The sequence below is a fragment of the Numenius arquata genome, chromosome 8, assembly GCF_964106895.1.
Source record: "Numenius arquata chromosome 8, bNumArq3.hap1.1, whole genome shotgun sequence".
Taxonomy (NCBI): domain Eukaryota; kingdom Metazoa; phylum Chordata; class Aves; order Charadriiformes; family Scolopacidae; genus Numenius; species Numenius arquata.
The window spans coordinates 35,068,550-35,190,445 of NC_133583.1; the positions used below are offsets into that span (position 1 = coordinate 35,068,550).

General features: G+C 53.8%; 6 protein-coding genes across 10 annotated transcripts; 5 read left to right on the forward strand and 1 right to left on the reverse strand.

The window, feature by feature from the left end:
- Positions 1 to 21,543: 21,543 nt before the first annotated feature.
- On the forward strand, positions 21,544 to 70,233 carry NOS1AP (nitric oxide synthase 1 adaptor protein). 4 transcript variants are annotated; one of them, XM_074151824.1, is made up of 12 exons: positions 21,544 to 21,691; positions 31,742 to 31,813; positions 53,760 to 53,852; positions 54,248 to 54,306; positions 54,935 to 55,043; positions 55,286 to 55,427; positions 56,676 to 56,839; positions 57,379 to 57,546; positions 60,839 to 61,004; positions 61,554 to 61,703; positions 67,722 to 67,989; positions 68,090 to 70,233. In XM_074151824.1, exons 1-12 carry the CDS (start codon positions 21,587 to 21,589, stop codon positions 68,580 to 68,582), a joined length of 1,989 nt encoding a protein of 662 aa, XP_074007925.1. In that variant the 5' UTR covers positions 21,544 to 21,586; the 3' UTR covers positions 68,583 to 70,233. The 4 variants fall into 4 exon arrangements, with proteins under 4 accessions (XP_074007925.1, XP_074007924.1, XP_074007926.1 ...); XM_074151823.1 differs by having other exon boundaries at positions 21,547 to 21,691; positions 54,233 to 54,306; XM_074151825.1 differs by lacking the exons at positions 67,722 to 67,989; positions 68,090 to 70,233 and having other exon boundaries at positions 21,547 to 21,691; positions 54,233 to 54,306; positions 61,554 to 61,957.
- On the reverse strand, positions 65,105 to 66,396 carry SPATA46 (spermatogenesis associated 46). Its single transcript, XM_074151654.1, has 2 exons — positions 66,291 to 66,396; positions 65,105 to 65,646 (listed from the first exon to the last, which is right to left on the reverse strand). Exons 1-2 carry the CDS (start codon positions 66,394 to 66,396, stop codon positions 65,105 to 65,107), a joined length of 648 nt encoding a protein of 215 aa, XP_074007755.1.
- A 937-nt stretch (positions 70,234 to 71,170) lies between the features above and the next one.
- Positions 71,171 to 85,873, forward strand: UHMK1 (U2AF homology motif kinase 1). The gene is made up of 8 exons (XM_074152113.1): positions 71,171 to 71,456; positions 72,552 to 72,844; positions 75,652 to 75,843; positions 76,657 to 76,751; positions 77,668 to 77,744; positions 80,235 to 80,333; positions 81,274 to 81,362; positions 81,852 to 85,873. The coding sequence occupies exons 1-8, from the start codon at positions 71,171 to 71,173 to the stop codon at positions 81,996 to 81,998; spliced, it is 1,278 nt and encodes a 425-aa protein (XP_074008214.1). The 3' UTR covers positions 81,999 to 85,873.
- A 1,224-nt stretch (positions 85,874 to 87,097) lies between these two features.
- On the forward strand, positions 87,098 to 95,106 carry UAP1 (UDP-N-acetylglucosamine pyrophosphorylase 1). Its single transcript, XM_074151776.1, has 10 exons — positions 87,098 to 87,434; positions 87,532 to 87,736; positions 88,580 to 88,755; positions 89,035 to 89,207; positions 90,427 to 90,620; positions 91,023 to 91,166; positions 91,537 to 91,725; positions 92,114 to 92,161; positions 94,234 to 94,300; positions 94,528 to 95,106. Exons 1-10 carry the CDS (start codon positions 87,098 to 87,100, stop codon positions 94,618 to 94,620), a joined length of 1,626 nt encoding a protein of 541 aa, XP_074007877.1. The 3' UTR covers positions 94,621 to 95,106.
- Positions 95,107 to 101,754: 6,648 nt separating this feature from the next.
- DDR2 (discoidin domain receptor tyrosine kinase 2) lies at positions 101,755 to 111,551 on the forward strand. Its single transcript, XM_074151402.1, has 16 exons — positions 101,755 to 101,842; positions 103,764 to 103,866; positions 104,013 to 104,244; positions 104,327 to 104,474; positions 104,621 to 104,726; positions 105,116 to 105,299; positions 105,370 to 105,613; positions 105,733 to 105,795; positions 105,938 to 106,068; positions 106,590 to 106,800; positions 107,310 to 107,533; positions 109,179 to 109,315; positions 109,726 to 109,917; positions 110,067 to 110,301; positions 110,825 to 110,974; positions 111,414 to 111,551. The coding sequence occupies exons 1-16, from the start codon at positions 101,755 to 101,757 to the stop codon at positions 111,549 to 111,551; spliced, it is 2,586 nt and encodes an 861-aa protein (XP_074007503.1).
- A 2,636-nt stretch (positions 111,552 to 114,187) lies between these two features.
- Positions 114,188 to 120,735, forward strand: HSD17B7 (hydroxysteroid 17-beta dehydrogenase 7). 2 transcript variants are annotated; one of them, XM_074152343.1, is made up of 9 exons: positions 114,188 to 114,271; positions 114,399 to 114,602; positions 114,684 to 114,776; positions 115,738 to 115,852; positions 116,370 to 116,564; positions 117,433 to 117,537; positions 118,594 to 118,650; positions 119,257 to 119,355; positions 119,759 to 120,735. In XM_074152343.1, the coding sequence occupies exons 1-9, from the start codon at positions 114,237 to 114,239 to the stop codon at positions 119,852 to 119,854; spliced, it is 999 nt and encodes a 332-aa protein (XP_074008444.1). In that variant the 5' UTR covers positions 114,188 to 114,236; the 3' UTR covers positions 119,855 to 120,735. The 2 variants fall into 2 exon arrangements, with proteins under 2 accessions (XP_074008444.1, XP_074008445.1); XM_074152344.1 differs by lacking the exon at positions 114,684 to 114,776 and having other exon boundaries at positions 114,237 to 114,271; positions 119,759 to 120,729.
- The last annotated feature ends 1,161 nt before the right edge of the window (positions 120,736 to 121,896 follow it).

The window sequence follows — 121,896 nt, forward strand, 5'->3', positions numbered from 1 at the left end:
TCTCCCCGTGCCCACCGCCGGCTGCAGGATCCAGCACAGTGGCCAAGCGAAGGGCTTCACGGTGACTTGTTCAGGTGGCTGCATGGGGCTGCCCGCATCCCTGCCGAGCCCCGTGCACCGGCCAACGCTGGCAGCGGCAGAGGTGCTCGAGCTGCCTAACCCACATCAGCACAGCTGACTCAAGGAGGACGAACGTGCAGGACAAGTGAAAAATGGTAATGAAGTGTTCCCGTCGCAGGGCGAGAGCGCTCAGAGCCAGCTTCCCACACGGCCAGCTGCCTCATGTGCTTTTTACGTTTGGTTCCCGTCCAGCCTGAGGGAAGAGCAGTCTCCGCCGAAGGCATTTGTCACTGCCCAAAAGGACTTGCAAGCAAGGGCAGCCCGGACTGCCGCAGCACAGCTTGCCGGAGCCTTGCGCTGGAGAAGGGCACGAACACGCTGTCCCCAAACCCCTGTTTGCTCCAGGTGCACAGCACAGCACAGGCTCAGTATGGATAAAAAGAGCAAGAAAGCAATTTTACCTGTAGTCATCTCTTATTCCTGCAGTCCACCAGGCCTGATTATTTTTTCCCTGTGGCTGGTAACTCTTGCATTTGCTTATCTCCTAAAGGAAAGCTTCCTCTTTGAAACCAGAATGACAAATGCCAGTGTTACGTTCATATGGTGCTTCAGAGGCTTGCACACTAGTGCAGCCTGACGCGGCAGGGAGCAAGTACCTGGCAGACACGGTGTTGCTTTGTATCACCGACTGGCTCAGGATGTTCAGTGGCAGAGGGCAAGAAGCTTTTCAAATTTCTGTGCAGTCCTTATGTACTGGGACTTATAGTGAGACCCCTTTTATTTTTTCCAGTGCTGTACAACATGATTGACTCATATCTTTCCCTTAATGTGCAATTTTGGGTAGCAGAAAACAGGCACCAGAAGGATAATTTCAAGAGAGCAAATGATGAGGAGAATGTCACAAAAATGAAAGGCACTGTAGGAAAAAATACTTGCAAAAAGCAGGCTGAGGCTGCCCAGTGGGGACTGGGCAGCTGTTCTCTGCCTCTGCGGTGGATAATATTAACTTTTCTACTAGTTCTTGAATTGCTTTTGTTCTGTGGAGCAGCAGGAACAAGCTCAGACCATGCTCTCTACCCACGCCCACCTCACTCTTCCTCAAGCCCACCATTTCCCACGCCGGGAGTCCCATGGGAGGCAGCGGCAGCCGGGGGCTCAGGGGAGCCAGGAGCAGCACTGCACTGATGAGTCCCAGTCATAACCTCCATGCAGCAGGTGGGCTTGAGTGTATTAAAATGCCAGTCTTCCAGCTTCACCCATACTAATTTTCTCCTGTCTCTTAGTAACTGGCTGGTACAGGTTATGTTAATAGGGATTTAAATTCTCCAAAGAGCAGAAAATTAAAGGAAATTATGAATCAATTTACGTTTCATGTGATTCATAAACCTACACACTCTACAAAATGAGTTGATTTGAAATAATTAAGGTTAAGAATGTCCTCATCACCTCTTCAATAATCCTACTAGATGCACTGCATTTTCCCTATCTTTACTTTTTCTCTCTTTAGCATTTCAAATTACACATCTTCCTTTGTTTTTTTTTTTTTTTCAAGCTATTGCAAATTTACCAGGCAATTAAAAAGTGATATGTAATACTAATAACAGCAATAACAATAATAACAGAGATAAGCTGCCTTTGCAGCACGAGGAGCAGTATGCTGAAAGGAAGGGAGGTGAATGGGGAATTCCTGCTTAGGTATAGCCCTTTGCAGAGCAACCCCAGCACATGCTGTTCATCAAGCTGTGGGAATCAGATTATTTATAAGCCCTTTCACATGTGAAAGGGGGGGGGCATGGCAGCAGGATTCCGCCTCTGCAAGCAGGCTCTCCCCACAGCTTCAAAACCCTCCCAGCAGCAGCTGTCCCTGACTCCAGCAACCATCTTCCTTTGCCTAGTGGATGCCCATGCTCTGCTGTGAGTGTTTCTTCTGCAGAGCTGTGAGGACAATCACCCCAACCCTTCTGAGGATTTCTCATTCAGGTAATTTTTTTTTTGCTAACAGGTGTTACTGTCAGGATGATACATTTAAACCAGCTCAACCACAGTTGACTTACATGTGAATAGCCTCTAATTAGGAGCAGAACCGACTCATCATGCAGAAATTTTACAGAGAAATAGAGAAGGGACTTTTCCGTCACTTCGGACCTGGCATGCAATGCTCCCCAGGCCAATTGGATGGTAAGATGACCCAGATGGGTCTGAGACCCCACAGTACAAATGCATAGCAATTTCCTTTGCCTGTTGAAGGTAAAGGAGGGAGAATGGCTGTTTTCATGGATGTATTTAATGGCAATGGGATGCTTTGCTCCAGTACATGGTTGCTTCCATTGCTGCTTTTTATTTGTGATTATAGATTTATTCAGTGGTTACAGTAATTCTCTTCATTGTGAAATCAGCATCAGCTAAATGCAACTAAGTGGTAGCAGCAGTATTTCACTCTAACAGACAACTGCTGTCTCTCCAGATTGCTCCAGTGATAAAGCAGAAGGAAAATGTCATGCATCCCTAATACTGCTTCTGAAGGTCTCCAGGGAGTGATGACATGTCCTTCACTACCTGACCCCAGACAAGTATTACAGTGGGGTTTTGGGAGCAGAAATTGTCACAGTCTTATGCTCAGTGTGAGGACGCAGCAGGCAGAAAACTACCTCAGGAGCAGGACCTGCTGCCACAAGAAGGTGGTGCCAGCTGAAGGGCTCTGTGCCATTTCCAACAAAGCAGCCGGGTTCTGCAAGCACTGATGTGTGATGTTAAATAGAAGTGAATCGTGTCTTTCCCTGGCTTGGCTTGCTGAACCCTTCAGTGCCTTGCAAAGGAGAGGGTGTTTGACTTGATCGGGGGGATGCAGAAGCTCAGTCATCTCCTTTCATGCATTGAACTGGCTCCATCCACTGCAAGCCAGAGCATCTGCTCCATGGTGAGTGACCCTGTGGCCGGTGGCCAGCTCTCTGTCATGTCAGGGAGGAGATGGATTTGTGTCCTCCTTCTCAGAAACAGGCCCACAGGCATGCCGGCCTGCAGACACACCGCAGGACAAGGCAACCACATCCTGGGCTACTTTAGGACAAGCGAGGCCAGGAGATGGAGTGGAGTTACTACCCACCTCTGCTTGGAGCTGGCAAGGTTGCACCTGAAACAGAGCCCAGTTTGAGTCACTGTCCCCAGTTCAGGAGAGACATGGAGAAACCAAAGGCTGCTAAGATGGTCAGGGCCAGACCTAGCACCGGCGTTAGTCCTGCCCTGAGCCAGGGACTGGACTAGGGACCAAACAGTGAACTGTGGTGATTCTGGGGTTTGACATGCAAAGCCTTCCCTGCAAGGGAAGGACCATGACATCTTTAGGGAGACAAGTGTGTCACTTCTTGGCGTGCTGCAGAAACAAGCTGAAGATACTGAACCCCCGTGAACTGTAGTCTGAATTTCAGCCCTGCCAAACAGACTCAGCCACACTTGAACGGCAAGAGAAACATCCAGGGGCGATGTCAGACCCTGGGAAATGCAGAGCAATTACAGCAACACCTGACTAGGCCAGCCTGCAGCTTAGGAGAGTAGCTGTGCTTTTATCTTCAAGCCTTCCAGTTCGTATTGTGTCTTAGGAGCAATTCCCCCTCTTCCTTCCCGCGGTGTGGACCAGCAGCTTGCATCCCACTTGTTGACACAGTTGTAAATCACTCTTGACAAATTTAACAATGACTCAAGGGCACCAAAGAAACAGCAAACAGCAAAGAATAAATGTTGTTCCTGCCAAAAATCGGTGCGTGGCGCAGTGCCTCCTTCCCCAGCCACCTGCGCCTGCCTCTGTGGGGCCAGGAACATGCGCCAACCGCAGCCAGAAAGGTCACTCACCCCCACTTAGAGATAAAATGCCAAATCACAGCTGACATTTAACTTAAACTCGCCTGGCCGAGTGTGCTGCAACAGGCATGGGAGCTGCTCCAGCCAGGCAGGTGCCAGCAAAGGTGAGAGGAACCCCCAGCATCTTTTCAGGTGGGTTCACCTCCGCAGCTGATGCTGGAGGCTGGGAGCACTGCAGTCCCCGGTAGCTAATGATCATGGGTGGCACAGCTCCCTCTGCAACCTTCCCTGCGTGCTGCATCCCCTGCTTAGTCTTGGATCATGCCCTGGATGCTGCTGGCTGGCTGGCACCTTCAACCAGGCACAATCACATGCATCCTGCAGAAGGTCTTATCTCCCATTTCATGCTGCCAGCGAAGCAGAGGGCTGGGTTTTCCCCTGGCAAAGGGGCTGGAAGTGGAGTCACAGCTCACAGTGCCAGTAGCTAATTCCCCTAGCTAATAGGCCAGTTCTCTCCTATATAAAGCCATGGGGACATGGTCAAGAGCCCAACCCGTTAGTCTGGCAGCCAGGATAGCCTCTGCCCTTTTCCTCCCTGCTCCAGTCCTCACCAGTGCATGCAGAGAGCACAGTGAGCACCCAAGGGTGGGTCCTGGGGACCCACAACCAGGTAGGTCTGTGGCATCCTCCTCCAGCAACACCAAAGCCAGCTCTCATCTGCCAGGATGCCTGGCTCTAGTTGTACGTGCCCTGCAGCCACCCTTTCCCCCTGGCCCCGGTGCAGGGGTTTTTGGGCAGTGCATTAGGTCATGGAGGGCTCCTGTCACCAACACATCTCGCCTTGATTTGTGTCTCAGCCCTTCTGCTCTCCCGACTCCTGGGGCTTGGGTGCTCTGTGTGCTCCCAGCAGGACTGTGTCAGCTGGAGAAGCAGGCAGGGGTGGGAGAAGCCTGACAATCTATTTGCGTTGATAGGAGGAGATATGATGGGAGTGAATATCAAACTGTCATCTCCGTCATCTTGTGGCCAAGGTAACGGTGGGAAGTGGGTTCGCCTTGTTGAATCCCTCTTCAGATGAAAAATAGCTAGCATCAAGCTGCTCTCATTCACAGATTCCTCCTGTTCGGTTTCTAATATAACGATCCAATTTGCTCAACACAGCTGCAGTTTTTGGGCTCTTTCCAGCTTCCGTGTCTGATACAGAAATTCCGCCTTCTGCACAGAAACGAGCTGTCTGTCCGTATGTAGGATCCGGCCCCTTCCCCCTGCAATGCTCCCTGAACATGCTCTCCCTCTTGCCCCACAGTCCAGGACAGAAAATGGCACACGTGGGAATCTTTCCTGAACTTTTAAGGTTTTATTGCCCATGGCAGAGTTTGAAGAGTGCAGACCTGGATGTCCGGGCCAACAGTTTATGGTCACATCATCCCCTTCCCCTGCCCACAGCTCTCCCCAAAGGCACTGGGAGCTCGTCCTTTAGCTGGGCTCTTCCTTTGACACAAGTAATTTTCTCCCTGAATTCTTTTGCTGCAAGATTAAGGCATATGGCAAAGAAACAGAGCTGCTCAAATCTTGTGGCTCTTGCTTGCAAGAGAAGAGCACCTGGAAGTCTTCTGGGACCTCCTTGCCTGGGCGCGGGGGCAGCTGAGAGATTCCTATTTCTCACCTGAACAGGGGAAGCAGACTTTACCTGGCCTGCTCCGCTTCTCTGAATTACCCTAATCCATCAGGAGATGAGGATAATGTGGAAGGAGGTGCCCCCATTGTCCCTGCACAGCTCTCTGCACCTGGGTCAGAGCTTAGGATTCTTAATTCTTGCTTATCCTTACCCTGGGCACTGTGATTCCTCCCGTGCTGCAGGTCAGGAGAGCCCCCTTCCCATGCCATACAGCCTGCAGGTAGAATTGCTTTTCTATCCCCCACTTAGATCCATAATCTGACACTGCTCTCATGGGGAAGCCAGCATGCTTGCAAATCCAACCATCTTTCCTCCACTTAAAAACCATCCTAAATATAACCTTGCCCTGGGCAATGGCTGCCCAACCTTCCCACACGCTGCAAGAGCCGTGCAGCTGTGAAAGCAGCGGCATCTCTGAGGAAGGACTGCTAGTCCCTCGCCCCACACGCAGGGCTCAGCACCCACAGCTGGGCACGCAGCACTCCACACACTCGCTGCATTAGCTGCAGGGGCTGCTCGGACAGATAGACCTCTCAAACTTTCTCCGTCTTGGTGAGCAGCCCTGGGAGAGGGACCAGACCTCAGCATCCCCCCACAGAAGGACAGCAGCCTCTGCATCTCATCCTCCGTCTGTGCCAGGCACCAGGTGTGATGCACAGGGAGCTCTGGCCTTTTAAAAGGGGATGCGGAGGTGGCAAAACAAGCCCCGCACCTCTGCTGCCAGGGGACGGGCAGGCACAGGGTGCTGCTGCCGCTCCTGGGGGGGGGGTGGCTGATGCCATTAAAGGCTCTTTTCTGCTTTGCTGATGGCAAGAAAAGAGCCACGCAGTGGGGCAGGAATCGGAGCAGGCAGAGGCACGGCTGGGCGGTTTGCTCTGGCTGGGTGGTTTGCTCACGCAGCTCCAATTCAGCTTCTTGAGAACGTTGTCCTACTTATTTAATCTTTCAGAAAGATGCCTGACGGGTTTTATAAAGTGTCTGAGTGCAGTTTATGCTCTTGGGTTGCAGGAAATTAAATGCCTTTGGTTGTCTCTGAGGGCAGTAAAGAAAGAGTTCAGGAGCCTTATTAGACTTCATTTCCATTTCTCTTCATGTTAAAGGCATACTAAATAACGCCATCTGGGTGGATTTGGAGTATCTGTCATGTGCTTATCTGCAGGACAAGCAACAGTATAGATTATTACAAGTTCAAAATTGTAAAAAAACCCTTACTCATTCTCTCATTCAGTTTATTTTTTCACTTTTTTTCCCCCATACCTATCATCTCGCAATTGTAAACAGCTTGTGCAGTTGAACTATTGCTTCTTCCCAGTTTCACTGCCCAAATCCCAGACCCTGAGACTTTAAAGGCATACTGAAATCCAGACAAGAAAGTACTCCTGCAAATTCTTACTCTAGGGTCACGTTTATGCAACTCTAAATCTCCAGGAATAAGTGCATAGTATTTCTTCTTAATTCTGGGCTCGGAAGAGTTTCTCTCCCATGTGTTTTGGATCCGTTTCTCTGAACGGAGCAGCCTGAGGAGGACCAAGCACAAAGCAAGTGTCGGATGAGGCTCCCCTGTCATCAAACCTGCCTTTAAATTGTCCCCTTAAATTCCTCTGTTGAGTCGTTGCACTCAAGAAGGCTGCAAGGCATCTGGACTCCAGAAATTGGGCTCAAAGGGGACCATCGACTTTCAGTGAGGAAAGGCAGCTTTCCCTTGGAGCACCACCTGATGCTACATCCCTCCTTGTACTGTCACTTTTCACTGCAATCCTGGCCACTGAGCAGGTTGCAAGGTGTAGGAGTTAGCGGAGAGGTGGATGTAATTCGGGCCAAGGAACCCAAACGGGGAGAGCAACCTTCTCTTATTTTCCTAAAAACAGCACTTCCATCACAAAAAGCCTCTTGGTTTGCTGCAAGTGACTCTTTGACATTTCTGTTTCTCTGGGATAGTTCTCTTTTACATTCTGTATATTAAAATATGTTTTAAATTATTGTTATGTCACAGGGAAATGGCATAGCTATTTTAGTAATTATCTGGTTTATAGATTCATAAGCTTTTGGGCCAGAAGGGACTATTATGATCTGCAGAGCTGCGGCCAGAGAAGCTTGCCCGATGATTCCTCCCTCAAGCCTAGTGTTTCTGGCCGAGCGACAATCCATCTTCACATAGAGAGAAACCCAGTTGTGACTAGAAAGCACCAAGTTCTGGAGAATTTACATCACATCACCTGCAGGCGCCCCATACCTGCATGGGGTGCTCAACAGTTCTCCTTCCAGAAAGAGAGGAGCAGCCCATGCTCCTCTATGGCTCTCTGTAAGTGCATCCTCAGCAAGTTTGCCAACGACACCAAGCTGTGTGGTGTGGTCGACACGCTGGAGGGAAGGGATGCCATCCAGAGGGACCTGGACAGGCTTCTGAGGTGGGCCTGTGCAAACCTCATGAAGTTCAACAAGGCCAAGTGCAAGGTCTCGCACATGGGTTGGGGCAATCAATCCCAAGCACAAATACAGACTGGGTGGAGAATGGATTGAGGGCAGCCCTGAGGAGAAGGACTTGGGCATGCTCATGGACGATAAACTCAATATGAGCTGGCAATGTGCGCTCACAGCCCAGAAAGCCAACTGCATCCTGGGGTGCATGGAAAGAAGTGTGGCCAGCAGGGCAAGGGAGGTGATTCTACCCCTCTACTCCGCTCTGGCGAGACCCCACCTGGAGTACTGTGTCCAGCTCTGGGGCCTCCAACATAAGAAGGACATGGACCTGTTGGAGCAATTCCAGGGGAGGTCCATGAAGATGATCAGAGGGATGGAGCACCTCCCCTATGAAGACAGGCTGAGAGAGTCGGGGTTGTTCAGCATGGAGAAGAGAAGGCTCCAAGGAGACGTTAGAGCAGCCTTCCATTACCTGAAGGGAGCCTACAGGAAAAACAGGGAGGGACTCTTTATCAGGGAGTCTAGTGATAGGACGAGGGGTAATGGTTTTAAACTGAAAGAGGGGAGATTTAGATTGGATATTAGGAAGAAATTCTTTACTGTGAGGGTGGTGAGACACTGGAACAGGTTGCCCAGAAAGGTTGTGGGTGTCCCATCCCTGGAAGTGTTCAAGGCCAGTTTGGATGGGGTTTTGAGCAACCTGCTCTGGCATAAGATGTCCCAGCCTGTGGCAGGGGCAGTGGAACTAGATGATCTTCCAACTTCCAACTCTAACCATTTTATGATTCTCTCATTAAGATGGAGCTCTGTTTATGCCAGAAAAAAAACCACCCTCTCTGCTTCAATTGTTTCCTTCCTTTGGACATTTGGAATTGCAGAAGAAGGATGAGCTCAGGCTGGGATGGCAGCACCGATCCAGCTGGCTGCTGCCATCTACAGCAGGAGCACACATCGGTCAGGGCCGTACCAGCCCCGGAGAGCCCAGTCAGGTCCACTACACAGGTACCCACCTCCTCACCCTGTCCATTGCCTCCCTTCACCCTACGGGCTCCTGCATCTGTAATATCCAGGGTAGCACAAGCAGAGATCATAGACTCTGCCAGAGTCCCCGAGCCTTTCATTTATTATTGTTTCCTTTCCTACGGTGAAAAATGCCTAGAAGTGGGACCTGGGGACGTTTCCAGGAGCAGCAGGTGCTTCGTGCCTTGGGGAGCAAGGACCAGTTAATTGCTCCAATGCGAGTTGTCGATCTGTTGTCTCCAATCTCTTATTTTGGGGCTGTGAAGAGTTTTACAAGTGCAAAGAAGCTGATTCATTCCTCGCAGCCCGGGGAGCCCCCAGGCCCCTGGCAGCCACTGCGAAGCGGCTGTGGGCTGCTCTGGCACCGTGAGCTGTTTCACCTGCACGCCACAGCGGGGGGACTAGGAATTAAGTGGACTCTAATTTTATCGTCAGGGTTCATTAGGTTAATTAAATACTGTGGACGCACTCTGTTAATCAGCTTTGCAGTGGGAGAGCAGTTTCAGCGGGAGTCAAGGAGCTGCTCAGAAGCTGCTTGGCTAATGGTGCTAAATCCAATTTCATGCAACGACACAGTGCTGGGGAGATGATTAACAGGTTTCATGTCTCCCCGTCTGCTGGGGCTGTCCCCAGCTCCCCCCAGAGCTGGAGGGAGCAGGTGCTGGGCCAGCCTGGATGTATCTCATTGCTGGCTCACTGTGTGGCAGAGCCCAGCAGAGCTCCTTGCTCCTTTAAATAATCTTGGGATCTGCGCAAGGAAGAGAAGTCGTCTTTTAGGGCTGGTGTCAGCATCCCAATGCCAGGCAGGGCCAGCCTGGCTGTTTGGGTGAGTCCATCTGGCAGTGCCAGCCCCTCGTGCCCAACGAGGTTTCAGCTGGCAGGGAGATGCTGATTCGGAGCCATCACAGCAGGGAGCACCCCAGTGCTGCACTGAGGCAGGGCAATGATTTCAGGGGACGATAATAAATTGCCCATACAAATATATTGCTGGATTCAACGATCGAATGCCATTTGGAAAGGATTTGCATTTTCATATGTCTGAGAGGAATTTTAGAGACTCCACCTTCAAAAAAGCTCTCACGGGCTATTCCCTCCTCTCTCCTCGGTACACAAGAAGTGACTTTGAAATATAAAATGGCATTGACTGCAAATTAGTTGAAATAAAAGTACTTATGTGACCCAAAGGTTTTCTTGGTGGGGAAAATTATCACCTGTACAAGCAGGAGGATGTGACTGGTGATGGCTTGAGGTCCGGGCTCCACACAGAGCGGTGACGCAGACATCCCCGCACCAGGGGGTTGTCCCAGGCTGCTGAGCAGAAGCAGGATGGGGGTGATCAGAAATAAGTATTTTTTCCCCCATTGCACAATGGGGATGAGAGAAGAGGTGGGCATCAGAGCTTGGTCCAAGTAGGCAAGTTGACTGAAGGGCCATAAGGGAGCTGGCAGAGAGCTGTATTGGGCCGGTGCGGGGGGATAGCATCCCTCGTAACTGCACTGCAGCACATAAAGGGCAAGTTTACCAGGATTCAGTGATTCTAGAGTAGGTGATAGGAAGATAATTCATTCCCATCCTCTGGCTTTTATAGGGACTTGGTGCTCATCAGATAATTCTGATTTTGCTCTTTGATCAGATTATGACTTTGGCTGGTAAAGGTAACGACAGAAATGTGAAATACTTGAGCTTTGCTGGCATTTTAGTCTGGACAGTGCAACAGTCTGATTTTAAAAGTTATCAGTAAAAGACACATTAAATGAATTAAAATGTAGCTGACAAGCCCATTTCAAGAAGTCAGCGTGAGCCAGAAACTCTCAGCAAGTGGGCATCTCTGGGGTCTACAGGGGTCAGGGTCTGGCATTTCTGTGGGTAGCATCACTGCCGGCAGCATTTGCCGCGTGGCCAGGACAAGCCGGCTGGCTGCAATGGTGAACATGGGGCTGAGCTCTGCAACCTGTGCCAAACGGGGAGCACAAGCTTTTTGGATGGCTCCCCTTCCCTGGGCTGAGCCCTTTCCCAGCAGAAAAGCAGCTGGGGATGTTGGTTGACAGTCAGCTGAATATGAGCCAGCAGTGTGCCCAGGTGGCCAAGAAGGCCAACAGCATCCTGGCCGGCATCAGGAACAGTGTGGTGAGTAGGACCAGGGAAGTGACTGTCCCCCTGTGCTCAGTGCTGGTGAGGCTGCACCTTGAATATTGTGTTCGGTTTTGGGCCCCTCACTACAGGAAAGACATTGAGGTGCTGGATTGCGTCCAAAGAGGGACAATGATGCTGGTAAGGGGTCTAGAGCACAAGTCTTGTGAAGAGCTGCTGAGGGAGCTGGGGTTGTTTAGCCTGGAGAAAAGGAGGCTCAAGGGAGACCTTATTGCTCTCTAAAGCTACCTGAAAGGAGGTTGTAGTGAGGCAGGGGTTGGTTTCTTCTCCCAGGTAACAGGTGATAGGACAAGAGGAAATGGCCTCAAGTTGTACCAGGGGAGGTTTAGGATGGATATTAGGAAAAATTTCTTCACTGAAGGGGTTATCAAGCATTGGAACAGGCTGCCCAGGGAAGTGGCTGATTCACCATCCCTGGAGGTATTTTAAAGACGGGTAGACATGGTGCTTAGGGACACATTTTAGTGGTGGTTTTGGCAGTGTTAAGTTAATGGTTGGACTCGATGATCTTAAAGGTCCCTTCCAACCTAGATGATTTTATGATTCTACGAGTTAATGAACCTCTCAGTCTCTCCTCATGTGGCTCATGCTCCCCCACCAGCCACTGCGGTGGCCTCACCAGACTCGCTCCAGGATGTCACTGTCCTTATACTGGGGAGCCCAAGCCAGCCCCAGCTCTGCAGCTGCAAACAGGCCTTTTCCCCCCATCAACTCATAAACTTGGGTGATGCTATTTTAAAAGCTGGATTCAATAGGTACGTCCATGTGCGCTTTTTTTATGGACAGTAATTTCAGCATCTGTTCGGGCTGCTGAAGCACCTTGTAGCACTGGAATCATGTGCTCCAATATTTGTTCAAGGACAGGATTATTTTTTCGTTGATTTCAGGCTAATCATACAAAGAAAAGCAACATCTGCTCAGTGAATGGGCTCCCAAGGAGAATTAACCACTCTCACACAGAAAAGAATGGGAAAGAGTTGAACCAGCAAGATTCTCTTTAGGAAGAACATCTATTTTTAGCCCCTTGTGTGGCCCCATCCTTTCCTCCCTCTTTTCTGCCACTGCCCATCAGAAGCGGGCAAATACCACTGGCATCGGCTTTTCTCCTTCCTCGCCATCATCCCCATCCCCACATCTTGACTCCCATTCACTGATTGAGCCTCTCAGAAAAAAATACAATTTCCAGCGTGTCATCCGTCTATGGTGCACATGAACTTATGTGCCAGTGAAATGAGTGCAGCAGAGATTATTTGAATCCATGCCAAGGTTACCCATAAAACACAAGTCAGCTGCACAAAGGTGGAATGGGGAGCCCTGGTAATAAGATGGAAGCAATATAGGAAACTATCCTAACAAGAGTGTGGTAATTAGAATTGGGCTGTTTGTTTCCCGTCGCATTGAGAGGCAAGCCATAAATCAGGAAGGCGTCTGCCGTGCAGGATCCAAGGGCTCTCAAAGCAGTAGGAAAAAGCCATCCATCACTGTTAGCAGAAGGAGGATTTGAGTTTAAATTACAGATTCTCAAACTATGCATTTGCAATTGTTTGGAAACAAAGTCCTCTTTAATTTTTCCCTCGGCATGGAGGGGGCTGAGCCAGCTACAGCAGGGTTCAGCTTATGCCTAATCAGGCCCCAAAAGGAGCAGAAAGGGAAAACTGAGGGGGGACCCAAGAGCTCCAGTGCACAGGCACTGCCATCCTGCTGAGCACCCGAATCCACCTTCTTAACCACCTGGCCTTCTTTCCTTTGTGGGCATTTTTCCACTTAGAGTGTGTTTCCGAAATAACCTGGTCCTTGAAACAGAGACAAGGGAAGAGAGGGACAATCCCAAGAGCTTTTGTCCTGCTGAAAACTCCTGCTGACCTCTCTGTGCTTCCACCAGCACCAAAGCCTCCTGCAGGGAAATGCATCCTCAGGTGCCTAGAGGATGCTGGCACATTCCACCACACCTGGTCCTGCGAAACCCCAGACACTTGCTCACAGCCCTGGGCAAATCCCCTGCCTCATATTTTTGGACGGATGACCCTTCCCTGGATGCCACCTTCAGCTGAGGCTATGGAAATGGTTCCTTCTGGATCCCAACTCCTAGCTCCTCCTGCGAGGCTTGGTCACCCCCCTGTCCCCATCATGCAGCCTGCAGCTACATCCCCATGTCCCCCTCTTGCACCATTACTGTCACTCCACTGTCATGCCCAGTGCATTTCCACGTCTTCTGTGGCCTTAGTCCCCCTGTGTGCCGCTGCCAGCGCAGGGACACCACCCTATCCAGGGTGGCCCTGTCACCTCCCTCTGGTGTCACTGGCAATGCTGGGGACCAATCACGCTTGGGCCCCAGCTGGCAGCAGGTGGGTGTGGGGGGCTCTGAGCATCCCCTCCACCTCTCTCCCCCAAGGAGCTGGCTGGGGCTCAGAACACGCTGCTCCCTGTGCCTCCTTCCATCCATCGGTCCGTCTGTCTGTCCCAGCAGCAGGAAGCAGCTGAGCACCCAGGCACCCACCTGCTCTGCTCATCCCTCCTTCAACCAGAGTCCAACCATGGTGAAATTATGTAAAATCCGTAACGATGGCAGCCAGGGCTATTAACTATTAACTGCGCTGTTTTAATTTGTCCCTGGACATTTGCAGTCACTGGGATTTGGGGGCTGATACATATATTATTTTTTTATATGAATACATCTCCAGGCAAGAAAGTTGAGCAGCAAACACAGAAACGTTCATTGCCCAGATATGAGGGTTCCCTTAAGAGACTATATCAGAGTTTTGGATTTAGCATGTAAAATATGTGGGAGTAAAAGTGAAATACTGCCTTTTCAGACCTTTGCCTATTGACAGGCTGTGGGAAGGCGGCTGTGGAGAGGGGCAGAGCTGGGGGAGGTTTTCCAGGTGAGGTTAGAGACCAGAACACGTCCCCAGGGGTGTACTTGAGCACCGAGGAAGGCGTTTGCCGTGGACTTTGCCTCGGTGGGGCTGGGCGCAGGGAGTGTTTTTCAGGGAACTCTGCAGCCATCAGCAGGCACCGGCACAGCTGCTGCACCGGCACGGCTGTGGTTTGGCACCCGCAGGATTATCACATCCCCTTGCACAGGGAAAGGGATGCACGCCCACAGATTTGTCAAGGGTGAGGACCAACCACTTGCACCTAGCAGGAGAGATGCTCCCCCAACCTGGTGGGCTGGATGGGGGTGTCCCAGCCCTCGCCTTGCCACCCTCGTAAGTCACTGCATGTCAATCCCCACATAAATGCAGGCTTGTGTCAGAATTAATCATCCTGGCAGTTTACAAGCCAATTAAAGGAAGGGGCCATGTGTCTGATTATACAGCAAACAAGCCTTGGCAAATTACAAACATATCAAAGGTATTTCCAATTAGCTGCAGTGATTCACGGGGGAGAGCACCCAGGATAACGGCTCCTCCTCAGTTTGGTGTCTTGCACTCAGGAACCAAGCAATAACTTGTCTGAAGATCATAAGCTGCATTCCCAAACAAAGAATGCCAAGTATTGTATTTATTTATCAGCCGCCAGTGAGGAATTGCTACAAGAAGCTAGACAGCTAGACATGGCAATTAACATATAATTTGAATATGGCTACTTGCTTGTCACACAAATGAAGAAGATGTTCTTCTTCCTTGGTCCTCCTTATAGAAGCTGAGAAAAGCCACATTCCTTCAGATTCCTTCTTGTCTCCAGTGCAACATAAAAGCCACGGCCAAAATTGTGCACTCTGGACTGGGATTGTAGGGACAAGGCTGGTCTGGTGCCCTGGGCTCTTCCTGCAGAGAGGGAAGGTCCTCCTGTGTAAATTCCCCTACATCCAGGCAAAACTAACCTCAAGGCTTTTCCTTCTGCAGTGATTCTACCTTGGGAACAACATCATGATCGACTGCAAATGAATTTCAGGCTGACGGTTGGCAGAGCCAGCACCTTGCGGTGTTGCACACCTGGAGCAGCTGCTTGATGCTGCAGCCCTCCCTGCCACACCATCAAGGGACCGCCAGCACAGCTCCCTCTCACTTTAGGTCCTCACTCTCCTTCTCATGGGCATTTGCCCATCCCCATTGCTGTGGGCATCCCAAGCCTAGGGTTGGGCAGGGGAGCCTGCCAGGCACCCAGGAACAAACCCATTTGTTGGCTTCTTCCACTTCTGCATTATGTTTTTTTCCCCTCCATGGTCTGGCAGGCAACATGGGGCCGCTTCTTTCACTCATTGGGAGCACCTGGGGAAGTAGTGATTTAAGCAGATGTGACTCACCTTGCAGTGAGGTAGTCTGGTCTAGGCAGGGGAGATGGCAGGGTTTCTTGGATGTGTAGCTGTGCCCTATGTGTGGCCCTTTGCAGCTTGCTGCAGATGTTTTCCAGCTGTGTACAGGTCCATCCTCCAGGCTGTTGGAGGTGGGGAAGGAGCTGAGCCCTGGGGATGTATGCTATGCTTGCTGTGGGGATGAGAAACACTGTATGTTGAGGAGGTAAGTACTAATTCTTACAATGAGCAGCTCTTAATACATTTATTGATAAATTTACTGGCAACTATTACAACTGATCATGCTAAGAAGGGTTAAGAATGATGTTTATGCAGTGTGTCTTTCTTATACTATTTAGGCATGTTTATTGTTAATGGGCCAGGGAGATTAGAAGAGGATGAATATCGTATGGGATGGCTCCTGCATGGCTGTGAAATGTCCAGTGGATGTGGGCATTGCTTCAGCCTGCTGTGGGACTACTTCTGCTGCTGGTTGTGGGTAGCTCCCACATGTGGAGCCCTGTTGGAGGCTCACAGGGACAGCGTCCCACTGCCACCAGCTCCCTGCTGTGGCAATGGGAGGCTGGGTGCTCCAAGCCTTCCAGGCTCTCATGGCTTACTTGTAGGCTGTGATGGGGCTGGCTGAGCCTGGCAGGGAGGAATGTTAATTTTAGCCGGCACCTGCTCCGCTCCAGGGAGTGTATTTATTTCAGAAGCACCATGTGTTTGTCTTTCTGAAACAAAAATGTTTCAAGACTTGGGGTTTGTGGAGAGCTTCCAAAAACCTGGGATAATTGCAAATTGAAAGGAGATAGTGGTGCAAAGAATAAAAATGTCTATGAAGACAAAATCTGAGTTTTCAGGTGGTTCCATTAATAGCCTGTCTGCACCACTGCAGATAACAAAGATGGGACTGTGTTTTTAAAAACAGCTCTGAAATTGTTCCTAGTCGCACTTCTAAAATAAATAAATACACACATATGTGTGTGCCTGATGAGAATGAGCTCTGCCAGCTCATCAGAATAAAATGTCAGCAAATGCCAGCAAGTTCCTGACCTTAATTCCAGCAGACTTGCCTTCCTCCCTTTCTGAAGTTTTTACTTCCTTCCTAGCCCCTGCTATTTAGATGTTAATCACCAGGTTTTACTAGGCAGCAAAGGCACCTCCTTGCTGTGCCGACCTGCATGCCCTGCTTACTGCTTCTTCCATCTGGGACTATCCAGGTGACTGGAGGGACAAGGTGACTCCCTGCCCAAGCCCACCATGGGCTCACAGGTAATGAGTTTGGAGATACTCTGCACCAGCTGGGCCTTCGTGTCACATAGGTCTGTGCTCTAGTGCGCTCTTCAACTGTAGGACCATGACCCTAAAATAATTTGCTGTGATAGGATTTCATGGAAGGACATTAAAGCAAACTAGAGCACCAAACTGTGAGCTGGATCCTACCTTTCCAATCAGAATGCCTGCCTAAGAGCCAATTTGCTTTACAATTTATTGCTTAAAGCTGCAAAATCCACCATCTGCTCATTTCCTCTCATAGCTGTGCCCTGTGATGTTTCTCATTCCCACCCACATCTAGCACAATAAAAAAATATTTGCATACCTGGCCAAAAGCCCTTTTATTATTATTCTCTGGAGGAGGGGCCTCTCGAGCACAAACAGTGTGCAGTGTGTTTTCCCCAAAACCTCTGTGCTGCGCTGTTGCTGTGCAAGCAACACATGCAATGATGGCTGTGGAGTAATCAGCCATGGGTACATTTTGAGAGCACTAGCAGCAAGAGACAGGGGACAGTGGCCAGCTGGGGCTGTGCTGCGTGCTCGCCATTGCCTTGTTTGCTGGTGGTTGTCCTCTCCTCCCACAGTGTGTGCGGCACAAGAGTTGCAGGGAAAGTCACAGCTCTGCCGTCCTGGCACAAACTGTGTTTGATGTATGAAGTGCTCTGCAAACATTACGTTTCCCCATGGCTAGGTAAAGGATCGCAGGTGGGTTCTGTTACAGGCTGTGGAGGTTACATTAACAAACAAGCCTTTCTGCTGGAAATACTGCAATATTTCCATAGTGTGGTTTGTTTTTTTTAAGGTCAAGACTAGACAATGCGTGCTGATGCTTGCAGGCCAGACAATCGTTATAAAATATTTGCACAATATCAGCTCTTTTCGAGTCCTGAAATCTATCGAAGCTTTGCAATGTTTTGAAAACCACTGTGGGTGAACTCAAAACACTCCTGACCAACTCTTCCAGGTCCCTTTTTTTTGGGGGGTACATTGCTCAGTGCAGACTAAAGCACAAGCATGCTGCCAGATGGGGTGACAGTTGCCTCTCCCAGCTGTGTCTCGTGGCACCCTAGCAGCTACTGGGGGGATGTAGTGGAGCTGCAGGGCTCTGCCTCCAATTCACCTACTGCTTGCACTGTCTGGAAGGGTCTGGTGGTGGAGGGGTATTGGAGCAGGCACGTAGTGACAAGCTTTTTGTGGCTGGCTTTCATGTAAGCATTGCAAGAACACCACCTCAACTTCACAGGGTGAAAAAGGAAGTCTGTGAATCTCGGGTGGGGTGTGGGACTGGTTTCCCTGGGGTGCTGGGGCAGGAACAAGGCCAGAAGCAACCAAAAGAGGTGTTGATCTCTTCTCCTAAGGGTTGTCAAGCGTTGTAACAGGCTGCCCGGGGAAGTGGTTGAGTCGCCATCCCTGGAGATATTTAAGAGAGGTGTTGATGTGGTGCTGAGGGACGTGGCTTAGTGGTAACTTGGCAGTGCTAGGTTACCGGTCGGACTTGATGATCTTAAAGGTCTTTTCCAACAGAAATGATTCTGTGAAAGCCCTGGGCTGCAAGGCTCTCCGGTCACCTCTCCAGCCCAGACTGGGTTTTCCGTGCTGCATTTCACGGCTTTCCCAGGAGATGGCAGGCCAGCTTTACAAATCCACAACCCGCAGCGGGCAGCCGCAGCCTGCGCCGGGACAGGGCTGGGCGAGAGCCGCGGGGACCGAGCAGTGGGTACCAAGGAGCGGAGACCGAGCCGCCTCCCCCCGGCAGGGCCACAGCTGGCGGGCTGCACCGCTTCTTCCTCCTCTGTGCGCCTCGGAGGCTGTTCAAAACTCTTCTGTTAATGGATGGACCCCTTCAAAACGTCCTCCCAGTTCACTCAAGTTTACGCGGGCCACGTGCCCGACAACAAGTCTCCCTGGCTTTGGTGAGGTGTCACCTCTGCTCGGGTGGCACATGGGACCTTTGTCCTAGGCCATTGTGCAAATGTGGGTGAGCCATTGCGTCCTCGCAGGGGCGGAAATGGATGGGACTGCAAAAACAAGCAAACCGGTTACACAACTTCAAGGTATAATTCCAGGGCTTCTAATTATTGATTTTGAAAGGGAGGAAACAGGTTCCGGACTTGCAGGACAAACCCGAGTGTGAGAGTTTAATCCTCTCCCGATTCTTTGGGGATTTCCCGTACCTTCTGGCTGTGGTGGTGGACTAGGCTTGATGTCCTGGGATCAAAATCTTGGAAAGGCTCTCCCAGGAAGAGGTGGTGGTTTGGCAGGCGTGGTGAAGGGGAAGGGAGAGTTGGTCATTGTCACTCTCTTTTTTTTTTTTTTTTTTTTTTTTTTTTTTTCTCTGGTGTCACAGTTAATTTTTGTAACATAACAGGAAGGTGGAATCGCACGAAATGCCACAGGTATACTAAACTCCCTGTGAAGCCTGTGTGACTTTGTCTGGAGCACTGCCCAATGCTGGAAGTACCACCCAAATCACATGTGAGTCAACGGGCAGGTGGGGGTTTGGAACAAACTGGTTGCAGGAAGAGCTGCTGCCCCCCACCCCAGGCTGCTGTTTCCATGCTGCAGCAGTACTAAGCAGCTGATATGAGAGGTCCTCAAGCTGAGAGGCTAGAAGCAACTGTAGAGTGAGGGTCGTACTTTGGTTCAACCCCAGCATTTGAAGAGCAGTTGCCAGGTTTGCTCCTGCAGGTGCTGCAGCAGTCAGTGGGAAGCACCACTGTGACTGGAAAAGGCCAGAGGAGCAGGCTATGGACTGCCCAGGGCATCCACCACCCACTAGGGTCTGTGAGCAGCTCCAGCACTGGCCATGCAAACCCACTGGGACTGCCTGGGAGGAGCTGGCTTGTTCCCCAGGCTCTGAGGGCCATCCATCAAACACCGATGTCTGTGCCTGGGGGAAAACCTCTCTGAAGGCACTACTCACGGAAGAGATGCTCACAAGCCCTCCCATGTGGGAATTCAGTTCTTTGCTGAATCCACAGGGTTTTACTAGCTGTGGAAAGCCAGCAGTTGGCAAGACTGTATGTCTTTAATCAATTGTAGCACAGGAACAGGGCTCCAGAGAAGCTGTGAGATCTCTGTCCCTGGGGATATTTGCAACTTGCCTAGACACAGCCCAGAGCACTTGTATTGAAGCTTGCCTGGCTTGGAGCAGGCATTGGACTACAGACCTCAAGGAAACTTCTCCGGTGGTGGTATCATTCCCTTCAGTGCTGTCAGCTAAACCTTTGCTAGAGGTAAACAGAAACCTTCGACAAGAACCCAGAATGTCAAACGCCACGGAGCAGATCCAGGCTGAAGACTATCCCACCACTGGCTTCTGCCTGTCCCAGACTTATTGTGAGCTTAAGTGCCTTGTGAGTGTTCAGTTCTCTCCACCCTTTTTGCCTGAGCGCTCCCTGCAATGCGCAGCACTGGTCCCCTCCCCTCTTCTAAAACAAGGAGTAATGGTTTTCAAGAGCCCAGGTCTTGCTGGTGTGGTGCCTTCAGTGGGAAGTCATCTCTTGATTCACTTGTCCCAGTGCTGACAGCTCTGTGTGATCACACCCTGAGCCCAGTGTGGGAAAGCTGGCAGCACAGCAGCCATTCCCGTACACCTCTCATGAGTACAGGGATTTCTGAGCTTGTCATGTAATTGCCTGTACCCGCCTGTTATCTGAGCCTCTGGGAATGGTGGAAAGCCCACTCCACATCGAGGGGAAACAAACCAGGATTTCAGATGTGACTGAAACACCGTGGCTGGCTCTGAACTATGTTATAAACTCGAAGTTTCACCACATTGGTTCAGTCTGAAAAATGGATGGGTGTGAATCTGTTATGCCCACGGAAGGGTAATCAGCCAGTGCTGCTGTTCGCACTGCAGTCATTTAGAAACCTGAGGCACTCAAGGGAAACATGCTCTGGGGTGTAGGACGATGCAGGCAGAGCGAGGGAAAAGTGATGGGAATTGTGGGTCTCCTGTGGAGATGGGGGATGTGTCTGCCCTGGGAAAGGCTTGTCCCAAGTGGTGCCTCTGGCATGTTTGAAGGCCAGTGTGAGCTCTTCAGCTGTGCCGCAGTGTGATGAGCTTCACAGCTGTCATGCAGCATCTGTGGATGTTAAAACACAGAAGGATGGAGCCCTACCTGAGGGCGCACTATGCATGCGGGTGTAAGGGGTGAAACAGCCTGGACTCGCAGTCAGAGCTGCACGAGTAGGTCCCTGCCCATCTGGAAGCATCTCTGGGGTGCTTTCAGCGGCTGGGGGAGCACATTCACAGCTTTCAGGGCTGTTATAAGGTAGGGCATAGTAGGGTCAGGTCTGGTCACAAGGACTGGCCTTTCATTAAGCACAAGGTGGAGATTTTTCCCACCTCCAGTTCGCTTAATTTCCGTCATGTCCAGCGCTCATATAAAGCTCTGGGTACAGGAGTCACTGGCCTGAGCCCTGTAGTAGCCGAGGAGGGATGCGTTTCTCAGCCCTGCTCCTAGCCGAGGGCTTGCCCTGTGTGCCTTGGCGGGGGCGGCACGGCGTTCCCCCACCGCCCGGCGCACTCCCCGGGCTGTGCTGGACCCCCACCACCGTAACCCCTTGCGAGGCTTTTCCTATCCCCCCGCCCCCTTTCTTCTTTTTTTTTTTTTTTTTTTTTTTTTTTTTTTTTTAAAAACTTCGGCGGGGCCGGGGTGCAGACCCGACACCGCGCACTAGATGTCAGCGCTGCCTTCCCCGCCGACCCTTTCGGCTCCTCATTTTTTAAGCCTCCCTGCTCCTCCCCTCTGGAAGGAGGTGGGGTGGTGGGGTGCGGAGACCCGCGCTGCCAGACCCCCCCCTCCTCCCCTGCCCGCCCTTCCTCCGCGCTCCGCGGCGGCGCGTCCCCGCCCCGGGGCCGGCCGGCGGCGAGGGGCGGAGGTTCCGCGGCGGCGGCGCCGGGCGCGCTGCAGGGGCAGCCCGGCCGCCGCGGGGCCGCCATGCCCGCCAAGTCCAAGTACAACCTGGTGGACGACCGGCACGACCTCCGCATCCCTCTGCACAACGAAGACGCCTTCCAGCACGGCATCTGCTTCGAGGCCAAGGTGGGCAGCGGGCGCGGAGGGGACCGGCGGGGGGTTCGCGGGGGTCCCTGCCCAGCGCTTGTACACCCCCGGACTCTCTGGCATTCCCTGTTGTCCAGCTCTCTTTTCGCATAGCCTTGGTTTTTTTTCCCCGGGAGCCCATCCTGTAGGTGTACCTTCTCTCCACCAAACTCAGCTGCAAAGAGTTGGGTGAGGCTTCCCACCCATCCCGTAAGGGTGTTGGAGCTGGATGGGTCAAGCTGGAGCAGAGTCACCCTGCTGTTTTCCCTCCTTGGCTCTGCGTGGTATTGCTTGGGGACGTTGGCCCGGGGGAACCAGGGACTGCGTGCATCTTCCCGGGGAAGGCTTGGGCTTTGCTCTGCATTTCCAGCGCTGTGGGAAGTGCTGGAATGCTGGCGTGTTGGGGGACGGTTGGTGTTCCTGCAGGATGCCTTGTACCCTGGTTCCCCTCTAATGGGATAAACCCATCGTGTGAGCAGGCGGAGGAACCGCATGCCATTTGCGGTGCAGTGCAAGAGGTCAGGGCTGCCTGCCTGAAATAAAAGCTTGCTGTTTCTCCTTGCATATATAAACCATTCTTGCTAGTGGATTTGGCAGGAAGCGCTATTTATTTTTTTTTATTTTTTTTAATTTTTTTTACGTTGGGATCTCTCAGACTCTTACTCCACTTAGGCTGTGGCTTCCCACAGTCTGAGTGCTTGTGCTCTCTCGGCAGGCTGGGAAAAAGCCAAGCTACCTGTCTGCATTACCCAGCCTTGAGCAGGTAGTGCCAGCCGGCAGTACATCGGGAAGTAGCTGGCCAGGAAATTTGAAAAGGGGAAATGTATAATCCTGCCCTCCTTGCTGTTCCCGGGGGATATGATTGTCACGTTGATGAGATACTCCTTGACTTGGAAAAAAGCTGGTGTAGAACAGATTTTGAGTGGCAGGGAGGGAGGCATCTGTCGCACACCATTGTCCTTGGAGCATGGGTGCTGGCAGGGGAAGAATCAAAGCTTTGGCATCTAATCCTGTGCAGTGCCCTGGGGGACAAGGCTGCACCTCCTTGGAGGGTGCTGAAGTTATGTTGTTTCCCCCTCTTCTCGCAGCTGGGAGGGTTCCTCTGCAAAGGGCATTGCTTGCCTGATGGCGGGCACCGTGCTGCAGAGAGCAAAACAGCAGAGGAGTTGTTTATGGAGCAAACTTAAACCTGCTTTGCAACTCTTTCCTGGGAAAGACTGTGCAAATTCAGCTTTGCAGCCTATCCCTCCTGGATTATTGGAGCCAAATGTTGTTTTACTGCCAGCGCCTGCTCACCCCTCACCTGTGGGGAGGCTGCAAAGCATCTCCCCTTCTAAATCCCAGGTGCCCGAGTGCAAGTGCTGTGCCTCTTCCATGCCAGGTTTGTGTCACCCAGGAGTGGGACAGGGCTTCAGTTGCCCCTCGATCTGCTCATGGCTGATCTCTTTTCCATGCCGCTGGTCTGGCTGCATTAATGGGGTGGTGCATATTAGTCTTTGTTAGCTCTTCTTTCTCTTATTTTGTATCCTGTGGCACGCGTTAATGCCAAGCGCAATCCGTACAAAACCCAGCTTCTGAATTTGTGGGCTTCTCCAGCAGCCCCTGATGCCAGATGCAGAATGCAGATGGCTTAGGCAATTACTCCATCCTTTTATTAGATTGCTGGAGATTAATTAAATGCTTACACTCCTTTAGTTCCTTTTATCCCCAAGAATCCCAAGCGCTTAAACCCGCTTGGCTCTTGTTTCGGTCAGACACCCAGCGCGAGTCACAAAAATGAGGAACTCTGATTTAGAGCAGAACTTTGGGGGGAGGTTAAGAAAGAAAAATGCTCAGCTGGAGTGCCAAGACTCGCGTGCCTGTCTCCTAAAAGCCTCCTGGGATTGCTGATAGTGCAGGCGGTGGGGATCCCAGTGTTATAGCCCTCAGCAGCTGGATCAGCGGTCTCTGCTCTGGCAGCCCGGGATTCCTGACGAGCTTGCTTGGGGCTCACTGCAGAGGGGGGAACACGGGCCTGAGTCGGTATGCGCTGATTTATTGTTTTAATTTTTAATTTTATTTTTACACTCAGACCTATGTTGTCTGCTGCTGTCTTTAAATGGCACACATAGTGGATGTAATGCGTGTTTTTGTTCATCAGTAGCTGCTGGCTTCCATGCTGATGTTCCCCTTGCTTCTCTCCCGAGGGAATCCCAGTGTCCCAGGGTGGGTGGCTGTGGGCAGTCAGGATTTGGGCCCTTTTCAAGCACAAAGTGATGGACTTGCTCTGAGGCAGGCGGTGCTGCCACACGCGATGCTGTCAGGATGCTTGTGTTGCTCGTCCCCACTGAAGCTACTTGCAGCCATATGATCTGGCGTGGGGACACTGAGTCTGAGCGAAGTGTCCTCTAAGGATTATGTTAATCCGTTTTCTGGAGATAAATCCAATAGTTGGAAAATCCCAGTCCGTCTTCTTAGGAAGAGTAATACATTTCACGCTTTTGGATCTGTTTTCATTGGCCAGGCTGCTGGGGACTGGGGGAGCTGGCTCTGAGGGAAGGCAGGGCGTTTGCTGTCTTCTGCATCTTGTGGTCTGAATTGTTGAATAAAATCAAAAGCCTGACCTCTTGAGTTAGCTGAAGCATTCGGATGAAAGAGCTGGGAGCTACAGTGTGGCACAGGGGAGCAGGCATACATTCCCACTTGTGCAATGGTTTATGGTTAAATAAATGGATATGTAGAGAGTAAAGGCTCCTTCTGTCCTCCTCCACCCATCATTTCTCCTCTGGTTGGGGTGAGGAGGAGGGGGATGTGAGTTTACTCCTTATCTTCCCAAAGCCTTGGTGCTGCAAAACCCAAGGGCCAGCTTGTGCAACACCAGCAATCCTGTGCATTCAGAAATCATGACTCAGGCGACTCCAACGCCTCCAGAGAGATCAGCACGTAGAGGGAATTCAGTGGGGTGGTGGAGCCTGTCACTGCACTGCTGGACCCCCTGTCTGTTCGAGTGCAGGGGTGCTGGGTTTGCACGGGAAAGCTGTTACTGTCCCCCTGTCATTATAGTCGCTCTCAGGTGCTCACTGGGCTGGGCTCTTCTCCTGGGCTGAGCTCTCCTCCTGCCCTGGAGAACTTATGGTCTAGAGCAAGGTCCCATCTACCGAATGCCCATTATTTGGAAACAGCTGTTAATCCTTTGGTCCGGAGGCTCATTAATCCATTCACAGTGCCCTAATATACATGGTTCCCAATGAAAGGGGGAGGTGGGTGCAAGAACCCTCTCTGCTGCTCCCCCATCTGCAGGTGAGGGAAGAAGGGGCTGTCCAAGCAAACCTTGGTCCTCGAGCAGACCCACCGCCTGCAGTATGGGACTGCCATGGGCTAGGACAAGCCATGTGCCGAGACCTGGCTTTCCTGACATCAGACCTGTTTGCAGATAAATGTGGGATTGGAGGTTTGGGAGGGTTGCTGTTCTTCTGGGCAGCAGGTGGGGTTTTTGGGTTCAGGTGGTGGTTGGATTTTGTGGTTTGGGTTTTTTTTCCCCTTCAGGGATCTTGGCAACCAGGCATTTTCTCTCGTTTGTCAGTACTTTTTTCTGTTTCCGTGCGTGGGAAACTGAAGTTGAACCGAGCATCTGCTGCTGTCTATGTTTGGAGACGGGACACGAAGACTTTAGTCTGATCCAGTATGTCCCTTCCAATGGGCCCCTCCAGCTCCCCTGCCACCACCTTCCTGGGGCTGACAGCTCTGGCAGTGCCTACTGATTGCTGCAAAGATAATCATTTTATCAGGAAAGGGATTATAGCCTCAGGTGAACATTAAGCAGCAAATGCATGTGTGTTTCCACTCCTGTGTATATTTTTATGTATGGAGGGGCCATACATAAAAGCGTTGGAAGTGTAGTTGAGTTGCAGGCAGCTCTGATTGGGGTCTTCAATTCCCCTTCTCTACTTCAGGCTCCCTTCCCAGCGAGATTCCCTTTCCTGGAGGGCTGGGAAGCCAGAGACAGGTTGTGTGAAGCTCAGCACCTCTTTGGCTCTCTGGGAGAGACTTGGCAGCTTTATTTGGGGGCTGTTTGTACTGGCAGCTCTGGAGTATGGTGCGCTCTGTCAGGGCTGCTCAGCCCAGAGCAAAGCTGCAGTGTGATTTTTAGCCCAGGATTGCTTGCTCGAGGCTATAAATAACCTTCCCGTGTGCCACAAAAGTTCTCGGCTGAAACAGTGGCATATTCCTGCCATACTTGTTAAGTCAGTTCACAGGCTGCTTAGTGAAGCTCTTAGCAGAAAAAAAAAAAAAAGGCGACTGCCAGGATTTGGCAAAGCTGTGTGTGCCCAGACTGTGGGTACTGGCCAGGCAGCGCGTGGGCTCAGCAGATGCCAGAAGGTCCTGAGGAAGAAGCGATGGGGGTGGGATGCTCTTGGCCCTTCTTTCTGGCCGCTGAAGTGTTCCTGTCTTGCGCATCCCATACACGAATGCCTGTTAAGGCTGTAGCTGGGTGTAAGTGCAGGAAGCTCAGCCCTTGCGTGGGGGGCAGCTGTGGGCGGCGTGGCTGGGCGGGGGGACGGAAACGGGGGCAAGTGGACAGCCCTGCTTTATTTGGCATGGAAAAACTTCATCTCTCCTGCTGCACCCCCTCGTCCTGTGTCCTGGTGTCTCTGCTGCAGGGCCACATCCTGCTGCAAAGGTGTCTCCCCTTATTGCGCGAGCCCCATTTTGGCCGGTGAGAGGGGAGGATGGATGCAGTTCATGTGGTTCTGGTGGGTGCTGGGGTCTTGTCTTGGGCCCCCCAGAGCTCGGTGTTTCTGGCACTCGCAGCTCAGAGGAGGTTGCAAATGCGTCTAGGCTCGGCAGGCAGGCAAGCACTAATCCTTAGGGCATCAGCTTGACCAGTGCTGCCTGGCATGAGGTGTCCCTGTTTTAATGCTGGTTGCATAGCTCTGGACGGGTCCGACACGCTGGGTGCACCCTGGCATCCTCAGGGTACAGAGCCCTGTTAAGGGGGGACTGGGTAGGGCTAGAGTCCTCCAGCTCAGCAGAGAGCCCACTGCATCCTCCTGCTGGGCTCAGGCTGGAAAGCCAGGGCTTTTTTTCCATTGAAGTCAGCTGGCATCCTGACTTTTCCATCCCTTTTGGCCTCTGAGCCTGCACCACCGCAGTCTGAGTAAACTTCCCTCCTTTCCTTCCAGCATGGCTGGGTGTTCCTGGGGTGCAGGGCAGAGCCGGGACCGTGCCAGCCCAGCCCCGTGGCTCCCTGGACAGAGGCCGTGTGTGGGCAACTGGAGAGCAGGAGCACTGGGACAGCAAAAGCCCTGGGAACTGGGTTTTTCCTTGCTTTCCCTGATGGTGGCTGCCAGGGGAGAAGCCCTTATCAGCCAGGCCGGATGTTTCCTCAGGCACTGGGGGAAATAAAGAGGTTTCAGATCTTGGGGCCCCTGGCTGAGGACTGGTGCCCAAGCACTTTGGCCCTTGCTTCGTGGCACAGTTGTGTGTCACGGGGCCGATGTCCCAGTTCCTGGTACAGCCTCACGCTGCCCTGGACTCTTCAGAATCCTTGGGACCCTCACACCCTATATCTGATGCCTCTCACTCAGCTGCAGGTACCTCCAGTAACCCCTCCCCAGCCCAGGTGCAGGACCTTCTGCTTGGATGGGGTTCTCCTGGCCCCAAGGATGGCTGCGTAGCCAGCGGTGCGATGCCCCAGCCTGGGGCTGGTGCCAGCGTGTCTCCTCTGCCTGCGCTGCCCTGCTGCCTGCCTGCAGCTCCTCTGCAGAAGCAGTGGCTCCTCATCCATGGCAAGCTTTCTGACTCGAGGTGGCTTTCCAAGCTGGAAACCCGGCAGCCGGCCAGTCTAGGCTCCCCCTGTACGTCAGGTATGATTCAGCCCTGACCTTTGCACGCAGTATCGGGCTGACAGAGCAGCAACGTGCCCTCCCTTGGGAAGGCGGCAGCTCCTCTCCGGGAAGGCTTTCGCTGCCTACCACCCGCAAAGGATCTCATCAGCACCCCTTGGAAGGTGTCCTCACTGTCAGGGATGCGATTGGCCTTCAGCTTTCTGAAAATATCTGCCACCTGCTGTCACAGAAAAAGCACCTTCCCAAGAAAATTCGTTTCTGACAGAGCAGAAAACGAGAAATATTAAAAAACCTCAAGGAAAAATGAGAAACTAAGTGACTTGTGCAAACATTGCTTTGGCAAAATGCTGTCCTTTGTTTTCTTGGGTTTTTTTCCTCTGGCCTGGGGAGGATTGATATTTCCCTGAACTGGACAGGTCTTTTGTAAGCCATGGGTGGAGGGTACATGGTGTGGGCTGTGTCTGGAGGCCCCTTCCAGCCGTGCCTGGGACAGGCAGGGGGATTTGCGTGGGAGGGGGACAGCACACAAGCTCCCTTTGGGTGCTGAGAAGCCCCATGGGTGACGGCCACCAAGCCTGTGCCATGGCAGGGAGAGGGGCTGCCCTTTCTAGGGGCCCTGGAAGGACTGATGGAAGGCTGGATCCCACGCACGGGGATGAGGAACAGCGGGGTGGCGGGGGACTGAAAGCATCTGGCAAAATAGGTGCTTTGTGCCTGCCTGCCCGTGCCGCTGGGCGACGCAGCCCCGAGCGGCTCTGGCCGTTTGCAATGCGAGGGCTGCCTTTGTGGGGCTGCCAGAGTGCCTTGTTACAGAAGGGACCCCCTCGGCTGCCCATTCACCGGGGCTCCGAGCGGGTGGCTTTTCTTCTCCTAATTGGGCTGAGGAGGAGGGGGCTGCCTGGGACTGCCCTCCCTACTGAGCCAGCCGTGCCCCCCACCTTCAGAGCATGGGGATCGGTGACCCCCTAATCCTGCCTGGCTCTTGGGTGGGGGTGGGGGGGCTCCACCTCTGCCACCCCATCCCCTGGCAGGGTGGTGGGGGTGTGGATCTGGAGGTGATTATTTGGAAAAGCCGTGTCCTGTATATGTACATATGGTTTCCTACTCAGTTCCCGGGGGCTTGGAGAGGGTGGGTTCTTTCATGGGTTTATTTTCTTTGTCAGCTCTCTTTCACACAGCTTTATTTTCCTTCCTTTTGTCTCGGGCGCCTTCCTTTCTCCTCCCTGAGCTCAGCCCTGGCCCTGCTGCCTCTCTTTCCCGCAGGGTCGACCTGCTGGGACGGATGCTGGTCCAATCCCTGTAGGGACTAGGGACATCGACCCCTGTGGGGACCAGGGCTATCACCGTGGCTGGCAGCTCACTTGGGGCATGCGGATTATAAAGGAAGGCACAAGCCCATGGCTGGGGTCTGGGAACCCCCATGCTTGGGGGTATCTGGGCGTCCTTCCTTGGGAGGGGGGAGCTGGGTCTGAGCCTTGGGGTTGGATGATGGGGGAGCTCTGCACCCCAGAGGCTCCTGCTGCTTTGCTGATCCTCGCCTCTACCTCGCCTGCTTTTTCCCACACCTCTTCCCAAAATAAAGGCTGGTGCTGTGAGTAGGAGGGTTGGAGGAGAGCAGAGCAGGAGCAGTGCTCCGTGCACTTATCACCTGCAAATCACGAGCAAATACAGGTGGTTTCTCAGGCCATCCCCACGCCTTGCCTGGGAAATAGTAGTTTCGCTGAAAGACTGACCTCCAAGTCCACATTTCTGGGAGGACACTCATCACATTGTGAAGGGTTACTCCTCTGCAGTGCGGTTCCCGTGTGCGCTTTCTGCCCTGAAGGCAAAAATAATCTGGGGAGACTTTGTCCATCTGTTGAGTTTTGTGAAATGTGCAAAAAATACCTGCCTCCAGAGCGGAGGGAGAGGTGGGTGTTTTTGGAGCTGTGAGCACAGTAATCTGTGAAGTGAGCCCACAATGGGGCTGGAGGTGCTGTGGGCTCTGGTGAGGGCGTGCTCCCACGGGATGCAGGATGCAGCAGGATGCTCTGGAGCCTGGGTTTGGGAACAAAGGTGAATCCTGCATGTTTTATCACCTGAGTCCCTTGGTTCAGGTGCTCACAAGCATGGGCTGGAGGGGAATAGCTGAATACAGGGGCATAGGTAGGGTGGCATGAAGACACTTCGTACTGCTGGTGCTGTTTTCCAGGAGGGCCATCCAAGGAGGTCCAAGGTGGTGTCCAGTTTCTGCTCCATCACTTGCTTATGGGTTGGCCCAGCCCTGACAGTCTCACACATGCAATTACGGGTATGACTGAGTGTTGCTGCTGGCCGAGGTTGTGGTTGTCAACCAGAAGGTTGGCATTGCTTGAATTCATGTGGCTGTGGGAGCCAGCATTGGACGGGGCTGTCTTCTGCCCAGCTGATACCTGCCACCGCTTATCCTGTCCTTGCCTGCGCAAGGAAAATGTGGGGAGAAGGAAAGTGTTTATCCTTCTAGTGGCAGTGACCTGGAGCTGTTGGGAATAGCTGGAAGAAGAGACGCATCCCCTGGCTGTCCTCTTTGCTAGCAAAAGTTCTATCCGTCTTACAATTCAAGTTAAGAAGTTTCCCTTGCACGTGAGCAGGAAGCAGCGCCGGGTGGTCCCCAGCAGAAGAGCCGCATGGAGAGGCTCGGAGGCGGGGGTGCAGTGGAGCCAAGATATTTGCCTGGCGGGGGAAGACAGGGAAAGGTTTCTCCCTTACCTGCTGCGTGGTGACCATGTGCCCAGGGGTCTGGCTCCCTCAGCCCTCTTCCTCATCTCCTGCTTTTTACTGATGGTTTCCAGACTTCATATAAGAAAAGGAAATTGATTGACGTCAAAGACGCCTCTCTTAATGTGGCCTGAACCATTGAAGGGGTGGGAAGGCTCCATTTGGGGGATGCGACTAAAAACTTAGCGAGACTTGTGCTTTTGCAGTCAGGCATTCAGGAGCTGGGGTCTGGGCAGTTAATGCCGCCGTTGCTGGCGGTGTGCATCGTGGGTTTTAATTCCTGGTTACATAAAGCTGCCCTGCACCATGGCAGCCTGCTCAGCACGTGACGAACACGCCAGCTGTTTGCTGTTTATTTTTATATCCTCTCTCTTCGTGTCTACTCTCAGCACCAACTGCCCGGTGCCGCTCGCTGGACGCTGCCTCCATCTGCACCCGGGGCAGGAGCCACGTGGGGCGAGCTTGTTGAGCTTGGGGTACAGGTGTGGAGGTTTAGCAAGGAGGGCTCTCCAGGATAGCACACATAGGCAAAACCCAGGGGCGATCATGCAGCCCCTGTGCTGTGCCCTTAATAAAGGTGGCAGCAGCATCCCAGCAGAGAGGAGCCGGGAGTCCCGCAGCGATGCTGGGGGAGAAATAACCCCTCTCCGCAGCCTCTGCCTGTGCAGTGACCCCTAGACCTGGGTTTTCATGGTGTCAGCAGAGGTTATGGCGGTATTCACAGGAACATATAGCCCTGCCAGGTTTAGTGCCCATGCTGCGCTGCTGAGGGTTACGTCAGTGCTCATGTTGAGATGAAGCGTGGGAGCACAGGGGGCTAGTAAATAGACTCAAAATGCTTTTCTTCTAACTACGCGTTTTTAGCGCTCCACATTGACTCTTCATTGCTTGTCTGTTTTCTGATCCTTCTGAATCTGCCCTCTTCCATTTTATTTTTAAAAAGGTTTTTGTTCAGCATCTCTCCGTGCCGGGTCGCAGCGGTGCTGCCTTTGGTCCCCTTTGAATAGCAAAGCGGCTCCTTTCTTCTGGAGGCTTGGCCTGGAGGCTCAGCATCTCTGTAAAAACAGCCAACGGTTTGGCAGAGCTGTAATTAAGTAGCGAAGGGCCTGTCACAGGACAGGTTGCCCCAGCTATTTTAGGGATATTCCAATTTCCAGGTCTATAATAGATGATTTGGGGCAGCTGAGGGGATATTGGCTTATACTTACATACTTTGATCATGGCATAGATGAATGAATCCTGCTGGCCTGATTACCCAAGTTATTTTATTGTTAGAATAAGGGCTGCTGAATGCTTGAAACATTGTGGTGAGGGAACAGCTTCGTGGTGGGAGGCATGCAAGGCTTCAGGTGCAGTGGGCAAAACGCCGCCTGTTCCCCAGAAGTGACACTGGATTCCATGCAGGGATGCCATCGAGGCCATGGTGAGACTGTGAGGTTTCCAGTGCCATGGAAACTTGACTAATCGTCTCTTTCTTTCCCTCTAGTACATTGGGAGCCTGGATGTGCCACGGCCAAACAGTCGGGTGGAGATCGTGACGGCCATGCGGCGGATCAGGGTGAGTGTGGTGAGGATGCTCCTTCCCCTGTGCGTTGGGGTTGCGGGGGCACTGTGCCTCGATCTCTGCTTGCAGCCTTGTCTCACTTAAGTCCCGTCCTCTACGTTATTCATAACTCTGTAGTTTTCACTGTCACTCTCTCCATGGAGATCTCCGTGTAACCCAGGCTTGGTGGCTGCAAGCTTGTGACTTTCTGCCACACCATCACGTTTGGAGCATCCCCTGCTCTGGCTGTCCCCCGTGGTACCCAGGCATCCCACGTGCCATGGCTGGGATTAGCTGCAGCCCGAGCGGTAGCAGGGCCATCTCCATGCTCATGGTGCTGTGTCCTGTGCAGGAGCGTGTGCTGGGGAGGCAGGGGTGGGGTGGAAGGTGGGTGCGGGACAAGGGGCTGCCAGCACTGGACAGAAACCATAGCATGTCCACAATTCGGAGGATTTCCTCATGTGTCAGTCCCAATTCAAAGGCAACAGCAAACTACTCGTGGAAGAGGTACACTTGGGTTTTACTGCTTGCATTAAGTGCTTCAGCTGCGTGAAAATTCACTTGGTGCCTGGATATGCCAGCAGGTTAGTGCCCGGTAAATGGCAATGTGCAAATTAAAGTGCTGAGTAACGAGCTCTGGGGCCGGCCAGCAGCGAGCTTGTTTAACAGTGAGTAGGTCAGGGGATGTCAGCTGCTAATGAAGTCATCTGGCTTCCCAAAATACTTATAGGCAGGATACAGGGCGCTCTCTCCGTATAATGCTTGGCCAATAGCCAGGAGAGGAGCTTTTCCTCTGCTCCATGGCCTTTTGCCTGCACAACTGGAAGGTGTTCAAGGGCAGGCTGGGAGGTGAGCAAACCACACACCCAGCAGAGAGCTTGCTGCCCCCAGGCTTAAAACAGCAGGAGCTTGACTGCTCTTCAACACATGAGACAGCCCTTTGGGCAGTGGTTGGACCTTGGTCTGACATACATGGTGGTGTGGCCACAGGCGCAGGTAATTTGGTCTGCTCTGTGGGTCACAAGCAAGGGGTCCGCCCTGTCTTCCAGTGATGGCGCTCTCCAGGAAATAACACTCTTAAATGGAAGGAGCTGAGGATGCTTGCAGGGACGTTGAGTAATGGATGAGCTGTCTTTCTGGGGGCCTCATGGGATTTCATGAGCACTGGGCCTGCTCGTGTGGCTGAGGAGCCCTACCAGGGCTCCTCTCTCAGTCCCTCCTGAAGACTCTTGCTATAGTCTTGTTTTCTCATCACCAGAGGAGGAGAGGGGGTATCATACCCCAAGGAGAGGAGTATTGTATCCCAAGGACACAGCTTGCAAGGTTCTTCAGTTTCAAACTTTCAGCACGTAGTTTGTGGGCTTTTCTCAGCAGCTTTCCTACCCCCTGTCCTCTTGGTGGTGGCCGGTGCACAAGCTGGGAAGTCCTTTATGGTATTAGTTTTGCTCACCTTGGTTCCAAACAAGGTTTGGGACAGAACAACTGTGACGCCGTCAGGAGCTCTCATAAACAGCTGTTTCCTCTGTTGCCTTTCAAGATAAGACTTTTGAAAGGATGCAGCTCCAGCCCCAAAATCACATGACTCCACATCAGCATGGGAGGACTGGCACAACTTCGAGAGCTTAAATAAACCCTACTGTGTTTTTTTGTTGACCAATATAAATAAACTTAAGCATAGTTTAGACAATTCATAGATAAAGCTCTGAATGGCTGAAAGAACACAAATTAGGGTAAAATAATGATTTCTCTTGATGAATGATGTGTTTGAAACATGTGCTCTGAATTTCCTTGATCTAGTGTAAGACGAGAGAGATGCAAGTCATTGAAAGGCTGTGAGTTTGCAGACCGCATCTGCCAGAGAGACTTTTAATGTCTGTTTATTTGTCGCAGGGTGCTGTTTGCGAAGAGGATGCCAGGACGGTTTGTTAGATGGGAGTTTACGCATAAAGCCCTTCCCTGCTTTCCTGTGTTTTGCACTGGCCTTGCACCCAGCAGCAAGATGTTACTGCGGTGTTGCAAGGGCATTCGCTGGCTGGGCTGGGCGCCGGAGGCTGGTTTGAATTTGGCTGGAGGTCAAGGAATGTGTGTCCTTCTTAAAGCAGAAGGGTAGTTGTGTTCTTTGAGGAATAAAGTAATTCCCAAAATATTGGCTTGGGCAAACCAGAGGAAGAAAAAGCTTATTTAGGCACAGAGAGCAGGCGATGGGAGATCTTCAAGTGCAAGCTGCAGTGGTTCTGCACGTGGTGTGTGAAGCAGCTCCTGACCCTGAGGTCTGTATGGTTTTTTTAATGCAGCGTTGTGTCCTGAGTTATTTGCTGCCAGTGACGGAGGGGACCCCTTTCTGTCCCCCACGCCGCTGTGGCTCCACTTTCTCATGCTAGCTGCCTTCATGCTAGCTGCTCATTGGCCTTTGCCACTAAGTGATTAAAAACAATGATCCTACAAAGAAGTGAGGAAGCACCCTGCCCTGCAGCATGGCTCCTGAGGGGGGAGAGCACCCTGGAAGTCCCCATAACTGCCCGTGCTGGGGAGGGACGGGGCCACAAGCAGCAGCATCTCCTCCTGCAGCCCTGCCTCCCCTCTGCTCACTGGCAGCCGGGACTTGAAGGGTGAGCACTGGGGGTCTGGCTGATCCCAGCTTCCTGTTTAGAGGGAGACCTGACCCTTTGGGGGCAAAGAGGAGGATACAGCATAGCTGGCATTGCTGGGATTCCTGCTCTGGCCTGGCTCTGCCGCCCTTGTGCCGCTCTCCTGGGAGCAAAGCAGAGCAATGGATCGTGGGCAGAACAGCTCCACCAGAGCAAGATGTAGATATTAAGCCCAAATCTGGTCTCTTTTGTGGATCGGGATTGAGAAGGACTTTATACAGGGAGTTGGTGTTGCAGGGCAGGGATGCCATCCCCGTCCTCCCACTGCTGGAGGGCTGGCGGCAGCATGGCCATCCTCACGGTGCTCTCCAGAGGGAGGGCTCCTGTCCAGAAGCAGGAGGATATTGGAGAATTCCTGGGATTCTCGAAGCTTGGGGGAGAGGAGGGAAGGGGAGGTGCTCAGCCCGCTGCCTCTGCCTTCCTGCTTTTCCTGCCTGCTCCGCTGGCTTGCTGGGGACACAGCCCTGCCTCACTCTGCATCTTGGTGCAAATCCCTGGCCCTTGGAAGGACTTGGTGGAACGGGACATTGGCTCAGCTGTGGATGCACTTGGACAGCAATTTCGTAAGAGTTTGCTGCAGCTTTCCTCCAGAGCCTACATCATCTGACTCTCTTCCAGGGCACCAATGGCCATGTCAGTACTAATAAATACAGTAGGCTAGGGCTTGTTTTCCTGGCAAGCAGCTGGGATTGTGTTTGTACAACTGACTCCCTTCTCTTCCTTATCCCAAAATGGGGTGACATGGTCCATGTTGCTTCATGCCCTAAACTTCTGGGATAGGTTTGCCTTCAAAGCGTTCCTTGGCTCCTCGGGATACAAGGTATGATAAACCGATCCGCAAGTCCAGATAGTTACACTTGGGCACCTGAATTCCAAAAGATCCCAAGCTCAACAGAAATTAAATGCTCGTTAAAACTGCAGCCAGCCTGTCCTGTTGGTGTGAGACTTGGGGATCTTCCTTGACCTAGCTCGCCTGGGAAGCAGCAGCTCAGAGGCCTCAGTGCTCTTCTGCTCTGTGCCAGTCATAGGCAAAGCTTGAGAAATTCAGATGGGAGCTTGCGAATGTGGTCTGGGATGGGTTGTACATCTGTCAGCTACCGAAGAGGATGTTACAGTACTGGAGAGGAAGAGACCAATTGATGCATCTTCCCAACCATTAAAGATTGTGAGTTGTTGAAGATTTCAGTTTAAAGTGCCTGAGCTAGCTGCAGGGCATCCTTTCTTTTCTTTATTTTTTTTTTTCAGACTGGCTGAGCACGTGGGGCCCTAAATGACGATGATAACTGTATATTTTTTTATGTTTTCATGATGTAAATATATGTAAATGCTTTCTTCTGTGCTCCTGGCATGTCTCCAGTGCAGCCAGTGCTACATGGCTGGGGCTTGGTATGATCGTTCTATAGAGAATTTGGAATTGTCCATTTTGTGCTGCTTGGATTGGTGAGTGCAGCTTTAATCCAGGTTTTCTTTGGTGCCAGAAAGGATGAAATCCTAGATAGGCACTTCTTAAAAGCTGCTTCTGTGGAAGTCTTCTTCAAGCCTATTTCTGGGAAGTGTCCAGCTGAGTTTTGCAGGCTCAAAACAAGGAGGCATTTCAAGCACTTTAAAATCTAACTCCTCTACACCTCCTACTCTGTCAGGTACATCTGATTTTGTTGGACTTCTGCTGCTTTGCATAGCTGAGCTCTATTTTAGCAAATTGGCAAAATTGCTGAATTTCAACAAGCTTGTTTAAAGCAAGATTTTTGCATCCTCTGCAAGCCACATGCACAGTCGGACTGGCGTGAAAATTGATGCATTTGGCCAGTTATTTGTGTAGAATGCCTGGTGTAATTTTGAGCTCTTTCAGTTGAAATATTTCTGAGATACCACTGTTCCTGCCGTGCGGAGTTTTGAAAAGCATTAGGTCATTTATAATAATGTCATCTTTTTTTGGTTTGGGTTTTTGTTGTTTTTTTTTTTTTCCTTTGTCTTTCATCATGCAGGAAGTAGCACAGCCACAGCTGCCCCTGTGCAGGGTTTGAAAGCGAGCTGGCCCTGCAAGCGCGAGCCCTGCAGGGATGTGGATGGCGGGCAGCGGGCTGGCCAGCAGATGCTCGGGCTTTGGCCGCCTGAAGAGCGCAGCCTGCTCTTGGCCAAGTCATGGTGCTCAGCGCGAGGCGAATTATCAGCGCGCTAATGACTTGACATGATTATCCGAGATGAACAAGATTACATTGTATTAGATCTGGGAGGAACCGAAGGGATATCTGTAATAATTTCAATTGCTCTTTCAGTGTTTGACAATCGCAGTAAAAAGGGTGAAAGCTTCCGGGCAAGTTCATCGTATTTCTTCTGGCACCACCAGTGCCACTTAACTTCCTAATAAAATAATGGCTAGTCCAGTATTGCTACCAACATGCCACCTACTCGATTGCAGGAAATAGGTCAGGATCTCATCCTGTGATTAGTATTTAATCAATAAACTGGTTAAATTAGTACCCAGATTCATCGAAGCAGCCTTTGGACTATGACTGCCCATAAGGGAGGGGTGGTTTCCAGGAGAATTTGCCAAAGCGTGGTGGCCCTGGCTTTGCTGTCTGTTATAATATCATGGCCGGAATGTGGCAAGTGCTTTCCAGCAAAGCTTTGAAGGTTACAGGCAGCAGTAATTAGCGTGAGTTGTACGTACACTCTGTTGTACTGCACATGTAGTAAAATTACAAGTTTAAGGAGGTAAATGACCCCGTGTAGCAGAGGGCAGGCATCTGAACTGGTAAGAAGGTGTGAAGCGTGAGCCATTAACGCTGGAAACTGAGGTCTGAGCCCCAGAGGAAACCTGGTAGGGGTGGGGCTTTGGGCAATGCTTGCCAGAGGGACTTTGGGAGGATGCTTCCAGGCAGATGTGAGCAAGTACTGGCTGTGCCAGCTGTCTGCCAGGCTTGTGGGGTCATGTGGTGGCAGGAATGACTGGGCTGAGCCAGACATGCGACCTGATGGGTCCTGAGGAGATGAGGAACAGGCATAGAGTCATAGAATAGTTAGAGTTGGAAGATCATCTACTTGCAGATCATGTAGTTCCAACCCCCCTGCATGCTCCTGCTCTCCCTGGGGCTGGCCTCATAAATAAATCATGATAAGCTCATTGCCTTTCAGCTCCCAGCAATGCCCTAGCTAAGAGTTCTTTGCCAGGTTTGGGGCAGCAGCATGTCCCTTGTGGATAGGCTTCAAAGCGTGGTGGAAAGGAGAGCACGGTGGCAGGATGTCCAGCCTGGGAAAGAGCAGAGGGTTCCCAGATGGACGGAGAGCTCAGCTGTGGAGCCAATGAGGATGAAGGAAACCATAAAACCCAGATGAGGGAGCATGCTTTGAGAAGTCTGATGAGCCAGAAGGTGCATGCTGGTGCTTGGTGTTCCCCATACCTCCTGTCTCTCTGAGGAGCTCAGGACTTCTCCTCTGGGCAAGTGCTCAGGGCTCTGGCAGGAGCACATCAACTGTCGCTGGGCATGCCAGCGCAGGCAGCAATGCCCCTGGTGGGTGATGCTGGCCTGTAGCCAGGCAAATGCCTTTGAGAGGGCTGGGATCCAAGTAGGCACCAAGCCGAGGGCAGGACTGGAGCTGCTGGCAAAAAGCTGGGAGGCAGCAGTGCCTTGTGTCCCCTATGTCCCCGTCACGCATCCTTGCCCTGTGTTTGCTTGGGTTGGCCTTTCCTCAGTTCAGCTTTCTTCCTTCTCCAAGAGCCAACAGCGTCTCCCTGTGACTCACCTCGCTACCCAGCTGGGGGCTTTCCCCGCCAGCACTTGTGGTGAATCACATTACTGGCTTGCCGATGCCATCGTCTGAGCCATTAGCAAATATCTGCTGGGACCTCAAGGGAGAGCATGGGGAATAACGTCTGCCAGGCTGCCTGAACGTGGGGGAGAGGGCAGACCTTCAAGCATCGCTCCTTCCCAGCCCGGGAGTGCTTTGCCAGCTCCCACCCCCTCTCTGAATTCGTGGAGTGCCCGTCAAGTCATTTCACATATGTCTGCCCCCTTTTGTGCACTGTTGCTCCCTCCTTTTCCTCCTGCTTCACGTTTGTTCCTCCTCGGCAGTGTTACTTCAAGCAAGCATTGGGCTGCCTTACCCCTTGGGCTCAGCAGGGCACGTGCAGAGGAGTCACCGAAGGAGAGGTGCCCCGGGCCTTCCGTGGCTCCTTCCTTTGAGGGCTCCCCATGGCGCACACATGGTTTTGGTAGCCCAGTTCAGTGCCAGGGCTCAGCTGCACTAGAAGCAGGGGAATCCGGTGCTGTAAGCCTTGCTATCTGCAGGAACACGGCACAGCTGGAGCACTGACACGCATAAGGTCTGCAGCACCGCAAATGCCATGGGAGCTGCCAGCGATGCCCAGGTGGCTCTCCTCTCCGCATGTCCACTCTGGCTTTTCATCCTGCCTAGAAGGGAATGATTTGTTGCATGCTCTGGCTCACGGGCATGATTGGATTTAGCCTGGCTGTCAAGGGAGGGGTCTGCAGCTTGTTCTGGGAGATCTGGGGTCATGAGAGCACTGGTAATTGCTGTTTGTGAGGGTTTGAAGAGTTCTTACAGAAACTGTTGTCCTTTTATCGCTCTCTGCTCCTTCTGCTAGGTGACAGAGCTGCCTTTGATTGCCTGACCCTCTAACTTATGTAAACCTCTGCACAAAGTACTGTTATTGAGGGAAAGAGCTGTGTTCAGTGTCACCAGCCATAACTCACCCAGCTCAGTGCTCTCCAGCCCCACCACTGTCACGGAGAGGTGACAGGCTCTTTTGCTGCTAGAAACTTGCTAGCAAAGATAACCATACCTACTTATCTTTGCGTTTCAGAATAAATTCCTAACTGTGCATAGGAATACGCTCCTGGCAGACATGAGAGGTTGTTGAGAGGAGAAAATGGGTTTGAGAGGGGTATGCTGAGGTGTGTGTCTGATTTCAGGGTCTGCAACTCATCCTGGCATCTCCCATCACTTTCCTGGTCAGCACAATGAAGAGCTGGAACTGTCCTCCTTTTCCAGTACCCTTGAGGCTGTGTCTCCTCACACCCATGCCATTGCTTTTATTTGGAGGCTTTGTCTTTGGAGGTTTACTGCAACATGGATATTTCCTGCGTTTTTTAATAAATCAGGGCTTTCATCAGTTTGCTGGCATCATGGCAACGTTTTACTCTTGGGATGGAGTGGGGTCCAAACACTCCCTTGTGCTGACGGCTGAAGCTGATGTTGCAGGGACCTGAGCAGAGGAGACACAAGCAGCCATATCCTGGGCAGCCACCTCTTCCAGCCAGGTGTGAGTGTGTCCAGAGATGATACCTGGCTCTTGCTCTGTGATTAATGAAAGAAATAGCTTAGGAAAAGGAGAGCAAAGAGTAAAAAAACCTCAGAAGCAGGAGGTCGGGGGTCAAGCAATATTTAATATCTGTTTTATGGATGGGAAACTGAGAGTCGGGGAGACTAAGTGACTTGCCAGACTCCTTCCAAGGGAGGCATCCCTGCGCAGGGAAACAGACTGGTTTAAAATTGAACCAAGCCGAAGCCAACACTTTAAATGCTGCTCTTGTGTGTGATCCTTTCTGCTTTTGTGCTTCTCTGCTGGTCCTCAAAGGCCAAGGACCCCTTGATTTAATATGTTGAAGTGTTCTCCTCTGCTGCATCATCTCAGAAGAGAGGCAAAGCACGGAGCTGCAGCCTTGCACAATAAAAAAGCAAGCCATGTGCCTCAGATTCTTCCCTGCTAAAATTAATTCTTGGTGGTTTTGGCTCGGTGCAGCAGGAAGGTTTGTTCCAGGCGATGCTGTACACCAAATGGCTGAGGGGGAAGAGCAGCGTCAGAGCCTGCCTCGCAGCTTATGGCAAGGTGAGAAGGATTTTGGCACCGGGTTTTGTGGCCGTGAAAGCTATAAGGGTGTCTGTGTGTGTGTTACGGCATGTTCCAGCAGCGCGCGGGAGTGGAGGAAAGGATCACATCTGTTTAAGAAGAGAGGCTGCAAAAACTATTGTGTGAGCTGGTCTGCAGAATGGATCTCCTTTAATTAGGGAGCTGGAGGAAAGGATGTGTCTATTGTAGGACAGCAGAACAATAAGCACAGCCGAGAACAAGATAAAGGAGCCGAGCACTCTCCCAGTCCCAGCGGAGAAGGGCTCTAGTGTACAGAGAACCATGAAAGCCCTGGAGGTCCCCTGTCTCCTCCTGCCTGCATCTCCTCGCCCCTTGGGCAGGCTGTGATGGCCACACAAGAGCTGCTGCTTCTCAGCATGGCACCGCGGCCACGGCTGCTCTGGTGTCCCTGTGGATGACAGTCAGTGGGTGAAGTGCTTCAATGGGGATTTTTGGAAGGGCTGGACTTTCCCAAGCTGGAGTGAAGTCTGCCCAGAGGAAGACTCTAGATTAAGAATATAGCCAAATTTGGATGAATTCTCAGTGAAGAAAACATTTCCTTCTCAGGCCAGGCTTCCCTGATGGAGAGCGAGGATCCTAATGATTCTTAGTTTGTCACTTGGTCTTCACCAGCATGAGTTTAACATGATGGAAAGAATTCCCAGCCAAACCAGTTCTCCCCAACCAAACTGCTGATCCATTTCAGCAGAAACTGCGAAAATTGGCCCGAAGTGGGTATTCACTGCAGGAAACTTCAGCAAAGATGGTTACATTTCAGTTTAACGCTTACTGAAAACAGCCCCACCTATGATGTTTTACGGTGGTGTTCTTGGATTGCAATAGTGATAATGCATTATAGAGTTCCATCTCTTTCACTCTAAAGCCTCCAGTTTTGTTTTGCATTTTGCTCCAATGATGCTTTCTTACTTCCTCTTAACATGATGGGTGGGATTGGTCTGGACTCCTTCAAACAGTCCCTGATCCTCGGAACTTGGTGGACGTGTGTGTCTTGCCAGTACTGCAATTTCAAAAAGCACATCTCTGCTGACCTCTACATATGTGCTAAGAAACCCTCAATATTTAAAAAAGAGAAATCCAAAGTAATTGGACCAAAGCTGGTGGTGAGTGTGATTTGGAGTGTGGGTCCTACCGAGCTTTCTGTGAAAAGACAGGTCTTTCTGTGATTTAGATGGATCCAACTTCAAATCCCAGCTAGTCAATCTTCTGCATTTTGCCTTCAACATGAGGAAGCTCTCCCTGAGTCCCAGGACTGAGAAAGTCCCCTCCTAGCCTACTCTTCGGATAAGCTAAATAGACCAAGTTTGTTTTAACCTCTGGGAGTTAAGAGTCTGGGAAACCTGCCTCATGCTCTTCTTGCTTTTTCCTAAACTCTTTTCTATTGCTTCTTTGAAGTATATGATAAAGCAGATCATGTTATGTTGGGATGTACTATATTAGTTGTGATTTCAACAGTGCTATGTTTGAGGTAATTTCACCTTTCTACTTTGCTGTGTGTTGCCCTGATCACATGACCAGGACCACGCTATCTTCATAGCATCCTTTACCCTGGGATGACATGTTCTGATGTCTCTGGGGATTTTTTAGGATGCATTTCTTCATCTTGTGGACGGAGCTTCTGCTCCTTTTTCCTTTGGGAGCCTGCTTGGCCAATGCCATATAGAATCAACCCGAAATGAGTAGATGTCAAATTCCTGTACACTTGACCTCCAGAACTACAGGAAAATTATCATTGCTGTGGGGTTTCCTGCAAGCACAGTGGCACTCTGTCGTCTGTCGTTGCTTCATTGTTGGGATCTTGTGAGGTGATTTTGTCACCTTAATCTGGTCTGTATACCATTGTTATAGATAACATTTTGGGGAAAATGCGTGCAAAAGGGGCAACAGCAATGTATTCTTTAAGTTTCTTAGCCAGCCTAATACCTTTGAGAGGCACACTTTAAATTTTATTGAGATAGTTTAGGATCTCAGCTTGTATAGAACTAATGCTGTGCTGGTTTGTACTGTGATCCTTTGGTTTGACGTTAAGTTCCGTATTAGCTGTTTTCTATCTCCGCCCGAAATCTTGGAACTTTTATTAGCTTGGATTTTTTTCAAGGATCTGAATCTATAATTCTTTCTGAATCTCTCTACAGGACATTATTCAGACTTGTTGACTTAAAAATCATTCACTAAATTCTACATTTTAAATACCTGCATTAGTTATTGCTGAATTAGGAACCATGAAACAAGTGTGATATGAATAATTACCTCTTTTCTCCAGTTACAACCCAGAAAGAGTGTTGAGCACTGCCGGTATCTAATGAGCCCCACTGGGCTGGCTTGTTACTGATGTGCTAAGTGTTTAATGCTGCTGCTTAGTCATTCTTTATTAATTGTCTGAATTTTGCAATTGCTGATTTCGTTACAGTCTTACCAGCTTACCTTCCTTCAGTTTGTCGTTGCTCTTCTGCCTGGCTATTCTCATCTGCCTTCTCAACGGGCCTTACTCAAGCTTTTTATGCAACTGTGGGAGAGCAGCTCTTTGGTGAGCAGTAAAAAAATACCAAAATAAATTCTGTATTTCACAACTCGGGGCGTAAATCTCGCCGTGTTCTGATTCGGCTCGCTTTGCTGAGCTGACACCTTTCCGAAGTGCTGCGTGGGTATGTTCTTACCTTGTCCCTCTCTTTGTCACTTGCCCTCGGGGTGAATTCGGGGTGACTCTCTGTTCTTCAGTGGTGTCAACCCTGCCTCCAGTCCCTTCCTTGAGGGTGATTTCAGCTGCCTTGAGGCAGGGTCTGTCTTAGAAAGCAAGCATTTGGGGCAGAAAGCTAATCTTGAACACAGAAATTTTGTTTTCCTGCTGGGGCAGAGGAAGGTGCCCGGCTGGGCGCTGCCTGCACTGCTCAGCACCCGGCGCTCCCGAGGTCCCCAGGGCATCAGGTCTTGCCGGTGCTAGAAAAGAGGCAGGAGTTTAATTAGGGATTACTGTAAATGGGTGTAACTAAACTCCTGCAAATGGTAATGCTTTTCCTTAAGCTGAGCACCGTCTAGCACATGGGTTCAAACCCACTGTAGCCTGGATGAAGCGAGGCCATTTCTAGGCTCTTGTAGCTTCTTACCCTCTTCAAAGGGTGATTGCAAGGAGCCAACACCAAACAGCTTGTGCATCCGCTGCTGGTGCCTGCATAGGTCGAACCAATGCATATATAATTAAAAATACCACAAATTCCAGTCAGATGTGGGGTTTCCAAGGAATGCGTTTCTGCTTATTTTGGCAACAGGTGGTAAATATTAGAACGGGTACAGCTCATCTCTCCTCTTCTATCCCCAGGGCTGCGAAAAGCAGTGCGAAAGTAGTGCCAGCAGATGTGCGCAGAGCGCACTCCTTGTTTACATTAACTAAAGAGAGCAGCTCAAAGCCTGGTTATTTTTGCAGCCAGTTCAACCAGTATTCCATACGCACCCACACACCAGTTAATTTGCATGTGCCATGCTTGGCCATCGGAGACGGCAGCCTGGGAAGGCAGGTGGGAGCTTGTCGCCTCCCACGCTGGTCCGGTCCATGCTGTTATCGCTTCCTTGGATTTGTGAAAGGGGTTCAGAGATGTTTTCAAGGCTGTGGGCTAGCTTGCAGCTTGGTCTCCACTGACCTTCGTGCCTGGCTGCTTTTCCCACGAGCGGTCGGTCTCAGTCAGAGCCACCGCTGTGTGTGCCCAAGTTGAGGGAGAAATGATATGGCTGTGCTGGGACAAGGTCCTTGGCTTTCTCTTAGAAGCTCAGTGCTAGTTAAGCCCCAATGAAGTGAACAGCAACATGTGCACAGGGACCTGTTCTTGGCTTTCATGAGCTGCTGGGTGGAGCTGAAGGATGTTCTGGGAAGTGTACTCCTGCACTGCTGCGTGCATCCCTCCTGTGCACCAGTGCCACCGCATCCCCTCGCCCTGCACAGTGGTGGGCTTCCATAGCATGCAGAGTGGCTGCAAGCTGTCTTGGGAGGGAAGGGTGTACTGATGTGTCTCAGATCTCCTCTAAATCTCTGATTTTTAAATAAAACAAAAACCAGCAAACCACACAAAAAACCCCTTAAGACTGGGAGAGGGAAGTGTGGATCCTCTAAGGGTTTCTTATTAGGGAGATAATTCATCTTGTAAATGGAAGTCTGCAAAAGGGGAGCTGAGAATAAGGTGTTACCTAGAGGAACTTTACCCACTTAACCCTATGATTGATATTGATTTAGTTTTTACTAGTTCTGGTTTCTCTGAGATTCCTGTGAAACTGCTTGGACTGGAAGATGGCTTGTGTACGTGTCCCAGTTTGCCGGCTCAACTAGCAAAACTTTGAGGCGGTGAGGGGTGGTTGGAGGAAGTGGATTGAGGCAGCTATAGGGTAGGAAATAGCAAACTGAGCAGAAGGAATTTATTGTGAAGTATTCAATGTTACTGGGAAACATATTTTGTGTGATAAACGGGTAAACTGTGATCTGATCCAGGGATAGTTTCAAAGCAGCAACTTTAACTCTGCTCTGCTGCTCTCACAACATGGGTATTTTTAGACCAATGCCCATTTATACCCATCAGTACTCACGACCGTCACAGACAGTTACCAAAATTAAACCTGAAGTTGGATGGGAAAATAGGCATTGACCTTGTCAGTACACACCAAAATCACGTCTTATTTCAGATGAACACATGCACCTCAGAGCTGCATTTTCCCATATGTGCAAATGCAAACTCTTAGGAACTGTGAAATATTTTTAAAAAGCATCATTAAGCCCAAGAACAAGCATCCAATACTTCCTTACTCCTTTCCCCCCCTTCCAAATCACTGTGCCTTTTGATTGAAGTCTGGCTACTGGCAAACCCACCAGCACTGGGGTGTAGACAGGGTGATGAAAGAGATGTAAGCCTGAGGAGCAGCTCAAACCTGAGCTGGCAGGATGGCAGAGATGTGTCCAGTGTGTTTGCCCATTCCGTGCCAGCAGTTTGCCAATGGAGCTGGTGGGAACCTTGATCCTGCCCCCAAACATCTCTGTGACTCTGCCCTATGATGGAAGCCATCCCCTCTGTGGATGTGAGCGCTGCAGGCTGGGCTTTTCCCAAGTTTTGGCAGCAGGAGAGGGTAGTGCAAGCAATGTGACAGCACTGCAGGGATCCCTGAAACTTCCAGCTGTTCTTGGCTCTTTGTCTCCCTTGGCTCTTTGACTCCCAGCCCTGGGAGGGAGCAGGGAGCTGTGGCTGGCATCCCACAAGTGAGCACCCTGCGGGTGCATGGGCATGCCCGTGGCAGGGCATGTACCTTACAGCTGCACGTGGGAATTGGGGTCGTAACATGTCCTCATTGGAGCTGCAATGAGATTGTGTGCCTGAGGCAAAAGGGGGTCTTCGATAGACACAGGCAGCAGCACAGCACTTTGATAGGGCAGCTTAAGGCAGTCTTCTAAAAATGGGTTTTAGTCCATTTATTGCTGATCAGATTAGTAGGCTAAGCAGGTATTCCACTGTACTACCCTCCAGCAAGCTTGCGTTCCCTGTGGGCTTAAAGCGCAGCCCAGAAACTGGACTGTCAGATGTTTTGAAGCCTTGTTCAGAAATGCCTCTTGGATGAAGCTGACCACCCTCCTGGGAGGTATCTTGCTTTCCAGCTGCTTTATCCTCAGATATCTGCTGCTGCCCCAGTAGAGCTGGGGGGATGCGTGAGGGAGACATGTGCCAGGGCAGGCTGGCAGGTGCCCTTCACCTTTTGGGGCAGCAACCTGCAGGGAGGGCAGTGGGAGGGAGTGATGCTCCACGCCTGGATACCCCTCTGGCAGGACCCCTGGCTCTCTGCTTCCCTGCTCGACTGACAGCCAGGCTCTTGGGATAGTTTCTGCTTCCGTTCCCTGCCACATGGCAGACTGTGCCCAGCTGTCCGCTGGACACTACCCAGCTATTCCCAGACCTGTGTGGCTTAGGTGGTTGGGGACTCTCTTTGGATCTGCAAGGCTACTCCTGGCCAGGTCGCATGTTTGCTGCTGTGCAAAAGCTGTATTTTAAATCATTCCTTTTCCTCTCCAGTGCTCTTTTCTTTCTGCCACTGTATTTACAGGTACTAGTCACGTTCTCTCATTTAGCTGGAATGGTTAGGCTCCTCTCGGATGGCCGGCACTCCATGCTGAAACTCATCCGGGAGGCCTTTCTCCGTGCCTCTTCCCTGCCCGCAGAAGTGTGCCTGGGCTTCTGCTGTGTGATTCTAATGAGATCTCTCATCCTGCACAGCGGTATTGCAGCTTGCCTGTCCTTATCAGGCATGGTTGCATTTGATGCATCCTCTATACGTGTCACCGGTCCCAGCGCACAGCACCTCTGCACCTGGCAAGCTGGGTGCCGTGTGTCCTTACCTACGCATGGGCTTTCCCAGCCTTTTGGCCCAAGAAACTGTTGGTTTACAGGACACACAGGCACGTTGCAGTTCTGTGCTCGCTGTGCTGCCCTCCTCAGCATGCTGCAGCCCCTCCGCTGCTGGAAGTCACGCTCATCCCCCTGTTAACAAAGCGCCAGAAGGAAATAAAGGAGAGATGAAATGTTGCTGGCTGCGGTCTGCTCCTAGCACTCCCACAGGACCCAGCGCTGAGCTCCAGGTGGTGTTTACTCCATGAAGGGCTGGCGGGGACCAGGTGCTGCCTTCTTGCTCCTTCTGCTCCCTGCTTTCCGTGCCCATCCCTGGGGTGACTCGGCACCCCAAGCCAGGAAAGAGCCATGTCCCTCTCTGGTTCCCTTTCCCACACAGCCCACGGGCAGCTGGGAGTCATCCGAGGGCACCAGTGTTGGTGCCATTTCCTGGTGTGGTTCGGTAAAGCAAAATCCTCATCCGCTGCATGGCGCTGTTGTTTGCTGTTCCTCCCAATTACTGCTTGTGGGATCCCAGCAAGGTTTCTGAGGCTTCCCTCCTGTGGGTTACGCATGATGGCCTGTACATTTCTGAAATTTTCTTTCATTCCCTGTATTTTCAGCAGCCAAAATTGTGCAGTATGTCGTTTCCCACCCCCGAGTTGTTAATTCTTGGAGCTGTGGAGCCTGTGCCGAGGGAACTCAAGCTCTGCTGTCATTTTGTAGTAAGTTAATTTTTCATCAAGAGAGCAGTACCCCTCCTCCCCGCAAAGTGCCCGGAAACCCTTTGTGAGTCTGCCACATCTTTCATTAGCCTGAGCTGACCTTGGGTTAAAGTGTAACTTGAAAGGTGTTTTAATAAAACTGTGCCAGCCAGCTGCAAGGAGGAGCTGCCGAAGGGTGCCAAGGGAGGTGGGCACCAGCTTCCAGTCCGCTACCAGGGACTGTGCCAGCCCTGCCAGTCCTGCACTTGGGGTTTCGTTCCCACGATGAAGTGGGCTGCGGGAGCCATGGGAGAGCTGCAGGAGCATCATCACAGGCAGAGGTCAGAGCTTGGGCTGCTCATGTCGCAGGGTCATTGCCAGCCAGCCCTCGCATTCAGCAAAGGTGGCTCTGTGGGCTCCGGCTTTGCTGAGAGTTTCATGTCCTTGCTGTATAAACACAAAGAAATACAGTTTTCTGGCAAAAATTACATCTACTTCTATGCTTTTTCTTATAGCATTTTTTTTTTTCTCCTGCCTCCTGAGCTGGCAGAGTAGCAATGAGGTTTGTGAAAATTGCTTTTTCCCTATTAATTGAATTCTCAGACCACTGCTCTTTCCCCAGCACAAGCTTGTAAACTCTTTCCTTTCCTTTCCTTTCCTTTCCTTTCCTTTCCTTTCCTTTCCTTTCCTTTCCTTTCCTTTCCTTTCCTTTCCTTTCCTTTCCTTTCCTTTCCTTTCCTTTCCTTTCCTTTCCTTTCCTTTCCTTTCCTTTCCTTTCCTTTCCTTTCCTTTCCTTTCCTTTCCTTTCCTTTCCTTTCCTTTCCTTTCCTTTCCTTTCCTTTCCTTTTCATTTGAGGAGTGGGATAGAGGATGGAAGGGGACAGGGACAGCTCGATGCGTTTAGGGGAACTTCCATTAAAATCTGTTTATTTGTATTCTGCTAGCGCAATCTGACCACATAACATTCGTGGTACCTTCCCTTACTGATGGTGAGTGCAAGTGGGCAGACTTAAATCTGTACCTGCTGCAGTTTAGATGGGCTGGTAAGAAATGAGGGCATTTTTATTCAGGTTAACCTTTCAAAGATGCTTGTGAGTGTGGGGGGATGATGACTCTAGAAAGACATCTTTTCTCCTCTTCAGTGTCTGATCTGCCCAACCTTGCCATCAGTGCGTGGTTACAAGTTTTCTTACACTTTTACTGTGTAGAAACAGAGCGGCGGGGATGGATAACACGTTTCTAAGGACGCTGAGTTTTCCACGCTTTTCACACATACCCATCGCACTGGGATTCATACATAATTTTACTCTAAGCTGACAAGGTTACATGCGCTCTCTATTAAGCAACATATGTTACTCTGTTCTCCAGAAAGGGCAATTTTAATACTCTGCCAGTAGGAATGTGTTGTGCAATGATGCATACACCAGCTGGCATTATTTTCCATCTAAAGTTATTTAAATAGCGAACTCCACGTAAAAGACAGATGTTGAAAATAGACTCCCACTAACCTGAGGTCAATGGTAAGGCTCTCATGCTCTGACAAAATAGATATTTCTTTTCTAATTGAGAAGATAAAAATGGGGGGGGTGTGGTGTGTGCACAGTGTAAAATTAAGGGATAAACTTTATTCGCTTCTTAGCTGGTTGGAGTTTACGAGTGATCTAATACTTCTTTTTCATTAGTGAGACTACCTTTACTTTTTTTTCTTGAATAATTTTTTTTAACCTTGGTATATCTGAAATGTCCATTTTCAATCTTTGCTTAAAAATTTTGGTAGAGTGCTTAGAGCTTCAGTTGGAGACTGACTGTGGAGCTGTGCAAGTCCAGGAACAGACAGGTTTCTCTTGCTCTATTTTCTGTGTATTTCCCTGAAATAATTTCTTATCTATCTTCTGAGATAGCAATGTGGCAATGGCCAAGAATTAATATAATTAACCCAAACTTGTAGTATTATTATAGATATTTAAAGATCTAGAATTGTGCCCATGATCGGCAAACTACCTGGGTTGAAGGCGAAGACAGCTCTTTGACCATTACACCATTTAGTTACAAGTAATACAGAGAAATTCTAGGTGGTGTGAAACCAAAGGGGATCATGGGCAAGTTGCACAAATCCTCTTTCCTTCCTTGATCCAAAGCTGGATAATTATTTCTGTATCATTTCTTTGTTAAACAGTGGGGTGGGGTTCAACTCTCCAAACTGGAGCCATGAGTGCATGAGTTCCCTCAAGGGAGGGAAATGTGTTTTTTCTCCTGAAGTAGTCACCTAAAATCAGAATGTGGTATCCAGAGAGTGCAGGGTGAATTGCTGTCACCCAGCTCCCCACACCCCATCACAGAGGCACTCCTAGTGTGCAGCAAAGCTGACCCCCTGAGCATCCCCGTCCCCTTCCAGCAGCAGAGCGGGTCCCATGCTGTGGTGGCTTTGAGAAACCCCACTTTCGCCTTGCCACCTACGCAGTTTTGTATTGCCTCAGTGAGAAGCTCGTTAGCAGTGATGGTGTGATTTTTAGTGCTTCTTTGGGGATGCAGGATATATTCCCAGCAAGCGTTGTATGGCATTGGTCCAACATCACTAGAAATGTGCAGATTTTTGTCTTCTCTGGGTCAGTCAGTGCCCGCTGGTTTTGGATGCGGCGGTGGTTGCTGTGGCTGTGCAGACCATCTCAGAGTCCCTTTGGTGGGGTTTCCAACCCTGCCGTCACCTCTGCTCTCCTCCCAGCAACAGGGAAAGCTAAAACCCTAATGCTTTGCATCCCTTTTAAGCTTTCTCTCTCTGTTTCACAGCAGAAGAAGGGATGTTGACAAACGTGGGCAGACCCGGCAGATCTCTGTGCCCAGGGCAGACAGAGCTGTGGTCAGGAATAACTCCAAGCCAGGGAGGTCCTGATCAGTCATACAGAGAGAGGTTTTCCGTGGCACCATCAAGTAAATGAGCTTACAGGGCAGGTGTTAGCAAGGGCAGGTCCTGTTGACATGCAGCACTTTGATGAGACTGTCTGAGATGTCCAGCAGTCTTCAGAAACAAGAAGCCCATACTGGCGTCTGTAGTCTGCTAATGGAAAGGATTTGCCGTTGCTTTGGAGAAGTCCAAGGAGGTAGCATAGGGCCAGCTACCCCTCCTGGGCCAGGGAGAGCCAGGGTGCACACAGGGCACCCAGCCCAGCCCTGAGTACTTCTCCTGGGCTGGTGCCTTGGGCTGGCTGTGACCATCAGCCACAGCCTTCCCGGGAGCTGCAGGGGCTTGCTGGGGTTTGTAAGGACTTGTGGCGAGACATGCCTTTCTCCTGCTGTAGCCAGCGAGCAGCATCCCAGCATGGCAGGACACCAAGCAGGGCTGGTCCTGGCAGCTGCTGTCACCACTAACGTGAACTGCTGCACCATGAGCCAGCAGGTCTGAGCACAGATTCTGCCCTGCACAGTTTTGGGTTCATCCCCTGTAGTCTCTGTGGCTCAGGTCTCACTTAGAGGAACTGTGCAAACCTAATGTTCCCTTTGACCCTAGCCAGATTTCACCACGGCTTGGGGTGAAATCCCTCTGTTCTTCTGAATTAGCCTGGTGCAAATTGCACACTGTGGCTGTAAGCAGGGGGGGTAGCAGCACACAAAGGGTGTGCTGGGCTCTGCAGAGCAGTACATGCTCCCTCTCGATTTGGTCTGCTGCCCCTCTCTCCTGGGTGCTTTTCCTCCCTTCTTACACCCGTTTACCCAAATTCAAATTTGAAAACCCCTCAAAATCAGCAGTACATCTCCTGGCCCATGGGATTTGGCGTGACCGCCCCACGCAGCCCGGGGATGCGAGAGGCGGCTTGGCTGAATTGCCGTTTTATTGAATCCTCTTCCTCGCTAATTTGTTATTAAATTATGGTTAGTGCTTCATTAGAGCCCCAGTGGGCATGAGTTCATTAGCATTTTATTGGTTAGAGCTGCGCTCCGTTGCATGGGAAATGTATCCCAAAGAGCATCTGCACTCGCTGGAGTGATTGCGCTAACGAGCTCTGGTTGGGGCAGGATGTGCAATAGCTCTCTAATCGCATGGCTTGGACTTGCAGAGGGGCTTGGCTCCCGCCTCGGCGTCAGGATAAAGGCCTGGATTTATGCAAGGGCTTAACAAATCTGGCCAGTCAGCCCTTCTGAGAATTTGACTTCTTTACTCCCAGTGGTTCTTGCTGGAGTTTTGCCGTGAGCCGTCAGCGTAAGGGGACTTTGGCATTAGTGTGGCAGAGGCAAAATGGCATTCCCCCTGGCACTCCCCTCTGCCAGGCTCGGGGCGAGCCCGGGCAGAATCCCTTGCCTGCAGCCAGGAATTGCAGAAGCCTCTCCAAGGAGCTCTGAACTGATCCTGTCCCTGAAACATATGCCGGGGCTGGGTAACATCTTTGCTGAAATGTCCTGGCCTGACTGCATTGCTGTCCTGGGGCTGTTACTCACCCAAAAAACAGGCTAAAAATAGTTTCTGTAACCCTGAGATATTTTTCAGGGTTGCTGTCTCTTCCAAGCCCACATTAATTAGCACTTGGAATGGCCCAGAACAGAAACCCCATGGCTCCAGGAGCTCAGAAATGCAACTTGATGCTTATAATCAACGATTGTTAGGACCAATAAATCAGGCTGCAGCTCCACAAGGTGCCGTGCAGTCACTCTGGGTGCTGCAGAGAGCATCCAGCTCAGCCCGCAGCTCCTGGAAAAATCGCATGCAGAGCTTCAGAAGGTGCTGGGTTAATTACTCCAAGATAGCCAGACTGGAGCTCATCTTTTCAGGGCTAAATCAAGACATCTCTTTAGTGTTAGGTACCAGACACAGTGCTGTGATCTCAGTACTGGTCTTAGCAAGGCACAGAGAGTGGGCTCTTGGATGAAGTTTCACCTCTGCTTGTAACGATGGGGAATTTGAGAGATGGGACTTGGAAACCCACCCCGGTGGGCTCTTTGGTGAGGGACTCCGGTGAGAGATACTTTTTCACGAAGAATAAGCCTTGCAAGCAGCATGTGGGTCTCTGCTGGGGATTTTGGGGCTGGCTGTATCCACGGTGGGAGCCTGAGCTCTGCTTTCTCCAGCCCATCACCATGGCTTCAGCCCCGAAGTGGGTGGGCTTGCACAATTTGCCTGGTCTGTGCGCTGGGGAGGGCAGAGCTGCATTCCCCCCACCATCCCCACTGTTTTCTGAATCATCTGTATCTCCCATTCCCATCGGCAACTTTAAAATGGCTTTGAGGAATTGTACTTTCCAAGTCTTTTATCATTCGATCGCAGGTCAGGGCCAGCAGCTTTTCCTGCCTGCTGGCTCAGGCTGCCAAAGTTAATACATCATGCAGTGCTGGAAATGTCACACTAAGGCTCGGCACGGACTGGAGGCTGGGCTTTGTATCGGGGCGCCTGCCTTGTCCTCCCTCTGCAGAGAGACCGGCAAAATAATGAGAGGATTAATTAAATTCCTCTTCCTCGGGCATGTGAGGCGCAGGATGTGGGATTTTTCTGCCACTGGGTGGGTGCAGAGAATCTGTCCCCACAGCACCCTGTGTGTGGGACCAGCACACCAGGTACCTGATGTGGGTGCACCCATGGTAGACCAGTTATGGGACTCCTCAAAAGTCCCACAGCAGGAAGCTGCTCAGCCTAAAAGGCTCATCTGGCCTCTTCCACGGCCAGTCCCCTCCTCACTTATAAGACTCTAAATGCAGAAGTGGCTGGATTTTGGGGGATCTCATTCTCTTCCCCGGGCTGGACAAGAGCTTTGTGTTTAGTCACTGATCTTTGGAAGTTCCTGTTGGGCTTTTTTTCCTGTTCAGTGACTTCTAGTTGAAGTGGGTAATTGCATTATCCCATCTCCCCTGGAGAGGTTCATGGAGTCCTCAGCAATCATCTCCGTTTTTATACTGAGTCCCCCAAAAAACCCACTTGAAATGCCATTTCCCTTACCAGGGCATAGCAATGGCCACAAGCCAGTGGGGCAAACCCGGCCGGGCTGTGGAGCCCTGGGGGGCTAGCAGGGCTGGGGAGGTGGCAGTCCCTCTCCAGGGAGGTACAGCCCTTTGGACGGTCAGAGTGAATGCCTTTGAATCACAAGTTAACATTTCCAACAGCAACCTGGGCTGAGCAGAGCATTATCCACATCCAGGGGCTGGATTGATTTGGGGTGTGCTCCTCCGGATGCTGGACACGGGGTCGCTGTGGGGCAAAAAGCCCCCTCTGTCCTGTCGTAGCATGGATGTGCAGTCTGATGCAGGCATGTGCTCAGGGAGGCATGTGGGGTTGGGGAAACCTTTCCCTATCCCTCTCACCCCTTCCCATCAGAGCCTCTTCAGCCCTCCCTGGGGCATTCCTGGCACAGGAAGGCTAATTCGGGTGTTTTCTTCCATCCCCTGCAGTATGAGTTTAAAGCCAAGAATATCAAGAAGAAGAAAGTGAGTCTCATTGTGTCGGTGGACGGCGTGAAGGTCATTCTGAAGAAAAAGAAAAAGGTAGGCAGCCTTGGTCCCTGGGGCAGTGGTGCCTCGGCAGCAGGAGCCCTCCCCTCTCAGTGCAGGGACCTGCAGCATCCTTGAATTTCTGGGAAACTCTGGTGTGCTGGGAGAAAGAGGGATGGGCTGGGATCAGCCACAGAGAAGCCATGTTCCTGCAGGGTGGCTGAGCCAGTCCTGATGTGGGTGTAGAAGGGACTTGGGGGGCCCCATGGGAAGTGATGTGGGATGTCACTGTTCCCCAGCAGGACCCGACCCTCAGTGAAGGCTTGCAGGGGAGCAGCAGCAGAGCTGGGACAAGAGCTTCCCAGGGTCTGTCCCTGGACTGTCTCTGCCCCGTCCTTGATCTCAAGGACAGCATCTGACGTACTCATTTTCAGCTTCTTTCATTGCAGAAAAAAGAATGGGCCTGGGATGAGAACAAAATGCTCGTCATGCACGATCCCATCTACAGGTAAGCCGGCCTGCTGAGGGGACGGGGTCTTGGGTGGCTCTGCCGTGCCATTTACCCTACGCTACACTGGGACTGTGCTGGGGGATGACCGTGGAGAGCTGCCACCATCCCCATGGAGGGCAGCTCCCCTCACTTGCTGTGCTCTTCAGAAGTCCCCAGCTCTTCTTCTGCATCTTGTTGGCAAAAACTAAGAGCATGGGGTGCCTGTGTCCTGGGGAATCCAAATGGGAGCAAGGAAGAGACTCAGCCCTATTGGGGAGGGGGCGACAGGCACCTGAGCAAGGAGGCCAGCTTTCCGAGCAGGAAAGGCAGAGGATGAAGGTTTGCTCTGCTCAGCCCCTGGAGGACTCTTGGGTCACCAGCTCTGCCCCTGGGGGCTGAGCAGAGAAAGCCCCACGCTGCCTTGGCAAAATGCTTGCTGCTGCTGAGTCAGCAGGCTGATTTTCCCAGCCGAGGCAAAACCACTGCCAAAAAAATTTCTGATGGGCTTTAGCAGGGATGTGCTGCAGAGGCTGGGCATCTGCCAGCACCTCGTGCCCTGGGAAGTGCTGGTGGTGGCCTTGGCAGGTCTCCTGGGCATGTGGGTAATATGTATGTTGATATCCTCCCTTCCCTTTTGTCCTTGCAGGATATTCTACGTGTCCCATGACTCCCAAGACCTAAAGATCTTCAGCTATATTGCCAGGGATGGGTCTAGCAATGTCTTCAGGTGCAACGTCTTCAAATCCAAGAAGAAGGTAAAGATGCTGGGATGCACACTGTGCCATTGTGAGGTCTCAGTGGGGCAGCTGAGGCAGGATCCTGTGGTGCTGCGCTGCAGCTGGTGGCCCGGAGCACCCTGGTGATTTGAGCTCTGGTGCCTCAGTCCCTGTGGTAGCACACAGAGACCCCTGAGAGCTGCACCAGGCTGGGGAGGTCACTGGGCAGGACCAGCCCAGCTGAGGTTATGTTCCTCTTCTCCTCTCCTTGCCTGCTGCAGAGCCAAGCCATGCGCATCGTCCGGACGGTGGGGCAGGCTTTCGAGGTCTGCCACAAGCTGAGCCTGCAGCACACCCAGCAAAATGCGGACGGGCAGGAGGATGGAGACAGTGAGAGGAACGGGGACGACCTGGATGTCCCAGGTACTGTGCGAGGGCAGAGACGGGGATAGTATGGGGGTCCTGGAGCCTGGCAGAGTCACCATCTTCCCATATGGCTCCTTGCTGGCTGACACCTGCGGGGAATGGATTTGCACAGCGATCTGGCCTGCGGCGCATCGGGCTCAAGTTGGAATCTTGCCCAGCAAGGAGCCTTCGCTAGGTGTTAGCCGTCATCCTCGCAGACATCCCCCCTTGCTGGGAGCCCATTAGCAGTGCCCGGGACTCTGCTGGGCGCCTCAGTACTCTCTGTGCTCGGCTGCACACGCTGCAAACATTTCCTCGCTGCTTCCACAGAAGAGGCCCCTAAGCACAGACCTTCCCCGCGTCCCGAGGTGCTTGTGGGACTGGGTCTGGCTCTCTGCGATTCCCTGCATATACAAAGCTGCATTTGGGGTCTTGCATCAAGCTCCCAGGGCTGCAGTCAGCCCTGCGGACCCCCCCTCCCTTCTCTGCCCTGTGGGTGGAGGGTGCAGGGATGCGTGCTCCTGGCTGGGGGGCTGCTGGTCCAGCCCCATCACCCTGGGCTCTGTGGGGACCCGGGGAGCTGCCGTGCTCCTTGGTGCCAGTGTCTGCACTGGAGGGGAGACAGATGTTCAGCAAGAGGTTCGTCAAACACCTCCAGTGCTTGTCGGGATACTGGCAGGTCCTGATGCCCGTCTGTGTGTGGGTTGCCTGCCCTGCCCTGCCACCCCATGCTGGGTGCCAGATCCCCCCCATCCCAACAGGAGCCTCCTGGGCTGTGCTGCGGTTTCCTGCCTGCCTCTGCAGCCATCATGTCAGGATGACCTAATCATTGGGCTATCCTGGACCAGTCATTGTTAGGTTTTCCTCCACACAATGTCCCAGCTATGATAATGCAGTTCCCTGGGGATTTCTGAACATCCGTTTGTTTTGGGTTCTCCCCCCTCCCCTGTAATCTCTTGCTTATCTTTCTTTAGCTTTCTCTGTGTCTTCTGCTCTTGATGGCCCATTTGTCCCACATCAGAGGTTTTGGCCACTGTTCCCCACATTTGGTGTGCTGGGGCCGGGTGTGTTTTTGGCCACAAGCCCCGTCCCGAGCAGCAGCAGGAAGTGCAGCTGTGTCGCTCTGTACCTGCTGCCCCCCAGAGCTGGAGGGTGGGTGGGATGGGGGTGGTGGGGACCGACCAGTGGGCATCGCTTGCCATACCATGGGCGCACCATAGCAAGATCCCGCTCCAAGCAAGCTGTGCTCTGATGCTGCTCCTGCAGCCTGCCGCCTCGCTGGCGCGGAGAGGGCAGCTGCTTCGGCGGAGGAGACGGACATCGATGCCGTGGAGCTGCCACTGCCTGGAGCCGACATCCTCGACTTCAGCCGCGGGGTGACCGACCTCGACGCCGTGGGCAAGGAGGCGAGTGCCTACGCCGACGCCAAGGTGTGTGGGTCCCTGTCCTCTGTTCTCGGAGCACGGCGCAGCCCTGGCCCCGTGGCTCTGATGAGCATCCCAGGGGCCCAGGGATCAGGAGGGATTGTGCAGCATTCCCTGGCTCCCGGATCAAAGCCATCTGCCACCGCAGGGCTGCCCTTTGGCTCAGGGCCCGGGGCGCTCCCAGAGAGCGCCGTGCTGAGGCTCAGCTATGTGCAGCCACACGGAAAGTGTCTGGGGCAGAGCTGATAGGGATTTTTTTTTCCACCAAAAAAAGAGACTTTTTTTATACAGTGGAAATTCCCATGAGAAGCATCAGCCTTTTTGGGAATTTTCTACAAAAGTATTTGGGCTTTTGTCAAAACTGGAAAAATGCTGCCTTCAAACTTTTTCAACACCCCCAGCAAAGTGTGCGTTTGCCTTGAATGCAGTACCTTCTTTCCCTGGGTGTTTTGGGGGGGGCTGCTCTGTGCCGCGTCCCATTTGTGCCTGTCGGCTCTCCATGGCAAGGTGCACAAAATCATACTTTCGACACTGGTGTTTTGCAGGGCTGCCTCCACCCTGAAGACATCCTGACAGCATCGCCCAAGATGCTGCTGCCCTCGTCTGCCCAGCTGCCTGACCTGGGAACGCCCCTCTCTGCCCACCACCAAATGCAGCTTCTCCAGCAGCTCCTGCAGCAGCAGCAGCAGCAGACGCAAGTGGCCGTGGCACAGGTTCTCCCCTTCGCTCTTTCATGGGGGCAGCGGCAGGGCTGGAGTGTGTTACTGAGCCCCTCAGTGCCAGAGCATCCCCTGTGTGGAGGAGGACGGGCATGTGTGGGGACCCAACCTGAGCCAGGGTGGACCCTGACACCAGGGCGTGGGAGCAGGCTGGGCAGTGTCCCCTCTCTTTCCGCAGCACAGCCTGCTTTATTGCCCTTGCTCCCAGCGATGGTTGCGTTAAGCCCGGATGGATTAGCGTTAGGTCTGCTTGCCACCAGTTTTCTTGGTCTTTTGGCCCCTGTGTTCTCGCAGACGCCTGGCCTCAGTGTTAGACCCTGGCAACTTGTTCTCCATGGAGGTATTTCTCATTTAAGCAGCTCTGGCCACTTTATCCAACTCATTACCTTAGCTTTACTTGTTCCCTGACCCCTTGCAGAGCTCTCTGCAGTTGCTCAACTTTCTTCCTGAGCGATTCCTTTCTTCTTTTGCCTGAGCAATTGGCTCCAGCAGCCTTTCTGTACTTTCCCGTGGCTTTCCTATTCTCACATCAGAAAATCAGTATGGGTCCTTCTGGCCGAGCTGCTGCCCCAAGAGCCCACATGCCTTCTGGGGTCACAGGGCTCAGCAAGTTGCTTTCTTCTGTGGAAGAGGGACCTGCATCCTCAGGGGAGCCTTTATGTCTGCCCAAGTATAGTGTTGCTACAGCCAAAGCTTGCCAGGCAAAGCCAGGTCCTTCTGCAGTAGGGACTGCTCATCTCCAGTAGTTGCCAGTCTTTGTGTACCTGCAGAGCCTTGCAGTGGCAATTTCTTTTTCTTCCTGCTTCCAGATTAAAAAAAAAAAAAAATCTGAAATAGCATAACACCATTTCTTGGCTGACTCCTGGGATGGCAGCCAGTGGCCTCATCCCTGTCTCTCTAAGGGCTGATGCCTTGCTCTGGACTTCTGCCCACCCCAGGATGGTTCTTGTCCCAGGAGCTGTCACTTAGCTGCTCTCTAATCCCTTCAGTGTGCGCTGTGGTGATTTTGTATCATTGTAATTTATTAATGAAAAAGTTGGGCCCTATCATGTCAAATGCCTTTCAGATGACTGAATGCATTACATCACACCTCTGTCAATGGCACTTGTTATCTTCTCTCTAAAAGTACCGAGCCAGTTTGTCTCTGAACATGTGGTGATGGGCACAGGCTTAATCCTTTACTGACAAAGCCGGGAGATCCGCTGTGCCGTCCAGGATCTGTGCTGGGTCTATAGTCACTGGGACCATCCTGTAATTTTCTTGGCCTGTAATTACTTGGCTGAGAATGAAATGCCATTTAATTCCCTTATTGACCAGAGACTTGCTTTTGTGAGGTGGTCCCATATACCTGTGAAAGTTCCTTCTCTTGGATTAAGGCCAAGAGTCCCTCCTGGGTCTTGTCCCCAGGGGGCTTGGTGGCGTGAGCCACTGCCCCTCTGCAAGACACGATGTTTCAGCTCTGCTCACATCTTCTCCTGGCATCACCTGGGCCCTGCTGCAGGCACCTGTGGTGGAGACAGCTGCTGTCTGCAAGGAAGGATGACTTCCAGACTGACGCTGCCAGTACTGAGCTTTGGCACCTGCTTAGCATTTAATTGCGATGCCACCTCTGCAAGCTCAGCTCAAGGCTTCTGCTTCACCCATCAGCGGTCAGCGGGCGATCTCAGTCCCACCACGCTGCTGTGCCTCACTGCCAGCAGCGGGAGGGAGGTGACTGTGGCTCCCACAGCAGTGGTATGGGGTGTCTCACCTGGCTGGGGGCCTGCAGGCAAACCAGAAGGACTCTGTGCTGCCTGCTCAGGGCATAAGGTATTGCATCCCCTTGCCCTTGGTCTGGCTTCATGTCCCAGCCCCTTTGCTGGCCTCCTACCACCCCTCGAGCTTGCTGTGCTTCAACTCTGTCCCGCCAAGGGCACTGCCCTGCCGCCTTGCTGGCTGTGTCCAGGCAGCACAGGACAAAGCAGGCAGCACTTGCCTGTCAGCAGAACCAGCGCTGCCTCCTGGTACCCATCCAGGAGGGCAGGTGGCCCCCAGCTGTGCTGGTTTTGGGGCCCTGCAGCCGCAGCAGCAGTTCACAGCTTTGGCAGGCTACAGAGAGCTCTTCCCCAAGGTCACTTTTTCTAGGCCAAGGTAAAACTGCCTTTTTTTGTTGGTTTTTTTTTGTTTGTTTTGGTTTTTGGTTTTTTTTTTCATGTGTGTGTGCGGGGGTGGGTTTGTTTGGTTTTGGTTTGGTTTATTTATGGTTTTAGGCTTTGGGTTGTTTTTGCATTAAGTTCATGGTTCCTCCTGAGCCTGGCTGGCTCAGTCTTTTCTGGAGAGAGGAACACTTGTAGGAGCCATGGGTGGGCAGCAGGAGGGGATGCTGAGCCAATGTGGCTCCCGGTGGCTCCTCACTGCTGTCCGTTTGTTTGTCCGGAATGCACTCCTGGGGCTCTCCTTACTCTATCTCAGAGCAGAGAGCTGCTCCCACTGTCCCTGGGCAGGGGCCTCTGGCTTGTCTCGCGCAGCAGCATCCCACCCTCCCTGCGATGTGGTGCCAGTGATATATAGATGCTTCTCTATGGGTAGTTACGTGAAAATCAATGGAATTCTTATCCGTGGAAGCCCACAGGCTAACAGCCAGGCATTGCTTCCCAGGGCCAGAATGAGCAGCCAGCTCATGTCCCCAGAGCCACCATGTCTTGACAGCACTCTGCCATCTGCGTTGCTCCAGGTGTGTCATGCCTGTCACAGCCGGAGCCGTCTGCAGCTCTGGGGCAGCTCTGATGCTCCAGCCCCTGCTAGTGACAGACACTGCTGGCAGGACCCTGCCTTGTGCAAAACACTGTTTCTGGGAAACCTGCCCGGAAAGACATCTTGGCCAGGGCCGGCTCATGGCACACGTCTGCGCCCTGTGCACCAGCAGCACCATCCAGTCAGTTGAGTGTGTCTCCTCTTCCGCATCCATCTGGATTCCTCCTGGGCTACCCTTTCCTCATGCATTCGTGGCACGTGTGTATGACCAACAGTTTGGTCAGCGCTGCCTCCCTTTGCCTTGGTCATTTCCATCAGAGATGTCAGGGGACCATGCACTGGATTTGCTGAGCATGCCCTGGTGTGACACTGCCGCCTGCCCCCACTCTCCCCATCACATCTGCGGGTACCCGCAGGTTAACGGCTTCTTCGTCAAGTCATTTGTTGGGATGCTGCTGAGCCCTGGTAGAGGAGCAGGGATAGCCAGAGTTGAAGCTCTCAGCCCTCGAGCAGCATCTCCCGTGTGTTCACCCACTCTTCTTCTGTCACACAGGTCCACTTGCTGAAGGACCAGCTGGCTGCAGAGGCGGCAGCGCGGCTGGAGGCCCAGGCTCGTGTGCACCAGCTCCTGCTCCAGAACAAGGACTTGCTGCAGCACATCTCGCTCCTGGTCAAACAGGTGCAGGAGCTGGAGCTGAAGCTGGCGGGGAACAACACCAGTAAGCTCTCCTGCCCCTTCTTCTCCCCTTGCAGCTAGCTGGGTCTGTGGAGGACATGAGTGTGGCTGTTTCTCTTGGGGGGGTTTGTGCATTTTCAGTGGTTTTGTGTAGGGGAATATTAGTGCCCTTCTGGCTTGGTTTGTGTGTGCAGCAGGGCGCTTGCATGCAGTGCGGGAAGGGGCTTGGGGAGGGCTGTATGTACAAGCAGTCACATACTTCCATTGCTGTGTGTCTGGTTTCCTAGTTGGCTGCATGGTTTAGGCTAACTCCTTACCTACCCAAGAGCCCCTCTTTGACCTTCCTCTCCAGCAGATGTGGCCATCAGCTCCCTATAGGAGCTGGGCTGGGAGACAGTTAACTTTTTATCCTCCTTTGCTGGGCAACAGCAGCTCCTGGCACCAGTAGCACCCAGTGGCCCCCTCTAAATGGTGGGGAGTGTGGGGAGGTTGACACCCAAATGGCCCCAGACCATCCTCCTCTGGCCGGTCTGCAGCCAGCTGTGAGCCAGGGTGGCACTGCCTGCCCCTCAGCCGTGCCCTTCTCTTGCAGCAGGCTCCCAGGACAGTCTGCTGGAGATCACCTTCCGCTCCAATGTCCTCCCCGTCCTCTGCGACCCGACCACCCCGCAACCCGAGGACACCCACCCACCGCCGCTGGGCCCTGGCTCGGGCTTCCCCAGTGCCCTGGGCAGCCCCATAGGTAGGAACGACTGTCTGGTGAAGCTGGAGTGCTACCGCTTTCTGCCGGACTCGGGGCAGCCCGCCCCAGAGCCGGCGCTGGGCAGCCTGGAGCTCATCAAATTCCGCGAGTCGGGCATCGCCTCTGAGTACGAGTCCAACACGGACGAGAGCGAGGAGCGCGACTCCTGGTCCCAGGAGGAACCGCCGCGCCTGCTCCACGTCCAGCCCAGGCAGGACCTGGGTGACAGCCTGGAGGATGAGATTGCGGTGTAGGGGACGGCAGGAGGTGGTGCAGAGCAGCGGGGACCCGCCAGAGCTGGGGTGGACCCTGGCCGTAGCCCCCTGGTGCTGGCAGGGACAGGACAAGCCCGGAGGGAGAAGGGGTGGAGGAGGGAGCGCAAGGCTTCCAGCACACAGCCGGGAGGTGTGTGGAGGTGATGATGGAGCCATGCCGAGGGGGTGCACCGGGTGTGCTGTGCTCCAGTGTGCATGGGCTCGTGTGCTGAGCTGGAGCGTCCCCGCTTCGCATCGGACGGTGAGCTGACAGCTGCTTGTGCTACCCCCTGGTCCCCGTCCCCCTGCAAGCTGTGTTTTAAGGTTGGGCAGAAGCAAAGGACCTCTCCGGACACTACATGAGTAGCCAGTGCTGCTGGTGCTCCAGCGGGGAGAGCAGTAAAGCAAATGAAGGTTTTTGCTGGGGGAATGAGTGAGCAGGCATGGGGCAGTGAGCAGGGACAAGGGGGACCGAGGAGGCAGTGCTTGGGGCAGTGAGTAGGGACAGAGCCGCTGGCAGGGGGTCTGGCTTTCTGCATGGTGGAGAGGGTGGGAGATGAGGCCAGGGCCATGCTAGCGGGGTGGTTAGGGTTGGTGACAGTGCACCGTTGGTGTGGGTGTGCGAGAGGTGAGGCAGTGGGGGATAGTAGGGACAAGCCTGGAAAGGAGCTGAAGGGGTGAGATGAGGTTGCTCAGGGGGGCCAGGCACAGGCAGCTCCTGGCAAGGTGGTGCTGTTTGTGGCACTTCCAGGCCAGAGATTGTCCCTGCCTGTGACACGTGGAGGATGTGCGGTCACTGCCTACTCCTCTCCCGGGGTGCAGTGTGGAGAGGAAGGCATGGCTTAGCATGGAGCAGGGAGCTAGGGCACGCAGCACTGGGACATGGAGTGTCCTTCCCCTCATTGTCCAGTCCTTGGGCTCCTTGGCATGGCTGCCGGGTTTCAAAACCTTTCTGGTGCTCTCAAGTCATGTTTTCAAGCACTTCCCTGCGCCCCCCATCACCACAAACTCCCTGCTTTGCTTTATAGACAAACCCTACCATTTCCAAGCATTATTTTTCCCTGGACCAGGGCTGGGGGATGCAGTGCTGGCATTGGCTGTGTGCAGGGATGGGCAAGTTTGCCACCCCTCGATGGCGAGTGAACTGCTAGTGTCTGCAGGTTGGCTCTTTCATGTCTCTGGTTTGCACCCTCCAAGATCTCAGGATTCCCCACCAGACCTCAAGACACCTGTGGTTGAGCCATCTGTGTGGGGTCTCCAAGGGATCCAGAAGTTGTTTCTTTTCTGCAAGCACATTTATCAGCTGCCTGTTGCTGCAGCTTCTAAAAGGCCACGGCTGGAGGGGTATGAACCAGAGTTCTGATGTCCCCCCTGCTCCCCTGGAAACACTTGACAAGGTGGGGATTGGCACAGTTCTCCTCCTCCCCATCCACCTTCCTATTCTGCTTCTGCTTCACTTAGTTGCTTCCCTGCTGCTCTCGCCTTCACCAGCTCTGTCTCTGCTAGATCTGCCTGCACCTAACCCCTAGTGGAGCATCTCCCAGGCACGAGCTCTTGCGCTCCTCCAGGGCTTAGCCCTGCTGCTGAGGAAGGTCCATCGCTTCTTTCTGCCCCGGTCCCCTTGGGACCGAGGGCTGCTGAGGACAGAGGTGTGGGTGAGACCCCCAGGATCGGTATAAGCTGTGCTATGCACCCTCCACCACAAGAGGAGGCTGGATGCTATGAGGAGCTAGAGAGTCCTAGTGGGAAGGAAGGCCACGTTTCAGTGTCCCCAGCAGTGGCCTGGTGCCCAGGGAAGCCCCTGCACTGGGCACAGTGGGAGCAGATACAGATTGGGACCCAGGTACTCCTGTCCTCTGGCCAACAATGCCTCTGTAAGTCCTGTCCTGTACCACTGGGCACAGCTGTGTGCCAGCCCCTCTGCTGGGAACCCTGATATCCCACTGCCAGCACACAGCAATTGGAGGTGAATGGTGGGGGGCTGGTCCTGCCAGGAAGGAGAGGTGGGGATGGCAGCATGTGCAGGACGTGGTGCAGGCAGGGTAAGGATATATGAGTGACCTTGAAGAGGTATTTCTGTCTGGCCAGATAGATTGTGTAGGAGAGGAGATGGAAGGAGCTCAGCCATACACGTAGGGCAGATGAAGGGAGAGCCCAGGAGGAGAAGCAGCAGGCAGGAGGTCTCTTCCAAGCTGGTCTGCCTCAGAAAGTGGGCAGAGCTGAGCCATCTCCCCGTGCCACCGCTCCTGCCTGTCTCTGCTGTATACACGCAGCCCAGGCAGTGCCCTGCAAGGAGCTGCTGGGACCAGCTGTGGGCCCGGGCTCCTGCCCGGCACTCTGCCCACAGCGGATGATGGTGGGTGCCCCACGGGCTGAGGGGGTGCTGCCAGAGCCAGGTGGGACCCTGCCAGCATCCTGCCGCACCGCAGGTGTATATGTGTAAATGATCGTCCTCTTAGCTCAGCGCTGCCTCCGAGAACACCTCTCTAGCCTCTCACTTTTATTACGGACCTTGACTGAGGATTTATAGCGATATTTTTTGCCCTTTCTTTTCCTACAACTGTCGTGTTACTAACTGTTGACTCAATCTATCTGGGAAACCAATCTGTCAATGTAAGTGCACTTAACCCTTGGGTGTTGTCATTACTCGACTGGCTTTTGCTAAATAAATCTTTCTATTTCTCAAGGCTCTCTGTTGTCTCTTCCTTCTCGCTGACTCTCTCTCTTTCTGTACTTCTCTCCCCTTCCACACTGGGAGCCAGCACCAGCAGTGGCATCCCTTGGCCTTGCACAGACCCCTTCCAACCTAAGCATCCTCCTCTTGTGGTGCCAGCCACAGGCCACCTGTGAGAGCCAGGTGCCCTGAATGTTGCTGGGGGTAGAGGGGTACTAGCCTTCCTCTTCAGCCCCTGCACAGGGCAGGCTTGTTTCAGGGCTGACCTGACAGCTCAAGGGTGCCAGAGGGTTCCCAGCATCTGCAGAGCCCTCCATGGAGATGCAGAGATGCTAAGCAGCGCTTTCCAGGGGCTCCGGAGACTTTTGACTGCTAGGAAGGCAAAAGTCAGGAAGAGCCTCTCTTAAAGGATGGCGGAAGTGTTGTGTAGGCAAGAGCAGCAGGCAGGCAAGGCCGCCTGCTCCTGAAACAATTTATTTTGCTGCTGGCAGGAGCGATGGAGCAGTGCCCTCCCGCGGCGGCTGCCCAGCTGGCGGGGCTACACAGGCGCCCTGGGGGCTGCAAGCCTCCTGCTCCTTGTGCTCCTTCTCCCACAGGGCCTTGAGCCTGCGGTAGTACACCTTGCAGCTGTAGCCCTCCCGGGAGCTCTGCTGGATGTGGATCTTGATCGACCACAGCGTGGGGAAGACGCGGCAGCATGACATGCACTGGTAGCCACACTGGGGCACTGGCTGCTGCTGGGAAGCAGTGAGGATGTCCCGGACCGTGATCCTGGCTCTGTCCCTGGCCTGCCTGTCCCTCTCGGGGGGCTGGGTCTTGTCTGAGGAGCCAGAGGAGGAACAGACAGTCTCTGAGAGGTCATCGGGCTCCTCAGATTCCTGGGTGAGGGAGGGCAGGCTGTAGGAAAGGCTGTTCAGGTCCTGTGGGGTGGCTCCGTGGGTATGCATGAAGTAGCTGTAGGGCGAGAACCAGGGCCGGTAGATGGTGCGGGCAGGGCGCTCGCTGCCTGGCGAGGCTGCGGAGGAAAGGGTCTGCAGTGAGTCAGGGGTCCCTGCAAGAGCCTGGCTTCCCATGGGGTTGGGAACAGTGCTGGTGACCCTTCCTCTCTGTCTTCATGTGATGCAGAGGTGGCTGGCTCTGCCCCAGTATGTCCCCCCAGTATGGGAGGTACCATCCGTCCCCCCACAGGACTCAGGGGTAGAGATGGATGCGGGATGCTGGCAGGCACCGAGGCACCGGCACAGCACAAAGCTCACCTGGCAGCCCACAGGAACAGTCCCGCAGAGAGCTGCACTGGCACGGAGTCAGTGACGAGGAGGCTGAGCTGGCACTCCTGGGGGCAGCACTCACAGCTTTACAGGTTCCTGCTGGAAGACATGGGGTAGAAACTGGTGTAGCTCAGGGGTGGGGTGTGACTGGAGGACCCCCTATGTCCCCAGAAAGCACCCACTGCCATGGGTGTTCCCAGTCCCCTTTCCCCACTTGTGCAGGAGGGTATGTCCAGCTAACCCCCTCCACAGCTTGTCTGCCTACAGGCCCTCACTGTGCCGCAGAATGCTGAGCAGTGCCGTGGCTGTGCCCAGGGGGTGCGAGGGGGAGCCCCCCTCACAGTCAGTGCCGGCTGCCTGCACCCCCCACCTGGCTGCAACTGGCAGGCACCAGGCCTGCTGGCAGGGCCCAAGGGGCACAGAGCCTCTGGGCTTCTTTTCTTGGTGCCACGGGGCATGGCCCCAATGGAAACGGAGGGCAGGACAAAGCTCTTCATCACTCTTGCATAGCCGATGTGTGGGTCCTGCACCATGGTACCCATGCCGTCATCTGCTGATATCACAAAGGGCTGATGTCACCCATGTGTACGGTGCACAGCAGGATGCTCCTGGCCAGTGGGCTCAGCCCTTGGGGTCTCTTGGGAGCTTGGCTAATGCAAGGCAACAGCCAGCCTGAGCTGGAGAGGGAGCCATGCTGGGGTGGGCAGTGCAGAGCCCAGGCTGTGGGTACCCCCAGAGAACCTGCTTTGTGGGTGCCTGGCTGATAAGGGCTCTATGTAAGTCCCATCTCCATGGGTAGCGTGGCAGATATGGGCAGGGGGTCAGCAGTGCACCTCACCCATCAGCGTGGAAGGGACAGGTCCACTGTCCGCTTGTCATTCCCTTGGTAAATCCTCTCTCTCTCTTTCTTTCCACAACCTGCTTCCCAAGTTGCTCAGTGTCAGGTAAGAGATGTTGGCATGTTGGCAGTGGCAGCATGGAGCCCCGGTGTCATGGTATAACCCCAGGCAGCAACTAGGACCACACAGCCACTCACTCACTGCCCCCGGTTGGGATGGGGGAGAGAATCAGAAGAGTAAAAGAGAAAAAAACTCATGGGTTGAGACAAAGACAGTTTAATAGGTAGAGCAAAAGCCATGCACACAAGCAAAGCAAAACAAGGAATTCATTCAACGCTTCCCATCAACAGGCAGGTGTTCAGCCATCTCCATGAAAGCTGGGCTCCATCACACGTAATGGTTACTTGGGAATACAAACTCCATAACTCTGAACACCCCCCTTTCCCTCTTCTTCCCCCAGCTTTATATACTGAGCATGACATGGAATGGTATGGAATATCCCTTTGGTCCGTTGGGGTCAGCTGTCCTGGCTGTGTCTCCTCCCAACTTTTTGTGTCCCCCCCAGCCTACTGACTGGTGGGGTGGTGTGAGGAGCAGAAAAGGCCTTGAGATCTTAGTGACAACTAAAAACATCAATGCACTTATCAGCACCGCTCTCATCCCGAATCCAAAACATCGCCCCACACCAGCTGCTAGCAGGAAAGTTAACTCCATTCCAGCTGAAACCATGACACCTGGGCTCACCACTACCCTGTCTTGCCCCATGCTGTCCCCACCGCATGCACTGCTCTGTGCAGCCCTGGCATGGCCTGGCTGCCCACAGCCTCTGCAGGGCTGCAGGAGCAGCCTCCCTGTCCCCTAAATTGTGTCCCCCATGCTGCTGGGTTGGGAGCTGGCAGGCAGCTCTGGGACATGCTGTCCCTGCTGGGGTCCCTCTTCCAGCCCATCTCACGCTCCCTTCTCTGTTCCCTTTCCCCCTCCAGTGGACCAGAGCATGTTTGAGAACGCCAGCGCCAGTACGGCACCCACCCCGCGGCCACAGCATGTCCCCACCATGGCGGGTGCCCCGCTGCAGTCCTCCCGTCCTGCCGGCAGCCAACACCTCCGCAATCTGGGCAAGGCTGTGGGGGCCAAGATGAATGACCTCCTGCGCCGCAAGGAGCCGGCTGGGCTCCACAGTGTGGGGGTGATGGAGGTGAATGCCAGTGCTGGGGCGATACTGGGCACGGGACAGCCGGCCAGCGAGGATGGGTGAGTGTCCCCATAGTGTGCACCCTGTGGTGGGGCCGTTGGCACAGACTGGAAGGGCCCTGGCATGGGGCTGTATGTCACTGCTCCTCTGTGCTTGCAGGGCTGTGGGGCTGGACAACTTCCCCCGGCTGGATCCCCCGCCCCCCATCACCAAGAAGCGGACGCCACGTGCCCTGAAGACCCCGCAGGACATGCTTATCGCACCACAGCCAGCAGGGACCAGCCCAAGGAGCAGCACAGAGGAACCCCCTGAACTGCCCACAGCCCACCCCAACCCCGCAGAGGAGTGGTCGGGGACAAGGGACCCATCCCCTCCAGAATGCCCTGGGGTCCCCACCATGACCAGCACCCTAGAGCCAAGCGGGGACCAGCCCACCACTGCCCTCCCTGTGCCCGACCTCATCCATAAGGGCAGCCTGGAGGGCCAGTGGCGAGCAGGCGAGAGGGCCACCGAGACGTCACCTCACATGGAGAAGCCTTCCCGGAGACAAGGGCTGGAGCCTGAGCCGCCAGGGAGCACAGGGCGACCGGAGCCATGTACCCCAGGACGGGAGGTGGATGGGCCTCATCCTGACCTGCTGTCCTTTGAGTAGCAGTGGGGGAGCTGCGATGGGGGCACCATGGGGGCTGGCTCTCCCAAACACGTCTCTCACTGCCACTTGCTGGTTTTGGGGTCATTATTTTGGAGAGGGGGTAGCCCCAGGGTGGTAGAAGCAATTGCTGCCCTAGCATGGGGTGTGGGGAGCCATTACACTACATTTCTCTGCAGATTCCCAGGAGGGGAACGGCCTGTCCTGCCATGGCTTCTGCAGCCTCATCCCAGGCCTGTTTACCCATCATTGCAAAGCTCTCACACTGCCAAGGTGCCACCATCCTGCAGTCATGGGCCGCACTGTGCTGGGGACCAAGGGTGGGCTTTCTCAGCAGCCTGGGTCCTTGTGCATGGGTGCAGAAATGCCAGCCTGCCCCCAGCCCTGTCAGCTGTGCTGGGGTGAGTGTCCCACAAGTGTCTCCTGTGGTTCCACACATCTGAGCTGGCTGCCCAGCCTGGAGCACATCCCAGCTTACATCATATGCTTGCTGAGATACCCCATCTGCTGGTGAACTGGCAGGTTCCCCCAGCCCTAGTGCCCTGTGCCAGGGAACTGGGATGGCAGATGTCCCCAAGGCCTTCTCCAGGTGCCAACCCCTTGTGTTAGCCCTCCCAGTGCCATCTCACTTTGCAGTGGAGCCCCAGCCACAGGAGACCCACTCATGGCATGGCCTCTGGCAGGGAGCAGGGCTGGATGCATGGGGCCACATGGCTGCTGGCCAGTGGGCTCTGGCAGGGAGTCAAGCTCGCCATGAGACCCCCTACAGCTTCCACTTGTTTCCTGGTCTCGCCTCAGCCACCGTGGGCCGGACCGACCTGCCTAGGCAGGCCACTCCACGTGGGCCAGACGGTGACATCTTCATGAGACTGGGACACAAGAAGCCACATGGTCCTGATACTGCTCTATGATTGTTTCCCTATGAATTACAGGAGAGGTTAGCCAGCCTGTGGACCCCTGGGCTGGTGCAAGGAAGCAGCTGTGAGATGGTACTATGCTTAGAGCTTTTGTGTGCATCCTCACTGCAAAAGTGGTCTTGAGAGGAAAGGCTCCAAAGACCAGTTTTGGCCTGCAGGAGCCTTGGGGCTCATGGATGGGGCACCTCTGCTCGCAGCTCCTCCTGGGCCACACAGGGCAATCGGGCTGAAGAAATGTCTTCCACCACACCGTGGTCCTGCTGAAGGAAGGAGGCCACGGGCCTGAGAGATCCCTTTGCCCTGGGAGCAGCCACTGTTCCTCCTTGCACATGGGCATGGCAAGTGCCATGGCTGCAGCGCTTGGCCACCGGGGAGGCCCCACTGGAGAGCAGAGGAGACGTCAGAGCTGTGCAGAGCCCATGGCCAGCTCGCAGTCGGTGCCGAGGTATAACACACCCTGTGTATAATGTGATGATGCTGTGCCCGGGCGATGCCACCCCACACATGGAAATCTATATGAGTATGTATATGTGTATGCTGCCCAGACCTACACTGCTTTGTATACGTTGATGGGAACAAGGGCTCGTAGCCCCTCTTTGAGGAACCAGCATCTTCCAGCCCTGCTCCTGGAACCTCGCTGCTGGTCCAGTCCCTCTATTTATGTTGTCTAGGGGGTGTGTGTAGTTTGGGACAAAAGATGCAGGTTGCACAATAAATTTTTTTTTTTCTTTTTTTACCCACTGACACGGAGCAGTCCCTTGATGGGAGGGGAACATCTCCACCAGTTCTGCATAGCCCCGAAGCCCCCTGATGAGGCTGGGGACCTTCTGGATGCTCCTGCATGGGGGCTGCAGAGCAGAGGAGTGAGGCAGCAGCCCTGCAGCCCCATGCAGCTGAGGGGTGCCGGGGAAAGCTGCCTTCCAGCACCGGGCTTGCTGGGATGATCACATAGGATGACGGGGTCTGCATGTTAAAGTCACAGGGTTAAGAGAAATACCCCCAAAAAAACGCCACCGGAGGCCTGACACCTGCAAAGGCACCCCCATCCCAGGAGCCAGCCCAGGGGCACGGCCACGGGGAGCCAGGGCATGTTGGGGGAACTTGGCAGTGCCCGGGCCGACAGGGTGACATGGCTGCCCTGCTGTGCTTGGTGCTGAGGGGGTGGGACACCCGGCTGCTGCCAGGGCTGAGGGGACAGGACCCGCTACCGGTGCCTGGGCTGAGGGGATGGGACCCCACCAGCTCCCGGGCTGAGGGGACGGGACCCGAGGGGTGTCGAGGTGATGGGAGCCCGCTGCCTCCCGGACTGAGAAGACGGGACCCCGCCAGTTCCTGGGCTGAGAGGACAGGACCCCGGGGGTGTCGAGGGATCGGGACGCCGCCGGTTCCCGGGCTGAGGGGACAGGAACCCGCCAGCTCCAGGTCTGAGGGGACGGAACCCCGCCGACTCCCGGGCTGAGGGGACCGGAGCCCCGCGCTGGACCCGCCCCGCCGCCGGCTCCGCCCGGCGCGGCGGGAGGGGAGGGGCCGCCGGGCGGGGCCGCCGCCGGCCCACCCCGTTTCCGGTGTCATGGCGGCCGGAGCGCAGCGGCGGCCGGTCCCGGGGCCGGTGCGGGTCGCGGGGCGGCGGCGGTGGGGCAGCGGCAGCGGGGCGATGTGAGGCGGGGCGGCGCCATGTCGGGGTGCGTGTGGGGCGCGGCGCCGCTGCTGGAGGCGCTGGGCCGTTTGTGGGAGGTGCAGGCGCCGCTGGGCAGCGGCTCCTCGGCCTCCGTCTACCGGGTGCGCTGCTGCGGGGACCCGCGGGCCCCCCCCGGCGCCGTCAAGGAGTTCGTGCCGCCCCCGCCGCGGCTCGGCCCCGCTCGCCGCCCCGGCGCCCGCCCGCCCGCCGCCGACTGCGCCGAGTACGGCTTCCGCAAGGAGCGGGCCGCGCTTGAGAGCCTCCGCGGGCACCGCAACATCGGTAACGGCACCCCCACCCCCCCCCCCCCGGTCCGTCCTCCAGCCTGGGCACCCCCCTATGCCCCCCGCTCCCCAAATGCCCCCTTTCTTGGGGAGCCTCGCAGACACCCTCTATCCCCGGGACAACCCCCCCTCCCCCCCTCCCAGGGCGAACTGGTGTCTCCAAACCCCCCAGCCCGGCGGGGGTATCCCCAACTCCTTTGGAAACTGACCCCCAGTGGCAGGGCTACAGACCCCCAGACCAGCGTGCCCCTTGGATCGGCACACCTGGGTGGGCAGGTTTGAGGATCCCCAGTCTGGGCACCCCAAAGCAGCATCCCTGCAGCAGCGGGTGCTTCCCAGTACCCCCCCGGGGCAGGCAGTGCTGAGTAACCCACCCCTTCTCTGGGTTTAGGGCCTGATGGTCCTTCACAGGGTGGGAAGGAGCAGGCAGGAGCTGGGGTCACCCCCTTGGTAGGCAGGGTAGGTTGCCCCAGACAGGGCACCTCTATGCCCTCTGTTGGGCAGGGCTGGCAGAGCCACCCCAGCAGGAGCCGTGCCGCCTACGGGGAAGCGGTGAGGGGGTGTCTGCATGCCTGCCCACCAGCCTGGCTGGTTCTGGCAGGACCCCCTGGGCTGCCTACATGGGTGGGAATGAGCTTGGGAAGGGAGCGTCAGAGGCGGCTGCTGGAAGCCTGCCAGATGCCCAGACAGAGCTCAGTTTCCTACTGTGCTAGGTTTGTCACAGGAAGAGATTGACATGTCCCCAGAAGAGTGGTGCTACCTCCATTTTACCCACTGGGACCTGCTTATCCACGTCCTGGAGATTTCCCTTCTGAGCAGGAGCACCCAGCCCTGTCACTTTAGCAGAGCCTGGAAGGATGTTGTGAGATCGGCCTGTCCTCTAAAAGCTGTGGGGATGACATGGCTGGTTTTCCCTTGCTGCGTCCCTCTCGAGTTTGGTTCTCCATCTCTCTGAACATCACACTGGTGGTGCTCACAGTGATGATCACACAGAGATGAACTGTCTCCTGCAGTTTTTGTGGTCTTCTGGGCAGTAGTGGAGCGTGATGACTAATTGCTTGTTACCAATGCCTGTCACTGTGTCTCACCATAGTGACACTGTACGGCGTGTTCACCAACCACTACTCTGCGAATGGCCCATCTCGCTGTCTCCTGCTGGAGCTGCTGGACATCAGTGTGTCTGAGCTGCTGCTGCACTCCAGCAACCAGGGCTGCTCCATGTGGATGATCCAGCACTGTGCCCGAGATGTTCTTGAAGCCCTGGCTTTCCTGCACCACAAAGGCTATGTGCACGCAGACCTCAAGCCACGCAACATCCTATGGAGCGCGGAGGAGGAGTGCTTTAAGCTCATTGACTTTGGACTTAGCTTCAAAGAGGGGAATCAGGTTTGGAACATGCTGCTCTTGAAACAGTTGGCTGTGTGTTGAGTTGTGTGGGTCTGTGATGCTTTCAGCTGTAGGAGTTGACGTGACCTGATGAGAGTAGTAGCTGAGCTGATGCTGAGGGTTTCCTGGAAAAGGCTAAAATGTTGTCTGGCCCCAGAAACAGAAGCTTGTGTTCCCATTCTCCTTGCATGTCTCTGGTTTCTGTTGATGTCTTAGCCTTTGTGCTATATATGACCACAAATTCCAAAGTTAATGATGCACTGAAAAAAGTGATGTCTCAACTTCCTGAAAAGTTTGCTAGTTTTTATGTGGCCAGACGAGTGGGAGCACCCAGACCTGAAGAATTTCCTTTTATCATCCCTTATCGTATGTAGTAGTAATCCAGGCTTCACCATCGGCCTCCCCAGTCAATTGCATTATCTCTGGCAGCGTCCTTGTGCTTGTCTTTACTTTCATCCTCTCTTCAGCAGTTTCCCTTTTTGAGGAAGTCTGGATGTTTCTTTCCCATGCCATTGTGTTGATGAAAGTCCATACTCTGGTTGTGTGTAGGCAGTGTCGGTTCTTTACCGACACAGACACATCTCTCCCTGTTCTGCTTTTCCCATTTGCTGGGCTTTCAGTCCCTCTTCATGCTGTCACTTCTTTGTTTTGGTGATACTGGGTTTTGTACGTTTGTCCTTGCCCTTAATCTCTTCCATGATCTCTGATGAAAGCCTCATGATGAGCCTGATGAGAGCCTCAGGAGCTTCTGCTGTTGGCTGGATAGATCTTCCTTTTACCCCTCCCTCTCTCAGTAACAGCCTGCGAGGGGTTATTAGTAAAGCTTTTTCATCAGGGAGCCTCTTAACAAATTTGCCTTTTAATCACTGGGTGATGGGCAGTAAGTCTAGTAAATGAGCTATGATTTTTCTGAGCATTGTCCTGGCTTATCCCTACTCCATGCACTCTACTCACGTACAGGTTTTAAATTCACATACTTTTTTTACTGGTTTACCTGGTAATGATGGTACAGCCCACTGATCTGTGAATACCAGAGGATTGTGTGGGTGACCTGTCTCTGAATTCTTTGGTACAGGAGCTGTTTTTAATGTTTGTGCTTCGTAACTCCTCCATGTTGTTGTTCAGTTTTCCCACATTCTTGGCTGAACGCTGGTTTGTGCTGGTAATCTGTTGCTGTCTATCAGCAAAAAACATTCTCCTGGTGTCCAGCGTCTAATGCAGATATTTTATTTTTTTTTAAATCAGGTTTGTGTTTTGCTGCTTGCTCTGTGAGTTGCCTCATAATAGCTGATCAGGTGTTTTATTTGCTTCTATGATTCCTTCCAATCTGCTTTCCTTGGGCTGAGTTTCCTTTGCCCCTTCTCAGAGATATGCTGGCTATATTCGTGAACCTTCTGACCCTGCTTTGAATGTGCACTGGGTATCGGCTTCCCTTCACCACCCCTACCTTGGGCAGCAGCATACGTGCATGATTTCCTTATCTGAGTCAAGACTTTTATTTGTGACAGCTCTGCCGAGCTTGTCCTTGCATAACTTTTCCTGCCGTTACTGTTTAACAGAGAATGACTGTACATAGAGCAAGGTCTCAACCACCTACATCTCTCAAAATGCTCTAGATGGTAGGAGTGAAATTTCGTCTCGCTCTTTTTGCTTGTGGCATTGGCCACAGTGTTTTCTCTATCTCTAAATGTTGTCTGGTGGGGCTGCTAAGTTGCTACTTTTGCCGTGCTAGAGGTTCTGCTCTTTGCTGATAGGAAGAGGGATGCTGATAAGCAATTTGTGTATCAATTTTTTTTTAAGTTCATAAAACACTTTTGAGCTCTGTTGCCTGAAAATGTCTTCTGTAAACTTTATTTTCAATCAGAGAACAGAACCACATAATTTTGGTTTGAATATATGCTCCTGCTAAGAATTCCCCTTCCTGCACCTTATCCAGGAAGTAGGCTTGCATATTCTTCTGTCATTGCTCGTGTCACATCAGTGTGTCTAAACTGAACCCTCCCGTGTTAAAAAGATGCAGCATGCAGTTTGTCTTTAGACACTTGCAAGACTTGGCTAGAGAAAGCCACAGCTGACTGATGGGGTAATGGCTGTGGGCAGGAGGCTGGACTGGAGACCTTTGCCAGCACTTGTGTGATTCTATAATTTCCTGTTTTCTTTTAAGCAGGCAGCGTGTGGGCATTTTATTTTGCTCTGCCAGCCATGGCAGGTATTGGTTGCTGCAGCGCTTTTGGCTGTGAGGGGGAGAAGGAAGAGGTGCGTGGGAAGCGCCTTTGATAATTTCCTTGTCTGAGCATTAGGTGCCTGCTTCGTTCTTTTAACGTTTTGTTCCAGAGAACATCAGTACTTGAATAATGGCAGCTGTTACTGCTCATCACTGTTCAGACTGGGCTGTTTGGGCTCTCATGCAGCCAACGTGGGAGGAGATTGTGGGTGTTCGACCCCTATCCTGAAACTTCTAGCATCTTCTGTGCTGTTGGGAGGTTAATGGGCGAGTCTGCAGTGACATTCAGCCTCTTTCTCCCAGCAGTGCTGTCTTTCAAAGAGATCAGGTGTTAGTGGGATGCCTCCTGTTTTGCTGGGAGATGTTTTCTCTTCCAGACAGTCTTGGTTTTTTCCTCATCAACACAGCAGTGCAGCAAGTTGAACTGCCTGCCTAATGTGTCTGGCTGTACAATGCTTTCTGTCAATTTAGCAATAGTATTTTGGTGACCCATTCGGAAGGATGTCTGTGAACTGATTTAAGGATAGAGTGGAGAACCCGGATCCCAAAAGTTAACTTTTTCTGTGTGTTTGATCTTCCGTAGGATGTGAAATATATTCAAACAGACGGGTATCGGGCTCCAGAGGCAGAACTGCAGAACTGCCTGGCACAGGCAGGGCTCCAGAGTGAGACGGAGTGTACCTCTGCAGTGGATCTGTGGAGTCTGGGAATCGTTTTACTGGAGATGTTCTCAGGAATGAAACTGAAACATACAGTCCAATCTCAGGAATGGAAGGTGAGTGAGAGCTGCTGTGGGCGTTCTTGCTTGTACCAAATGAGTCCTTCTCCTTCTTGTTCATAACCTGGATTTGTGAGGTAGCACCTGACAACTAGAGAGTGCTTCCAGGATGTTTGTCTAATCCTATTACCTTGGGAGTTAAGGTTCCAGAGCCTTAAAGACCCACCTGCCCTGTGGGACTGGTGTGTCTGAATGCAGCCTGCGTTCAGGTTACTGAAAGTGAGGGTTCCGGGAGTCTGTGTTTGGAACCCTGTGTTTTGCCATGATTTGGGAGGTGAGCTGCACTGGCTGTAGTGTGGCACAAAAGGAAGAACAAAATGGGTGGCTGATGGCTGCCAGCTAGTTCAGCAGCACAATGACGGAGGAGTTATTTGCTGGTTTTAGTCTAATGTTAGCTCTAATTTGGGATCTTCTCGTAAGTCTATATCCTGAGAAAACAAGAGGAAGACTCTATGTTGTGAGCCTGTCTTTGTCCCCTGTTCTGTATGTTTGTGTTGTATCCTCCCTCCCGGTAAGAGTATCCTTTCAGCATCATAATGTCCACAGTAACAGCAAATTTGCCTGCATGTGGAAGTTTCCAGCTTTTGCACAGGCAAATGGGAAAACCTTCATCTGATGTGGGCCTGCTGGTTTTAATGTGTGAGGCCTGAGCATCGGGGATCTCTCGCAACATGCCACAGTACCGGAATCCTCTGCATCCTGTCCAGAAAATGATGGGACATGGCAAGCTTTGTACTGGTTTGTGGTTTTTTGTTTGTTCTTTCCCCCACCACACCCCCCTACCTAAGCACTGTTTCTTTTTCTTTCCAGACAAATAGTTCTGCCATCATTGATCGCATATTTGCCAGTGAAGGGGTGGTTAATTCAGCCATTCCAGCTTATCACCTCAGAGACCTTATCAAAAGGTATTTTACCATATTTACTAACTGTTGCTTAAAGATGTGATCTGTAAAGTCTCGTGCCTTGCTCTTAGTAACTTAGAGCCCACACCTAACACTTTGTTTTTTTAAATTTCCCTGCCACTGTGTTAGTAACAAGTGCAAGCATGAGCAGAGATGCTTCAGCTCTGATTTTGGAACAGTTTGGAGTAAGCACATAAAGAATATCAATCATGATGTTAATCATTTGCTGTTTCGGTGCTTTGTGCATCCTGACAATGAGGTTATATTTGGAGAAAACTGGAGACTTTGCTGCCCTAGGGGAGTGTTGTCAGAAATGAGGGAAGGGGGCAGACAGTGCTGCTTCTTCATTGCTGTCAAGATTCAAATGTACTTGTGCAACTCTCTACTGAGAGGTCTGCCAAGGGAATTGTTTTCGCTGTCCTGTGACTCTGCTCTGAGGCTACAGAGTGAATGAGGACACAACTTGGCTGAAATAGCATTGGGAGCCACTGGTAAAGCTGAGTAGGAGATATTCTCAGGCAAGCTCTGGGCTATTAGCTGCTTTGAATCCCATTTGTGGAAAGATGTGGGATCTCCTTGGAGTGTGATCACTTTGAGACTGCATGTGTGCCTGAGACGTGGACTGAATGGCCTGGGGAGGTGGAGCTGGACCATGCCATGTTCCTTGTGAACTTGTAAGTGAGCAACTTCCATCATTTGGTGCTGAAAGACATCAAGAAGGAAAACCTACCCAAAATGCTTTCAGGGGATCCTTCTGGTGTGCTTCAGCTATGAATTGGAAGATGCACTTCTCACTCTTCTCTTCGTACCATACACACCCCAAAGACAGGGTATTCCTCTGTACTGGCTTCCAGCCTGAGTTGAATTTGTCGATGCAGGAATGTCACAGGCAAGATCACAAGGGTGTCTTCTCTTACAGCATGCTTCATTGTGACCAAGGAAAGCGAGCCTCCGCTGAGAAGGCTTTATGCAGCCCATTCTTCAGCATTCCCTTTGGTAAGCTGTGCACGTCACCCCTGCTCATGGCTTTCTCAGCAAGTACTGGAAGCAGCACAGAGCAGTTAAATTGTGTTGTTTCTGGTTCTGGCCTCATTGCTGCTACTTTGCAGTTTGCGGCGCTCGCCAGCCCTCTGGGGTACCACAGCAGGGGGTTTGCAGCAATGCCTGTGCTCTCAGTGCTGCCCTGCCCCTCTAGCCCTACGGGCTGCCACTTTTCCCTGGACTCCCACTAAATTCTGCTCAGATCAAACTGACCAAAAGTGTATTGGCAGCAGCATGCATCTGAGGGGACAGAAATAGCCAAGGTATTTACCTAATGTTGTGACCATTAAGGTGCTTTTGAAGAGTGCACTGCTAGTTATGGTGACTGGGTGGTTTTTCTTATGCCAAGTGTTTCCCAGTTCAGAAGCCAGGAGCGGGAGTGACTAGGGCAGTGGCTGGTGGTAGCATCTGCTGCTGCTTCCTCAGGTCAAATAGTCCTGGTGTGTTCTTGTGGCATGAGCCCATTTTTGCAGTGACTGGCCTGCCTCTTCTGGTGCCTGTGCGGCAGGTCACAGACAGACATCACTGTCATTTTCATCTGGCACTTTCTCTTCAATTTAATAAAATGGTGGTGTTTCCCCAGGACCGCCCCTATGTGGGTTGCAGGCTGTCAGCAAAAGATGGGCTGAGACTGCCGTGTTTAGGCTCGTATCCCTCCCTGTTTTCCATTCCAAAAGCATCATGGTAGCATTCTCCAGAGCTTGTCTGCTTTCAGGAACACCAATGAAGAGCTCTGCATCCAGCTTTTCTGCAGCATAAACTAATGCTTCAGGTATTCAGCTGCTGGCTGAGCTAGCATTTTCCCTTGAATCTTAGCCCTGCTTTTCTTAAGCTGCTTAGTGTACCTTGCAGTGAAGGTTGTTAAGTATTGCTTCTTGAGGTCATTTCGAGATACTGGCATTTCTGTGTGTTAGGCAAAGGTAACAAACTCATTCCTGTTTTCAGACTTCTCTTGCATCTCAGAAACTGGGACTCTTATAATCAAAGCCACCTTCCATGGCTGAACCTTGCAGCCAGTATTGCTTTAGAGCAGAGGGAGTAGAATATTGGCAGTGCTTTCTGGTCTGGTTTTAAACATACAGACCTCTAACTGTACCTAGGAAGGTGCTTCTGTGGTTAGTGCTACAAGTTTGTATAACAGCTTCAATTTTTCTTCGTTCTCATTGCTGGTTCTCTTCTTTGCCAAACTTGTACATACGCTTGTCTGCACAAAGAAGCATTTACTGTTTCTTTCCTAGGAAGTCAGAAAATGATCTGTCACTGCCTTTCACTTGGACACGGTTTTTCTGTTTAGTGCAAAGACAACTGAGAATGGCTTTCCTTGTCATTTACAGCCAAGTCTTGACTTTCCAGTTCATCAGCTTATTTCCTGAGCTGCTTGCAGGTTTTGTGTTGTCAGTGTGGTTGGTATCACCTGACACTTTGAAGAGGAGCAGAAGGGCTGGGCAGAAGGGTATTGCAAGAAATGCATTTGTCAATGGTTACAGGAAGATCAGATGGCTCTGAGTCCTACGGATTGGTTTGTCTCCCTCTCTGAAAAAAGACTTACGAAATGAATGACAGACTTACTTGAATAGAAGGAGCAGCATATAAGACCAAGGCAACACTTAAATGTTCTTTCAGTTCCCAGTTCATCTGATGTTGTCTCTTGGTTGCCAGAAGTCCTATGGAAGAATGGTCCCAGAGGTTTGCTAGGAGCTGGAATATGCCTGGTTATCTGAATGCAGCACTTTTCTTCAAAGGGCTGTCCCTGTGCGCTGTCTGGGCATCGTCTAGACTGATAAGGCATTTTGTACTCTATGGACTCTTCTATGTCCTGCAATCTGCTCTAGCGGAGATGTCCCTGCCCATGGCAGGGGGGTTGGAACTCGATGATCTTTAAGGTCCCTTCCAACTCTAACCATTCTATGATTCTATGTCAGGCAGGAGGAGACTTGTAGCATGTGTGCTTGCCTGTCATCTCCTCTTGCACGATGAAATCAACATCTTCTGTCTGCGCCTGGCAAAGAAGTCAGTTCCTCGTACATAATGTGTGCTTAACTTGGAAAAGTATTTCCAAGGAACTAATAACCTGATACCTTTGCAAACGTAGTCAGAAGCTCTTGACACACATCAATTTCTGAATCTGAGCTAAGTAGACATAACTCTAGTCTTAATTTCTGCTAGCTTTGTGAGTTTAAAAGCAGTTTCAGGTGCTGATCTCAGTGTAATGGCAGAGTGCACTGAACACTTTGGAAGAGTCTCTCAGTGCATAAGTGAAGATAAATCGGAAACAGGGAGAAATACAAGTTGTAAATGCAGGTAACAGTGGAAAGAAGCAAGACTGTACTGCAAATAGCAGTACGTGCTTGTGTATGATAGTGCATATTGAGTCAACTTCCTGTTTTTTTGCTCCTTTGCACTTTGATTTATTTTCTTTTCTCTAATTCTGTGGGTGTCAAACAGCTCCCCATATCGAAGATTTGGTGATGCTCCCCACGCCTGTGCTGAGGCTGCTAAATGTTCTAAGTGATGCTTCTCTGCAGTGCGAAGAAGAGTATGAAGGTTGGTGCAAGCTGTGCAATTCCCATATAGCAATGTTGTCTTACAGACTCTGTTTTGTTTGGCTTTGGTGATGCGAGAGCAAGCAGAAGAGCAATTAATAGGCGCAAGAACAGCAAAGAGCTGCTCAGCTGAGGTTTGCTACTAAGTGGGTCAACTGCACCAACACAGAATAGACTAAAAGATGGAGACAGAAAGCAGAGATTGTAGTGAGTTCTTGAAGAATCTGAGATTAAAAAAAAAAAAGGTTTATTTTGATTTTATTCTTTGGTTAAATACCCACAGACCTCATAACATATTTGTGGCTCTGAGCTTCTGCTGGACATGCACAAGACTCTGGAGCCCAGTAGCAGAGATCCCCAAAAGTTTGCTAGTGAACTTATCCAAGATCTCAGCAGAGAACTGAAATATCTCATTGCAATTCTTAAACTGTAGCAAAAACTATATGTGGTAGGTGGCAAGGCATGTCAGTGGAATTTGCATTTCTGCTTGCTCTCAAATCCGTGTGAGTGGCAAAAGAGAGCTCTGGGGATATGGGTTTAAAAGGCTGGATTCTGCTCACACAAAGAAAGGTTTGTGGCAGCTACTTCAGTTCCCCTCCTCCAAGAGCTGTAACCAAAAAAAATCCCAAATGTTTTAGCTGCTTGAAGGCCACGGTTTGTGGGCAAGGAAGAGGACTGTCCATGTGCTCCAGACCTTGCTGTTGGGGATTCGCTGCCTTGTAGGTCTGTGTTTCTGAGCCTTAGTTCAGACACTTCGTTTCGTTACATGGCCGTTAAGCAGCGTCAGCTTCTACTGTGTCACCTCTCGATTGTTTATTTAAATTGAGAGGAAAAGATTATCTGTTGACTGAATGTTCTTGATGTGTTCATCTTGTCTTCATTTGTTTCTTGGCTCATCCTAGTTTGTGACGCGAAAGACAACCACCTCTTTTCTTTCTCAGATATCCTGGAAGACATAAGGGAGGAGTGTCAGAAATACGGACCGGTGGTTTCCTTGCTTATTCCAAAGGAGAATCCTGGTAAAGGCCAAGTAAGTGAATGGAGGGAAGAGGCTGCATATTCCCACGTATGCTCCATGTGCTGTGGGACTGCTGCTCAGATCTTGGCAATCTCCTGGCTGATGACAGAGCTAAAAATAGCTGGTTGTCTTGAAGGACAGCACAGGTTTCTGGTTATGTAAGGCCTAACCCGGGAGGTCTCCAAACAGCTTCAGCAGGGGAGCTGGGATACGGGAGGGAAGGGAGGAAGACAATGGGTGGGAGAGGAGGCATTGAGGATGTAGAGCATCATCATACTTTCTCCCTCCTCAGTAAATATGCTGCCCTTAGAAACTAGGAGCAAAAGGTGGAATTCCAGTTCAGAAGTGCAGCTCCTTCCTTTTTAGCTCCACTGCTCTGGGCTCAACCAAGGATAGAGGGGGGGAAAAATTTGTTTGGGAAGTGTTTCCCCAGTTGCAGGGCTGGGAGGGGGTGGGTGTCAAGCTGCACTGGAAGTCCTATTTCTCCTCTCTCTCTTTCAGGTCTTTGTTGAATATGCAAATGCTGGTGATTCCAAAGCTGCCCAAAAAATGCTGACTGGAAAGATTTTTGATGGCAAGTTTGTTGTGGCTACGTTTTACCCACTGAGTGCCTATAAGAGAGGATATCTGTACCAAAACTTGCTGTAGGCAGTAGCAACAATCAGGAGAGTTGTCTTGCTCCTCTTCCTCACATGTTTTACAGTTGAATGTACAAAAGAGCTTCCTAGCCCTGCTTTTGAGTCATCTGTGAAGGAGAGATGCAAAGGACTTAACTGGGCTTTGAAACCTTTACTGCTGCTTTGTGATGTGCAGAGGAGGCCGGGATGGCTTTCAGCGTGTGCTTGTGTGTGTGTGTTGTGCTTGCTTGTTTACATTGGGTGTGTGGCTTTGCCCCGGAGGGCACTCGGGTGGCAGGAGCGGTAACACTGGGAGCCTGGGAGGCTGAGCAGATCTTGGCGAGCACTTTTAAGTGATTTGAAATGAGACCATTTGAAGTCCTGGCCTCAGCACTTGACTTTGCTCTGGAGAGAGGATTTCTTTGTTAAGCTTTCCTATAATGCGTGTGCTCTTCTCCAGTGCTGGGGAGGAGGAGGAGGCGGAAGGTTTTCCTGCCTTTTGTTGATATCTATGGTAAATATAGAACCAGAAGCCCATCCTCTCTAAACTAGACCAGGAAGACTTTTGAGTCTTCACGTCATGTAGAGCAGAGGGAGGCAGTGAAATCAGATCTGCTGAGCCTACGGCGTTAACCCTGTTGCTGCCTCATGACCCAAGAAGAGCCACCTGGCACAGGTGGCAATATGCTGGGCTTAGGCAGTAAGGTGCGGGTGGCACTGCCTGTGGTGAGCTGAACTTGCTTGTGTGCCTGGGGTGGGCAGGGACTGATGGTGGCTACGTGTTGTCAGAGCAGTGCTAGCCTCAGTCCCAACACAACCTGTAAGCACTTTGTAGCCTGAGGCGATGTGAAAACCCTGTTGTGTGGAGTCATCTTTCTAGCACATACCCTGTGCTGGCACTGATGCTGCCTAGCTCTGATGCCAAATCATCTGTAATACGTAAGTGTCTTTATGTGATATTTTTGGAAAGGAGTGCTACAGCACGCGGTATTCTTTGTGTCTCAGCAGGACTCCCCTGCCCTGCCAGTCTTCTGAAAAAAAAGAACAAATATTTGTCTGTCATAGGTCCCACGCTTGGCTTTTCTGTGTTGTGCATTTTGGTTTTGCATTGACCCATTAGACTTGTAGATTAGAAGCACTGACACTTTTGGTCCTTCATAGGCTACACAAAGGGCCTCAGGCAATCTGAGGAAAGGGCTGTATAGAATGGGCTTGGTCAGTCATCAGACTTGACTGGCCAGACTTGACGTGGCTTTCCCAGTGTCAGGGACAACAACCACGTGCTTCTGGGGAGGGCCGAATCTGGGCAAGCAGCATCACTGCTCGACCCAGAGCGTATACTCTGCTCATGCGGCTTCAGTGCACAGGCAGAAGCTCACTCGGGCAGCTGCCAGCATGGGGTAGGCGGTGGCTGTTTCCCAGGGGTGTGCAAACCCGTACACCCAGCGGAGCCTCTGTCTGCAGCACGCAACAGCCCTACGTACCTTGGGGGACCAGCGTATTCTGACTTGGCAGCCCTGGTACCAGTTTTAGTGAGGAGGAGAGCCCTCATGAATTCTTTTCTCCAGCTGAAATATTTGCGGGCAGCTGCTTGAACCATCTCTGACCTTTCCTGGAATAATACCTGAATTACCTTGCAGTTTACTTTTTGCATCTTGCTGATGCTGGACTTGCTGGAATCCTGCACTTAAAAATTCCTCTTGATTTTTGCCCTGTGCGCATGTGTGCAGTGTGTCAGGAGATCCAATGTCTGTAGCATTTCAGGAGTCTGAGTTCCTCTCTGTGCTCTCCTGTCTACTGTGGCCCTTCTCAAACTCCCCCAGAAAGGACCAATCTCTTTAATATTTCTGTTGCCTTTGAGGTGGTAGGTTTTCCAGGAAAAAAAAAAAAAAATTCCCACAGTGAGTTTTAAGGTGTGATTTGCTGATCAGAATTTTTCTGGGAATGATGCTACTTTGGTGTACGTACCTGTAAAGCAGCTTTGCATAGATGGAGTGTGTGATTCATTGCTTTTCGTTTAACTGTCCTTGCAGTGAAGCACCTTTAGTGTCTAGAAGGAATCGGATGATTGACTGGGTGAGGGTTTTTCCTATGTGAAGAGCAGGGTTTAAAGTACTCCTAAGTATTGGTAGGTATTGACTGACCTCCTCAGCTCTGAGTTGTTGCTGTCCCTGGTGGGCTGAACCAGGGAAAGCAGTTTGGCCAAGAAATTCATGTGTTGAATGCCATCATGTCAGCAGCATTCAGCTGGCTGCCTGTGTGCCTGGCACCTGGCACAAGCAGATCCAAGAGCTCCTGCCTTGCTGAGTGCCAGCCCACGCTGGGACATGGGGAGCTCCCCTGGGTGCAGGGTGTGAGGTCTGTCACCTCCAGTGGTACCGGGACAGGGAGATGCCAGGGCACAGGTGCAGGCATTTAAGTTCTCACATGCATTTCTCCAGGACTGTGAACTGCTCTGTCATCTTTCAAGCCTGTCTCTTTCAGTCAGAATTATGCTTTGGATTTGCAACTAAAGATAAAGAGCCATGCCAGGATTAATCTTTAGAGAGGAGCTACAGCCTGTTCCCACAGTATGGTAGAGCTGTTTCACCAGAGTTTGGCTGGGGTTTTTGTTCAGCTGCTTTAATAGGAGCTAAATAAATCTTTAAGATGCAAACTCCTGCTACCAGATATTTTTTTCTCCAGATGCTCATTGACGAGGCTTGAGCACTGAGCTGGGCAAAACATCCAAAGCTGCTTTTTTTTTTTTTTTTTATTTTCATCCTGGCAAGAGTTGAAGATGCCATTCTCTGTCCTGTCACTGGATCCAGCCTGTCTTCCCTCTGCAGGCTGTGGGGTACAGGGAGATTTAGGAGCTCCTCACAGCAGAAGTGTTTTATCATTATTCCTCACCCTCTGCCTTCAAAGGCTTTTTCTATCAACCTGAAGCTCACTCTGGTGTCTTCAGTGATCTGTTGATGGCTTGGCATAAGTTTCAGCCCTGCTAAAACCTGTGGGTTTCTTAACTCTGGATTCCATCTGAAGTGTTGCATGGTGATTCAGTCCAAGGCATCTGTGGCGGTATGTGCCTGGATGGGCCTGGCTCTCCTCATTTCCAAATTACTGCCTGCTTGAGTTGCAGAAGTGTTGAGGCTTTCTACTTGGATGCTCACTGTGTTTCTCAGTTTGTGCTGCTTGACACAACTTCCTCCCAATAGCACCAGTAGCACTGACCTACGTATAGTCCTCGCTAGGTGACAGCTAGACGTGAAAACCCGCAGGCTGCCTTTGAGGGAGGGATCTGCTTTGAGAGGGGAAAGGGATGAAAGATGAAGCCTCTGGAGACAGCCAGGGAAGGCTGGCGCTGCTCTGGTGGGATGCCAGGGCAGGCACCCGGCCCTTCTCCCAGGGAGGAGGCACTCCAAGGGGCTGCATCCCTTTGGAGTATGTGTGTGAAGAGGGAACACAGTGGCTCTCAGCTATTCCTTGGTGGTGGTTGGGTTTTGTAGCTGTTCTGACAGAAAGTGTCACTGCCAGCCGAAGAATAGCTGTCCTGCCTCTGCCACCAATGTCTGTGTGGGAGCAATGAGGGAGAGAGAGAAAGTTCTTTGCACTTCCACCTATTTATTATATGCAAGGAGGGTAACTGGTTTTTAAATCACCGGCCGAAGCACAAGTCAGCTCTGATGTTAGTTGTGTTCCTGATTTTAGTCTCGCTGGTCTCCAGCCTCCTAACAGCACAGCCTGAGCACCCCATTGCACCCAGGTTGTCTTTCCAGAGCGTCCCATACTCTTCCTCCCGCTGTGCTGGATCTGTAACCACGTGCCTCCTGTCGGGTTAGATGTCAACTCCTGTATCCCGTCACGCACCGTTGCTGAGCAGATGTGTGCTTGATACAGACGATTAATAAATGATGCTTCAGTACGAAGCGGTTGTCCAGCATGCTTTTCTTGTGGGACCGCTGGTGCTACAGTCACGTAGCTGAGTTAAGTTCTCTGTCACCCTGTCCCGGGGTGGTGGTGGTGGGGGGGGACGGGACGGACACACAGGGATGTGACCCAGCCGTGGCTGCCCTCTAGCATCTTGTGCTTGGCGCCCGCCGCTTTGGGGGCTTGGCGGCCCTTCGAAGTCCTGGTGAGGGCGCCGGGGTGACCTTTGCCTGGACAGAGCTGGACGTGTCCCCTCCCTGTCACTCGGGGCTGTGCCTCCTGCCGCCGCACCGCTTACTCACGGCGCACGGGGCCGCTTTCCAGCCTCTCCCTGGCGTAACGGTTCCCGAGGTTGATGTCATGGGGAGGGAGAACCGGCCGGGCTGACGCCGGCCGCTCCCCCGGGGAGATGCTGGGAGTTGTGCAACTTTCTGCAGGCGTTGGCCGTGCGTGGCTTCCCGGCCCCCGAGGGGACGCGTGGGGTGAGGCGGCGGCGGCGGGGTGACCAGTTTTTTGGCCTGCACTGATTTTTGTGCACCCGCCTCATTTTGTGGGTTTGGGGCTTTTTGGGTTTTTTGTTTTTGTTTTTTCCCCTGCGTGCCTCTCCTCTCCTCTCTTGCTGCAGGAGGGGGGCCGCCGCCCCCCCTTCCCCCTCCCCCCAGCAATGGCCGTGGGGGATCGCTGCCCGGGGGCTTCCTGCAGCCGCCCCCGCCCGGCGGCAGACGGCCGCCGCCGCTTCCCGCTTTCACGCGTGGGCCCGGCGCGGGGAGGAACAGCGTGAAGGGGTGGGGCTCTGACGGGAAGCTCTCCCCCGCCCCGCCCGGAGGGGACCGGCACCGGGGCCCCCCCCTTGCCGGAGAAGAGGGGCGGAGGCTCCGCCGCAGGGGGACCGGGGCTGGGCCCCGCCTCTCCCGCCGGCGGGACCGCGCGCGCTGACGTGGCGGGCGTTGCTATGGCAGCCGCTGCCGCCGCTCCCATTGGCGCTGCAGTGGGGGGGTGGGTGGTTGGGTGGGCTGTCACCTGGCCCCCCCTCCCGGCACCCATTGGGCGGGCGGCGGGCACCACGTGGCGCGGGGCGCAGCCTCCGCGGTGACGCCCTGGCCCTCGGAGCCAGTGAGGGCGCGGGACGAGCCGACCGCCGCCTGCCATTGGTCGGCCCCGCGGCGGCGGGGGGCTATAAAGGGGCGGCAGGGGCGCGGTGGCCCTGCGGTGGCGGGCGGGATGGAGGCGGAGGCGGCGGCGGCGGCGGTGGGGGGGGCCGCGGAGGGGGCCGCGCTGGCGGCGGAGCTGGAGCAGCGGTTGGCGGCGGGCGGGCAGGGCCATGTGCTGCGCTTCTGGGCCGAGCTGGGCGGCGCGGCTCGCCGGGCGCTGGCGGCGGAGCTGCGCGGTATGGACGTGGCCGAGATCAACCGCTTCTTCCGCCGCGCCCGCGGGGACGGTGGCGGTGGGGCGGCGGCGGCGGCGGCGGGGCTGGACGAGCGGATGGAGCCGGTGCCGCGGGACGTGCTGGGCAGCGCCTGCCGCGACCGGGAACTGCTGCCGCGCTGGGAGAGCCGCGGTAGGTGCCGGGGGTGGCGGGGCCCGGCGCGGCGCGGTGCAGCGCTAGTGCCGGTGCGGCGGGCCCCACGCGTGTCTGCTCTCCCTCCCGGGCGCAGGGCTGGCGGAGATCGCGGGGAGCCGCGTGGCCGTGCTGCTGCTGGCCGGCGGGCAGGGCACCCGCCTCGGCGTCCCCTACCCCAAGGGCATGTGCGACGTGGGGCTGCCCTCCCGCAAGACCCTCTTCCACCTCCAGGCCCAGCGCCTGCGGCGGCTGCAGCAGCTGGCGGAGGAACAGCACGGCACCCCCTGCAGCATCCCCTGGTGAGACCCCTGCCCTCGGCCTCGGTGGGTCAGTGCCCCCATGGGGTGGCTCTGATGGGGCAAGGCTTGTGAGGTGGTGTGGGCAGGTCAAGGGCCCGTGGGCTGGCATTGGTAGGACCCCCATTAGCATCGGCCTAAGTGGTGTTGGTGGGTCAAGGTCCCGTGGGTTGGCCTTGACAGGACCCTCGGTGTCAGCTCAACTGGTGTTGGTGGGTTAGGGGTCTGTGTGTTAGTGTTGTTCCATTGGTGTTGGCTGAGCCAAAGCCCCTTTGGTTGGCCTTGGTGGGTCAAAGTCTTGTGGGTTGGCATGGACCCCGTTGGTGTCTGCAGGCCAAGGACCTGTGGGTTGGTGCAGGCCCCCATGCATAGACCCTCTTGACAGCAGTGCTATTGCTATGGGCACAGCCTGTTGGAGTTTTAGTGGTTCAAGGCCCAGAGGGTGGCACCAGCAGGTCCCACGTTGTCAGGCTCAACCCTACAGCCCTTGGGAACACGTGTCATGTCCCCTGTGGTCATCCTGCTGCCACACAAGGCAGGGGCCTGGAAGGGGAGGGACTATAAGCAGGAGGTTGGCATCCTGGTGGGAGCTGGCCGTTGCAGCTGGATATCCCCCCCACTGCACAAAGTGTGGTAGGGTTGTGGAGATGCATGTTGCAAGGAGCACTTCGTTGGCTTGCCAAAGAGGTGGGACCACCGAGGGTCAGATCCTTCTAAATGCCTGGGGGGGGTGAAAGAAGCTTCTCCTGGGTGTTACAGGCTGAAGTGATTCCCCACGTTTGGGATGAGGGATTTGAGACCCTGCCGCTCCTCCCTGCTTATTGGGTCTCTCCTGCGCCCTGACAGGTACATCATGACAAGTGGCCGGACTATGGAGTCCACCAAGGAGTTCTTCCTGAAGCATCACTATTTCGGCTTGAAGAAGGAAAATGTCATCTTCTTCCAGCAGGGCATGTTGCCCGCCCTGGGGTTTGATGGGAAAATCCTGCTGGAGGAGAAGGGCAAGATTGCCATGGCGCCAGGTCAGTGGCCAGGAGCTGGCAGGAGGGGTGCAAGGGCATGAGACACGGTGCTGAGGACAAGCTTTTGGAGCTGGAGCCTGCGTAGAGCAGAGTTGCAGCGTGATGTGGCCCTCGAGTGACGCTGGCTGGGAGGTGTCCGTCTTGGCGGGGAGGACCAGGGTGGGGTATGGCCGGGCTGATGACCCTCCACCCTGGCTCCCTGGGGAAGGAAGATGAGCATGGGTGGATGACGGGACAGCTGGGTGTTGCTGCGGCCCCAATGGTTTGTTTCCTCCGCAGATGGCAACGGGGGCCTGTACCGGGCCCTGGGGGCACACGGCATCATGGATGACATGGAACGGAGGGGTGTGCAGAGTGTCCATGTCTACTGTGTGGATAACATCCTGGTGAAGGTGGCTGACCCCAGGTTCATCGGGTTCTGCTTGGAGAAGGGAGCAGACTGCGGGGCCAAGGTAGGGTTTTGGGGACAGGCAGGCACCCCTTCCCTGTAGCAGGGTGGGGTCTGTCCTGTTCCTTGTCTGGCTTCCCTCACTCCTCACCCTTCCTTCGCCAGCTTGCCACAGCCAGGAGGGATAGCTAAGCACTGGGAGCTCACTGGTATAGTAGCACATGCTGCTGGAGTCCCACCTGTCCCTTGGGTCTGGCATCCTGGGGGATGGGTAGTGTCACTGACCCCTGCCTGGTGCTGCTCCCATCCTGCCTTGCATGGGGTCATACACAGCCCCTGGGCTCACAGGTCCACTAATCCCTGGGGCTGAGAACTGCCAGGGAGCTCCGTGGGGTTGCCCAGTCCCCATCTGGATGCTGGGCAGCTGTTGTCCAGGTGGCTGCGGGGAGCACAGGCATCCGGGATCCCTGCCACAGGCTGCCAGCTGTCCCTGGCTGTGACGTCCTGGGCACTAAACCAGGACACAGTGGGTGCAGCTGACTGCTGACGCTGATCCCAGCCCCGTGTCTCACCGGTAGGACATTGCACGCCCAAAGCTTTACTTAAAAGCTGGGTTAACAGTGAAAGGGGCTATGCGATTGTGTTTGCGTTGGGCTTGGCTCTGGCAAACAGGAGACAGGAGCAAGCAGGTGAAAGGACTTGCTGGCCTTGAAGCTTTCCATTGAGCTGGGAAAGGGAAAGCAGTTCCTCCTTCTGGCCCGAGCGAGAGAAGGAGGAAATAAACCCTAGCATGCAGACAAGACAAAGCCCTGTGTCCCTGCATGCTGCCCTGCTGTGGTGGTGGTGGTGGTGATGGGTAGGGATTTGCTGGGGGCTGCCATGCCCAGAGGGAGGTGTGTGGGGTGTGAGGAAGAGGAGGGAGGTCAGGTGTGGGGAGATGGCTCTGCTGAGTCAGCAGCCTCCTGCTTGCGTGTGGCAAGCTGGCTGTTCATGTGCGGGCTGGGTGCTAAAAATACCCGTGCCCTCTGCCAGCCACATGCAGGCTTGGTGCCAGATCCTGCCTGTGCCCTCTTGCTGTGCGTGACATCCTGTCACCCAGCCCTGCCATCTCTTCCTCCTCCGGTCACCATTGCCAGAAGCATCTGGGAGAGGAGGGCTCCAGCACCCCTATCCCTGCTGTCCTGTGCAGGGAAATGCCTCCACAGGGGCTGCTAGATACGAGGGAGTATATTTGAAGTGCAGGGCTTTGGGGGTCTTTCCCTGACAGTGCTTCCCGTGGGCAGGTGGTGGAGAAGACCAACCCCACGGAGCCGGTTGGTGTGGTGTGCCGAGTGGATGGTGTCTACCAGGTGGTGGAGTACAGCGAGATCTCCCTGGCCACTGCCCAGAAACGGGGCCCGGATGGGCGGCTGCTCTTCAACGCAGGCAACATTGCCAATCACTACTTCACCACCGCCTTCTTGAAAGATGTAGTCAAGTAAGGGCCTGCTGGGGTGTTTTCAGCATGCCAGAGGAGGGGTGCCCATGCTGAATGGAGCTGGCTGCCCACGCCTTGCTTTCTGCTGGTTGAACTCCAGCTGTTTTCAGGTGTGCTGGGACGAGGCCCACAGGGACTGGTCCCTGGCCCCTGCACACGTTCCCTGACTCCTGACTCTCTGCACAGTCCCTTACTTGAGATAAGGTTTCCCTTTGCCGTCACTGATGGCTGGTGCCAGAGCCCAGGCGTGTGGGGCCGTCCTCTCCTGGCTGCTGTGGGGATGAGCAGCCCGTGGCTGGGGGTCAGGGCAGAGCAGCTGTCCTGCCACAGCGGTGTCTCAGCTGGGGGGCTGGAGATGTGCCTTGCTCAGGCAAGTGACAGCTTGCTTTTGGCCCGTTGCAGCACTTACGAACCGCGGCTGCAGCACCATGTAGCTGAGAAGAAGATCCCACACGTGGACATAGCTACAGGGCAGCTGATCCAACCCGAGAAGCCCAATGGGATCAAGATGGAAAAATTCGTCTTTGACATCTTCCAGTTTTCCAAGTATGCCCTTTTCTCTCTGCAGGAAGCAGGCTGCTGGCTCTCTCTCAGGCAGCTCTGAGAGCCTCTGGGGGGTACCAGGCTGGGTCCACTGGTGATCCCCCGGGGTCAGGACAGGATGACAGCTCCTGTGCTGTTCAGCAGTGGATGCTTGTGCCCTGAGATGAGCAGGGATGTGAGCTGCAGGAGGGACAGGTGGTGTGTGCCTCTTACTCGGCTGAGCCTCCCTCCTTCATGGCTTTGAGGACAGCCCATGGGTGTGGGCTAGGGAGGCCCGTGGCCCCACCTCACCCACCTTGGCAGGGAAGAAGCCAAAGTAACAGGGAGTAGATGTTCCAAACCTAACCCTCCCATGCCCTGTTCCTCTCCCCAGGAAGTTTGTGGTGTACGAGGTGCTGCGTGAGGATGAGTTTTCTCCCCTGAAGAACGCAGACAGCCAGAATGGCAAGGACAACCCTACCACAGCCCGACACGCCTTGATGTCCCTGCATCACTGCTGGGTTCTCAATGCAGGGGGGCACTTTGTGGATGAAAACGGCACACGCATCCCTGCCATCCCTCGGTGAGTTGCTGCTCCTGGCCCCTGAAACCAGCATTACTGGAGTGACCAGCCATGGTCCTGGGTGGTCCGTGGGGCAGATCTGTGTGCGGGCCGGGGGTTGGCTGCAGGAGGGGTGCTCGTGCAGTTGGCAGCAACTTTCCTTCTTGATTCAACACCTGTGAACTGAATCCTGCTGGTCCCCATTGCACAGCCGAGGTTGCCAGTGCAGGAAGGAGGTGGCTCCCTGAAGCCTAAGCGTGCCAGCAGATTCTTGCAGTAGCCAGGCTGGGGTTGTGGCATCCCTCAGCCGAGAGACCTCCCACTGCCAGTGTTTGGAGAACAGCAAGCACCAGACTTGTTCTGCCCTGTTTTTCCCCACCCTTGCTAACCCTTGTTTATTCCTACGTAGTGTCACAAACGGAAGGTCAGATGCCACCCCAGCAGATGTCAATGACAAGTAACTATACCGTGCAGCGTGCATGGTGGCGGGGCTGTGCTTAGGTACTAATGGGCTGTAGGTGCCGCAGCGTGCCAGGCTGCGGTCACTGCCGTGGATGCGTGCTGGTGGGCAGGTGCCCGTAGTGACTAACAGGGACGGGGGGCTCGGGGCTGCATGCTGGGAGTGGGGCATGTCTTGCTACAGGACCCTGCGGACGCCGCTTCTCACGGTGGCGGGCTGTAGGCAGCGTCTGCTCCCTCCTCGGGCTCCTTTCCACAGAGGAACCGGCAGGGATAGCTGGAAGGGGCTTGTGCTGTTGGTACAGACACAGGGCGGCAGGCAGCCTGCCACTGGCCGCAGGCAGCCCCCAAAGGCCACCCCACAGGTGGGATGCTGTTGGGAAACAAAGCTGGCGTGTCCCTTCGATGACGCTCCCCTGTTCGTCACGCCACGGCATAGCACAGCCTGGATTGATCTCGGCCAGTCTCGTAGCTGGAGACAGCTGCTGTCTCCTGGTGTCCACCAGGCGTCCAGGCAAATTGAAATGGGATTAAAAACATTAAGTAAACGTCAAGCAGGCTTTGATGTACCATGTGCAAATCTCAGCGTAGGCGGCCAGCTGTGCTTTATGTGACTTCAGCTCTTGAGTTTTGAAGATCCAGACTGTGACACCAGGGAAAGCCCCTGGCTCAGCACTTGAAAATTTACAGAAATAAATGGGAAAGTTGACAGAAGTGCTAAAGCAACCTCTGTAATAGCAGCGTGTTCTTCTGTAGGCATGGGGCACGTCTGTGTGGCTGGGACTTAGAGCTGGTCGGTGTAAATGACTTGCAGACTAAGCAAGCTTGTTACCTCCCCCCTTCAGGAGAAGCCTTCAGTATCTTCTGGTACTTTCTGGTGGGATACACCTACAGTCTCTGTTTTTAATTCCAGACTCTAAGTGCTTTCAGGCTTATAACTAGGCCATCACACTAGTGATAATGCAGAACAAAGGATGCACTTTATCCTACATTTATCCTTCATTGCCAGTTAATGGCAATTTATTTATTTATTTATTTATTTTTAAAGTATTATCTTGAAATGAATCCATCTCTAAGGCAAACTCAAGTACAAGGGCTGTCTTAGGATGGATGAGTTTCATTTACTCACAACTGGGACAGGAGGGGGCTGAGCAAGTGGCAGCAGGGACAAGCTTTGACCTGGCCAAAGGGAGCGTTGTCACAGATGTCGTCCTGAGATGCCTGTCTGGCTGCGGTGGCGAGTGGGTGTGAAAGGGGACCCTGGGGTGCTGCCGTGCACCCGCTGGCCAGGCTTACACACCCGCTGGATCCAGGGAGCGTCCAGTGGGGTCCTACAAAGGCTGGTGGCAGCAGGAGCGGGGTCAGGGACCCCACATGGACCCCTGCCCAGCAGTGCTGCTGTGGCTGTTCTCAGGGCCAGGCTGGCCAGGCAGCATTGGTGTGGATCTGTCCTTGTCCTCTCCAGCTGAGGCTTGTGAGCAGAACAGAGGAGCTGAGACAGCTGATCTAAGAGGCAAAGGCAGGAGGAGCAGGCAGGGCCACAGGGAGTATTTTTGAGCTAGCAGACAGGCTTATCCTGCATCCTCTGGTTGTGCTTTAAACAAGGAGTGTGTTTACAAAAAGACCTGTTGTGACCAGCCAAACAGGAGGGCGCTGTGAGTGCATCTCTCATGACCTCAAGGATGCAGGAGGAAGAGGAGGAGGAAGGGCTGACAAGCTTGCATGCAGCATCAAATATAGTGGGAGTGTGGTCCAGGCCGGGGGCGTAGGCGCTGCTGTAGTTGCACACGTGGAAAGGCACGTAGATCCTCTTAAAAACCGCATCTAAACCTCTCTTCCCTTTCAGTCACTGCTGGTATCTAAACTTTAGCTCGCATCTCTGTGGAGAGCACGCAAGGCTTGACTAACCCAGGGCAGCTCTGCGCTGGTGGGGTCTGCTTGGGCCGGCAGCCACCAGTGCTCCTGACAGCCACTGATCCCCTGCACTGGTGTCTGCGAGACCTCTGGGCCCCATCCGCATCCCCTGGTGGGATGTAGCTAACTCTCCTGACTTTTCATTTTTCTCTGCAGCTTGAAGGATGCAAATGACCTGCCAATCCAGTGTGAAATTTCTCCCCTCGTCTCCTATGGAGGAGAAGTGAGTACTGGCTCCCTGGAGCTCAAGCAGCCTTGCAGATTAACTAGGCAGGTGGGGAGGCTGGTGGGGGTAAGCCACGAAAACATGACTTGGATTCACTGTGGAGCTTTTTGAGGCAGTGTTCCCCAAGCTGCTAGCATGGGTGGGGACCAGAGCCACCTGCGAGCAGGTCAACGGAGCGGATGACGTGTGGTGCATTCCTAACGAGCTGCTTCGTCCTCCCTTAGGGTCTGGAAAAGTATGTGAAGGACCGAGAGTTTCGCACACCTTTGATTATCGACGAGGATGGGATCCACGAGCTGGTGAAGAATGGGATGTAGCGGTGGCGCCGTGCCCAAGCTGGGCTGCCCGTCCCACCTGGCGGGCTGGGGATTCGGTTTATATAAACCTTCGGATGAAGGTTTATAGCTGTAACTGGTAGGGGCTGATCCTGCTCGCTCTGGCCCTGTGCGGAGGAGGATGTAACCCACTCGGTTCTTGGCATGTTGTATGCTTCTATTTATATTTTAATTTAAAAGCCAAACACTTTATGGATTCCCCTGCCACGAAGCACAGCTATGGTGCTGCTCTTTGCACTCCAGGCTGTGGGCATTTATTTTTAAACATGTATATAGTAATAGTCATTGTACATGCAGAAGATTTTTATGGTACGGGGCTGGGGTTAATCTTGAATTTTTATTTTTCTCAAATCTACATGACTATTTTTTTTAATAGTGTCCTTGTCATTGCCCGTATCCTCCCTTTTGGTCATCCTTTGTACGTTGCACAACTGGAAGCACCCAATTAAACTCTGAGTCCCTCCTGTCTGTCATCTGGTGTTGTTTTAGTGACGGTGACTTTCCGCAGAGGCTCTGCTCGTAGACTGTGTCACACTGAGTGCCCCGCTCTGCCCAGCCCAGCAGCAGCTGCTGCCTGGGGGGGTTGCAGGCAGGTCCTCTGGCCCACAGTGCTCGTTTGCAGTGTTTCTGGAGGAAGCAGAGGGCTGAGCTTTCCTCTTGGATTTCTGCAAGTGACAGCAAGCCTTGAGCAGGTAGGAACGGGTGGGTGTGCGATGCCGCTGGAGCGCTCGGGGTGAGACCAGCCTGGCATGGTGCCCTCCAGCAGCATCCCGTGCCTTCTGCTTTTCCAGGGAGGGCTCTTTGGCTCCTGCCAGAGCCCACTGCCCCAAAGTGTGGTGTCCCCACACCCTTGGACAGAGTGGCTCTGCTGCCTCCCCTCCTTTTTGGAGGGGAAATGGTGCTTGGATGGCTCCTCTGCTGCTCCTTAAGTCCTGCTGCAGCCCCTGGGGCAGGGTGGCACAGCCACCTCCTGCCCCACAGCTGCCTGAGGTGGGATTTTCCCTTATGGGGCTGGCAATGGGGCTCAAACTGCTTACCCAGGAGAAGTCACCAAGTGCCCAAGTACTAAGGTGGCTGTTGGGCACCCCAGGCTCAGCCGAGCACTCGGCTCCACAGGCAGTGTGCCTGGGAAGTTGGGGCCATGCGGGGGGTCCTGGAAGGCTCTGTGGCTGCTGGTGGCTTGCCACGGGCCAGCTGGGCTGTGTGTGGCCAAGGCAGGCTGGCGGCTGTGGGTCTCGGGGGAGACAGCCTGGGATGGGGGCCAGAGCGGATGCGAGGAGCCGGTACAGAGTGATGCGGGTGGTCTGTACCACCACCTCTGGGAGCAACCTGCATGGAGAAGGGATATCTCTGCTCCAGGGGGAGCAGGCGGGTGCCCCTGAAGTTGCTCCTCCTTGGCATGTGGTGGGCAGCATCTGGAGCGCAGTGTGGTGCACCTTGGGGGGATTCTCGTGGCCCCAGAACCAGCGCTGAGCAGGAGTGGGGGGCTGCATGGTGACTCTGGGGCATCACCACTCCAGCTGGTGCCCTGGGAAGGGTGGAGGGGGAGGTGTTTCCTTTGGCTTTTTGGCTCTGTTGGCACACCAACACCTTTGCATTGGGTCCTGGGATAGAGTGATGCTGGCACTGGCCACCGCCAAGTTTTGAGTGCCAATTCCAGGTAGGAGGAGGCGAGCGGGGCAGAGCAGAGCTGGCTGGTGTTTGTGCCAGTGTGCACGTAGGGCAGCCTGTGCGGGGGTGAGGGCATCCCCCTGCCAGCTGATCCTGGGTGGCACGCCAGGGCATGGTGCAGAGCCCTGCAGCTGGCACCCCACTAAACCTGCTGCCTGCCTGCTCCTGCCTGTGCTGCTCTGCCTTGCACGCCTCTTGCTGCACTCGTGGCTGGGCTGGCACCCCAGCCCCCTCCCCAGTGGCAGCGGTGAGGGTCCCCCGGCACGTCCCTGGCATCCTGCCTGGGGCTGGGTTTGTTTGTCTGGAGGGCAGGCGGGCTGGGAGTTGGGTGAGGAGGGTGGTTTGAGGGTTTGGGAGCATGGCCGCAGCCCTGGGGCAGGTGCCTCCTCCAGCGTGGGGTGCCCCGTGGGGCAGGAGCGCTTTCTGGGAGCTGCTGGCCTGCTGCCAGGGGTGCTGCTTCCCTCCCACGGCAGTGTGGGTGCTGGCATAAAACAGAGCCAGCCAAAACACTAGTCTGAAAGAATACTGAATTTATTTAAAAAAAAAAAAAATTGCATTTTTAGCTATTGTCCAAAAAATAACGTGAGCTGATTATTATTATTATTTTTCTCCCTGCCGTGTTGCGTAGCTGGTGGCCGCGGTGCCAAGCTAGTGCCTGGAAATGATGTAAAACCACGAGCCTGGCGTGCAGCTCAGGGAGCCGGAGCGCTTCTTCCATGCCATGTGCCGGGGCAGGTCGGCTCTCCGGCCAGTGTCCTGGCCACACGTGCCTGTGCAGGAGCCCGGCACCCTTCCCGCCAGGGGCCCGGAGCGGGGCAGCCCATGTGGGACCCTCCAGGCCAGCGATGGGACCTCCTGGAGCACCCCCATCACCTGCATTTTTGGGGTGTCCCACCTAGCCCCTGCACCCCACAGTGCAAGAGGAGGGTCCCGGACACGCGTGCCATCCTGCAGCTGCGGGGGCAAGCACCGGAAAGCAAAACGCCGCCTATTACTTTAAGTTCCGTCGCTGGCCAAGGGGATTTTATTTTTTTTTTGTGTTTTTTTTTTTTTTTTCTCTCTTGAGCTATGAATGGGTTTTGCTGTAAATTATAGCTTTGCGCACATTCCCTGGGGCCGAGGAAAATAACCTCTGCCGAAAAGCCAGCCTGGATTGGTGACTGGCTCCCCCTCTCCGCTCCCTAATTGAAACCAAATGTGCAAGATGTAGGATTGTGGGATTTCTGGCTGGCTCCCAGGAATCCGCAGAATGCGAACGCGCTCCCAGAGGCATCTTGCATCAGCCCGGGGAAGTTCGCTCCTCGCCTGGCTCCCCCGGCCCGGGCGAGGGGCGAGGAGCCCGCCCGCCCGCCGCCACCTCCCCGCTCTGGTGAGTCGCTCTTGGGTGCGTGGGAAGATATTTGACCCCCTTTCCCCCCAGCCTTGGGATTTTGGGGGGATGCAGGGTCAGCCGCGCTCTGTGGCGGTGCCCTGGCAGAGGGACTGGGCTGCGGGTCTGCCCGGGAAGGGGCTGGGGCAGCGTCCCCACCTGGAGAGGTGATATTTGGCCCCTGCTCTCCGTTTTTTCCCCACACCCCCAGCGTTTCCCCCCACGCCTCGTGCCAAACCAGAGTTTCCTGGTGTCCCTCCTCAGCTCCCGCCTGTGTGTCTGTTGGCAGAGCCGGTGGTGGTGCTGGCCAGCCAGAGAGGCCCTGCTGTCCCCAGGGTCCTCCAGCCAGGCATCAGGTCACACTGGGGAGGGGACACAGGGCCACCGGTGTGGTACTCCTGAGCATCCTGCCCCTCATTCTGGTGCTGGGGATCTACTTGTGGCATCCCAGCCCCGCGCCGTGGCGGGGCCATGCCGTGCCCCGTGGCAATGTGACGCTGTGCACCGTGGCACAGGGCAGGGAGGAGGGCTGCGAGTTTTTGGCTGACAGGGAGTGCTTGCTGGCTGCAGCACCCACAGGACCACGTCCCCAGGTCCCACGGTGGTGGGCTGTGCTGCTGGCAGGTCTCTCCAGGGCAGCTGGCGGCCATGGGGATGTGCCGGCTGCTCCTCGCACCCCGTACGGCTGCGATGCCCCTGGCTGAGCTGGCCAGCCCGTGGCTGGGGAGGTGCTTGCCGCTGCAGAAAATGGGGCTGCATCCAGCCCAGAGAAGGTCTAAAATGGCATTTTTGGAAGGGAGGAGGACTACGGGTCCCGGCATGCTGCACTGCGTTCCCGCCGAGGCTGCGCCGGTGGCACAGCATGCTGGGGGCTGTAGTGCCAGCTGGGGCAGGGGTCCTGAACCCCCTTACCAAAACACTGCATGCCTCGGATCAGGGTCCAGGGTTCTGGGAAGCCTCTTGCCACTCGGGGACGTTTCCTCCATCGTGGCCTCGGCATGTCCCACCCACCTACCATCCCAGCAGGAGGAGAGCCCCTGGCGCTGTGTGAGGATGGGGGCTCTACAATGGGAGCCTGGGGAAACCCACATCCAGGACCTGGTGTGCATGGGGGGTGCGGGCGGCTGCCATCCAGCCCCTTCCCCACCGATGATGCTCCTCCAGTGCTGGTGAGGATGGTAGAGCCCACCTGGGCAGGGAGCTGGGGACATAACCAGCCAGCGTGGACTGGGGGTGAGAGGAACCGTTGGCTCAGGTGGGGTTTGTCTCTAAACAAATGTGGATTTAATTTTTTTTTCCCGCTCATTTTCCCTGGTGGTTTCAGTAGAATAAGAAGGGTGGAAAATAAAAAAGCAGTAGCTGAGGGAAGCTCCCAAACCCAGGCTGTGCCAGAGAGGAGCTCCAAAACCTCTGCACTAAAAATTTCCAGTGACTGAAAATTTTCAGCAAACATTTTCAGACAAAACGTTGCAAAGCCATCCTTTTTGCAGGGCTGGTGGAACAAAAATGATTTCCAGCTGGGTTGCCAATACTGCTTGGCTAGTTTGACCACGGGTCCCTTAACCCCCAGCCTCGCTGCCTGAGTCACTGTCTTTCTGCTGTCCCCCAGCCCTGCTCCCCCAAGGACCAACGAGGACTTCACAATGGCTGTGGGGGGACAATTTCCCTGTATTAGACTAAATGTAAATGCATTCCCCGCGGGATATTAGGCCATCTGGTATCCTGATGCTTAAAGAGTTTACTCAGCCTGAAAGAATAGTGGGAAAAAATATCCCTGGATATCTTTTGGAATGCAGAAGGAAATTGAGATTTTAATGTTGGGGGAACTGGCCATCATCATGCACCCCTCTCAGTGATGCAGTTGAAATTCCCAGTTGCAGCTGAGCTAGTTGCAACTAACTAAACTTTCCCAGTTGGGAAGAGAAAAAAAAAAAAAGTGACCATATATGTGCTTTAAAAAAAAAAAAAGAAAAAAAAGGGCAAAAAATCACCCTAAGTCCAGGTGTTTATTTGTAAAGGAGCTCATGGTATGGTGGTGTTTAGCAGAAAGCCCCGGAGAACCCCGCAGCACACCGCTGGGTGCAGAGAGTGCAGGGTAACAGGGTGCGGGTGGCAGTTCTCTTGGGGACTTTGCAGTCCCCTTGGGTGCTGGCATGGTCACAGCAAGCTTGCCTCGCTCCTGCCATGCCAAGCCCCGGTTTTGCCAGCAAGCAGGGCCGTATCCAGCACCTCCCAGCTGGGCTCTGCAGGATGGGGGCATCTGCCACATGGCAGCTGGGTCAGGGTGGGTTTGGGCTTTCTCTTAGTGGTGGGGACAAGGCTGCAGGCCCCAAGTGGGGTGGATGCAGGGACACAAGCAGGCACCCACCTGTGGGGTCACTGGTGTTGGGGCAGCTAAAAGGGACCCGCTAGACCAGCCCAGACATCCCTGGTATGTGGGACTCTGATGGGTTTTACACTGCACTCAAGTGCAACCAGGTCCCTTTTGGTCAGGAGCTACGGTCCCTTTAACCCTCAGGTTAGTTAGTTGTTCCTGCAAAGGTTAATGTACACGTAAACTAGATTATAATGGCCTTTTTTAATAAAAAGAGGACTTATCTCATTCAGTGCTTGTGTGAAGGGCTGTCCCAGGAGGACAAATGTTCCCTTGGCAAATAAGGGAAGGTGGAGCCCAGGGATCCTGGGGCAGGGCTGGTGACATTTGGGGGTGTCCCTGGTGCATCACTCGGCATGGTGCCATGCCCTGCGATGGTTCCCCAGAGGTGTGTGGGCACAGCAGGAACTGTTTGGGCGCTGGGGGTTCCTGGCAGCTGCAGGCTGGCCAGAACCAGGGCGATGGCTGCTGCCCTGCAAAGTGGCTGTGGTGACAGCGCTGACTTGGAGGGCAGGCATGTCCCAGGCCTGGGGCCTGGGGGGGATCCCCTTGCACCATGTGCTGCACCCTGCTCCGAGGAGACCCCACCATCACTGGACAGCCCAAGCCCCATTGCCAGGACCCCAGCTCCTCTCCAGCCCCATTTGACACACCCCCTAGAGGCAGCAGGTGCAAGCTGGCTCCCATGCCCTCTGTCACACCTTTCTGTATCACCCATGTCATAGAATCGTAGAATGGTTTGGGTTGGAAGGGACCTTAAAGATCATCTAGTTCCAACCTCACTGCCACGGACAGGGACACCTCCCACTAGAGCAGGTTGCTCAAAGCCCCATCCAGCCTGGCCTTGAACACTTCCAGGGATGGGGCATCCACAGCTTCTCTGAGAAACCCATTCTCAGAGCACCCAGTGCCTCACCATTCTCCCAGTAAAGAATTTCTTCCTGATATCTAATCTAAAGCTACTGTCTTCCAATTTGAAACCGTTACATCTTGTCCCATCACTATACTCCCTGATAAAGAGTCCCTCCCCGTCTCTCCTGTAGGCCCCCTTTAGGTACTGGAAGGCTGCTATAGGGTCTCCCCAGAGCCTTCTCTTCTTCAGGCTGAACAACCCCGACTCTCTCAGCCTGTCAAGATGTCCCCAAGATCCCCTCCACCATAGAGAACTGTCACAAATATGCTGTAAATCTTGGGTGATTATCTGATATTATCTCTCCTGAGCCAGAAGGCAGGGAAAAAGCGTGTTGCAACGTGCTATTATTTTGTTATATGATGGGGTTGTGCAACACCTTGCTTTCAAAGCCATCCAAGGGCGAGTTGCCCAGCTGGAGCCTTTCTGCCTGCTGGTGGAGCCGGATGGCACTGGCCCCAGGCAGAGGCCTGGGAGGTTTGTGTGGGTCCCCTGACCGTTTCATGTGGCCATGTCCAGGGTTGTGGCAGGGCCATGTACCTGCCCGTGCTGGGGCTGCATCAGCGTGGCACCACCACGCTGTGGCCCCCGGGGGGTGATGGTGAAGGGGATGGGACACCAGGACACATTTGACCACCATCACAGATGTGAAGGCTTGGAGCTCTGCTCCTCCTCTGAGGCTAAGCTGGGGGATGCAGGGTCTCATGAAGGGGAAGCCCTCCTGTCCTCGGCTGGCTGCTCCAAGCAGGACTGACATTTCAGTCCTGGCTCTGTCTCTGTAGGACTGCCGACATGCCAGCCACCCCTAGACCAGCCCTGCTGCTGCTGCCGCTGCTGCTGCTGGAAGTCCTGCGGGCTGTGAGAGCCCAGGTCAACCCAGGTAAGTGAGATGGGGACCAGGTGGCTGCAAGAGCCGTGAGGTGTGTTTCCCTGGGCTGTGCTCCTGCCAGGGCATCCAAGCTTGGGCTCACATCACCTCTACCATCTCCAGGACTTTCCCAGCTCTGGGAGCAGTGTGTGATGGCCCCCCAAACCCAAGCCTGCCTGGGCATTCTGCTGTCCTGCATGCGGCTTGGCCACTGCTAGTGATCCAGAAAGCATCCTCCGTGTGCCACGGCTGTCTCTCCTGGCACCGGTGGGCTGGCACTGGGGTATGGGCAAAGCCCTGCAGCCGGAGCCCAGGGTTCTGAGTGGGGCCCTTCTCCATGGGGGCTCATCGAGCCTGCTCGGTTTTGAGGCTGAGGCATGCATAAGGCAAGGCGCTGGGGTATTGTTTGCTGCCGCTGGGATGTGCTTTCTTTGGTGGTTTCGCATCAAACCAAGGTTGGCTTTAGTAAAGCAGCTTGACTAGGTGCCTGGCTTCTGCTCAGAAACCACAACACTGTGCTGGACGTCAGTGAGAGAAGTGTGTTTAAATGGTTGTTTCCGCAGGGCTCAGCCCCGTCCTGTGTTGCAGGGATGGACTCAGAGCCGTGGCTCCTTCAGCACCGCAGGGTTTCCCCTGGGCATCCCTGTAACAAGTCCCTTCAAAGTCTTCTTCCATCTGTGGGAAGAGTTTGCAGGGTCTTCCCTGAAGGTTGCATGGTGCTTAGGGAAGCAATCCTGTTTCTTCTGCAGCCATCCAGGGCTGGCAGTGTCAGCTTTGAGTGGCCAAGATGGTTATTACTTAGGGCAAAGTAGCTGGGCTGGCTCCACGTTCAGGAAGAGTTAAATGGGAATTCAGAGGGGCTGCACTCTGCAGAGTATCACAAGTGGGAGGAGAGCTGGAGAGAAAGAAGAGATGCTGCCCGCTGTGCCAACGCTCACGGTGAAGATGTGCCCATCCTTCTGTCCGAGGCAGGAGATGGTCCCTGGGGCACAGGGCCCCCAGGGATGGGAGCTGGCTGCTGGGCAGCAGCTCCTTGCCGTCACAGCACTGGGCGAGCTGGCAGCCTCAGAGGCAGGAGGTGGCCCCAGGACTGCATCCTCGCCTGGGCCCTGCCACCTCGGTGCGGGTGTTTGCTCGGGGTGGCGTGCGGAGGGAGCGCTGTGGGCTGGAGCCAGCGGCCAGACAGTAAACACGGCCAAACAAGCCGGCCTTTCAGCAGCTCTCTTGGCAGCAGGGCGTGAAAAAATAACTCCTGGGAAGCAGCGTGGATGCGGTGCCGGGGGAGCCAGCTGCCACTCGGGGACGCAGCCCACACGCCACCCCGGGTACTTTTCCACTCGCAGCCGGGGCTGGAGCAGGGCTGGCGATGGGAGCCACGGGGCCAGCTTGGGGCCCTGAGCGCCCACCTTTGTCACTTGTTCCCCCAGGCAGGTGGGGGGAGCAGTGGGATGGCACAGGTGAGAACAGGTTGCTGCGGGTGGGTTTTTCGGGTGAGCAGCCTCTGGAATGCCCCCAGAACAAGGAGCGTGGGGACAGCAGTGCCAGCCCACGGGCTCTTCCTCCACTGCAGCTGAAATGTTTGCCAGCAAGGCTGAAGGGATCTCCAGGGACAGGGACTAGGTATGTCCAGGAGCCCTTGGAGTGCTGCCTCCTCTTGCTCCTGGCTTTGCTTGGAGCTGGGCTGGCATCTGCTTCTGGCCAGTGGCGCCATTTGCCCAGGCGGGTGCCTGCCTGCCTGTGTAGGACTATCCCACCATGCTTTGTCCCCCCTCTGTAAGCCAGAGGGATGGAGAGTGCTGCTATGCCCGAGCTGCCCGGGCTGCAGTGCCTGAAGCACTGTGGATGTGCCCCATTTGTGCTGTATTTCAGCACAAATCTCAGCCGGGGAGGGGAGACGGGATGCCTGCTCAGCGCCCCACTGGTCTCGTTTCAGCGGTGTGCCGGTACCCCTTGGGAATGTCGGGCGGGCACATTCCTGATGAGGACATCTCGGCATCCAGTCAGTGGTCCGAGTCCACAGCTGCCAAGTACGGACGGTGAGTGCAGGGACAGCTGGCAGGGTGGGCATGGGAACCCTACCGTGACAGCCACGGCAGGGTCTGGGCTGCCACAGAGGGGCAGAAGGAAGGCATGGGGTCAGCTTTTGTCACCTGCAAATGTCTCCTCCACTCTGGTTTCTCAGGTTGGACTCGGAGGATGGAGATGGTGCCTGGTGCCCCGAGATCCCAGTGGAGCCTGACGACCTGAAGGAATTCCTGCAGATTGACCTGCACGCACTCCACTTCATCACGCTGGTGGGCACCCAGGGGCGGCACGCTGGGGGCCATGGCAATGAGTTTGCCCCCATGTATAAGATCAACTACAGCCGGGATGGTACCCGATGGATCTCCTGGAGGAATCGGCATGGGAAGCAGGTGAGGAAGCACGTGGGGGCTGTAATGGGTGGCAGGTGGGGGTCTGTGTCTGCCTGTCCCTACCACGCTTGTCTCTTCCCAGGTGCTGGATGGAAATACCAACCCTTACGACATTGTCCTCAAGGACCTGGAGCCGCCCCTTATTGCGCGCTTCGTCCGCTTCATCCCCGTCACTGACCACTCCATGAACGTCTGTCTGCGCGTGGAGCTGTACGGCTGCGTCTGGCTGGGTGGGTGGTGTGGTCCTGTGCCCTTCCCCGTGTCCCCAGTGCCTGGCCAGGGGGCTGTCCATCCCACTGGGGGCTGTCTGTCCCACTGGGGTCACTAGCAGCGGTGTGTCTGGGATGGACAGCTGCTCATCTTCCTCTCCCTGCAGATGGGCTGGTGTCCTACAATGCACCAGCTGGGCAGCAGCTCGTCCTTCCTGGGGGCACCGTCATCTACCTGAACGACTCGGTGTATGACGGGGCATTTGGGTACAGGTGAGGACCCTGCGGGCTAATGCACATCTGGGTGATGCGCTGGGCAGGAGAGGATGGGGATGTTTCTTCCCTGCGTTTGCTGATCCTCAGAAGAGCAAATACTTAGGGTGTCCCTGAAGCAGGGGGTACATGGCCAGCTCTGGGAGGCTGCATGTCATGATGGGGACAGCATGATGGGAAAAGAACCCCCAGTCCTTCTTTTGGATTTATGCTAACTGCACTGCACTTCAGCATCCTGCAGCCTTTTTCAGAGAGAACATCAAGAAGAAGAAAAGCCTACCCTGAATTTCCCAGGGGCTGCGAGGAGCTGCTGGGGGGTGGTGCTGGGTGGTGTCAGGTTTGTGGGGTTGGCAAGAGTCACGCTCCCTTTCCCCCCTTGCACGTGCCAGCATGACGGAGGGCCTGGGCCAGCTGACGGACGGGGTGTCAGGGCTGGACGACTTCACACAGACCCATGAATACCATGTCTGGCCGGGCTATGACTATGTCGGCTGGCGCAACGAGAGCACCGCCGGCGGCTACGTGGAGATCACCTTCGAGTTCGACCGCATCAGGAACTTCACCGCCATGAAGGTCTGCATGCCCCCTGCCCTGTCCCCCATCCCTGTCCCCACCATGGCTGTGCTGACAGGCTGCCCCACAGGTCCACTGCAACAACATGTTCGCCAAAGGGGTGAAGATCTTCAAGGAGGTGCAGTGCTACTTCCGCTCCGACACCAGCGAGTGGGAGCCCAGCGCCGTCTCCTCAGTGCTGGTGCTGGATGACGTGAACCCCAGTGCCCGCTTTGTCACCGTGCCCCTGCTCCACCGCATGGCCAGCGCCATCAAGTGCCAGTACTACTTCGCTGATGCCTGGATGATGTTCAGCGAGATCACCTTCCAGTCGGGTACCTGCCACCACGAGGCCCACAGGGACCAGGCCCTCCTGGAGGGGTTTCAAGGAGGGAGTGGGGCTGTGGGGCACCCACACCACCCACCCTGATGCTCTCCTCTTCTCCCTTGCCAGATGCAGCCATGTACAACAACTCAATGGCTCCCCCCGAGATGCCCGTGGTCCCCACCACTTATGGTAAGGCATCAAAAAGCACATCACCCAGAGCTGGGTGGGGAGATTCTCTGGGAGGCCCTGTCCTATCCGATGGAAGAAAGGGGCAGGGGGGTCTCCCCACACTCCAGCATGACTTGCTCTTGCTGTCCCCTTCTCCTGCTAGATCCCACACTCAAGGTAGACGACAGCAACACGCGTATCCTGATCGGGTGCCTGGTGGCAATCATCTTCATCCTGGTGGCCATCATTGTCATCATACTGTGGCGGCAGTTCTGGCAGAAGATGCTAGAGAAGGTGGGCAAGTGAGGGGTGGCTGGAGAGGTGCCTCAGGGCACTGAGCTTATCCTGGGCAGGGTCTTCTGGGAGCTCAGCATAGGGAAAGCAGACTGCCTGAGGGGGATGATGCTCCCTTCCCTTCCTCGGGAAGGTTGTGATTTGTACCCATCTCCCAAGCAAGGGGATGTAGCTGAGCAGGGTAGTGACTTTGGGACCTCCCTGCTTGTCAATTCCTCTGTCCTAAAACTGGGCTGGGGAAGAGGAGCCCAAAGGGATCCCACTGCAGCCCCCAGCTAACCAAGGGAAGCCACAGAAGTGATGGAGCCAAACTCTTCTCCATAGAGGCAGAAAATAGAAGGGGGGGACATGAGGATAAACACCTTCCCCAGGTGGATGCTGGAGCCCTGGGACAGTGCACCAGAGAGGAGGGCTTGGGGCTGTGCATGGCCACAGTGCCATGGAGTGCAGGAGACCCCATACTGCTGGTGTTGCAAGATGCCCTGTGCCAGCTCTCTCCTCCCTTGCCCCACCTCTCACAGGCCTCACGGAGGATGCTGGATGACGAAATGACTGTCAGCCTCTCCCTGCCCAGTGAATCCAGCATGTTCAACCACAACCGCTCCTCCTCCTCCAGCGAGCAGGAGTCCAGCTCCACCTACGACCGCATATTCCCCCTAGGACCCGACTACCAGGAGCCCTCCCGCCTGATCCGCAAGCTGCCCGAGTTCACCCCGGGGGAGGAGGACACGGGTGAGAGCTGGGACGCCCTTCGTGCTTAGAGCCATCTACCGCGCATCGAGCCTGCTGCAGTCCCCTCTCCCCAGCCCCTGCTTTTGGCCAATCTCCAAATATTTTGGCACAGAAGGGTGGGGAGGAGGTCACACAAGCTCCCACACATCACACTCTGAAGTCACACAAAACCTGTGGCCAAGAACCATCACAGGTGTTCACCACCAGGCTGAGCTGTGTCCCCACTACCGTCCTTGGGTTGCTCTGGCATCTCTTCCTTGGTCATCTGGAGGTTGGGCACTGATCCCTGCTCATCTGGCGCTTGGGGTTGGGTTGATGCATTTGTCGGTGATGGGGAAGGAGTGGAGCAGCCTGTAATGTCTGCAGGAGCCCAATGGTGCCGGGCAGCATGGGGGCTCTGGGGAGGATGGGGATGGAGAAGCTGGTGACTGGACTGTGAGCAGGCACCAGGGAGCAGAGGGTGCAGGACAGGACACCCAGGCAGGGCTGGCCCCACTCTCGTCCCACAGGCTGCAGCGGCCCTGTGAAGCCACCCCAGGCCAGCGTCCCCGAGGGTGTCCCCCACTATGCTGAGGCCGACATCGTGAACCTGCAGGGTGTGACGGGTGGCAACACCTACTCAGTTCCGGCCCTCACCATGGACCTGCTCTCTGGCAAGGATGTGGCTGTTGAAGAGTTCCCCAGGAAGCTGCTGACCTTCAAGGAGAAGCTGGGAGAAGGCCAGTTTGGGGAGGTGAGTGGGAGCCAGTCCTGCTCTGAGCAGGACTCGGACAAATCTATTTTTTTCATCAATCCTCTCAATTTAGGGGTTTGAAGGGACCAGTCAAATCTGGTGAGTCAACAAATGGCTAGAGGTCTGGTGCCGCAGCCAGAGATTTGGCTACTTAGACCATGTGACTCACTTTGAGAAGGTCTACTGGGAGCTGATGGGGTCCATTTGTCAAAGAAGGGGAAGAGCATCTTCGGTCTAATGCTTGACAAGCTCATGAAGAGGGCTTTAAACTAAAGTTACTAGGAGAGGGGAACCTCAATCCATCCCATTCCTATCAGTTCGATGCTAGAGGCAACGATAGATGCCCAGAGCCTGGAGAAGGGTTGCAGGTCAGCAGGAGAGCACCTGGAGTGCAGCACAAAGGAACAACAGCTACTCCAGCCAGTAAGTCAGCTTCATCTAGTGCCCAACTTAAGTGCCTCTATGCAAGTGTCTATAGCATGGAGAACAAACAAGAGTAAGAGAAGTGCACATGCCTGCAGGGCCATGATCTTATTGGCATCATGGAGACATGGTGGGATGGCTCCTGTGACTAGAGTGTTGGAAGGGAAAGATATAGGCTCTTCAGAAAGAGGGGGTGTCACCCTCTATGTCAATGACCAGCTGGAGTGAATGGAGCTCTGCCTGGGGATGGATGAGGAGCTGACCAAGAGTTTATGGGTCAGGATTAAAGGGAGGCCAGGGACAGGTGAAGTTACAGTGAGGGACTGCTACAGGCCACCCTACCAGGAAGACTGAGGCCCTCTACAGACAGATAGGAGCAGCCTCACGTTCACAAGCCCTGGTGTTGCACATGGGTTGGGGTAATCCAAAGCACAAATACAGGCTGGGCAGAGAATGGATTGAGAGCAGCCCTGAGGAGGGTACTGGTGGATGAAAAGTTCAACATGAGCTGACAATGCATGCTGGCAGCCCAGAAACCCAGTTGCATCCTGGGGTGCATCAAAAGAAGCGTGGCCAGCAGATCAAGGGAGGTGATTCTGCCCCTCTACTCTGCTCTGGTGAGACCCCACCTGGAGTACTGTGTCCAGCTCTGGGACCCCCAGCATAAGAAGGACATGGACCTGTTGGAGTAAGTCCAGAGGAGGGCCATGACGGTTATCAGAGGGTTGGAACACCTCTCCTATGAAGACAGGCTGAGAAAGTTGGGGTTGTTCAGCCTGGAGAAGAGAAAGCTCTGAGGAGACCTAATTATAGCCTTCCAGTACCTAAAGGGGGCCTACAGGAGAGATGGGGAGGGACTCTTTTGAGGCAGTGTAGTGATAGGAGGAGGGGTAATGGTTTTAAACTGAAAGAGGGGAGATTTAGATTGGATATTAGGAAGAAATTCTTTACTCTGGGGGTGGTGAGGCACTGGAGCAGGTTTCTCAGAGAAGCTGTGGATGCACCATCCCTGGAAGTGTTCAAGGCCAGCCTGGATGGGGCTTTGAGCAACCTGGTGTAGTGGAGGGTATCCCTGCCCATGGCAGTGGGGTTGGAACTAGATGATCTTTAAGGTCCCTTCCAACCCAAATCATTCTATGATTCTAAGGCTCTTTCCGGTTTGCGGGGGCCAGGGGTGGCTTCCAGTTGGTGGAGGTAATGGCTGCCTCTTTTCCCCCTCCAGGTTCATCTCTGCGAAGTGGAGGGGATGGAGAAGTTCACAGGCAAGGACTTTGCCCTGGAAGGCTTGGACACTAGCTCCAACCGCCCCGTGCTGGTGGCTGTGAAGATGCTGCGAGCGGATGCCAACAAGAACGCCAGGTACAGGGCCGGGGGGTGCACATGCCCCAGCATTGTCCCCTACATAAAGTCCCCTCCAGGAGAGCAGGGATGCTTGGAAAGTGTCCCCTGCCTCCAGTGGCCAGCTTCTCAGTGCAGCTGTAAGGACCATGTCTGAGCTTTCTGGGGATGTTGGGCTACTGCGATTCAGGACTGTTGGTCCTTGCTGGTCCTAACCAGCTCCCCAGCGTTCCATCTACCCACCGAGTCTACCCTGCAGCTGTGTGTGGATTGGCGCTAGCTCCCCTTCATGCCCCCCACTCCCAGGGGAGGGGACCCATGGATCCCCTACGAGGCTTGGGTGGACGGGTGACACCCTCGACTCGTCTGTGCACATCTCCATGCCCCTCTGGGTCTGTCTATCCGATCTGTGTGGTTTCTGTTCCGGAAAGGAATGATTTTCTGAAGGAAATCAAGATCATGTCACGGTTGAAAGACCCCAACATCATCCGGCTGCTGGCTGTGTGCATCACAGACGACCCGCTGTGCATGATCACCGAGTACATGGAGAACGGAGACCTCAACCAGTTCCTGTCCCGCCAGCAGGCAGGCAGCCCCCCTGCCGGCAATACACCCACCATCAGGTAGCACCACCTGGGATAGACAGGGTCAGACAGGGCTGCCTGCTCCAGGCACCCTGCTTGTCTATGGGGTGCCCCACTTGGGGCCATGTATCCTCTGTCTGTCCTCCTTCCCGTCACCTCAGTTCCTCCCTTGTTCCCCTCCCTGGCAGCTACAGCGACCTGCGGTTCATGGCCACCCAGATCGCCTCTGGCATGAAGTACCTCTCCTCCCTCAACTTCGTGCACCGAGACCTGGCCACGCGCAACTGCCTGGTGGGCAAGCAGTACACCATCAAGATAGCCGACTTCGGCATGAGCAGGAATCTCTACAGTGGGGACTACTACCGCATCCAGGGGCGGGCAGTGCTCCCCATCCGCTGGATGTCCTGGGAGAGCATCCTGCTGGTACGCGGAGGGCTGGGTTCCTCTGATGGTCACTGACATGGCCCTGGAGCTGCTCACAGCCTCTTTTCCTCGGGTTAGAGAGTGCAGAAGGGTTGGGGAAGTCTCTTCTCCCTGGAACCCAGCTTTAGGGTGAAGCATGCAGAAAGCAGGAAGGGTAGCGGCTTTTCGAAGTAGGATGGGGGGACTACAGTGATCTTTGGTGTCCTGGTGCCCAGCCTTTGAGCAGGATGCTTTACATTTTCTCCTGGCCATGGTCAGACCTGGAAGAAGGAGCAGGGTTACTTTATACCTTTGCAGGGAGCTGGGTCCTTACCAAGGCCCAGCTTTCATAGCAGTCATTGCAAGCTGGACCCAGAGCTCACCAGGCTTTGGCCCTGGGCAGAGACCAGGTCTGCAGGACCAAGCCCAGATCTGGAAGCTGATGTATCCAGAAATAGGTTTTGAACCCTAGGCATGTAGGGTGCCTTATGGAGCAGGATGGGGTAATGCCTTTGCCTGACCCCGCTGTGCTCCCTCTGGCCAGGGCAAGTTCACAACGGCCAGTGACGTGTGGGCGTTCGGCGTGACACTGTGGGAGACCTTCACACTCTGCCGGGAGCAGCCCTACTCTCAGCTGTCCGATGAGCAGGTCATCGAAAACACCGGCGAGTTTTTCCGGGACCAAGGCCGACAGGTAGGGACAGGATGGGTTGGGATGCGATGGGATGGGACGGGATGGGACAGGACAGGCAGCTGTGCACCTGGGACACTGGGGACCTGGGGGAAGACTTTAATTTGTCCAGATTGGCTCAGCTATGGGGGAGTTATGGGACAGGAACTCTTCTGGAATGGAGTCCTGGTAAAGGGTCCAGTGCAGCAAACCCTGTACTTTACATAGCCCAGGGCTCTGCTTGCCCACTGACCCTGCTCCAGCATTTAGCCAGGCTGGGAGACAGGAGCAGGTATCCCCAGCCCCCTCACTGTGCCGTCTGGGGGTCCCCTTGCCCCTGAACATACAGCAGCACAGATCCCTGCCCCGGTGCACGGAGAAAAGGGGCTCCCCAGGAAGTTTGCTTTTTGGTTTCCGTGGCAGTAACTCTCTCCCTTTGTCATCTTTGCCTTTTGTTTTGAAGACCTATCTTCCCCAGCCTGCACTTTGCCCTGACTCAGTCTATAAGCTAATGCTCAGCTGCTGGAGACGGGACACTAAAGATCGTCCCTCCTTCCAGGACATCCATCGCCTTCTCCAAGAGTCAGCCAGTGAAGAATGACCCTTTGCTCCCCCCCATCCCCATCCCCATCCCTCCCCATCCCCAGAGGAGCCCCGTACTCAAACCAAAGCCACTTCACTCGGACTTAGCAATAAAACCCAGGCAGCTGGTCTTGTTCTCATTGTACAGTGAAGCCTCAGAGGAAAACCCCAAGGGCAGCAAGGAGAGCCACGGCGTGGGATGACTCAAACCTCCTGCTCACTTGCTGACCCAAGCTCGGGAGCAACGTGGGCTGCGACGAGGGTTATTTATTGATGCAGCGTGTTCTTGGTGATGATGACCAGGACAGAGAGTGGCTTCTCTCTCCAGATTGGAGGGGAAGAACGTCAGCTGGACTTTCTCCATGAGGAAGCTCCCGGCCCATGTGCAGGGCGGGCACCTGGGGAAGGAATGTACACAGGTATGTGCCTGCTGGAGCAGGGACCATCCTGCAGCCACAACCTGCTTGAGGAGCAGCTGGGAGTTGCTCACATCAGGCTGTGCAATTACAGGATGAAAACAAAAACTCTCTGGACATTATGGCCTTTGGACATGCCACATGGAGGGGCAGGAAGCTCCATCCCTGCTGGCCAGACCCCAGTTGCACAGGGAGAATCCCAGCTCCTCGCCCAGCTGCTGGAGTGGGCAGGGTGCTCAGCCGAGGCTCCTCCATGTCAGCCAGGGAGGAGTGGACATGTCAGCCCTGGCGAGAGGCACGCTGAGGGCACCTCCTCCCACTGACCACAGCTACTTCAGAGCTGCTCAACTGCTCCTGAAATGCATTTTGGATGCCCTGCGGGTGCTACGTGGCAGATGGTGGCATGGCAGGATGTTAGCACCTTTCACCTCCAAGGGGAAATCTCCAGGTCCTCCTCTCCCAGGGTTAACCCACATCTTCATCTGCCATGAGAGGAACGCACATAGCAGAGTCTTCACCGGCTTCTGCCTGATGCCCAAGCCTGCAACAGCCCATGGGCATGGAGCAGCGGGCACCCCGGCTTTCCCTGGCTCTTGGCCCAGGGATCACAGCTCGGCTCAAATGCCTGGGCTGGGCTCTGCCGCCCTGAGCATCCCATAGCAGCCTGGCACCAGTCCGTCCTCCCAGGTCCGGCAGCTCCACGAGCAAACTGGGCAGGTGCCAAAGCCACATGCACACCAGGAGCCCTGGCAGGTTACCTGTCATGCCCCATAAATGGACCCTCCTGCAGCTGGACAGAAGGAACTTTGTACTTAGAGGGTACATGGACCCCTCCATACTTTTGTACGCATTAGTTCAGCACCATTGTCACGTGTGGCACAGTTTCCAGTATACTATTGCTAAGGCATGTATATATTCAGTAGATGCACCTGTATATAGGGGCAAACCCGCTGAAGAGACACTTGCTACGTGAATCTGGTTGCATGGTTTCCTTGCGGCACTTCAGAAGGCATCTCGCCTCCTCTGTGGGCACCTCCAGGAGCCTGGCTGGTCTCCGCCCGCTGGGGGGCTCTGGGGCTGCACTGAGGTGGTTGGGCGAGTGCACACATGTAACAGGGTAAGAGATGAAGGAAGGATGCTCAAGAGACCTGCTGGTTGACCCGCACTGATTGCCTGTCTCCTTGGGTGAGAGGGAGGGTGCTCTGAGGCTCAGCATCCATGTCAGATGTTCACTGGCAGGGACTGAGATGGGGTATTGGGCCTGGGAGAGGGGAGGGTGAGGGTAGGGGACTGGCTGGCTGGTCTCCCTGGCCCAGTCCCGCTGGCGGCAGCAGAGGAGGTCTCACCCCCGCTGAGTGCATAGTCTGCAGCAGCACGTCACTTTGTGGCTGAATCAGGAGTGAGGACAGGCTTTGTTCAGGCCACGAAATCGGTACCCGTCTGCCTCTGCCTTCGGATGCCCTCTCCCTGCTCAGGGTGCATCACAGCCTCTCCCAGCCCTGCCTCAGCAAGCCAGGAGCTGGGAGCACCGCTGGGCCAAGTAGGGGGACATCTGCCACACGGACACTGTGGCTTCCGCTGACCTGAGCCCCTAGGCTCTGTGCATGGGCACCTGCATGGGGGATGGACGGCCATGGGTTAAACAGCGCGTTGGGCGCCTGCGGAGCAGCAGCCCCACCAACGAGGCTGGGGGTGCTGGTGGTGTGTCCATCCCCTGCTCCAGCTGTGACACCACCCCGCCAGGCACAGGTCTGCACCTGAGATCTCCAGCGGGCCCTGTGCGCCCAGAGCTCTCTGCCACAGCAGCACCAGGGACACAGTGACCTGGTGGCACTTCTGTGTGGCTGCAACACATCCCTCTGTGGCAAAGGATGTGAGGGCAGAGTGCCCCATGGCTGCCGGGGAAGGGAAGGGAAGAAGGGAAGGGAAGGGAAGGGAAGGGAAGGGAAGGGAAGGGAAGGGAAGGGAAGGGAAGGGAAGGGAAGGGAAGGGAGACCCGAGCAGCTCGGCGGAGTGGGCGTGGCCTGTGCGGCGAGGGCGTGGCCTGTGCGGTGGGGGCGTGGCCTTCACGGCGGCGTGGGGGCGTGTCCGCGTGAAAGGGGGCGTGTCCCGCATCGCCCCGCCCCCCTCCGCTCGGCCGACCATCACGCCACCGGCGGCGCTGTCCCCGCCCCCTTCGCGCTCACCCATTGGCGGGGGCGGTGGGGCGGGGCGGGGCGTCACGGACGGGCGTCCCTTATAGGGCGGAAGGGAGGCAGAGGGGGCAGTGGCGGCTTCGGGTGTCCGCGATGGAGCGAGTGGTGCTGGTGACTGGGGCCAGTAGGTGAGTGGTGGGGATGGAACCGTAACGGAGCAGGTCTGGGGCGGGACGGGTTGGGGCAAGGCCGTCCCGCCCCGTCCTAGCTCTCCCGAGCCCGCTCGGGGTTGTATCTGACACCGTGCCCTTGCAGCGGCGTGGGGCTGGCGCTGTGCCGGCGGCTGCTGGAGGAGGATGGCCGCATCCATCTGTGTATCGCCTGCCGCAACGCCCAGAAGATGGAAGCCACGCGAGACCTCATCCTGGCCGACTACCCCGCCGCTCAGGTCTCCACCGTGGAAGTGGACCTGGGTAATCTGGCTTCTGTCCTGCGTGTTGCCCGTGAGCTCCGCTGCAGGTATGAGGACTCTGTCCTCCACCCCCACCGGACCCCCCTGTCCACCCTCCACACCTCACCCTTTTGCTTTTCCCCACGCAGGTTTCAGCGTCTGGACTTTGTCTACCTCAATGCTGGGATCATGCCCAACCCACATGTGAACTTCAAGGCTCTCTGGCATGGTCTCCTCACAGGGTAGGAGGTGTTGGGGGAGTCTGATCCCCAGCTTGTGGGCAGTATGGGGTGCTGGCAGCATCGTCATGGCCAAGGCGTACCCTTGTGTCCAGGGCTGAAGACCCTATCTCCCTTCCCCACCATGACACAGAGCACATCCCTGTGGGATGCTTGACTTTGCGTGGGATGGGTTTGACATCTGGGTGGAGTGTTGGGGTGCTCCAAGGCACCCACTGCTCCTTCTGATCCTTGGTGTGAGGCCGGCTGTGTGCAGGGGGAGGGCAAGAGTTCACTGAAAGCCTGCACATCCTGCCACAAGGCATTGTGACAAACGCTGCTGTGTTGCTGGTGAGGTGAAGTTTGCTCCCACTGGGTCTCCTGACTGTTGTTTTGGTTCTGCTGTAGGCTTTTGTAGTTGTTCTCAGCTGTGGATCACAGTATCCTGTGAATCTAATAGTTGATGCTTGTTCTATAATCACCATGGGGATAAGCATCGTTATTCTATAAGCAACGTGGGGAAGGTGAGCCAGGGAGCAAAGTGACTTGCATTTAATCTAATACAGTTGTTGAGGTGTTGAACATAGATGCTAGACTGCTTGCTTTATCTGAATTAGGCATGGCCCTAGGGCTTAGTTCCACACTGGAGCTTGATTTTGTTACCTGAATGTGAAATCGAAGAACAAGACTTTCTTTTAAGTCTTAAGTTAAGAACAAGACTTTCTTTAGTATTTTACTGTGATGAAGGAAGAGACAAGCCTTCTCTGGTCTAGTCAGTATTGAGACACTTGCAAATAAAGAGGCTGGGATACCCTGTAAACTCTTTCCAGCCACTTTTTCATGGATTAGTAGAGCTCTTGAAGGTGAAACTAGAGAGTCTGTATGGAGCCTGTGAGGTGGGGAGATGCTTCTGAAGGACTGAAGTGGGGGAGCAGTAGATGCCTCACAGCAATGTTTTCCTTTGACTCCTGTCCTTGGCTTCCAGGAAAGTGCTTCACATGCTGACCACTGCGGAAGGCATAATGACCCAGACGGACAGGCTTAATGGAGATGGACTTCAGGAGGTGTTTGCTACCAACCTCTTTGGACACTTTATGCTGGTGAGGCTGCATACGAAGATCGAGCCCTCAATCTGGTGGTTGATGTGGGTAGGGATGGGTACAGGTGGTACTGATGAACCAGTACTGTCTTACAGGTTCAGATGCTGATGCAGGCTGCGGTCTGACAGATGCAGAATGATAGGGCAAAGGTCTCGGGCTTCTTTAAAATAGCAATAAATGGTGATAGTTGTTGTTGCAAGGGTTAATATAATCACAGGGTCACTCTAGTTAGTCAGTGGCTAGAGGTAAACCGTATGTAGTTCTCTCTGTCCAGGGTGAATACCAGGACTTGACTGTATTAAACTCTGAAGTGCTCAACTGAGCTGTGTAAGAGAATGGCGGCTGCTTGTAAATACTCCTGGTGGACCTTGGGCTGAAGTTACACCTGAGCAATAGCTGCACTTGGCTAGTCTAGTGAAGATTGGACAAGACTAGGAAAGCCAAGATAAGCTCGTGGCTTTTAAGAACTGCAAAGCTATACTGCAAGATGTTAAATAAGTTAACAATTATTTTGCAGGTTCGTCAACTTGAGTCTCTACTCTGTGGTAACGAAAAGCCCTCGCGACTCATCTGGACCTCTTCCAGCAATGCCAGGGAATCTGCCTTCAGCCTTTCTGACTATCAGCATGCCAAGGGGCAGGAATCATACAGTTCCTCCAAATACGCTACCGATCTGACAAGTGTGGTTCTGAACAGGAAATTTAATAAGCAGGTGACGATGGGGTTTGCATGTCTGAAGAAACCTAATGAGCTCCCACTATTTAGAACTATTATTGCATTGTTGTTGTGTAGTTGCATTCATTCATAGCAATCCGATACGTTCCTTAATGCACATGTAAGACCTAAACATGGTGCAGGTTGAACCGGTGGTGTGGGTAGTGGAGAATCTACCAGAGAGATTCCTTCTGGGGTTCTTGTCAGAAATGCTTCTGAAAGCAGAAGACTTTAGGAATGGTCCCTGCCTTGCAAACTCTAGCTGTCTCTTTAGACCAAAGAATTGGTCTTAAAGAACAAAGAGCTGCTGCTCTTTTCAGGGGTACCTGCCTATGAGAGCAGGGCTGCTCAGGCAGCTTTGCCGGGAAGTACTTGAGGTGTAGGCTCTGCTATCTCTCCTGATGGCCCCATGCCACTCAACTTTGTCACACTAAGATGTACAAACAAACCTGCCTTCCCTGTCACAAGGGATTGCCAGGTTTTGTTGGCAGCCCTAGTCCAGTGATAGCGATTTCACTCTCTTGAAATACTTCAGGACAAAGTGGTTTAGTCATAGGAGACTGAACTCTTACCGGTGAGGTAGCCTTTTATCTGAGCCGGTTGTAATTTGTGGGATGGCTGCTGTTGCTGCTGAGCTGCATGTAGACTGCAACATGATGTTGTGGTGTGTTCAGGAGGTTATGCCTTCTGTCTCGTAGGCTTGCAACGGGCACAGTTTTAACTGAGCATCTCCAATTTGGACCTCTTGGAAATCACTACATCTAATAGCTCTCTGCATCTGGTAACTTCAGAGAGGAGAGCACCTACTATTAAAGGGTCTCTATACTCACCTTCCTAGTATGTCTCACTTGGTTTCTTCTCTGCAGGGTCTGTATTCCAGTGTTGTTTGTCCTGGTCTCGTTATGTCTAACATGACCTACAGAATTTTGCCAGTTTTTCTGTGGAAGCTGCTAATGCCCATTATGTGGTTGGTAAGTGAATCGCCTGGCTGCTCTTAGGTTGAGGTAGCCCTGCTGTGATATGCTTCACTGCAAGTGATGCACAGAGAGCTTCTTGCTCCTTGCTACCCATGCTGCTGTACAGTTCTTCCTTCTGTTGGAGTGGGCAGGCTGGTCCCTCTGTAAACCTTCCCTTTGGCAGCTTGGGGCCCTGATTTCCAAGCTGAGTGCGGAGGTTTGGTGCTGGACATAGAGCCAGGGTCAGCCCTTCAGCCACAGCTGTGTCTGTCAAACCCCCCCTTAGAAGCTTTGCCAGCCTGCCATGGGCTTATGAAACCCTATTATTTTGGCAGTAGCAGAGCTCGGGACAAAAGTTGGCCCCTGTGCTTTGAAATTTTCACTGTTTTTAGAACAAACTGTATTTTTCAGTGTTCTTTCCTTCCCTCTAGAAGGCAGTGTCTCCTGCTTTCTTCTTTCCATCCCTCTGGCAGGCAGAGAGCCTGCCACTCTCTGCCTCTTCCCCTGTTTCCCCAAAACTTTCCTTGCCTTTCTTCCTCTGGGCTTCAGCTGTTCAGGTTCACTACAGTTCCATCCCTGCACGCAGGCTGCTTGCTTTAAGTCTTGATGCTCTTGCTGCAAGACTGGCCTTTTGCTTAAGCTGTCCCAGCTGGCAGCAGCTGATCCTGATGGATCGTGTTTCTCCTGGCTGTGGAAAGGCAATGCCTTCTCACTTATCCTCAACACTGGCAGTATTGCAGATCCTCTCTGCCTTCTGCCTGATGTGCTCTTGAGACCATTCCAGAAGAGGTGCCCACAAGGCATTTGTGTGGCCCCTTGCCTCCTGCTTTGGGGGTGAGCTCCTTGTGGGGGCACGCAGTAAGGTTGCTGATCTGGTGGGTGGCTCCAGAGACCAGAGTTTGTGGTGATAAAGGGATGCTTTAGTTATAAGTGTGCGGTGTTACCTGTAGTCAACTTTGAGAAGTGTTTCTGCCTGTGGTAGATGGTCTGATGTGGCTGGACTGCAGAGGGCTTGCCAAGGAAACCTTGGGCCAAAATACAGATTCTGTCATGTACTTCTTTTCCCTTCAGATCCGCTTTTTTGCCAAAACTTACACTCTGACACCGTACAATGGAGCAGAAGCTCATGTAAGTAGTTCACAACTTGATTTTAATGCTCTTCCCTTTTGGGTAGCTCTTCCAGTGTTTGCTGGCTTTAACTAAGAGCGTCTCTGCCAGGCTGGTGGGTGGGTGCTGTATTTCCCTCCTGAACAGCTTACAGCAGTGAGTGCTGGGGGAGCAGCTGGGACCAGGGCTGATCCAACAGGTCATGCTTTATGCCCTTAATTAAATAATTTATTTTGGAAAAACACTTTGTTCCCTTTCGGTCAGGGAGAATGCTGCTGTCCCTGTTGGCACTCAAGCAGCCATAGACATGCAGGCACAGGGGACCAGGGTGGGTAATGCAGGGGACAGTGTGCATCAAGAAGAGTAGTGAGTGAGTTTAGCCAAGCCACGTGAACTGCTTTAGTGGTTTAGCATTGGGGCATAAACATGGCTTACTGTTGGCTCAGGTAGGTCACAGCTGAGGGGAGCCAGCTCAGAACTTCTTCTTTAGATGTCAAGTCTTCCTCTTCTTGATAAAAGTGCCTGTGGTGTGTTCTCCTGTGTCCCTTGGCAGCCAGATCCTTGACTGCAGGCTTGGTTGGAACAGTGTGCACTAGACTTGGTATGTGTTTGTGCTGTTCTTCCTAGGTGTGGCTGTTCAAACAGAAGCCCGAGTACCTGGATGCGCTTGTCAAATACCACAGCTGTACTTCTGGACTGGGGAAGAGCTATGTGGATCCCAGAAAGGTAAATGCAATCGCAGCCTCCTGTTGCAGGAGACTTGGCTAGGGGTCTGCCATCTGCCTTGCATGGAAGGGTTGGGGTCAAGGCTGTCCTGTGGCTGGAGTGGAAACAAGATACATGTTGAATGTTGATATGGGGGTTATCTGCAAGGCTTCCTAGAGTAACGCTTGGCTCAGGCTGGAGGCTGGAAGACAGTGGAGATGATGGTTGGAACAGGATGAGTGTGTAATGATACTTCCTCAAAATATGTTCTGGCTTGTGTCCTGGTGATAGATGCCTTTAGTTGCCTCTTTGTGAATGTAGAAGCTCTGAAGATGAATCCTGCTATCCTCAGAGCTCCCCTCAGCACATGTGCTATCTGCCCCCAAGGTGATGGTCTCATGGTGCTGTTCTTATTGTCTTCCAGATGGATGTGGATGAAGAAATTGCTGAGAAATTTTACCAAAAGCTGTTGGAACTGGAGAAGCAGACTCTAGAGAAATACAGTGATCTCCTAGATTAAGTAAAGCCAGTCTCAGTGGGTTAACAGTCTCATATTGGTAACATGGGCTTTCTTCATTCTGGTGCTACTTGTGTTGCCTGCTGTTCTGCAGGCACATGGCTTCAGACCCCATCTTCCTTCTCGACAGAAGGTGAACAGTTCCTGAAAACGGAAATGTGAAAACTGAAGAGAAATACTTAGTCTATCTGGTCTGGAATTTTTTTTTCTGGCATAAAACTGGAGACCTAAAGTAGGTGGAGGCTGTCAACACAGTTGCAAAGCAGTACCTTGCAAAAGCATGACTGAACTGTGCACGGTTCAGGAACAGCCTCAAAACATGTGGTTTAAATCTGGCGTAGTGTTCAGGAAAGACAATAGTCTGGCATGCTGCCCTCTGTCTGGGCTCTACCAGTCTTTCCAGACTGCTCGAACGCATTACCTGTGGCTGATCCTGAAGTACTTGAAGGCCCATCTTCAGAAGAGCTGCTCTTCATTTGTACACCAAAGCAGGCACCGGCTTTCCAGACCTGCTGAACAAGATTGAACCTTTCTGGAAATCGGGCTCTGCACAGCATCTGAAGCCAAGCTCCTGAAGAGCTGACCTGAGGAGCACACCCCTTGCCTCAACTGTGAAGACAAATGCCTTGCTGTCCCCTGGGTATGGGGCCATGTATGTTGTAACCAATTGGCTGGAAAGACTGAAGCTGCTGCTGTTAGCCTGGGCACAGGGCTACTCTGCTCTGTTTGTAGCAAGAGTGAGAGGTTACCATGTTATTTTATCTATTTAACTATCTTTTTATATAATTTTACTGTACCAAACATTCTTCCTGTTGTCTATCTGGGGACCTTCAGCAAGTACCTGGTGTACTTCAAATGCTGCAATGAATAAATAGCTGGAACTGACTTGCCCTTGCTGCAGCGGTGTCTTTACTCCAATAGCTGGCTGCTTGTGACTCGGAGGGCTGGATGGGAGGTTGCTTTGTTGTCTTGTGCAGTAAGCCTGTGCACACCTGGGGGGCATGGGGTCTGTGCTCTCCTGCCACAGGAGAGCTGTTAGCCACCTCTTTGGGTTTACTTCTCTTGTTCCTTCTAGCTAGTGAAAGACATGAGTGACTTCTGAAGACTTCGGTGTGGTTTTGTGTGTTGAGTACCTGTGGGACGTCTGGGACTATTTCCCAGCCTTAGGTGCTTGGGAGATACAGGCGTCTGTGGTGCTTGCTTACCCTGATGTGTCACTGAATTACTAATTTAATGTTCTCTAATAAGGCAGTGTTATGGTGTGCCCAGGCACTTCCCTGGGGCCTGGTAGAGGCCAGGGGAGTTAAGGAAGGAGGCTGTGCTGCTCAGCCCAGCATCATCTTGGCTGTGGTGGAGGCTTCTGGAGCTGTGGTTGAGCTGCCCAGGCTGGTGCATCCTGTTTGGTTGGGGCTGGAGTACCCTCAAGGGTTCGCTCAGGGGTCTGTGTGGGGAAACTGCCTGTCATGGTCTCAGTTGGGATAGAGTTACCTCTCTTACTAGCAGCTAATACAGTGCTATGCTTTGGGTTTGGGATTAAAATAGTGTTGATAAAACACTGATGGCTTTTAGCTGTTGCTGAGCTCTCAAGGGCTTTTCTGTTCCTCACACTGCCCTACCAGCGAGGGCTGGGAGTGCATGAGAAGTTGGGAGGAGGCAGAGCTGGGACAGCTGACCCCAACTGACCAAAGAAATATTCCATGCCATATTGCCAATAGAACAATATCAGAAAAGGGAAATAATAATAATGGTAAAACAATATACAAAACTCAAGTCACACTCACCACCCAGTAAATGGGTGAATTGGCACCGTCCCAAGCAACAATCATGAGTGCCTGCTCCCCGGGCTAACCCCATGTATATACTGAGCATGACATCTATGGTATGAAGTATTCCACTGGCCATTCCATAGTTCTGTCTCTGTCTAGGCTACTTCTCAGCTTCTATTGGAAGCTGAAAACAGTCCTTCAAAAAATATAAACATCACCTGCAAGAACTAAAATGATATGCATTACTGACATTCCTTTCATGCCAAATCTGAAACACAA

Coding starts and splice junctions, on each gene's coding strand:
- UAP1 (XM_074151776.1), top strand. CDS start 87,098: ATGGAGGCGGAGGCGGCGGCGGCGGCGGTGGGGGGGGCCGCGGAGGGG. Junction 87,737..88,579: donor ACCCCCTGCAGCATCCCCTG/GTGAGACCCCTG, acceptor GCGCCCTGACAG/GTACATCATGACAAGTGGCC. Junction 91,167..91,536: donor GACATCTTCCAGTTTTCCAA/GTATGCCCTTTT, acceptor TCCTCTCCCCAG/GAAGTTTGTGGTGTACGAGG.
- UHMK1 (XM_074152113.1), top strand. CDS start 71,171: ATGTCGGGGTGCGTGTGGGGCGCGGCGCCGCTGCTGGAGGCGCTGGGC. Junction 72,845..75,651: donor GCTTCAAAGAGGGGAATCAG/GTTTGGAACATG, acceptor GATCTTCCGTAG/GATGTGAAATATATTCAAAC. Junction 75,844..76,656: donor TCCAATCTCAGGAATGGAAG/GTGAGTGAGAGC, acceptor TTTTCTTTCCAG/ACAAATAGTTCTGCCATCAT.
- HSD17B7 (XM_074152343.1), top strand. CDS start 114,237: ATGGAGCGAGTGGTGCTGGTGACTGGGGCCAGTAG. Junction 114,777..115,737: donor TGGCATGGTCTCCTCACAGG/GTAGGAGGTGTT, acceptor CTTGGCTTCCAG/GAAAGTGCTTCACATGCTGA. Junction 119,356..119,758: donor GCTATGTGGATCCCAGAAAG/GTAAATGCAATC, acceptor ATTGTCTTCCAG/ATGGATGTGGATGAAGAAAT.
- NOS1AP (XM_074151823.1), top strand. CDS start 21,587: ATGCCCGCCAAGTCCAAGTACAACCTGGTGGACGACCGGCACGACCTC. Junction 57,547..60,838: donor CGCAAGTGGCCGTGGCACAG/GTTCTCCCCTTC, acceptor TCTGTCACACAG/GTCCACTTGCTGAAGGACCA. Junction 67,990..68,089: donor CAGCCGGCCAGCGAGGATGG/GTGAGTGTCCCC, acceptor CTGTGCTTGCAG/GGCTGTGGGGCTGGACAACT.
- SPATA46 (XM_074151654.1), bottom strand. CDS start 66,396: ATGAAGAGCTTTGTCCTGCCCTCCGTTTCCATTGGGGCCATGCCCCGT. Junction 65,647..66,290: donor GGGCCCTGCCAGCAGGCCTG/GTGCCTGCCAGT, acceptor TTTCCTCCGCAG/CCTCGCCAGGCAGCGAGCGC.
- DDR2 (XM_074151402.1), top strand. CDS start 101,755: ATGCCAGCCACCCCTAGACCAGCCCTGCTGCTGCTGCCGCTGCTGCTG. Junction 105,300..105,369: donor GGAACTTCACCGCCATGAAG/GTCTGCATGCCC, acceptor GCTGCCCCACAG/GTCCACTGCAACAACATGTT. Junction 106,801..107,309: donor CCCGGGGGAGGAGGACACGG/GTGAGAGCTGGG, acceptor CTCGTCCCACAG/GCTGCAGCGGCCCTGTGAAG.